General features: G+C 37.2%; 2 protein-coding genes and 1 long non-coding RNA gene across 8 annotated transcripts; all 3 read right to left on the reverse strand.

Moving 5' to 3' along the window:
* Window positions 1–8,283: 8,283 nt before the first annotated feature.
* macir (macrophage immunometabolism regulator) lies at window positions 8,284–24,821 on the reverse strand. Of its 3 annotated transcripts, XM_067433603.1 has the most exons (3): window positions 24,673–24,812; window positions 11,553–12,238; window positions 8,284–10,665 (listed from the first exon to the last, which is right to left on the reverse strand). In XM_067433603.1, exon 2 carries the CDS (start codon window positions 12,229–12,231, stop codon window positions 11,599–11,601), a length of 633 nt encoding a protein of 210 aa, XP_067289704.1. In that variant the 5' UTR covers window positions 12,232–12,238; window positions 24,673–24,812; the 3' UTR covers window positions 8,284–10,665; window positions 11,553–11,598. The 3 variants fall into 3 exon arrangements, with proteins under 3 accessions (XP_067289704.1, XP_067289705.1, XP_067289703.1); XM_067433604.1 differs by having other exon boundaries at window positions 8,284–12,238; window positions 24,694–24,821; XM_067433602.1 differs by having other exon boundaries at window positions 8,284–12,238.
* Window positions 24,822–31,999: 7,178 nt separating this feature from the next.
* On the reverse strand, window positions 32,000–105,597 carry ppip5k2 (diphosphoinositol pentakisphosphate kinase 2). Of its 4 annotated transcripts, XM_067433145.1 has the most exons (34): window positions 105,291–105,597; window positions 96,463–96,529; window positions 93,991–94,257; window positions 90,379–90,574; window positions 87,582–87,672; window positions 86,575–86,660; window positions 85,659–85,813; window positions 82,691–82,792; window positions 81,124–81,285; window positions 80,424–80,545; window positions 80,093–80,194; window positions 79,131–79,217; window positions 75,913–75,988; window positions 75,683–75,792; window positions 75,100–75,185; window positions 74,883–75,008; window positions 74,687–74,808; window positions 71,461–71,643; window positions 70,801–70,942; window positions 61,992–62,215; window positions 61,754–61,881; window positions 60,644–60,758; window positions 60,395–60,502; window positions 58,823–58,939; window positions 58,413–58,583; window positions 54,680–54,721; window positions 54,374–54,547; window positions 47,947–48,019; window positions 45,714–45,833; window positions 39,431–39,493; window positions 38,724–38,744; window positions 37,035–37,178; window positions 36,832–36,945; window positions 32,000–32,944 (listed from the first exon to the last, which is right to left on the reverse strand). In XM_067433145.1, the coding sequence occupies exons 3-34, from the start codon at window positions 94,153–94,155 to the stop codon at window positions 32,670–32,672; spliced, it is 4,002 nt and encodes a 1,333-aa protein (XP_067289246.1). In that variant the 5' UTR covers window positions 94,156–94,257; window positions 96,463–96,529; window positions 105,291–105,597; the 3' UTR covers window positions 32,000–32,669. The 4 variants fall into 4 exon arrangements, with proteins under 4 accessions (XP_067289246.1, XP_067289247.1, XP_067289248.1 ...); XM_067433146.1 differs by lacking the exon at window positions 54,680–54,721 and having other exon boundaries at window positions 105,291–105,596; XM_067433147.1 differs by lacking the exons at window positions 38,724–38,744; window positions 54,680–54,721 and having other exon boundaries at window positions 105,291–105,596.
* On the reverse strand, window positions 40,704–42,811 carry LOC137062293 (uncharacterized). The gene is made up of 2 exons (XR_010901220.1): window positions 41,520–42,811; window positions 40,704–41,486 (listed from the first exon to the last, which is right to left on the reverse strand). It is a non-coding gene; the product is annotated as an uncharacterized lncRNA (long non-coding RNA).
* Window positions 105,598–113,090: the final 7,493 nt, after the last annotated feature.

The following is a 113,090-nucleotide window of genomic DNA, read 5'->3' on the forward strand; positions in this document are numbered from 1 at the left end:
CGGCTCGTTGACCTGTCGGATGCACCTTGGCTCCTCCATCCCTCGGCTTCACCTTGCAATCTCGTTATTGCGGCTTCACTTCGGTATTCTGATCCATTGGTGTCTCATCTGCTCTTCACTTCCGCCTAGGTCTCTACCTCCAACAGCTCTCCGTCTGTCGTTCCCGCTAGTTAAACCAGCCAAGTTTACCAGCCAAGTTTACACCATGGCTCCTCCCTCCTCAGACTCCATTGTGGCTCTTCATACTGGCTGTGGTCTGGGAGCCCCGCCTCCGCTGTTTCCCTTCAGTTCTTTGGTTCCTCCTCTGACTCCGCTCAGACGTCGCTCTTGTTGCACCATGGACTTCCAGTCCTTCAGCTGCACTTTGTCCCTCCACTCCTTCAGCTCCATTGGGGTCCACCTTCCCTCTGGCTCAGCCTTGGTCTCACTGGCTCCACCTCAGACGCTCATTGCTGCAGCTCCTCCTTGGTACCCTGATCCATCTGTGTCACCTGGCTCCATTGGCTCTTCAGCTCCACCTGGGTCTCCACCTCTATCGTCTTTGTCTGTCGTACACCTGGTTAAACCTGCCAAGTCTCCGCCATGGCTCCTCACTCCTTCGACTCTGCCATTGGCCTTCGTCCTGGCTGTGATCTGGGGCACTGATAGGCTCCACCTGCTCCTGGCACCTCCCTGGCTCCTCCTATTATCTCCCTTCCTGGTTTCTCTTCCCGACATTTAATGTTCCCTGTCCTTCACCAATCCCTCGTCTTTTTTCATCCCCACCCACCCTCAGTTGGACCCTCTCAAAACGTGTCTACACCAGGCACGAGCAGTGCAACGTGACAAAAGACAGTAGACTCCATTATAATCAGTGATGTTGTCTACACTGGATGCGGCGCCACACAACAAATCCTCGACAGTAAATAGATGCCTCGTTCTATTTATGACGTACTCCAAGCACTTGCGATAGTTCTCACAGAGAGGACAAATTGATCTGCACCACGTCAACGGTTGTGTTTGGTGTTAATACTGTGTTAATTTACTTAAGTTGCTAGGACGCACCTTCCGGGAGGGGAGAGGGGGCTTAGGGCATAAAATGATCGCGTTCCAGAACACCGCATTGCTTTGAATGTTTGGTAAGAATGTACATCATATAAGCCGACCAATCAGGTTGTGACTGTCTCCCTATGCCTTTGGTTCGGTAACTTTAGGTTCACTGTTAAAAATGCCAATGACTATATGTTTTGTTTTTGTTTTTTGGTCCGGACCAAACGAACCGAACTACAGGTGTGAACGCACCCTTAATGTCAGATGAATGTTTAGTTCTGTTTAGATTCTTTGTGCTTTGGTTGTTTTTTCACTGTACCTGTTTGCCTGAGTTGTCTGTCATTATCGGTTTCCTTTGTTGTCAATTAGTCCTACACTTGCTCTGTTTTCTGTTGATTCCTCCCATGTATTTAAAGGTCCATTGAAGTGCATTGAAACTTGTAGCGTTATTCAATGTGTTGACATAATTTCCACTGAAACAGGAAGACAGGATAGGACAATTTAAACAGCTCCAATAGCGTTGTGTTTATCACAGCTTAGCCAGAGACGTTGAGCTTGGCAAAGTCACATTTGACAGCCACAGTCTGATAGATTCCCCTTTAAGATTTAATATGAAACTAGCTGGTAATAAAGCAAAACTGTGACCATAATCATGTTGAGGATGTAGTTTGAAAAGTGTGTAATTAATGTTGGTGCATGCATCGGGGTTATCTCTTCTACTCATCAGTGCCGTTTCTAACACAGAGACTTGTCTGACCTTTTCTCCTCCTATCTGCATTATGGTAATTCTGTGCTAAATTCAAATGGGTCAGAATCTGATATATGTTGTGTCTGGTCTGTGCTCTATGATCTATGCTATCTTGTTTTTGGACCGGAGCAGACTGTGTACGTGAAATTTGCCCCAATGTAAGCATATTTACACTGTCTGAATCGTTCCCTATCCCCATGCAGTGCACTTGTAATGTGTAATTGACCATGTAGAAAATAGTAATAGTCAAGTCACCTTTATTTATTTATTGCTTTTTACAATACAGATTGTTTCAAAGCAGCTTTACAGTGGTAACAGGAAAATAATGCAACAAAATTTGATTCGGCTGCACAGCCGCTCTGGAGAAAACAGTGATGTCATTGTCCAGCTCAGTTTAATTCTCATGTGATGTCATTTGTTTTTCTATTATGGTTTATCAGCACATTTGAAAGTACTATGAATTTGGCAGTTCAAGTAGATTGTTAATATTTTTTCACTTGATAAAATATTGATTTATACATTGTAAAATATATAGGCAGTGTCTGATAAGCCATCCTGTAATACCTAAAACCACACATTTATTTTTTTATTTTTTTGCTTTGGATAAAAGCATTCTGCCAAATGCTTAAATGTAAATGTAAATAATGGATGGATACACTTTTTTGGAAGATCCAGGACATAATATAGTATTTGTCTGAAAGAAAAATGGCACACTGTAAAAAACATGTGTTGGTTTTTGTTGGTTTGACTTAAAAAAGTAAGTAACCTGGTTGCCTTAAAATTTTGAGTTTATTGAATTTTTTTTTTGAGTTGATACAATGATGGAAATTTGTTTAATAAATAGAAACTCAAAATATTATTGTATCTGAACCATATAAAAAAATTGATAAATATTTGGCATGTTTCACTGTTTCATCTCATCAGAAATAAAACACACACAATAACCCAATATGCTTACAAAATCTTTTAATAATATTTTAATAAAGGTTGTCGAATCTCAAAAAATGTTCATTGTATTAACTCAACATTTTAACTTTAATGAACTCAAAATTTTAAGGTAACCAGGTAACTTTTTTTCTAAATATTTTTTATACGTTATTGGATAATTTTCATTTTTGGGTGAACTATCACTTTAAATGCTCAGTCCAAATTTCGGAGTGTCTGAATTGGGACACAGCCTGAGTATGCTACTATGAATTCGGACATACTTTTGTTACATATAGCCTACTCTTTTTTTCACCTAGAAGGCTATGCGATTTCGGATGCAGTCTTTGTTTTCATATGGCTCAGTCAATGGGAAAGCAGATTGCTGTTGTTTCTTTGAGGAAGCTCCTTTATACTGCAACTACTCCAGCAGGTAATTTGAAAATGTGAATGAACTTTATTTCTCATATTCTGCAATTGACTAATTAAAAAAAAAGTTAGAATGAACTAGAAAAGACACTAATTTATCCATGGTTCCCCTTGTTTTCCTCAAAGATTCCATTCGTTTCTCAAATATTAGTTATTAGTATCAATGCGATGCCATCGACATAGCTTTTGAAAGATGGCAGTAAAGCATAGTGTAAACAACTCACGTGAGGAATAACAACGCCAGAAATGAATTCGGAATCGCATACTGGCATAGACTGCCGGTCAAAGTTAGTAGTATAGTAGTCTACAGGTCCAGTTGGGTTTCTTTCCTCAGAAGAATAGCGACATCCAGCGGATGTGTTCATTTTCGAGTAAGTGTTTTATTGTATTTAAATTAGTCAACATGTTTTTTTTTTGTGTTTTTTTTATTTTTTATAAAAGCATGTAGGCCTACATAATTTACCCGTTGGGGTACTTTAGACCTGCTGTCAGACTGAAATCTGAGTATATTCTGCTGTATAATAGCTATTATAGAATTTATGCTATAGGCCTATGATGTTTTACATGCTTAGAATATATGTCACTGGCTTAGTTTTGGCTAACACATGACCAGTTATACTGCCTCATTGTCACTCGTACTACCACCATGTATTTTTTATATTTTGATTATATTGTGCACTGTTTATTGTCGCTCCCTAAAATATGTCCATTCTAACACAAAAAGTCTGACACAAAAGTTAAATTAACATGTGCATTAATGCATGCACAGGATAAAAAAACAAAAAACAAAATAAACACACAAAAAAAGTGTGGATATACAGTATGTTGCTCACTTTACTACATAGGACTGAATAGAGTAATGAGCAGCACACAGCACTGAGATCTAGCAGGACCAGCACTGATATTTTGCCTGTATTTGTATTTAAGTAAATATAATGTATTATCTGTGATGTAGTATGGAAAGCCGTTAAATCCATTTAATCCATAAAATGTAGGCCTACTAGCCAGAATCTATTTTTATACTTCTACTTATTTTTTTAGATAACGATTCCATTAACTAGTACTTGTTCATTAGCTAGTGCTTATTCTTTAGATACTATACCTTTTTAAAAAGATATTAGTCCTTTTTTTAGATACTGTCTGGTACTCATCCATTATTAGTACCTATTACTTATTCATTAGCTACTAGTGCCTATACTAGTACTTATTCCAAGGGTTGGGCAACTATGTAATTTTTTCATGTCAATATTATGGATTATCAATATATATTTGTGATCCCCCCCCCCCCCCATGACCATATCCCAAACATCAAAATATGCCAATCCCATACCTAAAAAACCCCCAACATATTTACATATACTGTAATGCAAACTGAAAACCACTTTAATGTATTTATCATTAATAGGCTAGTTTATTTAGCCTATAGCATATTTTAGCTTATTTAAGCTACAGCTCTCTATCAGTGAACCTCCTCGCAAAATGTAACATATGACACTGTTTTATCATTAGAATATAAGCATTTCAGTCAAATATAATTTATGCAATATGTCAAACCTTTAATCCACAGCAACAGTTTAAAAGTAGTCCAACAGGAAACTGCAGACTTGCTGAAACCACGAATCCTGACCCTAAAAAATTAAACTTTGACAAAGAAGTAGTCTATATGACAAAGAATAATGTCCTATATATCACAAATTTGTTCAAAGAATTTGAACAAATTTGTTTCAAAGAATTTGTTTCTTTGAAACAAATGTTCACCCTAGAGAATACACAGCCCTCTCTATATATTTATATATTGTCAGAAGAATAATGCAATGAATTTCACTAACATTGATCAATTTCTTAATTTTTCACTACTGCTTATGTTATGAGGCCTTTCAAATAGCCACAGGAGGTCACGCCAGTGTACCTTTTGTGCCGGTCCCAAGCCCAGATAAATAGAGAGGGTTGTGTCAGGAAGGGCATCTGATGTAAATCTTTTGCCAAATTCATTATGCGAATCACGAATATGACTTCCATACCGGATTGGTTGGGTCCCGGGTTAACAACAACCGCCATCAGTGCCATTGACCTACAGGGCACTGGTGGAAATTGGGCTACTGTTAGTCAAAGAACGAGAGGAAGAAAGTGTGTTAGAGGGAGAAGGCGTGTCCGTAGGCAGAGAGAAAAGAGGACAGGCAGGAGTTTAGGACTGAAAGTAGGGACTTTGAATGTAAGCACAATAACAGGTAAAGGCGGAGAACTGGTAGATATGATACAGAGGAGGAAAGTTGACATTCTGTGTGTCCAGGAGACCAGGTGGAAAGAGAAGCATTGGAGCAACTTACTTTAAACAGTTGTATAATGGTGTAGACAGGAAGAAAAATGGAGTTGGAGTGATCCTGAAGGAGGAGTTTTTGAAGAATGTTCTGGAGGTAAAGAGAGTGTCAGATAGGTTGATGAGTCTGAAGCTGGATATTGAAGGTGTGATGTTGAATGCTGTTAGTGCCTATGCTCCACAAGTAGGTTGTAAGCAAGATAAGAAAGACAGATTCTGGAGGAATCTTGGAGGAAGGGATGCAGAGTGTTCCCAGAGGTGAGAGAGTAGTGATAGGGGCAGATTTGAATGGACATGTTGGGAAAGGGAATAGTGGGGACGAGGAAGTGTTGGGCAGGTTTGGTCTTCAGGAAAGGAACCCAGAAGGACAGAGGTTGGTAGACTTTGCTTAAAGTATGGAGATGACTGTGGTGAACACGTACTTTCAGAAGAGGCAGGAACACAGGGTGACATGGTGACAGGAGCACTCAAGTGGACTATATCTTATGTAGACGCTGTAATCTAATGCGATTGTAAAGTAGTGGTAGGTGAGACTGTAGTTCGACAGCATAGGATGGTGGTGTGTAAGATGACTCTGGTGGTGAGGAAGATGAAGAGAGTAAAGGCAGAGCAGAAGACAAAGTGGTGGAAGTTGGAAAAGGAAGAGTGCTGTGTGGTTTTCAGGGAGGAGCTGAGATAAGCTTTAGGTGGTCAAGAAGGGCTTCCAGATGAATGGACTACTACAGCCAAAGTGATCAGTGAGACAGGTAGAAAGGTGCTAGGTGTGTCATCTGGAAGGAAGAAGGAAGATAAGGAGACTTGGTGGTGGAATGAGGAAGTCCAGGAGAGTATCCAGAGGAAGAGGTTAGCTAGAAAGAAGTGGGACAGTGAGAAGACAGAGGAAAGTAGACAGGAATATAGGGTGATGCAGTGTGAGGTTAAGATAGAGGTGGCAAAGGCCAAACAAAAAGGATATGAGGACATGTACGCAAGGTTAGATAGTAAGGAAGGTGAGAGGGATGTGTATTGGTTGGCGAGGCAGAGGGATAGAGTTGGAAAGGATGTGCAGCAGGTTAGAGTGATTAAAGTTTGTTTTGACAGGGGACAGGAGGGTTAGGGAAAGATGGAAGGAGTACTTTGAGGAACTGATGAATGAGGAAAATGACAGGGAGAGAAGAGTTGTAGACGCAAATATTTTTGACCAGGAAGTAGAAAGTATTAGCAGGGGTGAAGTTAGGAGAGCTTTGAAGAGGATGAAGAGAGGAAAGGCAGTTAGTCCTCATGAAATACCAATGGAGGTATGGAAGTGTCTAGCAGAAATGGCAGTAGAGTTTTTAACTAGGTTGTTCAACGAGGTTTTAGAGAGTGAGAGGATGCCTGAGGATTGGAGGAGAAGTGTTTTGGTGACGATTTTTAAGAATAAGGGAGATGTGCAGAGATGAGGAAACTACAGATGTATTAAGCTGATGAGCCATACAATGAAGTTGTGGGAAAGAGTAGAGGAAGCAAGGCTAAGGGGAGAAGTGGACATTTGTGAGCAGCAGTATGGTTTCATGCCAAGAAAGAGCACTACAGATGCATTATTTGCTTTGAGAATGTTAATGGAGAAGTACAGAGAAGGTCAGAAAGAGCTGCATTGTGTCTTTGTAGATCTAGAGAAAGCATATGACAGAGTGCCAAGAGAGGAGCTGTGGTATTGTATGAGAAGGTCTGGAGTGGCAGAGAAGTATGTTAGAGTGGTCCAGGATATGTATGAGAGCAGGTGAGACAGAGGACTTCACGGTGAAGGTGGGACTCCATCAAGGATCGGCTCTGAGCCCCTTCTTGTTTGCGGTGGTGATGAACAGACTGACAGATGAGGTCAGACAGGAATCTCCATGGACTATGATGTTTGTGGATGACATTGTGATCTGTAGTGAGCAGGTGGAGGAAAGTCTAGAGGTGGAGGTTTGCTCTGGAGAGAAGAGGAATGAAGGTTAGACACAGCAAGACAGAATACATGTGTGTGAATGAGAGAACCAAGTGGAACAGTGAGGTTACAGGGAGAAGAGGTAAAGAAGCTGAAGGATTTTAAGTACTTAGGGTCAACAGTCCAGAGCAATGGGGAGTATGGAAAAGAGGTGAAAAAGTGTGTGCAGGCAGGTTGGAATGGGTGGAGAAAAGTGTCAGGTCTGTTGTGCGATAAGAGTACCAGCAATAATGAAAGGAAAGGTGTACGGCAATGTTGTATGGTTTGGAAACTGAGGAAAAGACAGGAGGAAGAGCTAGAGGTAGCAGAGCTGAAGATTATGTTCCCTCAATGGCAAGGGTGTGAGGCATGGGCATCGGCCAAACAAGTGTCCATGTTAATACCCTTTCTTTATAATAAAGCTTTCACTGATCGCTGCAATATAGTTCAGATCTATTTCTTGACCCTCCAGCTGAGGATAATAAAATCTTTTTTTTTCTCGTAATCTTTTTTTACATTAGCCTAAATACAAACTCACATTTAGTTTTTCTCCTGCAGACATAGGCTACCCTAACCAAACCCACTTGAATCAGCCTTCCAAATGTTCAATAAAAACAATAAAAGATTTTTACATTTATCATTTTGTCATCTTGTTTGTTGTTTTACATTAAGTTTGAGGTTGTTTATTTATGATTAATTGTTTATTTTAAATACATTTCTGTCATCCCTTCAGACTCCTGCAAAGTTAGCTGAGGGCCCAATCTCAAGGTTCTGAACCGACCGCTGGCATAAATAAAGCACTTTTTTTTATTATTTGAGTCTGTCTTAAAGGGCATTTACTGGTCTTATGACCGATAATAAGTTTACAAGTTTCATACTTTCCCTGAAAACACAATGTAAAATACACAATGCAAAGAAAACAGTGTTTTATTTATATCAAACAAAACTCAAACTTTGACAAAAACAAAAGATAAACGTTGACAAAAACATTGCAGAGGGTAAAAGAACATTTTAAGCATTGAACATGTTCAGAATAGAAGTTAACATAACAATATTACATGTGCATTCAAGTATTCTAAGACAAACTAAGTCATGCCTTCTGGATAAATGATGGATTTCTTACTGAAGGCACTGCAGCCAGTAGTGGTTTCTAACACATTTTTATTCATCAAGAGGTTAAAATCTACAAGTGCTGAAATCAATTACGTTGTATCCCTCTAGGCAGAAGTATTTCTTTAAATAATTATTATTACTACATTTTTGACAAAAAGAGAATACAACAGTTTGACATTTTCAGTGCATGACAGGTTTTCAAGCTTAAGATTTTATCCTTGTTGGCTCTGAAATATCACAGAGGGCGTTTGAACATATTTCTTGCTGAGCATTTCCACAAGAAAAAAAAAATTCCTAAAAACGAATTGCCAGCTCTTTCAAATGCTTTTCGTTTGTCAATCTTCATGATGAAAGGCCGCAGCAGGACAGCCAATCATGAGCCTGTCTGCAGGAAAACAAACCGCTCACTTTTTGGTACTTTGGACACGACGGTCAGGCAGAAATGACTTCCGATGGAATGATTGACAGCTGGCTGATTGCTGCCCAAAAGAAATATAAATACAAAACTGGAAAACAGAAGTAATGGTGTTTTCAAAAGCTGTTTCCTTGAAAGCTCACCTATGCCTGTTATTTTTTAAATAGTGTAAATAGACTGAAATAGGCTTGATCTTTTTCACTTTATGTTAAGCATTGTATGCATTGCAGAGTATATAAATAATAAATTACACTGTTCCAATAGTGTAATGTCACTAATTCAATTTTTAACAGTAGTCCAAAGAATTCATAGCACATTAACATGAAAACTATACAACAAAACTATTAATTAGGCAATTAAAACCAATATGTAAATAAAATAAATTGGAAATACTGTAATAAAATATCACCAACACATCACAATTAATAAATATATAATGAAGGAATCTAAGGTGCTTTTTAGAGCATATTCCACCGACGGTTAGCTGAATGTAACGGTAAAACAATAGGATAGTTCAACTATATTAGATAGATGTCAGACAACCTAGAGACAAAGCAAAAATATAGAGTCTGTAATGTTTAGGGTGAAATCAAGCAATTCAGTCCAATGCATTAAAGATATAGAATAACATGAAGGAGGGTTAGAAAAGGGGGCTTCTGAAAAGTATTAAACAACTAGCAAATATCCTAAAGAAACATGATCCCGACAGAAGTATTCAGATGTCTGTAACACATATCAAGATAAAGATATAAAAAAAATGAACTCAAAAAAGCTAATGGATACACATTAAACATTGCTGTCAAAATGGAGAAATGAGATCCCATAAATCGTTACCAGTGCTTATTGGGTGAAATGGTGAAAGATTGTCTGTTGTTCAAAAATTATTAATCAAGTTCCCCCTGGACTTTGGTTTTATAGCAATGTTATCTACTATAAATGACTATAAAGGGTACAAGCAACTACAAAAAAGAAAGGAAAAAAGGGGGGGAGGGGTGTGAAGACTTTCATTAACAGATATTTCTTCTAGACAATAAGATAGTATTCAGTGTAAGATGATCCAGTGAGTCTCCTGTAAAATACTGAATAAAGAAATGAAAAGGCCATTAATGGTTTCTATATGCTAATGCTAGCCTGGCTTCTTAAAAGACAATCCTCTCCTGCACAAAGCCTATCAGAGTGTGTTTTAAAGAACATCCGGATTGTGTAACAGTCAAGATCCTCACCTGACACCAGTTACTAATGTTAGCAGAATAACACGCATGTGACTGGAGGTTGAGGGGGAACATAGGACTAAATGCATTTCTGCAGTACAGCCATTTTCACACTTAATTTCAAAGGTATAATCTTTCACACAAGCGTGCGCACACACACACACACACACACACACACACACACACACACACACACACGCATACACGCACACACTCTTGTACATCTATCTTTGTGAGTGCTAACCAACCCTTAACCTAATAATGACCTTATCCCTAAAACCAAGATTTGATTCTCAAACAGGCCTTTGACTCTTTCTTTCTTTCTCTCTCTCTCTCTCTCTCTCTCTCTCTCTCTCTCTCTCTCTCTCTCTCTCTCACACACACACACATGATGAATTAAGCAATTAAGACGCACCATTTATTGCTAATCTTAAAAAACCTCACTATGACAATGAATGTATGCCCTGTAACACACATTTTTACAATGATTTGTTGTGGGGTTAAAGGATTCATTCTGTTGTCATTATTTACTCACCCTCATGTCTTTCCAAACTGAAAAAGGAGAAAAAAACGTTAATGCAGTTTTCCTTCATACAAAGTCACCGAGTTCCATAAAAGCACATATAATAGTACAATTTCATGAAAAATGTGATTTATAAAAACATATCCAGGTTTGCTGTACTTGTTTGTAGAGCTGCACATTTTAGCCATAAATAACAATACTAATATTTATGGCGGTCTTAATTCCTTTTTGGCAGAAAACTCCAGGGAGTCATCTAAATTTCTCTTTTGTTGACAATAAATTCTCATTACAAGTTTTTGAGATGGTTTGCTCCCAAACGCATGTTAAAGCGATTCAAACTCATGATATTGAGCTGCTCGCGTGTAAAGGAACACAGTGCTGCGCTTTACACTGAAACGCACATATTTATTTATTTTAAACTGCAGCCTTTGCCATTTGACAATCGCACTAAGCCATATTTTTAAGCCGCAATTTTGGTTTTCAATTAGTCAAGCAGCCCTACCATACAAGAAGTCTACACTATGACTCTATATTACACATCTATACTATAACTTCACTATTTTCCAAACTCATCTAAAGTCTTGTGTGACAGACTGACAGGACACAGATGAAATTTCAGAGCTTCAGTATCAATTTCAACTTTTGTTCTGTTCCCCACACAAAGCTATGATATGGCTTTAGCACACTTTGAAAGTTGCACACGATCCATATGGATGTTGGCATCCAAAATTAGCTAACAGTGTGGAAGAGGGTGAGTACATAATGACAGAATTAGTCTTTTTTGTAAGAACTACTCCTTTAAAGTTTCCCCTAACTGGGCTTCAAGGTTTTTAATCACATCTCTGCTTAACATCATAGAAAATTAGTGGTCTATGGATGCTGTAGTGGGGAAGAGTGGTAAAAATCGAGGCCCTACATTGCAGCCGGGAGGGCGAGCGTCGAAGTGCTGGGCAACTGAGGACTCATGTCTTGTTGCGAGTGAACACACGCTCGCCCCGCAAATTCAGATGCTGCAGCTGGTACTGCAGCACTTCAGTGTCCGCCGGCTCCCTGAGACTCATCTTGTCCAGGTTGAGGTAGTCCAGGGACTTGGAGTGCACCCGTTTTCCCTTCAACAGGCACATGGGAAGCGGGCCATGTAAAGCCTTGCCGGGCTCACTGCTCATTAGAGATTTCAAGCAGCCGTCGCCTGAGCTGGGCATGCGCCGCCTCCTACGTCCGTTGATGGCTGGGATGTCATATGGTTGGTAGTAACGGCTTTTGGCTTTGCAAATGCGCGAGGCTCGGTGCAGGCTTACATCCACAGGTTTTTTGATGGGGCTGGGCAAGGCCTCTGTGTTGCTGCTGTCAGGACTAGACCACTTCTGGGCTAATTTAAGAAGCTCCTCACCAGTGGTGAAGCCCACTAGATAGTTGGAGTTCATGTGAAGAATCTGGTATCCTGAGACAGTACTTTTAATGGGGGAGCAGGGAGTACTGGAGCATCGGGGTTTGTCTGGTTCTGGCTTCAGGGTGCTTTTGACTTCAGCAGCAGAAAGAACAGATATGGGTGCCCTGGATGCTCCACTGGCATCCATTTCCATCTTTAGTGACATGACCTGGCTGAAACAGAGATAATACATATAATAAATACATAAAATGATACATAATAATACAGATAAAACAAGTACTTTTAGTACTTTTCACAATACACATTGTTTCAAAGCAGCTTTACAGAAAGTTGTTCTCTTTTGTACATAAAGCAAGTTTCAGGGCTGGACAGATTCAGATTGTTTTATTTAATGCCATGTCAGCATCTAAGGCTATTTTCATGGGGGAAAATTAAATGACAAAAATACAAATATCATATAAATACAATTAAACCAAGCATACAATCACAACAAGTCATATTACATATTTTTTTTAATATGATTTAAAAAAATCCTCAGGCATTATCGTACTATAAGTCCTTAAGTGAAATAACTTCCTAAAAGAACTTTTCTATTGTCAGGGCTAGACAACATGACGATTTATAACATTGTAAAATGATACAAGACTAGTGATCCTTTGTATTTAGATCTACCTATATTGTATTTGTAATGTTGTCTAGCATACATATGCGTGCAGCAGTGACTTAGACACATGAGCATTCAAAGGCAATTAAGATATTTAAATGTTTGTCGGTTTTGTTCAAAATGAGAGTATGCCATTTTATAAAAGTATTAATGTCATTCTAAAACCAGAGTAAACATAATCCTAGGTTACCTTGCTTCACGTTTCACACCGCTCATAATTTACCAGGGGTTAACAATTAATCCTTGGTATTCATAAACAGATGTTTCACATTGTACATTTTTAAACCCACATTCCTAAACATTGGGTTAATGTTCTTGTTTCTATATTTGTGGTGTTAGTGTTATTACGCAGAACATAAAATATCTAGCATTGCGCATCCCCGTATTGCAGACTTTACTATCGGTTTTAAACTGACTGGACATTTCGGACTAAAGATAAGAAAGAAGTCTCTTCTTCATTCAAATTGTTATGTTTTCTGTCAGAATTTGACATTTTTCCTCTCAAACGCTGAATTTACTCTTTATACAATGTGCAGTGTTTTAGTGAATGTCCAAAGTACACAAATATGGATATTGGTTTGGTTGTTGTTTGCCAAGCGTCCAGCAGTAACACTCAAACACCGCTCCGTTTCACACTGTACAATGTTGGCAGCGCAATGTGAGGTTAACACTGCAAAAGCGGTGCTAACCCTGCTCTATAAGTGTGAAATATTCCTTTACCCAGGGTTAAAACTGTCTTTAGACTGACGATAACCTAGGGTTAAGCGCAGTGTGGTTTGCTTAGATTTAAGCGAGTAAACAGTTTTCACACATTTTCTACATTTCCTGTTTTCTACACATCTCAGTTCTTCAACAACAGCCAGTGGCGTAACTTTGTTTAAAAAAAATGGGTGGGACAGTCTCACAAAAATAAGTATAAATAGTACAAGTGTGCAATCTCGTGAAATGTATACGTCAAAATGAGCTTTGGCCTGCATAATACACAATATTTTCACGTGCCTATGATACACACTTTATGGCGTATCATAAGGGGGGTAGCATTGCTAATACAATGTTATATTAGATGTAAAATATGCACTACAACAATTGCAGAAAAAGTGGTATATTAAGATGTCCAAAAATCAATTAAATAGTTAATTTATTGATATAGATCTTGTTTAATTATTGCATATAAACACAATATAGCATTAGTGTATAAAGCAAACTCGTATTTTTCTTCTCATCAAAACCGAATATCATCAGTGGTTGTACATCAAGAGCAGGGACAGTTTTTGTGCAGTTTGTTTCGTGATTTCACCGGAACAAATAGAAAGTCTCTGCAACAGCGTTAAGCGTTAGATTAAAGCGCTCGTCTGTGTGAAGACTGCATGCACAAGCCACAAGAGAAATCTGCACCACTGATTACAACGGCAACGAGCGCCAGATCGCCTCTTATTTAACAAACAAACGGAATGATGTTCTTCTAGTTAACAAGAAATTATGTTTGTATTAGTTAGGTTCATCCCTGCAGCAAGATGTTTCAAAAAGTGGTGGGGACATGTCCCACCTGCAAATTACGCCTATGGCAACAGACATCATTGTTGTAAACTAATTCAACCCAAGCGCTCTTTGATGACGTGGCTGATTACGTTTCTGGTGATAATCTGTCAACCATAGTCCTGACATTGTGATTGGTCCGAACAGTTTCTGTTCGGGCATAATAACTCCTCTACGGATCGAGTCCAGACCAAGCGGCAACCTCCCGCGATCTCTCTCGAAGCCAATACGGAAGTAATGTAAACTGCAATTCCTCAACTGGCCACTAGAAACAGGCTCCAGAAGGGAGCAGAATCTTATAGAGTGCCGAAGTTCTGACGTCACTTTGTAGGCCAAAACGTGGAAGTGAGTTAGCATTTTAGCACTTCCGGTTCCCTCGCTCAAAAGTCTATGGGTTTTTTGAATGGGTTTTTGCTAAATCGCCTGAAATAAGGTCTGTGGTTAACAAAGCCTCTAAATATTTTCACGTTTTGTTCTATGACATAAAACACACTAGTTCTAACCTGCTTGGGATTTTTTTAAACTTTATTGTGTCTTAAAATCGGCGGTTGCTAACAAGTTGCTAAAAGGGACTACATCCTTTGGCCGGGACTTTAGACGTCATCGTAACAAACAGGAAATCTCACCAGCCCGTGTTTCATTCACTTTTGAATTCTGTAAATAAATGTTTAAATGGGGGGTGAAATGCTGTTTCATGCATACTGAGCTTTTTACACTGTTAAAGACTTGGATTCCCATCCTAAACATAGACAAAGTTTCAAAAACTAATGTTGGACGTTTGATGGAGTATTTCTGTGTTAAAAATACAGTTTCTCACAAGTTTCGGCGAGTTTTTTTCGAGTATGGGTCTACTTGACGTTAATAAGAGCGGAAGGTCCTTGTATGGGCTGTACGGGCTCTTCTCCCGGTAGGGTGCGCGCGCGCGTGACTAGCGCGAGAGAGAGGAAATGCACGCTGTAAACAGTCTCTCAGGTGCAGATCCAGTCGTCCGTGAACACTTATGTGGCGCCGCGCTTCTCTTTATTCCTATGGGTGACGTCGAGCGACTTCAACGCTTCAGCACAGCATTCCGGGAAGGCAGCGCTGCATTTGAACCGATTTGAACGCAGAAATGACGGGAAGCTTCACAACATTGTTTCAGTTGCATCTCAAAATGGATTTACACGCCACTGCTGTCAGGACTTTACTAAATCATACCAAAGAAGTGTGTTTTTGACGGAGCATTCCCAGCGATAAAGGTTCGGTCCTGCTTTGGAAGCAGCCGGTGAGTTAACTTAAACTGCTTCAAATGTCTCTGCTATTGGCTACGCATGAGTAAACATCAGTAAACGACACGATCGTGTGCCTCGTCATTCAAATGCGCTAACGGTTACTCCATTGTTGTTCTCTGTATAACGTTACAGTATTCTGACGTGCAAAACCGTTTTGCTTGCTACTTCTAAGGTCTAGTCGCATACAATAGTCCATAAACCGAATCATGTCCTCATACACTGCGAGTAAACACACAGAAATGTGGAGAGGCCATTAAATACAGTAACTTAAATACCACAGAGACGGACGTCCTGATGTTGCCGTTTCTCCTGTTCAATTTATTTCAGCCTCAGATTTGATTCTGGATCATTATCTGTATTAGCTGAGATAGCCATGGGTTTTTCCACGCTTGAGGACGTCACCGCTTTGCGCGCTTGTCATTCTTTAGCTCCGCCCACACGATACGCCTCCAGGCGCTCGTTTTTTTCCGGAAAGACTCGGTACAGCCTATATTTCTTTTATAAATATGATAAAACTAAAGACTTTTCGGAGATATGAAGGATGCAATACTACTCTATAGGTACTCAAGATTGACATGAGATTGACTGAAACTGAGTGTTTCACCCCCCCTTTAATAAAAATACAAAACTAGCCCGCGTTTCAGCCTCATGTTCTTAGAAGTTTACTTTTCAGTTAAAGGGGTACTTCAGCGCTGGGAAGATGAATCTGTATTTAAACTGGGTCATCAATGTAGTAGAAATGTGAAATTATTTTTGAATTTGGTGCTTTCTAGACTGAGAAAAGACAGAAAATGTATTTTTGTCTCATGGGGATGAAAGACTACAATTCCCAGAATGCTTCGCTGCCCTGTGAGGCCATTCCCAAAGCCACCTAAGTTACTGGATTACTGTGACTGAGTTGGAGAAGACACTACAATTAAAAACTGAACGTGTCTGTTAAATATAATGAATGAGTCACCGCGCGAGTATCACAGCACTGATCACTAACTGAAGGAGTGAGAGAAATGAGCTCGTGATGAGAGCTGAGGTAATCGCGACTACACTCGCGGCATACATTCACAACGCGAGTTCAGTCTGGCGCTTTTCAGTTCATGCCTTTGCAAGCTTAACTTTAATAGAAATTAATTTGAGAAGTCAAAACACTTACATTGCTCACCATAGCTCCGTTTAAATGAGTGCCTGCAGCTGCCTGCTGAGCTCTCCCTGCAAGCTGAGTGTAACCCATGAGTGTAACCCATCCCCCATGCGCGAGTTCAAAACATGCGGAAATGGCTCCCTCTGTTGGCTGTAGTCTTTAGCCTTATTCCAAACATTCCTCCTATGATGCAAATATCGTCAATTTGCATCATAGGAGGAATTTTTCCAGAAACAAAATGCATAAATCTCTTGTCTCAGGGGGATATAAGGGGGGAAAGCACAATCATTTGATTATACTTCAGGGTTTCTACTGATACAAAGCCATATGCTAATCGCTGAAGTAACCCTTTAATATACATAGTTTTATATATATATAGTCCTTTCAAATAGTGGTGTTTCCAAATATTGTTATACACAGAAATCTGTGATATTAAGGTAACCGATTACCAGTTCTTCATTTCTGTGGAGAGACCGTAGTGTTTTGTTTTGTCCTGAGATGGAACCACAAGTCGTCGATATGAAAGCTGCACTGTTCTACATGTCCAGATTTATAGTGGTTCTCTCCTCAATATATGATCAATCGTCTAAGAAATGACATACGATTGTAAATGGATACGGCTATAGCTTACGTCGTGAGTGCTTCTGAGGTGGTAAAAGCTATTTTTTTTCTGCCGGATTAGCAAATGGTATGCAAACATACAATCAAACATAATACAGTGAAAGATTCTTCAAAAGATTCTTTAAAGTCTATTTGGGGCACGATGATCAGGCATAATAGCCTAATCTTAATCACAAAGACAATAATATTAAGCTTTATATAAACTAACAAAATAATAAAAGAATAAATAAAACATTAGCAAACGAGAAAACAAATCTCAGAGAGGCAAAAAACGAAAATGGGCAATATTTCTCATGAAAAAGTGGATAAGTGTTCATACACAGCGCAGATCATAATGAGCGAACGTGTTTTTAAATAAAGTTTGAGGAAGCTTGATGATGACGTAGATCCGCGACTGTGTGCTGTAGTCCGTTTATAGCCTACCGTCTGCATTTTATATCTGACGGCTTTATTTAGGCTTCAAACGGTATGCATGTTGGATTCACTTGTAAAGATTATCTTGATAGACAAAACGTGTAAGGGTCATACTCATAACTCTTTGTTGAACACAGATCTTATTTTTTGCGATTGTCCAAAAGTCTACGGGGAAAATGCATAGGCTTTTGATCGAGGGAACCCATGCGCCGCTAACTTCCGGGTTGGCCTACAAAGTGACGTCATGACTTCGGCACTCTATTGAGCCCCATGTTAAACTGCCCAACTTTACAGCAGAAAAAAACATGTTTACAACCTGGTACAAATTGTGGTTTTTGCCTATACGGCTAATTTTGACCTTCGTGACAACTGTGAGGGGGGTGAATTTTTTTCTAACTCATTCGTTTACGTTATATAAAGCCTTAAAGTTCTGCATAATTAAGGGCATGGTTACAGGTGGATAGCCATTTATCTGCCGCATCCTGCCCAATGTCGTGATACAAGAAATGTCAATGTTCATGGTGGTTGAGAAGAGCTTAGAGCAGTCAGCTCAACATCATAGAGACTGGATTATAACTCTTTCCTTGCCAGCGTTTTTTAAAAAAGTTGCCAGTCACCGCCTGCCTAATTTTCACAACATTTTCATTGCCCCCAGAATATTTTTTTGAATAAATATCTGAACATGATATATTAAAATGAGCAGGGCCTCTGCTTCTAAACAAACAAAAATAAATGTTTTATTCTAGTTTCACGCATTCCTTTCTATCAACACTTGAATGTGGGTAAGTTTCATAAAAAAAGCATAATTTTGAACAACATTTCTACTGAGAAAATTTCTACTGAGAAAGCATTTCTACTGAGAAAATCACTTTTTTGTCAAAGACTACGTTTGGATCGGATTCATAATGATAATCAAAACATAGATGGAGTAGATCGAGTCCATCAAAGCTTTACAGTCCTATTCCTCGTCCTGGGTCGACGTTTCATTCAGTAACATTAGACACTGGTTTCGATTTATATACTGTTTAATGATTGCATTATTTTACATTTATTTGCATCTGCTTACATATGCTATCATTTATCTCTGCTTCTTTTTCCGCTGTTTTGATCCAGAGATCCAGTACTCTTTCACAAAATGTGTAACAGTGTAAAACATGGAAAGCCTGAAATTTCCATCAATGGTGGGGAAAGAGTTAAGATTAAAACATTGTAGGATAATTTCTGAATGTTGAATATCATTTTGACAGAAAGAAAACATATAGAAGGAGTGAAATAAAACTTGAATCTAGCACTTGGATTTCATTCAGATGTGAAATAATGCTTCCAAAACCTGTAAAAGGAAGGTTTTAGGCCTCCGCTTCTGGTTTGACATGATGCAGCATTTCTACTGGCGATGATGATATTTAACAAGATTTTGGCAAGCATAAAGATTGAACAAACTTGAAGGGGACTTTGCATTTCTACAGACTTTGACGCAGGACTGATGCTGCATGGGATCAGGTACAGGAACACAGAGCCCACTTTGGCTCTCTTGAGGTAACTCTGGCAGTCCTGCAGCGGACAAAGCTCTAAGGTCTGCCAGAACATGCATATTAATGTGGCACATGTTTTACACCGGATACATTTTATTCTGAACTATACTCTTAAAAAATACAGACTCAAAGTGTGATGTTTTTTGTTTGTTTGTATATCACAGTGTTTGAATCTTTGGCTAGCGGAAAGCGGTTCCTTGTTTCTTCCAGTTTTTCCCCCATATCTATCACAGGTGGAGTTTAAATTCTTGTCACAGTCACCTCTGGCTAGCTTAGTTGGGGAAAATTAAAGGGGTACTTCAGCGCTGGAAAGATGAATCTGTATTTAAACTGGGTCATCAATGTAGTAGAAATTACTAGTTATTTGTAAATAAGTAGTTATTTTTGAATTTGATGCCTTCTAGACTGAGAAAAGACAGAAAATGTATTTTTGTCTCATGGGGATGAAAGACTACAATTTCCAGAATGCTTCGCTGCCCTGTGAGGCCATTCCCAAAGCCACCTACTTGATTACTGTGACTGAGTTGGAGAAGACACTACAATTAAAAACTGAACGTGTCTGTTCAATATAACGTTTGAGTCACCGCGCGAGTATCACAGCACTGAGCACTAACTGCAGGAGTCAGATAAATGAGCTGAATGAGATCTCATGATGAGAGCTGAGGTAATAGTGACTACCCTCGCGGCATACATTCACAACGCGAGTTCAGTCTGGCGCGTTTCAGTTCATGACTTTGCAAGCTTAACTTTCATAGAAATTCATTTGAAAAAGACTTACATTGCTCACCATAGCTCTGTTTAAATGAGTGCCTGTAGCTGTGAGCTGAGCTCTGAGTGTGATCTCCCATACCCCATGCGTGGGTTCAAAACATGCGGAAATGGCTCCCTCTGCTGGCTGTAGTCTTTAGCCTTGGGCCAAACATTGCTCCTATGATGCAAATATTGTCAATTTGCGTCATAGGAGGAATTTTTCCAGAAATAAAATGCATAAATCTCTTGTCTCAGGGGGATATGAGGGGGGAAAGCTCAATCATTTGAATATACTCCAGGGTTTCTACTGATACAAAGCCATAAGCTAATCGCTGAAGTAACCCTTTATTATTCAGAAATACTAGGCTACATACAAGACTTAGCGCTAAATTCCGATGTATTGCTCCAATCTGCTTGTGCTGAATACCTTTTCACTAGGGGTGTGCACGAATATTCGAATAGTCGAATATTCGATCTGTAATTAACATTCGAAAACTAAAAATACTATTCGAATTTTATTTTGTTAATTGGCTGGCAGTAAATGCAGTTGTAGCAGATATCAAGTGGTAGCCTCAGGACAGAAGGACAGCCAAACATGGATGAGATGAAGGACGTGCATTTATTTACTTTAAAGAAAAACTAGGTTGGAGCAAAATTAGAAAACACACACACACTGGAAGGCCTACTGTTTCACTCCGCACTTCCCCCGCTGCATTCAGTCAGACTGAGCGCGAACGCTTAAAGGGGAAGCGGATAACGCATCCTAAGGTGCGCCACTAATTAAGGCCCCACCTACAACAATTGGTAGGAACTCCCGACTGGAACCATTGAAAATTAAACATAAATAACAATGAAAGGGTAACATTAAGTTGTGATGAAGTTAAAACATTTACAAAAATATTTATTTCAACACAAATAAGTTAAGGTAAAATAAAATAATAAAAGTAGGATGACATAAAATAAAAAGTCACAAGCAACTGGCTACACAGTGCATCCATGAGAAATCCCTCTAAATATCGCAGTTATATCTCAATCCACTGGGTGGCGTTGTGGAGCAGGTTAATAATTTAAGTGCATTTGATCACAATGTCGTCGTCTGCCTCGCAATGTTTGGAATTAACGTTACTTCGATGAAAATTGAAAATGCTGTTTGCACTATGATGAAAATGCACAAAATGGAGTTACTTTTGATGAAATCAATTACTGAAACTGAGTTATAATGATATCACCACCACAAACGAGAATCACATGAAATCCAAACACCAGTGGAATGAGCGATCACTGCTCAGGAGTGCAGGTAAGCTCATCTGTAGCTAAGTTACCCCGAGTGCGAGTGAGAACTTATGATAGCAAAATGATCTCGAGACAAATGCTTCCTTTAAAGTTCTTTGAGGGTTTATGAACAGAAAATACAAAGTTCTTCACTCAGACTTCACTTAACCGATATCTTTGTCTCCGCAACGCCTGTCAGTGGCGCATTTTCTCACCCGAGAATAATATCATAATCCAATAATATTATAGTTTATCCCTACATGAAAATGTGAAACAATACAAAGTAAACACATCAGCCATATCAAACACACGCACACACAGGTCGGTAGGCTATAGCCAATTGACGTTTGTGTGTGTGTGTGTGTGTGTGTGTGTGTATACGTCACGCTAACTGACGCGCTCTGCGCTCGTGCTCCTTGAGCTTATAATGCTTTTGTTCTTTAGGCATTTTTTTACACACTGTTTAATGTTTTAAAAACCTTAAGATATAACGTAAGCGTGTTGTGTACATTGCCTAATCATAAGCTTGTTCAGAAATGGTGACGACATGTTTAGAGAAAAAAAGAAAGAAACATCTCTCATTTTCTCAAAATACCTAATTTAAATAAACGAATATTCGAATATTCGATTTTTATGAGCCCAAATATTCGAATACAATATTTTGGGAAAATGCCCATCCCTACTTTTCACATTGATGTTTTATATCAGTGTGAACAGATCATGGTCCTGAATTGACCCGTATGCAAAAAAGACCTATAAAAAGACGTCATACAGCAGATTGTCATACTGAAGTAAACACAGAGGACATTAAAGTAAGTGATTACATGTTTATTTAAAGTGTGAATAGATCAAATTTACGTGTTTGCAAACAAAGATGAGAATGCGGCTTCTTAAAAATGTATATACACTTCTACGGTTCTGCAGCAATCTGTAATATAAATCTGTTTATTTATTTAAGTTTTTTATTTTTCAAATTATTTTACAATAATTTGTTCTAGTAAATATTATGCAAATTGAACAGAAATTTAATTGTGGCAACTGGTTATGTGTGTGTTCTTGATGGAAGAACAATGGTACATTTTTATGAGCAAATATAATAGAATCAAAGGCTGTCGAGTCTCAATAAAATCACAGTCCCTGCGTCCCAATTCGCATACTATCCATCCTAAATAGTATTCGAAAATAGAATTAGTATGTCCCAAATCGTAGTATGTTGAAAAGAGTATTCCAAAGATTCCCGGATGGTTTACTATTTCCGGTCCGAATTCGCAGTATGGATCGATGGGCACTCTAACGGCTGATATTGCCCACAACCCATTGCGAGTTGGACGAGGATTCGATTAGAACTACAAACGCGGATAAAAAGCGTTAAAAAACTACAAACATGGCGGATGTGCGAGTTCGACGGTTAAGTAGAGAAGTTTAGATAAAGGGGTTTGAGTGACCGACTATCAATATTTAACCTGACAAAAATATATTTATTCAGTGTTGTCACATTATATTTCACCCGCAGCAGCATTGAGAACTTTTGAAATGACACGTTTGGCCATTAACTTTTAAATGCATCATTATATTTAAACTGTAAATACATGAAGAGAGTCTCTGCATTAAAGACCCACAAATGGCAGATCAACGAGCGTCTTCATTTCTCTCCGATACGGTAGGAGATTAAACTGAATGTGGAGGATTTGAACTGTGATGAATCTGACGATGATTGACAGGGCAGATAAACGGTGACGGGATGCACGTAACTAAGCGACAGAGTCCGTTAAAGATGGCGAAGTAGTATGTCCCGAAGCTTGCATACTTTTCTGCTACACACTCAAAAGTATATACTTTTTCTTCACAAAAAGAGTACATACTTTTAGGACGTAGTATAAGTAGGCGAATTGGGACGCAGCAAGTGTCAGAGTATTTACATTTTCCCCTATACAAATTTAATAATTTGACATTTGTGTTAATATATTGAAATTATATTGCAAGTAAATTAACATCTGCATCCCAATTCAAACTTAATGATTTAAAAAATGCATTTTTATGACAAAATATGTAATATTAGCAACTGCACTTATTTATGAAATACTGTATAGTAATTTGAGCTGGTAGCATACTTAATAGGTAAAACTTAACTTAATAGTAAATAGTGTAATATCCTATTTTCATTTGATATAAATACGAAAAAATAATAATAATTTTAAAAATCTGGATCACTTTAGAATAGGTATAAATATTCACTATTAACTAGTTAAGCATGCATATAGGCTGTTTATTAGGCTAGTACTAATAAAGCACATTAATGCTTTATTCTGCATGACCAATCTATTCAATCTATTCTAGATTCCTTATATAAAATTACCTTAGTATTAATAAACAGTAATTATGAGCTTGATGGAAAACTCCTTGTTGTTATTAGTGAATATTTGTACCCTAATCTAAAGTGTGACCAAAAAGGTATTAAAAAAAAAAGTGAACAAATTGAAGATCATATTTGCACACTTACTAATCATGAATATGGTAGGCTAATTAATAATTTGCTATAAAATGATTATGCCATCAGCCCCTCACTAAATAGTAGTTAGTGCTAAAATTTCATTCTTATTGTAGAGACCAGTTCATAGTAAGAATAAAATTAAGGACAGAAGGTCCTTTTAAAATCTTCCTCTGCAGGAGAGCAAAATAAATACGCAAATATTCTGTGTGTGTGACATATTTTAGCATAACGTTATATGTAAAATATCAGTAAGTAACTACTAGCCTGTAGTCCACCACGCTGGGTTTAGTTTATTCACCGTGACATTCCCAAATATTAAGTCAAAATGAAAAAGAGAGGAGTAACATAATACATCCAATACTCATTAAACAAAAGACCCAGCTTCTACTTAGCTCAAAAAGAACAGTGGTGGTTTGTACAGTACAGAAATGGAAATGTGTTTTAATAACAGACAGAATAAACCCCGGGAAACCAGGCCAACGCATTACACTAAAAAATTAATCAAATAACAACGTAACATAAAAATCATGCGCGAAATTGAACACATTGTAGATTGTGTTTGATGTAAAAGAAAGAATAATGATGATATAAGGGATAATTCTGAGGGTTTAGTAAGAGGAATCAGCCAGTTTCATCCTGTTTCTCCTCCTGATGATGATAATGATGATGATGCTCGACATCTATATGGGAGTCAAATACTGCGCCGAGTACAATAAAACACGTTCATATGTAGCATAAAAACGTGTTCATCGACGAAAATCAAGTAATGGCAATATAAACCAAAGCAGACACCCGTCCTCCACACACTATCTTTATTCTGGGCTGTGTCACTGCCACCATTTCGCGATTTACAACAGCAACACGGGGATTTAGCATTACAACCGCAGCGCGCGGCTAACATACAACGCTCTAGTCATAGATGTGGAGAAATGTAATGAAGGAAACGGTGTAAAATCAAACCTGTTCAGAAAGACTGCACACCTGCGCTTGAGTGAACCATAGACGAGATGCCTGTCAGAGGAGTGGAGCGGCTCCAGCGTCTGCTGTCGACACCAGTCACGTGACGCGAGCACTGATGCTCAAGGATCCAGTCACGTGATGTGCTGAGGGTCGGATCGGAGGCTCTTATGTAAAACCATGGTTCTCAAATAAGGGGCCGGTGTTGCGAGATTTTTGGTTTCTGAGATTTTCGGTTTCAGTGGGCGGAGCTGACATGAATATTCATGAGTTTCCCGCACATGCGCGTGAAACTGAGAATTTTAGCTTGCTCCTCCTTGTCTCTCAGCAGATATAATCTATTGTTTCAAAAAAGGTAAATCGTTTCAATGTCGCGCGAATTTATGCCTAAACTTCAATTGTTTATTGTGTTTACGAAATATTTATTAGTTAGCAAGTTTTGTGCAGTGGTAGTAGCTATACCTGAATGAAAGATTGCAGGCTTTAAGCAAACTTCAACTAGTCGTAGCCTACTGATTTCATTTCGTTGTGATTTTCCTTTCTTTGTACCATGATGCTTTAAAACGGTATTTTAATAATTTTCATATTTTTTCATAAACCTGTATTTGTTTATGTGGACTAAAAAGTTAATCTATCCTGGTGTGATTTGTTCTTAAATTCTTGTTCATTTTTATTTATCAAATAACTTAAAACCACACACAAGCATGAATGTGTTGCTTTAATATGTCTACAGAAGTACAATTTGAATTAAAAGTGTCATGAGAAAAGTCTGCCTGTTTTTCTTTAGGCTAATAATACTGTTCAAAGGTCTTTCTTTTTTATGTTCACCAAGACGGCATTTATCTGATTAATAAAATTAAAAAATATTTTTACCAAATGTATTCTTTATATTTATTTTATTTTTTTATCTTGTGATGGCAGAGCTCCAGTCTTCAGTGTCACATGAGTCCTGACCCTTCAGAAATCATTCTAATATAGGGATTTTCTGCTCCAGAAACATGTATCACAGTTGAAAATGGTTGTGCTGCTTTTGCTGCTGTTTTCCGGATTCTTTATGAATAGGTAGTTTATTTGAAATATAAATTATTTGTAACATTTTGTCTTTACTGTCTTTTTGTTGTTGTTTGTTTACCAATAGAATCCATTCTTGCTGAACAAAAGTTAACATTTAAATCATAGTGATTCCAAACTTTTGCCTTGCAAATCTTAAGAGTGATTAAAAAAGTCAAGATGACAGAATGTCATAAATGTTTTAACATAGATTCAATAGTTTAAAGATGTTTAATTTTTCAAGATTTAAAGTCAAAAGTGTTTCTATGAAGCCCAATTAAGAACCTACATGTTTATGACACACCTCCGGTTTTACAGAAAAGTCTAGCTGTTTTAACTCAAGATGCACCCATTAATGTTTTTTTTTCTAAGGCATGTTTAATGTTAAAGCCAAATGTCCTCCTAATTTTACTAGGCCTAATTCTAGTTAATCTAAACCCTGTCTGTGAAACCAGGCCTTTATGACTTTATGACTGATAAATTAGTGTTTGTTGTGCATCAAAACAGATCAGATATAAATGATCATCAATGTGTATCATCCAGGCAGTGCAACTGAAAGAGATTTAATGAAATGGTCAAAGAAAGAGCAGAGAGTAATATCAGTATAGGTTGCAAAATGTTTATTAGGCCACTGACATGGTTGTGGGTGTTATTTCAATCATTTGCAAAGGGATAACAGTTTTAAAACTAACAGAAGTGTATAACAATAAATAAAATGATAATCTGTTCATAAGCTTATTATTTATCTGTTCTTCTATTGGAAATTGGATGTGTGTTCTGGAACATTTGGTTTCACAGTGTAAGTGGAACCTTACACAGTGTCATAATTTTCATTTGTAAATTTATATTTGTTTGTAAAACAATTAATTTCAAACTTTAAAATTATTTTATTCATACATTTATTAATTGGAAACATGAAAAAACAAAAACAAATCAGCAACATTTTTCAGGACTGTGACTAACCACACAGCAGACAGTTCACAATCAGAGAACATGAAGAATGTTCAATTGTTATGCTCATGAAAAGGGAAAGGTAACACATCATCAGTAGGCTATATGTTGCAAAAAAATATAATGTCCACAGATACAATATAACAGGTTTATTTCAGTTGTTACAGGCAGTTCATAATCTGATAAAAGACACCAGAGCACAAAGGAAAATAACAACGAAATTAAATTGCTAAATGTATTCGACTAGGCTGCTTGAAGTTTGCTTCTCCTAACATTACACGTGAACGACTGCATTCATCAGGGACAATTGTAGCATAGGACAAATGCACAAAACGTGCAAATAATAATAATGAACTGTTCTGAAACGATAAATAGTTTAGCCATAATCTCGCGCCGAAATTATTTACCTTTTTGAGATAGTCCATTAAACATGCTGAGTAACAAATGTGCGTGAACTAAAATTCTCAGTTTCACGTCCGGGAAACTCATGAATATTCATGTTAGCCCCGCCCACTGAAACCGAAAAGCTCAGAAACCGAAAATCTCGTAACACCGGGGCCCAGTCGACTTTACAAACTACCTATAAGGAATCTTCAAATGATTCAAAATAAGATAAAACAAGCTTTAAAATGAACTAAACAGCAAAAATAAATTGTGTTTTCTTTGAAGAATCAGGAACACCAGAAAACCTAAAATAAGATAACTGTCTAGTGTTATTTAAGTTATATTTAAAAGGCATTTAATTATAAGTATTTATAATGTAGGCCTATGTATAATTACTGGAATTATTCAAACAGTTATAATTTATATATAATTTATAAAAGACAGATATGCTGTACCAAGTCTTTCCGAATACCGAGCGTCTGGAGGTGTAATCTATCATGTGGGTGGAGCTAAAGGGTCATGTTCATGTTGTTTATTTGATGTGCACTTACGCGCCGATAGCCAACAGCACACAGACATTTGAAGCTGTTTTAATCACTGCCTGCGGTTCCAAAGCATTACCGTGAACCTTTATTGTTGGGACCGCTCCATCTTTCAGCATTAGATGATCTGTAAATCCGGAGTAGAACTGGGCCTTGATTATAAAACAATTATCGCCGAAATGCTGGAAACAAACAAAAACAATTAACAACTCAATGCTGCTCCAGAAAACAAACTCCATCCACCGTCCCCTTAACACCGGGTTCTTTGGGAAGCTGGTTGTCTTGCCCTGACAACCAAAAACAGACTACTTTGGTGACATTGTTGATTTAAAGCCATGTGACCTGTGCAGCGCAGCCAATGACTTCCCTAAAGCGTGCTTTTGCTCGCTCGCTCTGGTTGACGTGCTTCCAGGAGAAGTGCCCGTTCAAAAAAATTCCGCTCTTGTTCACATCACATAAGCCCATACTTTGAGATTTGTGTGATGCACATCCAGGGCACGAAGCTCCAGTTCCACCACATCTCAAAGATGCGCTATTGGGTTAAGATCTGGTGACTGTGGGGGCCATCTTAGTATAGTGAACTCATTGTCATGTACAAGAAACCTATTTGAAATGATTCAAGCTTTGTGACATGGTGCATTATCCTGCTGGAAGTAGCCATCAGAGGATGGGTACATGGTGGTCATAAAGGGATGGACATGGTCAAAAACGATGCTCAGGTGGGCCGTGGCATTTAAACGATGCCCAATTGGCACTAAAAGGCCAAAAGTGTGCCAAGAAAACATTCCCCACACCATTACACCACCAGCCTGCACAGTGGTAACAAGGCACGATGGATCCATGCTCTCATTCTGTTTACGCCAAATTGTAGCCTCTTTTTCCTTTTTGTAGTCGAGATGAGTGACCCGGTGGGGTCTTCTGCTGTTGTAGCCCATCCGCCTCAAGGTTGTGTATGTTGTGGCTTCACAAATGCTTCATGGTTATTTCAGTCAAAGTTGCTCTTCTATCAGCTTGAATCTGTCGGCCCATTCTCCTCTGACCTCTAGCATCAACAAGGCATTTTCGCCCACAGGACTGCCGCATACTGGATGTTTTTCCCTTTTCACACCATTCTTTGTAAACCCTAGAAATGGTTGTGCGTGAAAATCCCAGTAACTGAGCAAATCGTGAAATACTCAGACTGGCCTGTCTGGCACCAACAACCATGCCACGCTCAAAATTGCTTCAATCAGTGTTCTTTCCCATTCTGACATTCAGTTTGGAGTTCAGAAGATTGTCTTGACCAGGACCACACCCCTAAATGCACTGAAGCAAATGCCATGTGATTGGTTGATTTGATAATTGCATTAATGAGAAATTGAACAGGTGTTCCTGATAATCCTTTATGTGAGTGCATGTGTGTATGTATGTATATATATATATATATATATATATATATATATATATATATATATATATATATATATACAGTCTTGTTCAAAATAATAGCAGTACAATGTGACTAACCAGAATAATCAAGGTTTTTAGTATATTTTTTATTGCTACGTGGCAAACAAGTTACCTCCTTAAGTTAAGTTACCTTGCTCTCCATTTTAAGGCATTGGAGATCATTTTAGCTGAACAGCCTACCATTTTTTGCACCTCTTTATAGGTTTTCCCCTCTCTAATCAACTTTTTAATCAAAGTACGCTGTTCTTCTGAACAATGTCTTAAACGACCCATTTTCCTCAGCTTTCAAATGCATGTTCAACAAGTGTTGGCTTCATCCTTAAATAGGGGCCACCTGATTCACACCTGTTTCTTCACAAAATTGATGACCTCAGTGATTGAATGCCACACTGCTATTTTTTTGAACACACCCCTTTCAACTAATTCAACTAATTGCCCAATTGCACAGCCTTAAGAGCGTGCATATCATGAATGCTGGGTCTCATTTGTTTTCTGAGAATCTACTGAACCTACTGGTAACTTGTTTGCCACATATATATATATATATATATATAGAGCATATGCACATGAAAGTGGGACATAGTGAACAGCCAATCATATCCCTTTTAACAGAGAGAAGGTGATTCACTTCTCATGAGAGAGCCAACTTGATTCAATACTCTGAAAGTGTTGAAATACGTTTATATAGTTGATTTTCATATTTTATAAATACTGAATGTTCGAGTCTCCAGCCTATATATATATCAAAACTTGCAGAGAAAGATGATAATCAGCATCATGGTACCAACAAAAAAGGATTGGATTGGTTTGCTCAACTAATCCTTTGTAAATGGATTGCATTTATATAGCGCTTTTAACAGACCCTATGGCCATCCAAAGCGCTTTACATCTTGCCTCACATTCACCATTCACACACCGACGGCGATGTCATCCATGTAAGGCGCCATCCAGCTCGTCGGGAGCAACTGGGGTTAGGTGTCTTGCTCAAGGACACCTCGACACTTGGTCAGGTGGAACCGGGGATCGAACCACCAACCTTTCAGTTTGTAGACAACCTACATGAACCACTGAGCCACTGCCGCCCTTGTTCAGCTACCATCACGGTGCAAGCCCCAGATCACTTCACATCTTCAAAATTGCCAGTTAGAGGCAAAGTAGGTCCTATCTCACCTTATGACGCCACACAAGACAACTGAAACAGCTTCACTGTTTTGTCTAACATCACAATCCCTCTTACAACCATCCTTCAACTGACATAACCCAATCAATTACAGAATACCCTTTTTGGTGTTGAAAATTGATTTATTTCGGTGGTTCAAACCTGTTCCTGGAGCCCACTAACACTGCACATCTTGAATGTATTTGACAGACCCATTTCAGGCCTTGGAGTAATATTGAGTTGATGATCGAATTAAATGAGTTCTATTAGGGAGACTTACAAAAGGACAGATTTACTAACAGCTTCTGCCAGTGCAAACCCTCTTTAGGCATTTAAAAACGACTGCCATGATTACTAAAGACAGGCAGTGAACAAATAGCGGAAAAAAGTTAATTTTTTCTGCTGACCTTATTGCATATACATTTTTAGGAGTTTCTCTTTCATGGGAGGAGAGTATTTAAATAAATCATGCAACTTGGTTTACTAAGGTTTATGGTAGTCAATGTAGTGGCATTTGCACCAGTATTTACTATCCAAAAAAGCATAACGCATTTAGAGCTAGGAGGAGGAAGAACAGAAAGCGCGTGATAAAAGGGAAAGAAGATGGAAGGGGAAGAAGTTCCTTCACTCATGTTCATGTTCACTCCCATCTGCACTTTTTTTGCGACTGTGGTCTCACGCTAATTTTTTTAGTAAACCTGGCCCAAAATGTGCAGTGTTGGAGGGGGGGTCGGGCTCTCCAGAAACAGGTTTCAGAACTGCAAATTAACCAATTCACTCTAAAATGCCATTTTCACAAGTAAAAATAAGTTGTATATTTTTTTAATTTAAAAAAATCACTTGAGTATTGTAGTACACTTTTTGATCTGTTAAACTTATTATTTTAACTTCACTACATTTGGAAGACAAATATTGTACTTTTCACCCCACTACTTTTCTACCAAGGTCCTCAAAGTCGAAAGTCTTTTCTAGCAGCTCTAAAAGTCAGGGGATGGTTTTTTCCCTTCTTTTAAAAGGTTTTTGTTGTTTTTTGCAGACATCCTATCAGTAATCACTCTTGTAGGATCATGTAATGTTTCCCAACATCTTTTAAACACTGATCAGTTGATAGCAAAATGGAAGAAGGGTTTTCCTCGGCACAGTGTGTTCACCCATGGCCATACTTAGTAAGTATGTTTCAGTTTTCTCAAAAAGATTAAAGATAAGTTTAGTTGGCATGCACTTGATGCATGTCTCATAAAATGTTCAAATGCAAATGTCAAAAAGAGTTGGGAGAATATCGGATGTGTATCAGAGTATAGGGCTGTGCATTTGGCCTAAGTGACAGCAGCTTTGTAGAGAGCTTTGTAACTTTTATACAAGTATTGATATTAATTTAAGGTAGTCGTATGCTAGCATGTCGGATGGAACATTACTGACTGGCTTAAACCACCATGATGGCAGAAAATGATGGCAGAAACAACAGGGCAAAAAATTATAAAATAATGCATTGACATAAAAGGAAATGTACTTTTGATACTAAAGTACTTAAAAAAAATACTTCTTTACTTTTACTTAAGTAAAAATCTGTTTTTAGAACTTTCACTTGTAATGGAGTAATATTTGACCAGTAGTACTTTAACTTAAGTAATAGAGTTGTGTACTATGTCCACCTCTGTATATGGCTCCAACTTAAATCAACTAATCTTCAGGGTCACTAGAAAAGTACAGTGTTAGACAATCTTGGTGCTAAAATCTGCAGAAAAGTTTTTCCACAATTTTAGTGGGGCCAGAGAATTACAATAGGAATTAAATGTACAATTTTGTTTTGATTTTAATGCTGAACTTAAAAATACCATCAGCCAAGTTTATTGCCGATATACACAACATTCAGTTTAATTTCAATTTGATGGAAAAGTAATTGTTAACATAAGGCAGCTTTCTGTTACAGTGGAGGGAAAGAAGTGCACATTCTGATTGTAATGAAATATATGCATTAAAAATATTTCTAAACATCAAATATCGCTTAGGGCCTTGTTTGGTGAGGTCCCAGAATGTGCTGTACTTATTATATATTCCAAAAGAATTAAAACCAGCTGCAGTAACGTCATACTATGACAAGTAAATTCTATGCAAGCTTTTACATTTCAACATTCAAATATACAAGATAAATGTAACATTCTTCTGAACCATTCAAGGTGAATGGAAGAGCTAAATAAGCCTACGATATGATTGTAATTACAACGTGATATCTTTTGGTGTACTGTTTTGGTAACAAACATTCAGTAAGATGTTCCTTTAAATACAAATAAAGATACTGCTAATTATGACATATTATTGTCACTAAACGTCAGACCTGTAACATGCTCTAAGAATTCACTGGGTCCATGGCATGTGGTCATCTGCCTTAGTTGTGCCCTGGATTGAGGTGTTTTGTGATTTTAGTTCAATTATACACTTCCCAGGTGGTGGCTTGCAGATTGATGTCATGTGTAAAAGCCTGGCATGGTTTTTGTAGCACTCTTATTCTTTAGAGCAGGGACTTCATGTGCTGGTGTCCCACTGGATGAGACACTGGATAGTTGTTGGGTTTTAATAGAAGAATCATGAGATTCGGGTGGCAGAGAGATGGTGATGTTTGGAGCAGGGTTGGGCTGCTTGGTCTCTGAGCTTAGGTGTGAGGTTTTGCCGCAACTTGCACCATGCGCCGGAATATCTGCTGAAAATGCTCTGGGTTTTCTAGCTGGAAAGCCATCCTGATCTGAAGGGAAAAAATATATACAGAGGTAAAAAACAGACGAAAAGGGGCACACTGGATTGTGGCAGTGTTTTTAGAAGGTTTTTCCCAGGTTTTAGGATTTCCCACACATTTTGAACATTGAATTTGATGGCTTCACCATGAACTTTCTATTTGTTTAAAGGCCAATTCACACTGCACAGACAAACGCGTGTTGTTGGGTCGTGGAATGTCTGAGCAGTAGGGGTGTAACAGTACACATAACTGTACCAATGTAACCCCTTCTGTTCAGACCGGGACTCGAACCCGGGTCCGCCGGCATGAGAGTTGGACGCTCTAACATAGAGGCTAAAGGCTGCAACCTCTAGCATCAGTCGCTAGAGCGTCTCTTGAGGTCAGAGAAGTGAGGTTTACTCGCACAGCAACTACTACTAGCTGGCCTTCATTACACCAAACCGTTTCGGTACAGGACTTCCAGTACGCTGCATGTACTGAACGGTACAGAACACAATCTTTAACAGTATGCTTGTTTTACGCATGGAACATACTTAAATCCCAGTTCCTACACGAACATATTAAAGGGTTAGTTCACCCAAAATTTTTAATTCTGTCATTAATTACTCACCCTTATGTTGTTCGACACCCGGAAGACCTCCGTTCAACTTCGGAACACAAATTAAGATATTTTTGTTGAAATGTGATGGCTCAGAAAGGCCTACATTGGCCGCATTGACATTTCCTCTCCATTTTAACCCATAAAAGACACTAAAGACGTTGTTACAAAGTCCATCTCACTACAGTGGCTCTACAATAATTTTATGAACCGACGAGAATATTTTTTGTGCGCAAAAAAACGAAATAATGACTTATATAGTGATGGGCCGATTTCAAAACACAGCTTCCTGAAGCTTCGGAGCGTTATGAATCAGCGTATCGATTCAGGATTTGGATCGTGTGTCAAACCGACAAATTGCTGAAATCACGTGACTTTGGCGATCTGAACTGCTGATTCGCTACACTGATTTATAAAGCTCCAAAGCTTCAGGAAGCTGTGTTTTGAAATCATCCATCACTATATAAGTCGTTATTTAGGTTTTTTTTTTGGCAGGTTTCAGGACAAATCAGAAGACAATTCTAGAGAAAGAGCAAGGAGATCATCCTGAGCGAGAGCAAAGCCATTTTTGAAAGCATGCATCAAGTTGTGCTAGAGAGCGAAAGAAATCCGCCCACAAGCGGAAAAATATATGTTAAATAGATGCACTCTCATGTTACAATAATGCGCTCTCGACATTTAATGCCATAAAAACGGCTTCAAATGAACTATAAAACGAGAAGAAAGTCCTGTCTGCAAGCTGCAATCTTTTATTTCTACTGGTCAAAATGAATGGAGAATACCTGGCTTGTGTTTTTCCGTGGGTGCTCGAGTTTGTTGGTGTCTGTTGGGGTGTCAGTGTGAACATGATATTTAAGTTTAATAAAATTCTAAATCCAACGGCCAACTTGTTTGTTGGTATTTGTGCAGTGTGAATTGGCTTTAAGAGGGCTCGCAAAATCGCCTGCCCGACGTCCCGGGGCTAATGTGATTTCCAGTCGGGCTACCAAAATGTATCACCACCCTGCCTGACGGGCTATCTTAAATTGTGAAATAATTCCTTTTTTGATGTGTGTTTGATACACTTGACTCGTTATTTTAAGGAAAAATATGATCGCAGAAGTTTTGATCCTGCTGATTTGACCGCAGAAAAGTTTTGCTGATTGGTTCCACACCGTACGTGCAGAAGCTGTGTGTATGGAGATCAGGAGCAGCTGAACTGTGGCTCGTATTGTAAATACAGACGAATATCGTCCATTCTGTCACTTTTCTAGCGTTCTCCTTCAACCCCTGTCTGTCTCTTGCTTTGATTTATGATGGGCAGATTATATATATCTGCTGCAAATACGACTGTGTTCTCCTCACATGCATAATGCATATGACATGCTGTGTAAAGGTAGTTTACATGATAAAAGTAACCTTTAAGTTAAGATATGCCTCTAGTTGTAATCATTTAAACACCTTTGTGTGCAAAGTAAATGCTCTAATCTGTTAACATGGCCGCCGGAAAAAATAAACGCTGCTTATGCCCTACTAATGTGTGTGTGTGTTAGTTAACCGTGATGTGCATTCTATATCCACCGGTTGCATAGGCCAAATACCAACAAAAATAAATAACTTAGAAATCATTAGTGTGTTTGTTTAATTAATACACAACTCTAATTTCATGGCAAAATTCAACGAACGTGCATTACTTTTTTACTTTTATTTCAACTCTTCAGGGAAAACCAATCAAAGAAAGCATATGCCTAGAACACCTCCTAGTGGTCATTATAAAAAACACACAAAGGAACCTACACAAAATATTGTTTAAAGGGGTGGTTGGATGAGAATTAACTTTTTTAACTTTAGTTAGTGTGTAATGTTGCTGCTTGAGCATAAACAGTATCTGCAAAGTTACAATGCTGAAAGTTCAATGTAAACAGAGATATTGTCTTGTAAAGTTATGGCAGTTTATTGCCTACAAAAACGGCCGGTTTGGACTACAACAGGCTTCTTCCCGGGTTGGTGACATCATAAACCCTTGCTAGTCACCACAGATGTGACTTCTGCCCGTAATGGTAAGGGGCGGGGCATTTCCAGACAACCTGTGTTTGGCTCTTCAGCCAATAAAAAAATACATAAAACTACATTTGGCCATCTAACCAATCTAAGACCTATGCATTTTATGGAGGGATGGGCTTCATAGAAGCAGGAGGCAAACGAGCCGTTCAAAGGAAAGAGAAGACAGCGGTGTGGAATAAAGGTCAAATATAAGAAAAATACAGAGTTAAATTTTTTTTTTTTTTTTAAAGTTTTAGGACGTTATACTGCGCCTCATAAACACAACCAAGCCTAGAAAAAAACATGGAATAGCTTTAATAGCTTTGGCAACTCTGTGAAAAACAGTGTATATGAAAGTAAGCTAATAAAGCATATCCAGTCTCAGCTTGGGATGAACATATTTAGTGTCGTGTGTTTGTATGCTTGGGAAGCTGCCGTGATGGAAACAGTGACCATTCAAGATGGTGTTTATTAAGGAAATGTAATTTGGCCATAAAAACGTTTGCATGTATGTAAATATAATTTATTTTATAAATAAATATTTTAAAAAAATTCATAAAAAAAATAATCAACAATTAAATAAAAATAAAAATATAAAAACAATTCTTTAATATATACATGCATGTGCGTATATTTATATATAGCCTACATAATAATTACACACGGTACACACACATATTATGTAAACACAAACTATTAATTTGGATGCATTTAATCACAATAATTTTTTTTCCAGCACTAATATATATATACTATATATATAGTATATTAAGTAAGTTTATATTTTTGTTGCTGAATGAAAGAGATTGCACGCGCAGTGGGCAAAATTGTGAAAACAATGACACTTTACTGTGTGTACGTAAACTTGTTAAGAGGTGAATGGATTTACAATGGCATTTCAGTCAGGAATTCATAGAAATTTCAGATCAGTTAGAACCAAATACATGTATTTTTGTTTTTAATTGATATTTGACTCCTATCCAATTTTCTACATACATTATTTAAATTTGTATTCGAGCTGGTTAAATTATTTTCGGGCTACCAAAATATCAAGGGTGCCTGCCTGAAGGGCTACCAGGGATTTGGAAATTTTGCGAGAAGACATTTTTCTATTAGATTTATTCACTACATTTCAGATGATTTTTGTACCAATGTATCTATTTTCGAAGCACTATGCATTAAATAAATGGTATATGTAGCATTTGTAAATGCAAAGTGACGTTCGACTGGTTTTGTTGTTTGTGGTTTTATCGGTGTTACCATATTTGCAACATACCTGATGCACTCTTCTCTGGTGTGCACATCTTCTTGCCAAGAGATTGGGTGAATGGACAGGGCAAAACCTTTGCTGGAGTGTAAGTGTTCAAAGGAGCCTTCTTTGTGGGCATAGCTGAGGGTTAAAACGCATAAAAATAGGTTCAAACCAATGTACAGTAAACATGACACAGTGGCAGTCGGTGCATGCTGCTTTGACAGTACCTGGCGAGGATGCCGATATTTCCAGTACTTGATCATGGGATATGGCTATGGAGGAGAGGAAGTCATCCACTTGTTTGAGAGATAGGGAATTGTGGAGGGTCTCCAGGGGACAGATTGAAGGAACCATGGAATACAACTCAAAACCTTCAATGAAATATACAACATCAGACTCTGAAAAAACAGCTAGAAAACATCTTCAGCTAGAATAATCATATAGCATGAACTATAACTTAAGATCTTGGAGAGATGGCAGAGATGGCGTTCCATTTCCTCTGAAAATGACAAGCAACAACACCGTCAAACGTGAGTTTGAGGTGGGCAAGATGGAGGCAGATGGGTCACACAAAGAACAGCTCACAATACCTTCAATCTACCAAAAACATCACTTGGCCGAGATGGTTTTATGGAGCGGAAATGATAATCGACCTACCTTGGACAAATATTTGTATTACTCAAATGAAACTAGTGGAACAACATGATTATGATTTGATTTATTCAAGTCATGCAATTTGGCACATATAAACTTCAGGTGTCTTTTAATAAAAGCATTACGCAAAAAGAGGCCATGCATTACAGTGATTATACCACAGATAGAAGGTGTTATTAACCATGGTAAAACCACTGTAACACAAGAGTCTCTCATGGTTTATTGCTTTTATCCAAGGGCAACAACAGTTATAGAATATAAAAGACACCAATGTTCAAAAAATAACCAATTCTAAGGTCAAGTAATATAGTTCATTAGACATTCATATAGAATGTGCATTACAAGTGCATCGCAGTTTTACTGTGGCTTCAAATGGGACTGATCCCATTAGCATTTAAAAGATAGAACTGATCAAATTTAGAGTACAAGTGCTGTCCCCATTTAACACCTAGATTGATTTACTAATATTTTTTTGTTTTTGTTTTTAAACAAAAAAGTATCAATACCTATTAACAATAAAAGAGGCATCTTAAGTGAATGAGTGAAGGAGCAGTATAAAGTTTTGAAAATTAGTAGACCATGTTTAAATTATTAGGTTTGGTCATTTACCTAGAATAGGACTTAAATGAATATCTTGTGTCAATTATTAAAAAAACAAAAAAAAACAAAAAAAAACACACAGGAGCATATTCAATATGTGTTACTTTTCCTTCTGCGAATGCAATGAATAAAACAAAAACAAATATTTTTGAGAACACAAAGAAAGTAGTGCTGTCAAATTGATTAATTGCTATTAAATCGCATCCAGAATAAAAGATCATGTTTACATAATACATGTATGTGTGTGTGAACTGTGTATAATTATGATGTATATATAAATACACACATGGATGTATATATTTAAGAAAAATAAATACAATGTGCATGTATACACTTTATAAGTGTGTATTTATTTATACATAATAATTGCATACACTGTATGCAAAACACATTATTTAAACACAGACTTTTGTTTTGGATGCGATTAATCATGATTAATCAATTTGACAGCACTAAAAGAAAGATAAAAATAGAAATGAATTCTGAGTTTCATCATTATAGGACAGATACAAGTAAGTGACATTTGCTAAGGGTCAAAAACTAAGGTCTATAGCCTAGATGTAAGTACTTACTACACAAGATTGGAAACAAGAGCCAAAATAAAACAGAAAATACTAATTAGACAAAATAGAATGTGTATATTAAATATGATTAACACTTACCACTGAACATACTGGAAAACACTGACCCATTTAGAAAAGCAGATTAAAAGAAAAAAAAAAACAAACAATAAAAATGATATGCTAAAATTGGGCAAGTTTCTTAACTTCCAAAACATAATTTTGGATGTTGAGAAATTATAAAACATTCATTTACATTTTAGATACTGATTGATTTTTATTTGTATTATTTATGTGACTCTGTTAGATGATAACGTTTCATTTTTGGAATTGGAAAAAACACAGAAAACATGTAAAAGTTAGCCAAACTAAAATAAGCAGAGACATTTAAACAGGTTTAAAAAAAAGTGTTTCATTAAACAAATATTCTTCAAATAGGTCAAAGTCCAGCAAATTCTGTTCAACTGAAAACTAGTTCATTTAACCCCAAATAAACAAGTAAATAATGTAAATTTGAACCTAATTGCACTTTCGTTTAGTTGATGGAACAGAACTGACAGCGATTTTTGAAATCCATGTAATGAGATCTCCATACAGAGGAGACCAAGTTGTTGATGAAATATATACACATGATGCCTGGAGTTGAATAAGTATTTTTTAGTCCTCTAAAATGAACAGCTGTCACATTCCCTGTGCCCTATCCTGCGGTTGATGGAGGAACTCTATATCCAGAAGAACAAATCAAATAATAAATCAAAATCTGAATGTGAGGGGAAAACGTGACTAGGAATTAACAAAAGCAAACATACCATTGGTTGGGTGTCGCGCAAATGAGATAGAAAACCTTTTTACAGCAGAACCACGTGTAGCCTCTGAGAAAGAGAAAAACAGGTACCTGAAATGTATAACAGCTAACAGAAAGAGGGTTAAAGAAAGACTAAAGGAGGCAAGAGTCATGCAGGAAAGACGCAGAAGAAAAGCAGAGGAGTGCTTGTGCTTAGTGTTTGGACAGCCATAGGGTAGAGATTAAAAACCACCACAAAAACGCTCTACTTTTAGTTCCTTTCGGTTCAAGCAAACACCTCATATTAACCCTAGAATGCATAATATGGGTTAAATGGACACGATAGAACCTTAGCTTTCGATTCTCAAAGCACTGCACATTCAGATAATCAACTGTGTCAGATAAGAGAGACATTCAAAAATCTGCAATGCTGGTCGCTGTCGCCATCACTACCCCAAGCCTTTCATATGGAATTTCAAATCACTATAGAATTTTTTGGTCAGTATTACTCTTTGGTTGGATCTTCTACTAAAACACACAAACACCCAGTGGTATCAGATAAGGCTGCAACATGACAACCCCAGTACCATCTCATTGGTCCAAAGCTTATTTCTTATATGAACCACCTTCATATCACCCATCTTTACTTTCAATGTTCAGCAAGGTCCTTAACTGATCATGCAACAAATCTCCACAAACCTTCTTACACCAAAAGGCCCTATTTTAGCAATCTGAGCGCATGATCTGAAGCGCATGGCGCAGGTGCACTTATGGCATGTCCGAATCCACTTTTGGTAGTTTAACGATGGAAAAAAAATGGTCGTCACGCCAGGCATACGGTCTAAAAGGGTTGTACCTAGTTTTTTAATGAATCATGGGTGTATTTAACGCGTAGTGCAATGAACCAATCAGTGTCTCTTCTCCCATTCCCTTTAAAAGCGTTGAGCTTGCACCATGGCAGATTCACTATTTACATGGCGGATTTCGTGAGTGGAAAGACTGAACGATTCTCCAGAGAGGAATGCTTTTATTTTATTATAAGAGAAGTTATTGTTGGTCAATGGTGCAGTGGTGTTCAGTTGCCTCGAAATAGTAATGTGCCAACAATGCACCTGAACAAACCTCGTTTTCAGACCAGCACGCCCATGGGGGAAAAGATTGTCACGAGAGCATTTGCTATATAAACAACGATAGGACATGATAGGACCCTTAATAGACACAAGACTACAACATATCCCACTGCGCACTTATTCAGATTTGCAATATACCAACAGTTACACACATTTACATTTTCTTCACCTTCTTAGTTTCAGAAAAACAACAATCTATCTTTCCATAAGAAAGCGTATCGGCAAGGATCAGCAACAGAACAATGAAATCTTATTTCAATGATGTAAAATAAATACACATTTGCCACAAGTAATTATACTGACAACTAAACAACCAAACATTGCTGAAACATTTAAAATGGTGTACAATCAAATTCTTCAATGACGTAATTATACTGAGAGATAAAAACAGGACGCCTATTGAGAATGAATAATGTACATCTTTTCTTCGGGTCGTTTTGCCCCCCTTTTGGGTCATGCATTCTAGGGTTAATTCTATGATTGACGCTATACTATCTCTACAGATGCACAACAGCATTGCTGCTTCACAAACACATCTAAACGGTCTTGCTTCGCAACACAAATTAGCCATACAATCTTGAATTTCTACAAAATCGTTTGTAGGTACCAAATATCAAAACAAACCCCATAACAGGACATAAAACATATAAGAAGTTATATCGCTGAAGTCACTTGTCGCATTATAATAGATGGCCTTAAAAACAATATTAATATTCCAGCACAGACACCAACTAGGCTGGATATGTTAAAAACCATTAAGAGAAACTAGCCTCTTGATATCGACATATCCACAAAGACGACTCTCTTGTGTTTCCCCTTATTCACTGATACAGAGAAGTTAATATAAATGGAAATATATAATCATATATCATTGTATAAGAGGAATCAATAATATTACCACAATAGGTTAACTAAAAGGTATACAGGATTTATTTGTTCAATAAATCTTAACTTAACGATATTTGTACATAACCACCTTATTGCCTTTCCCCAACTCACTATGGGAAGTCTGCAGTAATTATTTTAATTTAAAGCTGTTGGGTTCAATTTGCAATTTTCTTTTCAAATTGTTTTTTGTCATGTCTGTTTACAAAGAAAAAAGGTTTGGCTAATACGGTGTAGGTGTGTGTGCAAGATAAGGGGAAATGCCAAAAACCTGGAATACCCCCTGTGTACTTTAAAGGGGTCATGATATGAGAAATCAAAAATGCCTAACATTTTTTGACATATAAGAGGTAATGGTATTTGATTTATTAGAAAGGTGAGCAACTGTTTGGATACATTAATCAATAGAAAACAAATTATTCATATAGCTCAACATATAGCTCAACAGTCTTATTGTTCAAATCTGTATACGGTTTTCATTATTTACCGCAAGTACAGTGTTTTACCATGCCTAATATCCATCTAGCTTACTGAAGTGTCTCAAAGTAGCCGCTGAGCAAACGCACAGAGTAGCATTATAACATAACTTTCAACACACTAAAAATATTGTATCTAATATAATAAAACAGCTCTGCGTTACCCCACATACGCATGACCGGAAAAAGTGGAAGGGGTCGCCTGCGGCATTTTAAAAGCTCTGGAAAACCAGGCAAAATCAAGCTACACCTTTATTTTAAATAAGTGACCTCTAGCGGAGAAAAATGACATATGGCTTTAACGGTAGATATTTGCTTACACTGGATGTGAGGGAGCCTCACGTCAAAAGCAAATAGAGGCCATTATAATTACTGACACGGTCTACACTGTACATAGTGTGCAGATGCATGCTCGGCATATTGGGTTGAATGATTATATGTTTGGTCAAGGCATTTTGTTCGTTGAGTTTGCAAAATTCTGTTAAATTAGTGCAATAGCGAGTGGGTGTTGAGACTGTTTCCTCTGCAATGATGTTAATCAATCATAACTCACTGTTCACTGACAAGCCTTAAAGGAGCCGTGCCTTAAAATCTGGTTATTTCAGACAGAGGGTCAGATTAAGGGTTGAAAATAATAATTTTCCTATATATATTTGTTTTTGTGTGTGTGTAAAACCTTATTATAAGTGAACATCAAAGAACATATTAAAATAAAATCCATGTCATGACCCCTTTAATGATTAAAAAAAGAAATGTTAATCTTAGTTTCCTCAGCAGATTTTTTTGTTTCAGCCAATTGTTTTATTTTGGAGCATCAACAGAACTGATTCTAATGAAAAAACTGCCTCATATGCACTGTTGATAAAACTCTTAATTTTACTACTTTCCATTAATTGATACTGTGGTGTGACAGGCAGCGGGGCGAGGGACCGCGAGAGCGGGCCGGTGATTAATGTTCACGAGTGCCAGCTGCGTGGCACACCGGTCTCGTCTCGCGGCCATGTGACGCGAGACGAGACCGGTTAATCACCGGCCCGCTCTCGCGGTCCCTCGCCCCGCTGCCTGTCACACCACAGATACATTATGACAAAAATATGACTGAAGGTTTACTGCACTTCAAGTGAAATCAATGTGTTTTTTTTAACAAAATATCCAAATAAAATTAATTACTAAATGTTATCAACATTTATGTTATAACTGTTTAAACTATGTCACTGATCTGCCCACATTGTCGCTATATGTTAAATTAAAATAAGCTGATAACATCACCGCTTTCTCTAGAACGACCGTACAGCCGAATCTAATTTAGTTGCAATATTTTCCTGTTTAACACAGTAAGCTGCTTTGAATTATTCGTCATTGTAAAAGCGCTATATAAATAAAGTTTACTTGACTTGTTAGTGTTTTAAAGATGAATGAATGTCTGATTCGAAATGGGATTACATGGGTGAGTAAATGGCAATTTTTTATTTTGGGGTGAAGTATAAACACCCCCCAAAAAAAGTAATCTTTCTAATTTTAATCGTTTTACTAAATTCAGTAAGAATTAAGCTATTCAGTGCATAGAACTTATAGTAAGATTAATATCAGATCTATTAAGATTAGTTTTTTGTGAATTTAACCATTGTGCATCCTTAAGTACATTTGAGTCTTTTTATAAATTTCCTGTATTCATGCCAAGTGCATATATTTTGGCAGAAGTGTGTATTTTTATTGGAATTGTAATATTTTACCCTCATTTTCATAAATCTATTTTATACTATTGTACACAAAATAGTTAGGACCTTAAGGACAAAAATGACCCCAGTGAAACTTGCGCCCAAACAAAATCTTACTGAGAGCTCATTTTTTGAAATATCAACCAAAATTTGGAATACAGATATTTTCTAGCAGTTTTTGAGTTTAACATGTTTTATAAAATATATATTTTTTAATGTTGCAGCGCTCTTGTTTGCAGTGTAAAACATGATCATTCAAGTTACCTGTAAACAAGTTACATGTACAGTGGCAAGAAAAAAATATATGTGAACCCCTAGCAGAATCTGTAAAAATGTGAATAATTTTAACAAAAGAGAGATCATACAAACATGTTATTTTTTTATTTAGTACTGTCTTGAAAAATAAAATAATATTAATTTGTTACATTTATATAGCGCTTTTCTAGGCACTCAAATGCTTTACATAGAAGGGGGACTCTCTTCAACCACCACCAATGTGCAGCATCCACCTGAATGATGCGACGGCAGCCATATTGCACCAAAACGCCCACCGCACACCAGCTGTGAATAAGATATTTAACATAAAAAAAAATGTTTGCATATAGTCCACAAGACAAAATACAAAAAAAAAAAAAAAAAAAAAAAAGCTAAATTTATTAAAATAACACCATTCAAAAGTTTCTGTACCATTGTTTCTTAATATTGTGTGTTGGATGATCCAAGGCTGTTTTTTTCTTTATTTTTTCTAAGGGTTGTTCATGAGCCCCTTTGTTTGTCCTGGGTAGTTAAACTGACCAATGTTCTTCAAAAAAATCCTCAGAGTCCTGAAAATTCTTTAGTTTTCCATCATCTTTTGTATATTTGAACTCTCTCCAGCAGTGACTGTATGATTTTGAGATCCATCTTTTCACACAAGGACAATTAAGTGACTCAAAAACAACTATTAAAAATGATTCAAACATTCACTGATTCTCTTCCGGGAAACATGTAAGTATCTTCTGTTACTTCCGAAGGGAGTACTAAATAAAGAAAACAGATATTTACACAAAATTCATCTCTTTCTAGAGCATCAGTGATTGTTTCAACCTTTTTAATAGTTGTGTTTGAGTCCCCCAATTGTCCTCTGTGTGAAAAGATAGATCACAAAATCATACAGGGTTCAAATATGCAGAAGATATTGGAAAACTGAAGGTTTTTCTGGACCTGGAGGATTTTTTCTGAATAACACCGGTCAGTTTAACTGCTTAGGACGAAGGAGGGACTCACAAACAACCATAAAATTTAAAAAAAGCCATGGATCATCCAGGAACCGGGTCATTTTAATAAATCCAGCTATTTCTTTTTGTCATGTGGACTATATGTAAGCATCTTTTATGTAAAATATCTTATTCAGGACAGTACTAAATAAAAAACATAACATGCAGTTTGTATGATATCTCTTATTTTGTAAAAAAAAATATTCACATTCTGCTATCAGAATATTCAGATTCTGCAAGGGGTTTACATACTTTAGCTACACCACAGTATTTACAGTGGCAAGAAAATGTAGGGAAAGCTACGAAAACAGGTGACCTTCTTGGTGTACATACATTAAGTCATATGGAATGAGACAGATAGTAACGGTAGCAACGAGTTAAATTAAGGTAAGGTAAATTAAATAAATAACATTATTTTGCTAACAATGCAGAGATTCTGGGGAGATTGACTCTTAGGATGAATTCAACATACAACTTGCGTTACACAGGATGAGAGACACGCTACACATAGGATTAACAAAAGAAACCGTATGTTGTTGTTTTTTGACAGGGATTATAATTAATAATCCCTTATTAATATACCACATTTTTCATGAATATACACTATGTGTAGATCATAGCATACATTTCTTGCAAAAGCATTCCTGTTGTTTTGAATCATAAATCAATCTATTGGGGCAGATGGGCATGTGAACCACAACACGGCAACAAAAGGACGACTTATTCCAATGCAACCAGTTGAGAACAACCCAAGCTCTGGTAGTTTCCCACTGAAAATACAGATCCTTAAAAGTAGGGACGGGGATTCACCATTAGAAGGTGTGTGTGCGAGTTTGCACATACCATCTAAGAAGCCAGAGGAGGTCAGCTTTTTACGGTGTGCGTGAGCGTAATCTTGTAGGTTAGGTGCACTGGAGGAGCCGCCCAGCACCATGGTGCTAAACAAGCCAGCACAATGAGACCCTGATGGGAGTTAGAGAAGATACATACAGCAATCGGGTGTTCCATGAGACACACCTCGCAATGCATGCAGCATGCATTTCTAGAAGATTCTTGCCACAGAATGAGTAGTGCAGCCTCACTGAAAGCATCCCATAATGACAGTAATGTCTTTTGTCATTGTAACAAAGTTAGGTTAACTGATCAGCAGAGGACCACACTTTTGTAAGAAAAAAAAAAACACTCTTTCGACCAATAAAACATGAGCTTTAGGGTCACATGAAGTGACATCAAGCATTTAAAGACAAAATTAAATGGGTAATACACTTTACAACTGCTGTAACTATTACAGTATTATTACCCACAGCAGACCACTATGATAATCATTAATATATTAATTCCATCACTCCAATCCAGGGGCTGCATTCACAAAAATCTTCTTAAAGAAGGTTACCAGCCATATTGGTATTCCCTATTTTAAGCTCATGTGTTCTATTGAATTAATCTGAAATTATATGATTTTACTGAGAAAACATTGCCTAAAGAGACTTGTAAATTCTTACAATGCAAACGTCATAAGCACATAATGGTTATTTCTTTTGAAAGTCTGGAATTTCCTCTTCTCATTAAAAAGTTATGTTCATATTCATTACATAGTAAACATCAGCTCGGCGGGCAGATGAGACATTTTAGCATATGTATTACAAAAGTGCACAATCTGAAATCGGAATAAGGATGTTTGCCTTGTACTGTTGTGTTTATGCATTTAGGTTGTGTTGTAGTATTGTTTTTAATCATACAGTAGGCTAACTACTAATTTTTAACAATGATCTCATTAACAGCATGCATTAATTCAACAACATATACAAAACACTTTACTCATAAGGAAACTGTAATTCTAGTAAAAATCAATTTGCGCCGTCTTTAGGAGTCTGACATAGATCAAGAAAATGATCCTGCAGTGTCCTAGAGCACACAGGGCCTGAGTTACACACTTTCAAAAATGAATTTATAATTTAAAAAAATCAAAAAGCACCTACTTTTTGGGGGGCTATTACAGCTTAGAAATCATATTCTTACATATTAATCACTTTTCTGATAGTAGGTTTCCTGTAAAATGACACAACAATTTTGAACTTAGACCACTGTATATGTGTATGGGAGGCTTTTCAATTTGAGTAGGCCAAATCCAAGTGGAAAACCCAAAAAATGGCCCTGGATTTTAAGAGGTTAAGAACTAGTCTGACCAACTAGAAATTAGATAGGGCTAATCCGTCTTACTTTTCAGACTCAAATATATAAATAGATACACTAATCTAAGTTTTTATGTAACTGACTTAAATTTTGAAGAAAAAAATTAGATGACTTTGTAAGTCCAAGCAGTTTATGCAAGAAAAGGTTCTATATAGAACCTTAAAGGGTTCTGTTAGGCACTTGTTTTAATACATTTTTCAATTTAATGACATTTTATTAATTGTAAACATTAACTGTTATTTCAATTTGTTCTGTGATGTAAACATGAAAGTACTATGTAATAATTTAAGATTTGAGAACCTTTTTTGGCATAAAGAGTTCTTTAAAATGAAGTCAAGAACCCTATAAGGTTCTATATAAGCTTTTTTTCTTAGATGTCACACCGCAGGACATCCCAAACTTCATGTCACCTACCCATCAACACACACTTACTAAAGAGGTATAATTACCTAGTAAGGCAAAAGTATATACATCCAAATAAACCATTGAGGTTTGTGTATATACAGCCTACAAACACAAAGGACATTACAAGCATATATGAGAGTCAGCACTGTATTAGTCAGCTGTGTGGCAAAAATCTTAGAACACAGTGTGTTTCAGAGTAAAGCTCACTGACAGTATTAAACATTCACTCCCAATTCAGACCCGAATTAATTGGTCGTTAAGTTTAAAGAATCAAGAGAGAGCAGCCACATCCACATCACACACAACAGAGATTAGAAATGGAACGGCAAAACATTATTCGGACATAGAAAACCAGGACGGCATGTCAGAGTTCCTCCATAACGAACATCTAACAACATTCAGGATATTATAAGATATGTCTGTTGGCTATATATCAAGATTAGGAGTGTGCTGTGAGATCCGCGAGTGCTCATCTTACCGATTCCGGTGGTGAGCTTGTGATCGGCGTGCAGTCTGCCCGGACGGCTGTGGCTGTTGTTCTCTGACAGAACCTGAAAGAGCAAAAGCAGACAACAATAACTGCTCAACAAAAAGTCTCAAAGAGGCAATTTACAGACGTTAATAAGCAGAAGGTTAAATATGTGAGTTCACAGATCTATAAAAAACAAAACCCAGCATGAAAAAAAGAGAAATGGATCATGCTTAAAGCATTGCCACACAAGACTCCATTCCATATCAGAAACAGGAAATGCAGAAGGGTATGAGGACAAAACATGGCAACAGTTTATAGAGTATAACTGACACAATTTCAAACAAATATGCATCCATGTAAAACCAAACAGAGCAGGGAACAAAACGGTCACAGCCTAGTTATTTTTCTCTGTTAAAAAATGTTCATTTCAGTTTCATGCAAAACCAAAGGAAACTTATTATGAAAAATTATGAAATTTACTTTTGGGGTAAAAGGAGGTTATCCTGTGCATAGAAAGAGGGTTATTGAACATATTGGACACTATGCCTGAACAGCCTTTACATGAGGCCTAGTTCAAGTCACAGATTCAGCCAGTCCTCAGCGAAAAGGATTTTCAATGGAGACAGTGGCCCCAAAATACACTTAAGGCACACATAAAAATCGGTGTATTTATATCATATATCAAACCAATTGACCTGAAAGATGTTGGATACAATTCCAATACAATTTATGTATAGTGCATTATAAAAGTATTTTTTAATGTAAATTTAAGTAAAGCAAGTATGCTTTGTAATGAACTTCATAATGCATTGTGTGGTATTTCATGAATAATTGCAACCACAGTTATAATACATTATAAAACATCTTTAGAACACATCTTTAGAAAGTAATGCATTAAAACACATGGCAAACAACCAATTGCATTTTATTGCACTTTGGTTACAAATATTTGTGTGAAAGATACAATGCTTTAAAATGTACACTGCTGTTCAATCAGTAAGAGTTTTTATGGTTTTAAAAGAAGTCTCTTAAGAAGTCTTCTCACCAAGGCTGCATATATTTGATTAAAAATGCACAAAAAAAAACAGAAATATTGTGAAATATTATTAAAATGTAAAATGAGTGTTTTCTATCTGAATATATTTTAAAATGTAATTTATTCCTGTGATCAAAGCTGAATTTTCAGCATCATTACTCTAGTCTTCAGTGTCACATGATCCTTCAGAAATCATTCTAATATGACGATTTGCTGCTCAAGAAATATTTCGGATTATTATCTATGTTGAAAACAGTGGTGTAAAACTTTTCTTCAGAATTCTTTGATGAATAGAACATTCAAAAGAACAATATTTATCTGAAATATAAAGCTTTTGCAACATTATACATGTCTTTACTGTCAATTTTAATCAATTTAATGCATCCTTGCTGAATAAATCCTCCCTCACGTCTCCCCCTCCCCCTCTCATTTCTGTCAATAAGGGGGAGGGGAGACGTGAGGGAGGACTTTTCAGCCCGGACTTCGAGTCGAAGTACTCTCAGAAGTGCTATTTCGCCATACATTATAGTTATCCTTTTTAATCCGCTTAGAAAAGCGCCACGTTTTATTTTATGTCATCATAATTGATCGTTCAACTATTCGTGTAACTGTATTTAAATAGGGTCGCTTCTAACTTGATCTCTGTTTGGTACCATAGTGTATCAACTGGGCTTAGAGGGCTAAGCTAAATCAGAACGTCACCATGCGTCAGAGCAATTAAGTGCACGCACTCAGATGCAAGAGGTATGTATCAACTCGTTTTAGTTAAGGGAATAACATAGTTTAATATGAAAAGCGGTGAAGTAGCCTATCCCTTAAATTTCTTACTCAAAAATGTTTTTTGACCCAAAACCTTTGAACGGTAGTACAATGTTGCAAAAGTTTAATTACTTTTAAAAATATATTCAAATTGAAAACATTACATTTTAATAATATTTCACAATATTAATGGGTTTTCTGTTGGATTTTAATTAAATAAACGCAGCCTTGGTAAGCATAAGAGACTTCCTCTAAAAACTTAAAACAATCTTACAGTTCATGAACTTTTAAACGGCAGTGTACAATATGAGTACAAGTGTTAAAATGAGTGTCAATTAGAAGGATTTTATATATCTAATAAAAACCTTGGCACCATTTCAATTGATTAAAAATTGCTTTGATTCTTTTTTTTCTCATCTAACATGACATCTTTACGTGTGACTTAAGTGCCCAAATCCTTTTTTAGGGTCACTGTATTCAGTTGAAGACTTGCATTAATCTGCGCCACTATCTTCAAAACATTTTACTGTGTGTTAAGAACTTGACCGAGGTTCCCACTTTGTTATAATGTTTGGTAAAAATGACAGGAAAACTGACGTAACAAAGCAATAATATATTTAAAACAAAGGCACAAGCATAATTATAACACATGGGTTATAATTATTATAGTAGAACATAAAAAATGTGATGGTTAACCACCATAAACAAATAGCATTGATTATGCTGATACTCTTGATAAGAGCTTCCTACTGAACTGTAAGAACAAGAAATGTCAATCTGGATGAGAACAGAGATCGATGAATATTAAAAGGTGCCAAAGCAGAGGCGAATTCTGTCCTGGAAGAGGTGAGTGACAGGCAAAATCCACCCTATGCACGTAAAACATCAGTAACACATATCCTGTAGCAGCCCAGAGGTCAACTTTTATTGGACACTGAAATGGAGCATGATGCAAAGGACAGCTAATAGCACAGCAGATGAATGAAAAGAGCTGAGATTCGCTAGGCTAAACATGGATAAAAAGAGTAGATGAAGAGAGCAAACTAAAACACTGAAGGGTTGGAATGAGATTTTTAGTTTATGGTCTGAAGCAGCAGCAAAAGGCCAAAAGTATCTTTTGTCAAAGCCAAAAAAAATAACATGTTCTGCACAAATCAATGTTTTTTTCCTCTACATGGTATGACATTGATGTTTGATTCAATCAGTATCTAAGTCACACACACACACACACACAAAAAAAAAATACAATAATAGCAATAGCATACATAACTAATTGACAAATTTTGTAAAAGATAGATTTTCAAACTTTTAAAGTCAACCTGAAATGGCATTTGCAACCCATTTTACTTCCTTAAAGCTACACTGTGTGATATTTTCCCCCATCTAGCGGTGTAATGGTATATGACCATCCAGTGAATAATAGTTTCTGTTCCTCTCAATTCTAATTTCGTTTTAAATCAAATGGTGGCCGATTTAGTCCAAGATTAACATCGCAATCCCTTTTCACATTCGACCGCATTCGACACGGTGCCATCGAGTGTTAAAACGCGAAAGGCGAAGCTTGAATTTACGGGTATGTCCCTCTTTGGCTAATGTACTTTCAAGATGGAGGGGCAACATGGCGACCGGCATTCGAACCCCTCACCCGTATGTATTTTTAATGGCATATTATAAACTTACGAGAATACTTTATTACTTGAAAGAAGTAAATATACATTAATGAGCACATATATTTTTGAAAGAACTAAGTGTTTTTAGCTAAGAATAAACTAAAAAAAGTTACACAGTGCAGCTTTAAAATTATGCATTTTTGAAGATATTCAACAAGGAAAAACGTGTGGGGCAAGACTTGATTGTATACATCAGGAATTGACTGGACGTTGTAACAACCTTGATTATAAGACGACCCCCTGATTTTCAGGATGTACCTTTTGGAAAAAGGCTTTTTGATTAAAAAAAATGGTTTTATTTAAAAATTATTTTCATACTGCATATTTTTCATATTTCATTTTTTGTATTGAAAGTACAGTAAATACTGGTCAAATGTACCAATGATCACATTTAAATCATATTAAAAAAATTTGGTATACCATAAAAATAACCTGTAATAACCTGAATTACATAACAGTTAGGCTATCCTTAAGCCTTGTTTATACTTGACGCGTCCGCATGAGCGCGAGGGTGTGTGCGGCAAAAATTACGTCAACGTGAAGTGGGCGGTCGTGTGTTGGGTGCGCAAGACCCCATTTCGCCTGCCGGTGTGCAGCGCATTTTTTGTAACAGCGCGTGCGGCTTCGCATCCGAAGATGAATGAGTTCTCGACGAATCTAGTCGAGCATAACGTCTCATCACACCGGCACCCAGTTTGCACATACAAATTAGGAGCTTATATTTACAAAGCAGAAATAAGCCCTTTAAAATAAAGATCCATGTTTTATCAAATAAATAAACAAATCACGACATTAAATGTTTACTGATATTAGGAAATATTTAAGATATCGTTAATTTAGTTGCATACATATATTTTTTTCTCATGTCACAAGTAATAATATCAAGCCAAGGTTTACTGAGTTTTAAACGATTCTTTTGTGGTGTGGTTTTTGGTGAAATGTACTAAAATAAATATAATCTGTGTACATTAGCCCACTTCTTCTCGATGCTTTTTCCTGTTGGTTTCTAGAACAATTACTCAGAGTCGCCCTCTGTCATTTCAAAGAATAGCACAAGGGCGAGCGCGTCAAGTATAAACGCCTCGTCCGTTTGGGGAGGAGCACGCGCAGTCAGCAGAGGCTCGCGTTTCTGAGCCAGGCGAAAGTATAAACTAGGATTGAGGTTATCCATCTCATAAAATCCATGTAGACTACCAAAATGTCATTAACAGTAGAAGTGAAATCTTATTGTCTAATATATAGTTTTGAAATCTGGGTACCATCTTACGTTTTAAAATCGCGTACGTTGGAAATTTGGTCCCGACAGCGAGGCACACAAACAGCTCTTAGACAGTAAGCTTTTCTTTGACTGTTAGCATTTTTAAAGGAACTGTATGTAAGAAATGTATTTCAATTAATCATAAAATGGTCCTGATATGTCACTAGACATTAAGAAATCATGTTAATTTCAAATACTTATAACACTGACAACAGTAGTCCGGTTGTTGCAACAAAGTTGTTGTTGCACCCCTCAACTGATGTTGATGTTGAACATGTTGTGTTTTGGCCTAAAGCTCCACCCTCCACCTATCGACCAATCACGAAGTCAGTAGTGTTTCGGGATCCGGGTTGCCAGATCTGCTCTAGATACCACAGCTGCAGCTACAAACGTTCCTGCTGGATCCTGCAGCCTATCTGGCAACCTCGAGTCAGGGGGAGGGGGGATACACCGCTCTACAGTAATTTGAAAGTGATTGCCGTACCAGTTTCGGCCACAATCTTACATACACTTCCTTATGCATTCGCGATCTTCTAACATTACACTCTGACACACCATATCTCTTGGTACACTTGGTTTTATGCATATTTGACACCACCTATTGTTGCAGGTGTATTATTGATATGTAAAAGTCTAGACCTAGACTGGGTAAACCAAGCCCGATCTGCCGGCGATTTGATTTTGCCCTGCAGCTCAGGCTGGAAACCTGTATTCTATTCTATCCTGCTTCTGTTACAAATTTGCAGGAACCAATCACAAACAAGCTTATCCACTTGGCATGCTATTGTGGGTTTTACACAATGACGGACAGAGGTGCAATGGATCATCGGTCGAATCATTGGAATATCCAATTTCGTCATTTGAACTATGCCCGATGGTCACGCCTCTTGCAATAGAAAATACAGAGCAGACTCCCCAGACCAATGTTCAATGGTCTGATGATAACCAGACAAGTCTAGACCCTGAATATAAGACAAACCCGTTCTTTCAGATGCATTTCTAAAGAACTAAACGACAATATCAAAAAAAAGGCACTAACTGTTTGGCTGCGTGGCATGTTGGATTTTTTTTTTTAACATGCACAAATGAATCACAAATAATATGATCAGGAACATGTTAAGAAAATAAAACTTTTAGCCAATTTTGATTTCATGTTGACTTTAAACCAGTGGTCTGTCCAAAAAAACAAAAACAAAGACTGAGTAATCAGTGTTGTAACACAAATGTGTATTTTGATCTGAATCAAGAATTATAGAATTTAGTACCAATTACAGTCAATGGAGAATTATTAAACAAGTTAGTTTTCATATGTTTAGAACAAAAACATGGCTTATGTGGAATATGAAGAAAACATTCATAAAGATGCAATATTTAAAATAAAAAGACGTATAGCCGAATCAGATAATGTTGCAATAATTTCCTGTTTAACACCGTGAAGCTGCTTTGAAACAATCGTCATTGTAAAAGTGCTATATAAATAAAGTTGACTTGACTTGATGTGATACAAATTGAAAAGTTAGAAGCTGGTATTCCAGAACACAAACCACTGCATTAAAAATCACAAAAACATGACATGATGGATGAGGTAATGGTGCTCTCTTTTAATTCATCTGCTTATTAGGTGTCCTTGCTGACCACCACCAAGATCTTGAGTGTGAATGAACAGTACGTTAGTTGTTGGTGTGAAGAATGAATTAAATTGGTAAAAACCTGTTGCCATGAGCCAAAAATACTGGATGTGAAAGCCAGTGATTTGGGGGAGACTGGGGAGGAAGTTATTTGGTCCCCTGATCTGCGTCTTCGACGCCCAGTACCAACACCACAGGTGTAATGAATCCAGGTACCTATAGAGTCAGGGCTAGACACACTCAGGGGGCTCTCTTCCTGGAAGTGAAACAGGGGGCAGAAACAGCACAGTCATGCAACGTTAACAACAGTCCGGCTACGTGTCCACCAACATTCACTACAGGAAGGCCTTTAACTCAAGAGAAGACAAACAGCTATGTGTGCTCATACTTTGCCAGCAGGTGTCTTGAAAAAGTCTGTCTGCAATGGGGACTAAAAAAAAGAAAACAAATTTTCAAAATAACATACATTTGTGGGTGAGAAAAGCTTGCAATTGAAATATAAAAGCATCATGGACATGCTTTTGCTACCAAGGTATTATATACACGCTAATAAGGCAGCTAGCTGGTTTTGGTTGACTGAAAACCGAATGCTTGGAACAATATTGTGTGACATTAGTATGGCAAGATGGAATAATTTGCGTCACATTGTACAATAAATCCAACAAGCAACAGTATGAGAGCGACACGAGGGTGGGTGATCACTTTTGGATGGACTATTCCTTTTATTGAAATAATTTCCTTTTTTTGGACAAAAAAGAGAGTACATTTTCACAGAAAAAATTGTAATTCAAAAGTGCTTTTCTAAAATTATCAATGTGACAATGTGAAGTAGATAACTTCTGTATTTAACACTTTATGTTTTAACAAATAACATTACTTTTCCCTTTTTAGGATGCATCAATATGTCCTTTATATCTCGATTCATAAGGGATCATTTATGGCTAGGGGGGCATTAAATGATTTTTTTTTTTTTTAAACACCTGACAAAACGGAGTAAATTGAATTCCCCATCAGGAAAAAAGCTTATAAATCATACAGAATACGTTTTTTTTGAAAATGTACAAATGCAGAACGTTTTCTGTGACGAGTTGGTTTAGGGGGAGGGTTAGTGTAGGGGGACAGAATATACAGTTTGTACAGTATAAAAAACATTATGTCTAAGGAGATTTCCCTCAAAGATAGTGAACTATAAGTGTATGTGTGTATGCTTCAATAAAAGCAGTGCCTTTATAGAACGGTGATTAAACGTACTGGAACGGTGATGGACTAGCTGTGCATTAAACAGTTTGAACACATTCCAGCCTATCAGAATAATTTATTCAGATAGACCATAAATGATAGCTATCAATATTTTTTTCTTTATAGAAGAAAATTATTTTGTTATTTAGTTTATTAATGTGGTAAGAGATGAACATTAGAAGAACATTTTTTGTTTCAAAAACAGGTTTCATTTGGGCTAAAATAATGAACCTAAAAAAGAAAAAGAAAACCAACATTCTTTTGAAATACATAGTGCAGGCCGCTGACTAATTTAGTGATATAACAAAAGAAATATCATGAAATATAGAGTTTGGCTGAGTTTCACGAATAATTCATCCACTTGTCCCATAATGCAATACTTTAAAAGGTACACCATGTAACTTTTGGCCCACTAGTGGTTAAAAAAAAACGTAATGCATTTTGCGGAAGAACATTGCACTGGTTGTGCTTTAGCTCTGCATGACTGTGTGGATGAATATGGTTCCTCCTGCTCATAAAACATTCATTACTAGGCTTAAAAAATTTAACAAGTTTAGATCTCAAAAGGATCTTAAAAGGATCTCAAGCTGACTAGCTGAAGACATTACTGTAGCATTACCCATTAATAGACATGGTACTTCCTTAAAAATAAATAACAGCATAAAGCTACAACAACCATAAGGAAATTAGCTTTTATACTAGATAAAGCTATATAATGAATTCTGTTAGAGAGCTTCATATAGCAGTTTATCTGTTCAAATAAAACACCCTACTCACCAGTTGAATAATAAAGAGGTATTTCTGCGTCGCTTTTAAAATGTTGGTTCTTGTTTTATTACTAGCTCTTTCACATTTTTTTTTTTTACCCGCAGAGTTTCCTCTGTTCAGCGTTTATTTAAAATGGGTGATTACCCAGAGGTTGGAGATTCAGCTTCTCCATGTCGACCTTTCTCGCTTATTGTGACAACTAACCTCTTCACTCCCACACCATACACATGTCAAAGCAGCCAGAGTAACTTTTCTCCATTTACAGATATACCGAGACATATCTGTATTTTGAACAAAAAAAGTTACATAGTGTACCTTGAAGCTGTACAGCATTCCTAGAACAAAAGTATTTCACTCCCATTTTGAGCCTGCTTATTGAAATAAACTTAATAAAACAAAATACAAAAACATCAACCTGTTTCCTAAAAAACTAAATGCAATGGAAAGAAAAATGAAAATGAAAAGAAGGTTTTGGCACAGTCATTAAAAATTAAGGACACATAAAGGTATATTGACATGAACAGAGATGCAGTTGAAAATGATGAAAAATCACACACTTTTTGCACACTGACGCATGATGTAAATGTCACAGCAATGAATTTTAGAGATAGATATAAGATTCAATATGCACAGTAAATACACTACCAGACAAGTTTGGAAACACTGAATTTGTTTCTTGCCTAAAAGTTTATGCAGTAAAATATTTGAATCTGTATACAAATGCAAATTGTGCCATCATATGAATTTCTGCTTATAATAAAGGTCTCGTTTGTTAACAAAAGTTAACAAAACTAGTGTACATGAACTAACATTTAGCACTGTACTTCTGCATACTTTAATTAAACAGAATGTAATTAATATGAATTTCAATCAATCACTAATATATAATCAAATGTTAGTTAATGCACTATGAACACCTGTATTGTTTAATTAACATTAACTAAGATATTTTGTATACTGCTGTAAAAAAATGCTCATTGTTAGTTGATGGTGATGCTAATGCATTAAGTAATGTTAAGAAATTAAACATTATTGTAAAGTGTTAACAAATTTAAAAGAAATATTTTAATTAGTATTTTAATTTAAAGTGTCCCTATTATGCTTTTTCAAATATTATCTGCCATATAGTGTATTTATAGCCATTTGTGAATGTAGAAGATGTGTAAAATATCAAGATTAAAGTGCAGGACAATTAAAGTTATTGTCTGCTAAAAGAAAGAAGCAATTCTGAACTGAACCTTGAACGCATGTAAACCTATTGTAGGAGACACCAAAACAAAATTAGGAACCTTTAAATATACTGTATTTTAGGGACACCTAAAGTCCAGCCACTGTGAATCTGCTTTGAGACGATCTGCTTTATAAAAAGTGCTATATAAAAATAAAGGTGACTTGACTTGGTAATTGAGTCTGTTCAGCATCTTACTAGTGAAGCCATGAGTTTAATTCCAAAACAGCATCACCACCTAGTTGCTGAGAAATATGATGTAGCTTTTCTGTCGCAAAGTTATTTTATTGATAAAAGTTGCAGGGAAGTGTTAACACTGTCTGTGCTCCTGAATTTTTCCGGGTTGTTGAGTGACTTTGTGTGTGTGTATGGCCATTTTTTTGTGTCATATGAGGACATGTGTATAATGACATGGGTATTACAAAAAGAGGGTGAAATATGAGGACATTGGCCATGTCCCCACTTTTTTAGAAAGTAAAAAAGCTGAATATTTCCTGTGAGGGGTAGGTTTAGGGGTAGGGGCAGTGTAATGGGATAGAAAACACGGTTTGTACGGTATAAAAACCATTTCGCCTATGGAATGTCCCCATATGTCACAAAAACAAACGTGTGTGTGTGTGCACGCGTTTGCTGTAATGAAGGCATTTTCTAAAGTGTTACCAGAGATTTTTTTGTAACGTGCTTATATATAAACTGTAAAGGTTTGAGTTCTGTGTAGATAAGCCTTAATTCCTGAACTAATGATTGTCTGTCAAAGCTAAGCTTCTATAGATGCACAATAAATGTATGTATGGAAGAATAGTAATACATTGGAAATTACTTGATTTGATTACTTGAAGAAACGTTTTGAGAGAACCTTTTTAAATGACAACATATGATAACTTACTTCCACAGAGCCAATCTTTTTGGAGCGGGGAAGAGGGGACTTCCGGTGGATGTAAATGGGATCTGACACCATGGGGCGGAACATCATAAGGGCCCGATCCGGCTCGTCCCGTTTGGCACCACTGGCCTCCTCATCACTGTCATTATGGGATTTCTTCTTGGAGCCCTCATTCTAAAGAGATATTCAATATTTAAGTGCGTTTGAGATTGAAGAGCAAAGCGTGAAAAACACTGCAAATGAAAACAATTAAAAGTGAATCAATAGCAACTCTGAAATTAGATGGAATGTTATTTTATCACCAAGTGTCCCCTTACCTCAACAAGAAGAAATAAGCAGAACAAAACAAAAAGATTTCTAACATTGAATCTAGATTTCTAATTTCAAGACAATAGTCATCAGTCACTGCTAACCTCTCTGGATGCTGGTCTATATCCAAATCCAGATGGCAGGTTTTTATCTTCTTCACAGCCTTTAGCTCCTGGACTGAAATGAAGTTCCACATGGAAACGGTCCTCTGACGAAGGATCCTACAAATCCAAACCCCTCATTAACAGGATATTAACAGGCTCACATGTCTGTCCTCATACATCACACACGTCTAAATACCCTATATTCTTAGATATAAGACAAGGTTTGTGTCCTTAAAATAGGCTGGAAAATGGGGGGGTCGTCTTATATTCACGATATAGACAAAATTATAGAGGAAAGGGAGAAAGCAGGGGGAAACAGTAGAGGGCGCCAACACGATAGGCTATGTAATTAGTGATAGTGTTATGAATTAAAGCTACACTGTGTAACTTTTTCTTTAGTTTATTCTTAGCTAAAAACACTTATTTCTTTCAAAAATGTGTGCTCATTAATGCATATTTACTTATTTTAAGTAATAAAGTATTCTCGTAAGTTTATAATATGTTATTGAAAATACATACGGGTGAGGGGTTTGAATGCCGTTCGCCATGTTGCCCCTCCATCTTGAAAGTACATTAGCCAAAGAGGGACATACCCGTAAATTCAAGCTTCGCTTTTCGCGTTTTAACACTCGATGGCACCGAGTCGAATGTAAAGAGGGGGATTGCCATGTTAATCTTGGACTAAATCGGCCACCGTAGGAGTTCAAACGAAATCAGAATTGAGAGGAACAGAAACTAATATTCAATGGATGGTCATATACCTTTTCACCGCTAGATGGGGGAAAATATCACACAGTGTCGCTTTAAATAAAAAGTAAAGTTCTGCACTGCTGTTCTTATTGCAACACCAGAGTTTGGTTTGTTTCAAGACTTTAATGTTAGATGTGTTTGATTAGAAGCAGATGGCTATTTTATATCCACATAATTATTGTATTTTTGTGAAAATCAATTTGGAATTGGTAAAATGTGCCTGGAAAAAAATATGATAAGAAAAATCAACATGCCTGAAAATTGTAAAGATGACAAACATAGATGCACAACATGTTGTGTTTCACACTGGCCCCTCAAGCAGAGCTGAAGCAACATGCGCGCCCTGTGCTTTCACACTGTAAATACATACGAGTATCCGAACGATCGGATTGGTCATCTGCATTTTCAGAATCCAACTCAGACTCGAACTGATATGGATGATACTGAAGATATTAATAACTCTTTGTAATTGCTTTGGAATTATAGTGAATGCTCGTGATTATAGTAAGAGGTGCTACATTTACGACACGCTTATGATGTTCAGCCAACCACAATGCACTAGGTCAGCTGGCCAATCAGAGCACACTACGCTTTTACGACAGTAGTTTTTCAACGCAAAAAAGGGGCTTAAGCAGGTATTAAATCTGGTAAATCAAGTCTTGCAGGCCGCAAGGATGCTCAAAATACACACACACAGAGTTATGACAAAGATCCTTCAATAAATTTCTTGGGTATCAAAACACAGAAAAACAAAAGCTGCTTATAAGTATTTTATTTATGATTTATGGTTTCTGTATTGCATGTGTGCTGACATCCTGGTACCTTGTTTGGGTCTTCATAGAGCATAATGACTATCTGTGTCATGTAGTTGAGCTCACTGACTATTTTAAGGTAATCCATGGCTCTCCTCCATTGGTCATCTTTGGCCTCCTAAAAGTAAAATGAAAAAAAATTCCTTTTAGCAGAAATACATTTTACTTGGCATAGCAAAAAAACAGCCAGAATATTAGATTGTACTTATTACATTTACGTTACATACTAATATGAAAGATTATATAAATAAAGACATACATCACAGAGGGCTCCATAACGCAAGATAGACAGAAGTGAGTGTACGTGACTCTCACTAGTGAAGTAAAGCCTTGTCCGCACATGGCGTTCTGGAGACATGACTCCCCTGGAATACCTGTGGACAGAACAATCAACTAAACCTACAATTCCGGTCCAAAATTCACCCAAAAAGTGAAAGATTAACAGTCACATATTAATACATTAAAGGGGTCATGACATACAGGTTATTTATCTCCCGGGGTCAACTTATAATGCAAGTTTTACACACCAAAAATAGAAATGTAGTATTATCTGACAATTTTGCACAATGTCCACAATGTCCATATGAATGAAATTCTTGTTTTTTGTGCCTTCTTTTTTAAAGCGGTCATCACATGAGAAATAAAATTTGCCTTGATCTTTTGACATATAAGGGCTCGTTTCCACCGAGTGGTATGGTTCAGTAAAGTGTGATTCAGAACTGTTAAACCCTGATTCAGCATGCATTCCCACTGCCAATAGTGCCCTTATGATAGGCGTGGTGTAGTTACAACTGTCAACCAATCAATGTTCAGCAGTGAGTCTAGCTCCACCCTTTAGTACCGGACTACTGTGCTAGGTACCCCAATGGAAGGGTGCCAAAAAAGGGTACGGTACGGTACGGTAGTAAGGTACCATTCTCAATTTCTTAAAATGAAAACGGCAAAAAATTGTTTATAGTACTGAACTCTTAACTTTAATCAAGCTCAAAAAATAGGTTGTATTGGGTGACCTGTGATTGTATCTGATATTGGGCTTCACACGGGCAAATACATTTCGATATGCCTGCCTCCAGGGCAAGGCATCTACAAATGATTATAAAATCACAGCATAAGTTGCCAGATATTTGCCGACACTGGATGTGATCGTCACATCAAAAAGAAGCCATTATAATCAATAACGTGGTCTAGACACTAGATGCAGTTGTGTCTTCAGTTTCATTCTTTACTTGAACAATGAATGTCATAAGATCAAGAACAATTTTATTCCTTCACATCATAACATTAGTTCTTGAACTGTATATTGGCTAGTTTTTATATTGTCTACATAAGATCTCTTTTATGAGTGTTATTTTGTCAGACTATGTCTTACACTGGGTGCAGTTTATTAACAGTGTCATCGTCTTGTGTCCTCTGTAGGTCAGAGCGGATCTTGCGGATAAGAGGTGTACAGTAACCTTTGGCTATGTCCAGTTTCTCAGGCTGAGAAATACCGTATTCCTGACAAGAGCAAACAAGGACATACAAATAAAATATATGTGCCATATAAATATACCAGCTCTCATAAATAATTTCATAGATTTTTGATTAAAAGCAAAATTACATTTTACCTGTGGGATGACAATGTCAGCCAGTGCTTTGGATAACCGGTAAATTTCCATGGTGTTGTCAAGCTTCAATGAGCTGTTGTGCTGCACATCATATTTGATGCAGTCATAGATATCGGGTATCTTGCTGATGTTGTATCTTCCATTCTTCATCTTAAAATCTTTCTCAAGTTTAGACCACCGACGCAGCATCAGCTCAAGAGTCTCACTGTGGTACAGCTGGATATCTACATTTTTTTTTTTTAAAGAAAAAAAAGGTGCCACTGAATTAAATGCCCTCAACAACACACCCTCGTTCCAAAGCCCTGTAAGCCAAAGATATGTCTGCCAATATGATGTTAGCTGTAGCAGCAATACTAAAGGGATTTGGTATTGAAAAACTAAAAAAAAAAAAAATCACTTTTAATAATCTGCATACATCTAATTCTCTCACAATAAAAATGCCCATATTAAGAGACTTTCATAGGGTCAATGACACATGAGGATGAAATGCATTTGCCATTTTTAAAAGGGGTACTTCAGCACTGGGAAGATTAATGTGTATTTAAACTGGGTCATTTATGTAGCAGAAATGAGAAGTATATTTTTTTAATTTGGTGCCTTCTAGACTGAGAAAAGACAGAAAATGTATTTTGTGGCTCATATGGATGAAAGACAATAACTTCCAGAATGCACTTGCTTCGCTGCACTACGAAGCCATTCCCAAAGCCACCACTACTGGATTACTGGATCACTTGCCCTCCATGTTGCCTCTACTGTTGTTTTAATTTTCATAGTAATAAAATAATTTAGTTCAGTTAGAGAACAGACACTATAATTCAAAACTGAATGTGTCTGTTCAATATAGTGCGAGTCGAATGAGTGTCACAGCACAAACGCAGCAGGAGTCAGATTACATTTGTTACAAGCGAAGAGCTGAGATGAGGCAAGGCAAGGCTATTTGATTTGTATAGCACATTTTATACACAATGGAAATTCAAAGTGCTTGAGAACTTTGAATTAAGATGAGCTAAGGTAAGCGCGGCCGGGGCATACATTCACAGCGCGTTTTCAGTCTGGTGCGTTTTCAGTTCATGCCTTTAGTGGCTTAACTTTCATAGGAATTCATTTGAAAAGTTGAAACACTCACTTTGCTCCATGAATGCCCGCAGCTGCCTGAGCTGAGTGCTGTGAGTTCGATCACTACTATTTACTAAAGACACGCAGTGAAAAATTAGCGCTAAAAAGGCATGGACAGGGTTATTTTTGCAGCTGACCTTAGTCCATATGCATTTGTAGGAATTTCTCTTTCAGATGCAACATTTATGGGAGGAGAGTATTTGAATGAATCATGCAAGGTGTTTGCGCCATTATGTCCAGCCCAAAAAACGTCTTAAATTAGACTAACTGGTAGATTGTGTTGGTCATTATTGAAATTATCCGGCTGCGTCTGTGTTCATTAATTTGCATGTCGTCAGTAGATCATGTGCAGAACTTTCTAGTCCCATCTGATTGCTTATGGCAATCATTGGTTGATTACTCCTGGCTGATTGATTGTGCCTGATCGATTGCTCCTGTCTGCCTGCTGCTGCTGCCTGCCTCAGCGTTTGTAGCTCTGTATAGCTGCGTTTGAATCTCTATTTGATATATTTTCTTTGTTATCTATACTGCTAAATATAACTTACTCATCACCATATAGTGTTTAATATAGCCTATCAAGTTAAATTTGACATCACTAGCTTTTAATCTAAATCACTACCACACTTTAGTTTTTCGCTAGCCTGGTAGCTTTCCATCCCGGCATCCCGGTCTCCTGTTTTCTGAGTTCTTTAGACAACTCTGGTGAGTTGGATTATTAAATAGACACCATCAAACAAATGTGGTAAGTTTTGGATTCATCAACAAATACAGTAAGCCATGTCTTCTTCTTCTGTCATTGTCACTTGCACTGCATGCTACATGTTTAGCATATCTATCTCCGTTGGCGAACAGGGCTTCACATGTGATAAATGTAAGGAATTAATCAGGCTGACGGAGAAGATTTCAGATTTAGAGACACGCATCCAGGCTTTATGTGAGAGTAGTGAGAATGTAACAGCTTTAGATACTGCTTTGGATGCGACTAGCTTCGTGAACACTCATTGTTTGGTTCCGGATGAGCCCTTGCTGCAGGGCTGGGTAACTGTGAGATGGCATAGTCGCGAATCAAAAAAACACTCTTCCGTTCTGATTAGAACATCAAACAGGTTCTCCCCACTCAGTGACGCACCCACTGAGGATCCTGTTGAAAGTGCCCTAGTTATTGGCGATTCTATTACACGGAACGTGAAAATAGAGACACCAGCCACCATAGTCACATGTTTACCGGGAGCCAGAGCGCCTGACATCAAAGCAAATTTAAAAGTGCTGGCTAAAGCTAATCGTAAATTCTCTAAGATTATTATTCACATCGACACTAATGATGTTCGACTTCACCAGTCAGAGATCACCAAAATTAACATTAAAGAGGTGTGTAAACTCGCAAAAACGATGTCAAAGGCAGTATTTTTCTCTGGTCCCCTCCCTGTTAAAAGGAGTGATGAAATAGTTAGCAGATTATCATCACTCAATGGCTGGTTGTCTAAGTGGTGTCTGCAAAATAACATAGGGTTCATAGACAATCGGAAAAGTTTTTGGGGCAGACCTGACCTGTTGAAGATAGACAGCATTCATCCCTCCTGGGCTGGTGCTGCTCTTCTCTCTATAATTTGGCACATAGTCTTAGAGCTAAACCCTGACTCACTGGGGCCCAGGTCAGGAAGCAGACAAACTGGCTAAACCAACCGTCTGCTAGCTGTTTCACGTCACCAAAGTCAGCTAATTCCCAGCACATAGAGACTCTTTCACCTAGATATTATCACATAGAGACTGGGTCTGTTCCCTGAATTAGTAAATACAAAAAACCATCAAAACCATTCAACAGTAAAAAATGTATTGATGTCCAACAAATAAACAACAGATATAATACAGACGAACAATTGCTAAAGCTTGGGTTGCTGAATATTCGATCCATTTTGCCAAAAGCGCTTATTGTTAATGATATGATTATAGACCATAACCTAGATGTGCTGTGTTTGACAGAAACCTGGCTAAAACCTGACGACTACATTACTTTAAATGAGTGCACCCCCCAAGATTATTGTTATAAACACGAGCCACGTCTGAAAGGTAAAGGGGGAGGTGTTGCTGTAATTTATAATAATATCTTCTATTTTATTTAGAAGTCTAGTTTCAAATATAATTCCTTTGAAGTTTTGGTGCTTTATGTAACGTTGTGTAGTGTAAATGATAAATCCCGTTTGACATTTGGGTTGGCTACTGTATACAGGCCACCAAGCACAATACAGACTTTATCAAAGAATTTGCTGGTTTTCTATCAGAGTTAGTACTGGCTGCAGATAAAGTACTAACTGTTGGTGATTTTAATATCGATGTGGACAATGAAAAATACGCATTAGTATTGGCATTTAGAGACATTCTAAACTCTATTGGAGTTAGAAAACACGTATCAGGACCCACTCATCGCCGTAATCATACTTTAGATCTAATAATGTCACATGGAATAAATGTTGATACCGCTGAAATTCTGCAGCAGAGCGATGACATCTCAGATCATTACCTAATATCTATACTTAATTTACCTAAGGCTGCAAAGCCATCCCCTCGCTTCAAATTTGGCAGGATTATAACCGCTGAGACTAAAGATTGCTTTGTGCATAACCTTCCTCATCAGTTCCATCTCTTCAAGCATTTCAGATAGCCAAGAGGAACTTGATGTTGCAACAGAAACTATTGACTCTCTCTTTACTAGCACTTTAGACATAGTTGCTCCCCGGTGCTTAAAGAAGATTAAAGCAAATAACCCAACGCCGTGGTACAACGAGCACACACTGGCCCTTAAAACAGCAGCCAGAAAAATGGAACGCAGCTGGAAGAAAACAAAACTGGAGGTTTTTCGCAATTTGTGGAAAGAGAGTATGATTGCATACAGAAAGGCCATAAAAACTGCCAGATCTGCTTATTTCTCAACTCTTTTAGAAGAAAACAGACACAACCCTAGGTATTTATTTGATACAGTGGCTAAATTATCAAAAAATAAAGCTTCAGCTTCTAACGTTTGTAAACAGCACAGCAGTAATGACTTTATGAACTTCTTTACTAGTAAGACTGATAATATTAGGAATACAATTATAACCATGCAGCCGTCTACTCATATCACTTCAGACAGAGCATTGTAGTTTCACTGAGGAAATTACAGTCATTCACTGCTATAGGAGGAGAAGAATTGGCTAAACTTCATAGATCCATAGAGGTCATAGATCCTCTGCTTATTATTAATTCATCCTTGACATTAGGATATGTACCAAAAACTTTTAAGTTGGCTATAATTAAACCACTTATTAAAAAAAACGCAACTTGACCCTAAAGAATTAGTCAATTACAGGCCAATCTCGAATCTACCGTTTCTATCAAAAATATTAGAAAAGGCTGTGTCTTCACAATTATGTTCCTTTTTAGAAAGAAATGGTATCAGAAATAATTTGTAACTCTAATGAGAGCAGTCTCAGAACTATCATCTGATCGTGGTTGTATCTCTCTATTAGTATTACTCGATCTTAGCGCTGCATTCGATACTATCGATCACTATATTCAATTGAATAGACTCAAAAATTACGTTGGCATTAGTGGAATTGCATTGGCATGGTTTAATTCGTACTTATCTGACCGTTATCAGTTTGTAGCAATAAATGAAGAGATGTCACACCGATGACAAGTTCAGTATGGAGTACTGCAAGGCTCAGTGTTAGGACCGCTGCTCTTCACCCTGTATATGCTACCACTGGGAGATATCATTAGGAAGCATGGCGTTAGTTTTCATTGTTATGCTGACGATACTCAGCTCTATATTTCTTCACACCTGGACGAATCTTACCAACTCACAAGATTAACGGAATGCATAGCTGATATAAAAAAAATGGATGAATAGTAATTTCCTGCAACTTAATTCAGATAAAACTGAATTTTTAATTATTGGACAGAAAAGCTCCACAAGTAGTAACCTAGAATATTGTCTAACACTTGATGAATGCTCTGTCAAGCCCTCGTCGTCAGTGAGGAACCTGGGTGTCCTCTTTGATACCAATCTCTCATTTGAAAGCCACGTTTCTAGCATCTGTAAAACTGCATTCTACCATCTTAAAAATATATCTAAATTACGGCACATGCTTACAATGCAAAATGCTGAACAGTTAGTACATGCGTTCATGAGCTCAAGGCTAGATTATTGTAATGCTCTACTGGCTGGTTGCCCTGCTTGCTTAATAAACAAACTCCAACTGGTCCAAAACGCTGCAGTTTGAGTTCTTACTAGAACCAGGAAGTATGATCATATTAGTCCAGTTCTGTCAACACTGCACTGGCTCCCTATTAAACATTGCATACATTTAAAAATTTTGCTTTTTACTTACAAAGCACTAAACGGTTTAGCTCCCCAGTACTTAAGCGAGCTCTTAACACATACTCCATCACGTCTACTGCGGTCTCAAAACTCTGGCCAGTTGATAATACCTAGAATATCTAAATCAACTGCAGGCGGTCGATCCTTTTCCTACTTAGCACCTAAACTCTGGAATAGTCTTGCTAGTATTGTTCGGGAAGCAGACACACTCTGTCAGTTTAAATCTAGACTAAAAACACTTTACAATGGCATACACATAGAACATTTTTAACTTTCATTATTCAAATCAATTGACTGATTGTTAGGCTGCATTAACTAGGTCAGCCGGAACCGGGAACAATTCCAATAACACCTGATGTACTGATGTACTCGTTGCATCATAAATAGAGTGGCTTCTACGCTAATGTTAGTCTCTCTGTTTATCCCGAGGTTTATCCCGGATCCGGGCCGTGCCGGATCGGATGATGAACCTGCGTCTGGACATGACCAACGCATCTTGGAGTGTCTGCTGAGACCGTGTCAATTGGTGTCTCCTCTGAATTTGCTTCACCGGGACGTCATGCTCAAAAAGCCCGTCTCCGGCGCAATAACTCCGACCTTTTAAGTATTCATACTCTTGTGTAATCGACACACACTATCCTAAATAAACCCGTCTCTTGCGTGATACCCTGAAATTTTGAATATTCTGATCTAATATGATTTCTGACCTGTAAGGTTGCCAGAATAATAATCATACACTGTTTGATAATTGGCCAGAGGAGAACTGGCACCCGACTGAGTCTGGTTTCTCCCAAGGTTTATTTTTCTCCATCATGCCCTGATGGAGTTTTGGTTCCTTGCCACTGTCGCCTTTGGCTTGCTCAGTTGGGGACACCAAAATTATGATCCAAGTTATTCAACTAAATATACAAATAAAATTTATGAATTAGGTTTTATTTAATTCTATAAACTATAATACGGATCTGCCAACATTGTCGCTATATGATAAATTTAAATAAGCTGATAACATCACTGTTTTCTCCAGAACGACTGTACAGCCAAATCTAATTTTGTTGCAATATTGTCCTGTTTGACACTGTGAAGCTGCTGTGTTTGACACAATCGCGATTGTAAAAGCGCTATATAAATAAAGTTGATTGATCTGCGTGTTTTTTAGAATCGCACTCTCGCACTATTTTGCCATGATTAGCAAATGTGGCCCCAATTATTATAAGTTAAAAAAAAAGTTTGCAGCTTTTTTGCAATGCAGATTTTAAACATGTTAATTACATGCATAGGTATGTCTTAAATGCATTTTAATATTTTTTTTAAACAAACTTATTTAAATTAGCCCAGGTCATATAGCGCAGTTGCGCTTCGGGCATCCCGAGTTCGAGTCCCAGCTTGTGGACCTTTTTGATCCAGTTCCCCTCTCGCTCTCCAACTTCACTTTCTGCCAACTAACTGCCCTTTCATAAAGGCAAAAATCCCTAAAATAAATCTACAAAAAAACAAAAAAAATGATTTAGCCAAGTACCGCTGCAGTCATGAAAGTGTTTATATGCAAGTTGACTAATAATTTGTTTTTATGCTGACAATTAAGTAAGGAATTATCCACGGCTAGCCATGCATTAAAGGATTTTAATGCACGGCGTAGAGGCGAAGAACCGCCCGACGAACCGCCCGACGCGAAGCGGAGGCTAAAAACAAGTTAAAGCTGTAACTGATGTTTTTTAAGAGACGGGTTAAAATGACGGTTGTTTTCTTAAAGGTCCCGTTCTTCGCGATTCCATCTTTCAAACTTTAGTTAGTGTGTAATGTTTCTGTTAGAGCATAAATAATACCTGTAAAATTATAAAGCTCAAAGTTCAATACCAAGCGAGATATTTTATTTAACAGAAGTTCCCTTTCAAAGCCTACAGCGAACGGCCGGTTTCTAGCACACTGTCGCTTTAAATAAAGTAGAGCCATCGAAATGTTTTTTTATGAACAAATTATCACATTTATTTAAATTCATTGTTGAGAAAGAGAGAGAGAGAGAGAGAGAGAGAGAGAGAGAGAGAGAGAGAGAGAGAGAGAGATGCGTTCACAATCTCTTCTTTAGCCTGTGTCAGTCTGAAGATCCCCGTTGCTTAAGCATATCGAACATAACTTAATGATTATTTAATGGATTTATTCAAATTATTTATGAACGACAGGCAACACTGCAGTGACAAGGCAATCTTTGTTTGAACTAATCACCCTGTAGCCTAGTATGAAATAAACCCAGCGTCAACCACAAAGGCTACTATAAAGACACATTACCTTTAATGCATTAAATTAAATAATAATAAAAGATTAAAAAACAAAAAAACAGTTGGAAATTTCGTTTTTGGTGATTGTTTTCGTGAAATTAGACATGGAGTTATTCAGGTTTATTAGGCTTGGAGGTGAAATTATGTTTCGCTTGCTTGTTGAGGTTCTAGATCTCAGTATGTCACAATGTCAGTATGTCATAGGGCTAATGTCAGTATGTCACGCAAAAATTAAGGTTTTACAGTAACGGACGCGACTGTTGATGCCTTATTTGTAGTCGTAGTGACCCGATTTTTTTCGTGTTTTCCTAGAATGGGTGACGTATTACAAAACATTTAGTGGTATGTGCCAATCAAATACAGCCGTGACACAAGTAACATGTTTAAAAAAATATTACTGACTTTAATGCGTTTTATTGACATCTAAAATAAGACAAAATTAGGCTATTTATTTAGGATTTTGTGTCACGTCAGTATAGGTGCTCGAGTCTGTCAGTGTAGGTGTCACAACCATCATAGAATGTAAAAAACGCACGACACACGGCGACATCTTCCGCAACTCGGTGTCATGTCAGTGTGTGTTGAGATAATGTCAGTGACATGACAATGAAGACCGCATGTGCCACGGATGTGCCAATACGCCCATAGTCATAGATATGTATACGTATACATATCTGCGCATAGTGACATATGTGCCATTGGCTTCTGTGTGTCACGTCATGTCTCATGTAACTTAATGTTGCCAAACTTACCATAGATATGTAACGTTATACGTATACATATCTATGATGCCACTGTCACTCTGTTTGCAAGCGTAACTGTGTTACTATGGTTACCAGTGTTTATAGTGGCGGATTAATTTCGAACTGTAATCAAACTGACTGGAACTACCTGTGCATTAAACGGTTTTACTGCACACTTTCCAGCCAATCAGAATCGAGTATTTAAACAGACCATGGTATAATAATTAATAATGCACTTGCACAATCCTTAACATCATGTCTACACAATATGCACCACTTAATATTTGTAAGTGTCCATCAGCACCATTTTAAACTTGTACCTGCTGATTTGGGGTCTTCCATCCTCTGGCGGATCTGCAGCGTTAGGCTCTGAATGAGGGAGTACACCTTATCACATGTCTTCACAGGGTTTTTAATCATCTGCATGGACTTCACAAGAGATGTGCTAGAGGTGGGCGCCAACTGGGCCAAAAATAAAACACACCATCACTTACAGTAACAGAAAAAAATGTACACTAGGTGTAAATAGTATCTTAGATAGTGGTAGATACTATTTGCACCTTTGTGTATTGTAGTATATTATAAAACAGTATGCAATAATAACAGTGTATTAAGTGTAATGTGTATATGATTATATATGTATTTAAATTGTAAATAGATGCTGCCTTACTGGGACATTATTTGTCTCTGTCCCTAAAGCCCTCCTTCCCTAACCCTACCTGATAAACACTTTATTCCCATTGTTAAATACCTAATATTGTTAAATATTAGGCACTTTATTTCCACTTATTTCAAACTCAAACACTCAAACAAGCGTTTCTTTTCTAATTTTGTCTGTCTGAACCAGATATTCGAGGGTGGAGTTACTGTAATTGGCCTTTGCCCAAATCCAGAATAAATGGGTGGGGAGGCACTTTGTAACATATTTCAGCGGCAAATTACCTTAAATAAGCCAAAAAAAACTTAAGATTGTCCCTAACCTTCTCAAAGTCTTCTGCAGTGAAGTCTCTGTCCTTCTGTAGAATCTCATGAAGTCGTGCTTTGACTTTCTGCTGGCAGCTGCTCAAGGAGTCACTGTCACTGTCCAGCAGGCCGTTCATATTGGCACTTTTTACCATCTGAACCAGGATGGGCGTCAGCTCTCCCTCTAATGCCAGCAAGCCCTGAGGACACCAGACACGCTCTTACTGCACTCATATGTCCAGTTGTTTATATAATAAAAAGTAAAAAGTATATTACAAATATGTTTTAATTGTAGATGCCAAAATAAACATTAAACATCAAAATAAAAATTAACGTTCACCCAAAAATGAAAAATCTGTCAATAATGACTTACCCTATTGTCGTCTGACACCCCTAAGACCTCCGTTCATCTTCAGAACACAGTTTAAGATATTTTATATGTAGTCCATCGAAAACACATTTTGGTCCATAAATAACTACGACTTTATTCAGCATTGTCTTCTCTTCAGTGTTTGTTTTCAATCTGCAAACAAATATTCGAACAGTTATGAATCAGCGTATTGATTCATGATTTGGATCACGTCACAAACTGTCACACTGCTGAAATCATGTGACATTGGCGATCCAAATTCTGAATCAATACGCTGATTCACAACCGTTGGATTCTTTGTTTGCGGATTGAAAACAAACCCGGAAGAGAACACAATGCTGAATAAAGTCGTTGTTTTTGTTATTTTTGGACCAAAATGTATTTTCGATGCTTCAAGAGATTTTAACTAACCAACTGATGTCACATATGGACTACTTTTAAGTACTTTTTTTTTGATAAGTTGCTAGGCAACGTGGGGGAGAGGACGCTGGCGTCGTCTGTTCGCCGCTTCTCCACCCACAAATGATCATGTTAATGTACTATTAGATTTAGATTTTATTTTATTTCCTTATGTTTGTGACTAGTCTAACAGTCAGAGCTACAATTGGGGCTGTTGCTGATTGCTGGCAGCCACTGAGAGGACGTTGTTCCTCGTTTCGCCGTTTTCCACCGCTTCTAATGTTTACGTTTGAATTGCTGCGGTTGGTTGGTTCTGGTTTGGTGGACATTTGATGTTTCTCGTCACGACTGCTCAATGGTGGTCTCCCTTGGGCTTAAGCTGCATGGTGGCTGAAGTTTGCACCGGGCTAGCGTCATCTGGGCCATCGTAATCGGCGTCCGGCATGATGTTGGGATGTTCCGCTTCTCGGCTGCGCCGCTGTTCCGTCCTGCATTGCGGCCGTGGAGCGGCTTGGACTTCTGCGCCGACCCCGGTGTGTCCACAGAAGTGCCCGAAAAAATGTTCTGCCTCCTGCATGGTGCTGCGGCGATCCCCATCGTTTGAATCGTCATGAAGACCCATCATCTGGTCTTCAGCTGTCCTGCCTCGGCGATGTCATCGGGACACTGCCGCTGGGAGAAATCTGAAACATGGAGTGGACCACAGTGTGCTGCGGAGCTAACAGAGACTTCCACCATCAGCTGTTTTCTGTTCACCATCAGCTCTGTTTCTGTTCACCATCAGCTCTGTTTTCTGTTCTGTTTTCTGTGTTGGTTGATTGTTTGTAGTATTCTATATTTTTACTTGTTATTCATTTTTTGTTGTTATCCCCCTTTGTTGCACTTTGAGATTCTTCGGAATGAAAAGTGCATTATAAATAAAATCTATTATTATTACTTTTACTTAAAGTACTATTACTTGTTTATAAATCACTCATTGACCTAGGACATCAATACATTACAGATATGCTGATTAAATAGAAACCCAACAGATCATCAGGATCAAGTCAGTTAGAAATACCAAGAGTTCACTCAAAGCAAGGAGTCTGCTTTTAGCTAATTTGCCAGCCGCAGCTGGAACCGGCTTCCTGAACAGATCAGATGTGCTCCAACAGTAGCCACATTCAAATCCAGACTCAAAACACATGTGTTCAGCTGTGCATTTACTGAATGAGCACTGAGCCACTGTACGTCCAACTGATTGCACCTTATCATTTTATTCTTTTTATAACCGTTTTAGTTTACCTTTGTTCTTATCTTTGGTTATCATCATTTTATTATTTTTAATTCTCTTTACAACTGTATATTTATATTTCTTATACATCTTTTGGTTAGGGCTGTCTGACTGGAAGAGATTGGAAAAGGAGAGCAGTGTACTTCGCTTCTTTCTGCTTGTGGTAGCATAGAGTGCAAAGAAGCGGACTCAAGAAAGGGGAGGCTCTGCGGGGCAAAGGTAATGTCCCCTACAGGAGGCTGTCTTGGACTGACTTGTAAGGTCCAGGAGACATTGCAAACCTGCTCCATCTTTTCTATCTCAGATAGGAACACACGAATTTAGAATTAGGCAGATAGGAATCTATCTGGAATCAGTTTTTTTTATTTTATTCTCTTTACAACTGTTTCTATTTTTATTTTTATACATTGTATTCTTTATCTTATGCATTTGTTATCCCTATTTACATTTACGCATTTGGCAGACGCCTTTATACAAAGCGACTTAAATTGCATTTTAAGGTACACATTTTTTTGTCAATTCTTGCTTTCCCTGGGAATCGAACCCATGACCTTGGCGTTGCTAGCGCCACACTTTACTGGTCGAGCTACAGGAAAGTATTTTAATTCCTTTCTATGTAAAGCACTTTGAATTGCCATTGTGTATGAAATGTGCTATATAAATAAACTTGCCTTGCCTTGCCTTGCCTACTTTGATGATGTTTTTATTACCTTGCTTGAAAGGGACAGTATACCATACATACATTAAATGGACGAACAGAAAGCTCTCGGACTACATATAAAATATCTTAAACTGTGTCCTGAAGATGAACGGAGGTCTTACGGGTGTTGAACGACATTAGGGTAAGTAATTATTGACAGAATTTTCATTTTTGGGTGAACTTACTCTTTAAAGCATACGATATTTAAAACTTTGTATGCTTTTAACAACAATTTGTTATTTACCCCCAGTTTCACAGACAAGGTTCAAGCCTAGTCCTAGACTAAAACGCATGTTTGAGCTGTTTTAACTGAAAACAACTTGCACTGATGTTTTTTAAAATATGTCAGTGTTATTGTTTTGTCTCAAGAAGTTATTTTCTAAAGCATATTTATAAAAGCTACTTAGATATCCTGATTAAACTAAGGTCTAATTCGGTCTTAATTTAAGCCCTGTCTGTGAAACCAGGCCTATAAGTTTAATTCTGAAGAGTTTATGCTACTTTTGCAAATGCGGCAGCAGTCATCTGAACGCGTCCCTCATCAGAGGCGTATATCTTCAGGTCATGCCTATATGTGCTGTGCAGACGGAGAAGGCCACAGCCGGGAAAGCCAGCATAGTCACCTGAGAAGACAGAGAAGTAAAACTCAAAGGGGCAGACAAAATAGAGACAGTATTGAGCAGTGGGTGTAAAGTACCTTGTCCTCCAGGGTACATACACCTAAAGGCCCGGCCAAGCTCTTCAGCCTGCACCCTGCCTGCTGGAGTCAACTCGCCACCCCACTTCAAAACCAGCAACAGTGACGGGTCATCCCTCCGCACATCTCAACAAAAACACACACACACACACAGCCTAAGAAACAGCATACAAATTAATCAAAATCAGCCAAAAGATACATGCAAGACCATCATTACCTTCCTCTTCACTGGACGTTTTAGGGCAACCATGTGGCAGATATGTTAACTGAACCTTGCGATTAATGCCAGAGAAATGACCATACCTGAACAAACAAAATGAGATATTAGAAACAACACTGAAATATAGCTGTATATTTAAATATAATGGGGCCAAGCATGACAAAGTAAAAAAGAAAATTAGCTGGATAAAGCATTCCCAGGATTAAAATACCACAAAAGCTAATGGCGTCTTCAGATTGATGGTCTGAAGATGATCTAAAGGTGATAAAACATTTGGTGAAAACTGTAGAAGGGGATAGATAAAAATTAAAAATGGCAATATTTCTGTCTTTAAACGTTTCAGTAACCCCAGCGGATGTTGACCTGGCATTTGATGAGAAGATTCACCCCTAAATAAAAAAATCCCATCTTCATTTACTCACCCTCATGCCTTTCAAACCATTATGCATTTCATTCTTGTGTGGAATAGACTCAAAGCCAGAAGAAACGGCAGAAGAGTAGTAGTAAACTACCAGACACAATATGTGGCTCGACACCGGTGTTGCTTGGCCCCTAATAATAAACTTACCAGACCACTTACATTTCAAGGACTGTTTTCAGCTGTTCAAGCTTTGCTTTACTCTCCTCAATTTCTGAATCGTTATTTTGGCCGAGTTCTACCAAGAGCTGCCTGGCAATGTCCAACACTTCCTGTTCAATTCAATCAAATATAACAAACATTTGTGCAAATGAGCTCATTTTGAAAGGACAGCTTTGTGTGGTTAATACTATTTATTATTAATTTCTAAAAATAAATAAAAAATTATTTACTTGGAGTTGCTTTGGCTTTTTCAATTTCAGTTTCCCACTTTTGTAACCTTCACATTTTTCAAAGAGGTCAAAAAATCTAAAAGACACAGCATGAGAAATTAACACAGGATAGACTTTAGCTGAGCATACAGTCACCTTGAAATTCTAAGGCTCTAAGATTTCCATGCTGGAATCGCAGAATCAAGTCATAATAAATATGCAATTTAATGTATAATGCAGAATTTTAAAAGACTATTTCAGGGATGGAATTTAGCACCCGCCACCAGCCAAATGCAGGTGATTTTGAGTTGTGAAAGGGTTAACTCACTTCAACTACCGTTTCACCTATTTGTAAACTTTGTTCAATGCATGCAATGCTGCCGTATGTTTGAATATGACCAGTCGTATTCGCCGTCATCACCCGGGTGTAGAGCCAGAAGACGCGAGTGAGAACCAGACTGTAAAAAAATTGTGTGAACTCGTGAAAATATTGAGTTCTCTTTTAAGTCTTGTGCTTGAATGGAGAAACTCACACAAGAAGTATCCAAGCAGACACAGTGTGTATATGCCTTAAGAGAACTTTATACAGTCAAACTTATACAGTTTGAAACAATCGTGATTGTAAAAGCGCTATATAAATAAATTTGATTGATATCCCTGCATTAGGTCTTAAAGGGGCAGTAGCCTTTACTGCTGTCTGTTTAATGTCAAACAAAAGATAAGGACATCACTCAATGCTCTTGATTGAATAGCTTTTGTAAGTTTAATTTAAGGATTCATCTTTCATTTTAACAGTTAATTATGCAGTTATTTTACATTTGATTACTTTATTCAATTTCTGTACCTTTCTGCAGACCAGTAGGCCTGTGCATTATTATTTAATGTACACATGAGTGAGGTCGAGTTAAACATTTTAGTTTGAATTTTATTTTATACTGTGCATTGTTTCAATGTGCTAAATAAATATTTGCATAATTTGTAATTGATTTATTATTTGGAACTTTAATATTAATTTCTGCAATTGCAATGATTTTTAGTAAAGCTAGTTCGGCCTTGGTTTCCTCTTATTCAGTTTTCAGTTTCGGACAAGAATTTTAATTTCTGTGCATCCCTACTGACAATGTTCTGCTCGGTATGTCGTCAACACACCTCAGAAGATGCCAAAACTTATAGTTTCATTGCTGGGACTAAAAACCTAAAACTGGTCGGCATAAAAGACCACGAATCATCCAAATGTCACATCCAGGTAAAAAAAAAAAAAAAAAGTGCACAGATCCCTAATAATTTAATGAAATGTATATCAGTTCATGGTTTGTGTGTGTATAAGAGAGAAAGAGAAAATGTCTGTATTTTATTGAGACTTGAGATTAAATAAACTGCATAAGTATTGTAGAACTTGTAGTATTAATTTTCACATGCAGTTACACATTGTCGGTTAAAAACAAGAAAGTGGTTGGTAAAACATTGAGTGGCTGGTAGATTTTGAAATCCACCAGCCACAGTGGCCGGTAAACAAAAAAGTTAATTTCCATCCCTGGACTATTTAAATATGAATTCTGCATGTGCTGTGTGTGTCTTTGTCTGTATGAATGGTATCATTTCCCACACACACACACTGAACCACGCGTTGCGCTTGCGGTGTTCACGCTAGCATCTGCCGCCTCACTATATAAGGACATGAATGCACGAACTTCATCTCCAGAGATGCTCACTTCATCAGCTTTTCACCATCTCATTTGAGAAAAACTAACGTCACATCTAGGGGTGTCCCCGACTAAGGATTTACACGTTCGAATCAGAATTTTCTAATCTCTCTATGGTCGACCGATAGTCGAATCATCTGTGTGTGTGTAAACCATATAGACTGCAAAAAATAAATGGTATAAACGGGTTGGGAAAGGCAGGACACTAGTCAGCAGGAGGCTAAGACAATTTTTATTTTACTTTACACACGGGCACGGCGCACAGCCACCACTTTTAATAAAGTGATCAAAACTATACACTACACATTCGTAAAAGAACCGTTCTCTCATAACATGTTAAAGCTGTGATCGAAACACAGAACATCACACAAATATATAAAAGAACATTTTGATAAATAAACCTAAAACAATACCTGCCTAGAGAGGAAAAGAACACTTTGAGTGCGTTTATATGCACGTTCTTAAGCCGATTGTCTCTAAAGGGGGTCGCACACCGGACTGAAGCTCAGCGCCGTGTCTCAGGTATCTCACACCAGGCAGACGTGAACATTATATACGCGCAAGCTCAATTTTGAATCGACTTCTGACAGAAGAGCTGCACGATGAGTGTATCTTGGAGCACAGGGTGAAATCAGTACATTCACGATTTGAGGGAAATATACATTTAATCGCCGCGGACAGGCGTCGAATGCCGCCGTCGGTGTATATGTGTTCGACATTTAAAGGCATGGCGCGTCCGGTGCGAAGCTCAGTGCTCTTAAAGGGGCGATCGCTCAGCGCCGCGACACGTCTTTATAACACTAATATTGAGCACCCCCATATTGCCAAAATAGTATGATTCTCTTTTCATAACACCTGCGAAGATTCGACCATGAGATCAGTGGTCGAATCCGGTCCTGCATATCGATGCATCGAATCTTCGACTGTTAGGGGTCACCCCTAGTCACATCATAAACACACAGAAACTAAAAGGTCAAAGGTTTGATGGCAGCCTGTCAAAAAAAGTTTGGTTTAACCTGAAATTGTGACTATTTTACAGTTAAATTTAGCTGTGTTATTACATGTCTCAATGTAATAATTATACTAACACTAATAATAACAAAAATAATAAATTATTATTAAAACTTTATTTTTTGTGCAGCACTTTGCTTTACAAAAAAGTTTGTTTAATTTCATATGATCAAAAGATAAATTAATTAATGTTTTATGCCTTTTTTTCCAGAAAAAACACTGAAATAAAAAATTATTAGAAATGACATGACGTTTTTTGTTTTTAATTCAATAATTAGACATGCTTTTTGATTATTAACATTTAATGAAACCATTCAAATGGAAACACAGAATTTGGTAAAAAATAAAAAGTCGAGGGAAAAAAAAGCGCATTTTGTGTTTTAATAAACTGCTAAATTGTATAAGTTTCATGATTTCAATTCATTCGATTTCAATTAATTTAACCATCAAAAAAATCCAAAACAGTTAAAACGGAAACTATTCTTTTATAGAGTTAGTGACAGTTTATGATGAAGATGTTGGTACCTTTGATGTCGAACTTCCATTTTCATCTTCTGTTTGGGAGTTCTGTCACCATGTCGAATCACAGCAATCACACACCTCAACTCCATCCTGAAAGTCACACAGCAGCACTTGAAAGGATATTTGTTTTAAGCGTATGCAGAAATAAAAATATATAAATCAATACATCAGTACTAGTACAGTATATGTGTTAAAGGAACAATTCACCCAAAAATGTAATAATTTTCTCACTGTTATTCCAAATCCATTTCACTGGCTTTCTTGGGCTCAGTACAAAAATCAATAATTTAATGTATTCCCTCATATCGTTCCAAACATAGAATTAAACTTGTTCATCTTTAGAAATCTGAGAGATATCTGTCCCTCCATTGAAAGTCCATATTACCAAAAATGTTGATTCAAATGTAATGATTTAAAATTCATAAAACATTATAAATAAATCCATATAAATTGACACAATTTTCACAAATAAACATTGATCGATGAACATAAGCACATGAAATTAGTTAGACAGAGGCTTTAGAAGACCTGGTTTAAACTACTTAATCCATATGAATGACTTTAGAAATGTCTATGAACATTTTTTGAAATGTCAAAGCTCTGGTTAAAGGACTTAGTCAATGAAGATAAAGAAATTTCTCAGATGACATTAGAAGAAATATCTTAATTTGTGCTTCAAAGATGAACAAATGTCTTATGGTTTGGACCGACACAAGAGTGAGTAAATGTGAGTGAATTCACAATTTTTTCAACAAAGCGCCTGTTAACTAACTGCTTGAGCTGGTTTTGGAAAAAAACAAAGAGAAGTCATACGAGTTTGAAACCAAGTTAATGACAATTTCAGACAATTCCCTAAATAACATCAAAGTAAAAGATGACACTAGGTGAGATACTGATAGCTTTGTGCACGTAATTATCACTTGAAGTTCGAAAGATTGTGTTTGTATTTGCTTGTAAGGACATACATCGTTCCAGAGGTTGTGGGAACTATGGGAATGTCCTCCGCTTCTAAAGGTATAGACCACGGAATCTGAAACTGTGGAGCCAATTCTCTCATGATGATGTTCCTGTTGTGCAAAATGAAAATAATCATTTAACTTAAATGAGTTTAAACAAATACACTAATATAAATACATTACATGTTTGATAATTCAGAAATAGCATATAAAAGCATTGATTACCATAAGTTACCATAGTGTTACTATTTCTGTTTCAAAAAATAGTTTCACTTTTTTTGCATCAGACAAAGAAAATAAAAGATTGTTTCTTTGTATCTAATCTACTTCTTCTTCTTACCCTAGGATTTTTGCACAGTCATCGTAATACTTCATGGAGTTCTTGACAAAACTGAAGCCATTGACGTCACAGACGTAAGACTGGCCATTGGCACGGAGCAGGTCGAAGCCACACACTGTTTGCTATGAATGAGAAATTGCTTCAGTTTACAGTGGCATATAAAAACGATTCATTCGTTAGCATTTACATATCCTGTGTAAATGCAGATTCGCAATTTTGTGGCACATTCAATGGAAGATTGGTTATGTGAAAATTTGTTATGTATGTGTATAAGACACATTTCACAAAGCTCTTTGGAACATGATTAATCAACTTTCTGATCCAAGTTTTTCATTTTGACAGCTAAACGCTATAACTGATCGTCCCATCAGCTGTGGGCTAATGCACATAATGTCCAGTACAGCAAAATACCCCCCCCCCCCCCGAATGATACAATACCAAGCACTTTGCCACTGCACATTATCTCTTACATATTATTTATCATATAAAAATACGACTTTTAGCCTTTTTGTCCCTTTTAGTAATAATAATATTATATAGAGGACAGAAAATGACAAGAAACTAATTTCCTGATGATGCACATGAGGAGCTGTATTTCGTTAATTTAGTCAGTCAGGACCAACTTTCAGATATTAGGCTCTAATGATTAAAATGAGTGTCATCATGACTCAATTACGCATTTTGGAAGACCTTAATTTACCTTGAAAGCCAAACAGACTTTCCATGCGATGAGTTTCTCTCTGGCATTGAGAATGACTGGATAACGGACCTCTTTCCCCTCGCTGTCTCGTTCCACCTTCCCATCCAGAGCAGGAGACTTCCGGGCCTCTGCATGGGCGTAGTCAGGACCTACAGTATACACCTGATGCCAACAAACACAAACAAAGCAGATGAAATAGTGCCATTTCATTCATCAATGAATCAGTGAGACTAGATTAATAAAAGTCTTGTCAAAAGTCAGTCAAAAGTTTAGAACAACACTCTTAAATGTGTTCAACATTGAAAATAATCAGAACTGCTTCTTGAGCATCAAATCATCATATTGGATTGATATTGTAAAGATAATATGACATTAAAGACTTTTATAATGATGCTTCCATCTGCTGAAAAGCTTTATGGAGATGAAGATTTGGTTTTTCAGCACGACCTGGCACCTGCTCACAGTGCCAAAACCACTGGTAAATGGTTTACTGACCATGGTATTACTGTGCTCAATTGGCCTGCCAACTCTCCTGAACTGAACCCCATAGAGAATCTGTGGGATATTGTGAAGAGAAAGTGGAGAGACGCAAGACCCAACACTCTGGATGAGCATAAGGCCGCTATCGAAGCATCCTGGGCCTCCATAACACCTCAGCAGTGCCACAGGCTCATCGCCTCCATGCCACGCCGCATTGAAGCAGTCATTTCTGCTAAAGGATTCCCGACCGAGTGCATAACTGAACATAATTATTTGAAGGTTGACTTTTTTTTTTTGTATTAAAAACACTTCTTCTATTGGTCGGATGAAATATGCTAATTTTTTTGAGACAGGAATTTTGGGTTTTCATGAGCTGTATGCCAAAATCATCAGTATTAAAACAATAAAAGAACTGAAATATTTCAGTTGGTGTGCAATGAATCTAAAATATATGAAAGTTTAATTTTTATCATTACATTATGGAAAATAATGAACTTTTATCACATATGCTAATTTTTTTAGAAGGACCTGTATATTCACATAGAAAAAAAGGTATTTTAAGTTGAAATAATATTTCACAATATTACTGATAATCACAATCAAATAAAATGCAGCCTTGGGGAGCAAAAGAGACTTCTTTCAAAAACAGAAAATAAAAAAGTATTCAGTACTTTTGACTGATATTGTATGCTCCAGGCAAACACAACTCAAGAGTTTACACGTATACCTCACATTTAATGTTTTTTGAAGAAAGAAAGAAAAACACACAAAAATCAAACCATTTTACTTACTTTGATGAATCAAAATTACCACCGCCAATATTAAAATACATGAGAAGCATGTATTTGTAAAATAAAAAATAAAAAGATTTTTAAGTACAATCAACTTGGATTGTTTAGGTAATTTCAACTTAAATTACATTAAACTTACTGAAAAAAAAGGTTTAATCTTGTGTAAATTATAACAAAAGTTTGAACATATTTTGAACATATTTTGATGAGTTAAAGCAATGTAAAAACATGTCGTCATAACTTGTTGATCATATATTTTTTGAGATTCTTATTGAAGATAAGACAGACTGAGATACCTTCACATCAGTTCCATCTGTAGGCATGAACTCCTCATAGATGTATGATCCAGTCTTTCTGACATTACTCTCAGGAGAATAGACGCTACTTCTGCTGCCAATCTGAAATAGTTGTACAGTGATCAGAAATGTGTTAAAAGTACACCACAAATCATGTACATGGTAGTTAAGAGAAGGAGTTTGGAAGAGAGCCCAAAAGGGTTGAGTTTTATTTAGTTTTTATTATTTATGATACATGTAAACACAACAAAAGTGTTTTAGAAATAAAAGGATTTATATATTACCAAAAATATTTTTACAGTGCAATTATACAGTTACTGTAATATATTGCAGTCTCTGGGACAACAAATCCTGAAGTATTATTATAATATTCTAATTCTTGTATTCCTAAAAAACAGCCGTATGAATGTACAGTGGATAGAAAAGAAGCCTTTTGAAGCCCCCTTCAAAATGATCACATTTTGTTGCTTTGCAGCCTGAAATGAAGACAGACACAGTCTTTGTTTTATTCAGCAGTATTTATTCAGTGCAACATATAACATCCAAATGAAAGATATAACACCAAGGTGTCAGAATTTTTTTTATTTTTTTAAAATAAAAAAACAGAATCACAGAGTTGGAAAAAGGATCACCCCCTTTTTTCAGCATTTTGTTGAACCACCTTTTGCTTTAAATTACAGCCTTTAGTCTGTTGGGATATGTCTTGACTTAATTTGCACATTTAGACATTGCAATATTTGACCACTTTTTTTGCAGAACTGCTCAAGTTCAGTTAACCGTTTGTGGACTGCTGTCTGCAAGTCATTCCACAGATTTTCAATGGGGTTTAATGCAGTGTTCCAGCGTTCCCGTAACCCGTGTTTCTCCAACCTTCTACCCGTGAAAATGCACTGAAATGGCCGTTAAACCAGTGACTTCCCACCCGTGAACTCGTTCTAGATTGATGTACTCCCAGTTTCGAGTTCTGACGTCACATAGCCCGCGAAACAACGTGTTTATGGAAGTCATACATTAAAAACCAAATCGTTAATTGAAATACGGTAATCAGAAAATGTTCTGCATTATCAGCAGCTTTCTAATGTTTGCTTGTTCTCAGTCCATCGAGCGCAAGAATAAATTAATACTAAATACATTAATTCCAAATATGCCTTATGCACCTTTTTTTTCTCTCCTCCGTTTCACTCAGATAAACAAGGACTAAGCACCTTTGGCGATAGAAATTATTGTAAATGAGAATAAGCACTGTACAGTCCGGCATGCTTTGTTTACATCTAGCTACCGCAAATCCTTGTGCTCAGGCAGTTTGGTGTGACTTTGCCTGGAACGCTACAAAGTCGTGAGTCGTGGTTTGAAGTCGTAACTTGCGGGCTCAAAAACCTGCCTGGAACGCATCATAACTCGGGGTTCTGTCTGAGCTATGCAAACACATTCACTTTTTTCTCCTTCAACCACTGTGTGGTCAGTTTTGCTGTGTGCTTTAGGTCATTGTCATGTTGGAAAGTAAATCTTCTTCCCATTGACAACTTTCTGGCAGAGGGCAGAAGATTTTACTCAATCAGTATTTTGCCCCATTTATTTTTCATTCCATCCTGACAAGTGCTCCAGTCCGTGCTGTAGAGAAACAACCCCATAACCTGATATTACCGCCTCCATGCTTTACTGTAGGAATGGTGTTATTTGGATGGTGAGCTGTATTGGATTTTTGCCACACATATCGCTTGCCGTTGAGGATAAATAATTCAATTCTATTCTCATTTGACCATAACACCCTTTTCCAGGTGGCCTCAGAATCTTCAAGGTGTGTTTTGGCTCAGTCATGACTACATGTGGCCTTTCTTGAGGAGTGGCTTTTTTCTTGCAACCCTCCCATACAAGCAACATTTGTGGAGAATTTGTGATATTGTTGTCATATGTACACAATGACCACTCTTTGTCATGAATTCCTGCAACTGCTTCAGAGTTGCTGTAGGCCTCTTGGTAGCCTCTCTGACCAGTTCCGGGTTGTGGCTTTGTGTGCTATTGAAAAGGTGATTAATGACACCTGATAGGGTTTACAAGTCATTTTTGGAGGGGGTGTGAATATTTTTCCAACTCAGTGATTCTGCTTTTAATTTGTAATTGTTTTTTTTCTGACAAGTTGGTATTATATCTTTCACTTGGATGTTTTAAGTTGGATAAAACTATTTCAGGCTACAAAGCAACAAAAACGTGATTATTTTAAAGGGGTGTGATTCTTTTCTATACCCACTGTAGACTGAAGCTGTGTTAACACTTTTAGTTCAGTTCTCTTGGTTCTTTTGGTCCGGTCCAAAAAGAAAATAATACATTTAGTCCTGGTTTACTTAGCATATAGGGTTAGTAAAGGGAACCATAAAGGGTTAGTTCACCCAAAAATGAAAATTCTCTCATTAATTAGTTAAATGTCTTTCAACACCGCCGTTCATCTTCGGAAAACAAATGAAGATATTTTTGTAGAAATTCGATGGCTCAGAAAGGCCTCCATTGACACCAATGTCATTTTCTCTCTCAAGACCCATAAAAGGCACTAAAGAGGTTCTTACAAAGCTCATCTCACTACAGTGATTCTACAATAATTTTGTGAAGCGACAAGACTAGTTTTTGTGTGCAAAAAAACGAAATAACGACTTGTATAGTGATTGGCCCGAAATCAAAACAAAGTTTAGAACGGTTATGGATCAGTATATTGATTCATGATTCGGATCGCGTGTCAAACTGCTGAAATAACGTGACATTGGCAATCCGTAAAAAAAAATATCCAGAAAAAAATGTATATTGGGGGGGACCCCTAGTTCAGCCCCCCATAGTCTCACAAGATCCTGGGGTAAATACTGTATATTCATACAACACATTAAGTATATAGTTTTCTTTAGCTGATTTAAAAATACTTTTGCAAATAATCAAATGTTGTAATGTGGTGGTATGCATTTGGGTGTTTAGGGTCACACACCTTGCGGAAGAGCCGCTGACTGCCCCCTCCTGCAGATGTGGGGTAGTAGATGTAGACATTGTGGTCCTCAGCGCTAACTGGCTTCTCCACAAAAGGCTTCTGGAAAATCTCCCCATTCACCTCCACATGGTCCTCTCCCTCCACCAGATTACATTCTATAGAAACATCACACAGCATATCTTATAAAAGAACTGGTGAAATGGTTTAATAAATTCAACTTTCTGTTCTGTATTGAAGCAGTCCAAATGCACATGATCCTGATTTCAGAGTCAGACTGCCAGACTGAAAGGGCGATCAGCCAATGGCAGCACTACTTCCTTATGTCATGACTTTTCCACAAAAAAAATCCTCTCAACTAATCCTCCACCGTGAATAAATTGCCATCCGAATGCACAAGTTGTTTTAACACCGAGGTGCCATGCAAGTAAATTTTTACGCATATCCACGTGAGAAACGATTACCGTCCGAATAGGGCTTATGTTCACCAGCAGTTTTTAATAATGTTTTGAAGTTTTTTTTAAACAGTTTTTTAACCTAATTCCAGATGTTGCAACATTTCCTTCAATAAAGCATGTAACTTTTCATTTTTTTTAAAAACAAAAATGTATGATTTTACTCTAAATAAATCTGGAAAAAAAGTATTGGGAAATTATTTTCCCCCACAGTATTTTAATATTACTATAAATATTGTAGGCTGCTGTTGTTGGTTTTTTTTTGGTAACAATCAGCTAAATAAATAAAGAGACATGAAAATGCACTGGATAAGAGGAATGACACTTACACATTACAAACTCCTAGCGGAGGACACACCACTGTGATGTAGCTTATCTGAACACATTATCTGTTCGCTGGTGCCACAGGCTTATTTTATGTAGTCCAAACTAGGTCAGTGTGAGATTTGAGGGAGCTAACAAACCTTCTGGTCTGGCAGGATCTCTGTTCAGAACCGCAAAGCGAGGCAGTTGTATTCCCTCGGCCTTCAGGATCCGATACACCTCTCTCCTAAAAATGAACACAAAAGATAATCATTTTTATTTTGTGAGGGAAAAACATTATTTGAAAAACAAATCACCTGTTTAGTACAGCCCTAATGCACAAATATCATTATAATTCTTTAAACATGCTTAAAGAAACATAGTGTTCAAAGAGTTTAAAATGTGGTTTCGGCTACATGTGTGATAGCAACACTGCTCTCCACACGGCTCCGATGGGGTTATAAAGGCCTTCCAAAGTGAATTAACAGGTTTGTGTAAGAATACTATCCATATTTAAAACTTTATAAAGTAAAATATCTAGCTTCCGGCAGACCGCCTTCTGTATTCAACTTAGGCAGAAAGTCTCTTGCAGTTCAAAATACATACGCTACATCCAACACGAGGCTGCAGTGATCTTGTGTTTTAAACAAATTAATTAAACAAATAAAAATTAAAAGAGGCCCTTTAACATGGAGATAGCCAAGGAGATGCAATGCATTCATTACGGTCATTACTGTGCAATACTGTCCTCTTTGTGGGTGAATGCTGGCATGCATGCTGTAGGTTGCCATGCTGATCCAGTTAAAAGGCTAATATTCAAGAAGTTAATAACATTAGCTAGCTGATGAAAGAGTCAACACAAGACTAAACAGTGTCACCGCAAGACTTGTGTCATTAAAAATACCTCTCTCACTATCCATCTACCCATCTATCATACAGAGAAAGTTTTAAAACAATGAAGGCTGGCTGAAATTTTTTTTTTTTTTACTGGAGCACACGTGCTCAAACAATAAACATAATTTAAAATCCATTCCCCTGATATCATTTCAGTCAGTGGAATTGTCCATATTCATATCAGGAATAATAACAACTGCATGATGTTTTCCCCTGAGCACGGTTCACTATACATCACCATCACAGATGTTCTGATGGCAGTCATGAAGCACACCTGTCCTGAATAAAGTACTGAAGATCCAGATCATTGATGACAAATGGATTCCTCAGCTTCTCATAAGCCACGGCCTTATCCAGAGGGAATCCTTTCAAAGCAGACAATAAACAAAAATATGGGGTCACTCTTATGATAAGTAAAGGGATCATACCAGGAGGAATTAACATATTTCCACATTTTCTTGCTCTCAATACAGTTCCAGACTGGAGCTACCTGTGCATTCAATGGTTTTAACATACACCGTCCAGCCAATCAGAATAGTGTTCAGACTGACCATGATATAAATGAGCATAATTAACATTCTACATAAACTTAATTTATTCTATTTAGCAAATATATGCACACCTTAAAGTCAGTAACTCTAAGCTGATAAAAAGAATTTAAAATGTAATTCATTACACATGTTGTACTTAAAGTAATTAGATACTGTATTTTCCAGAATATGAATTGTTTTTTTTATCATCTGAAATGTGCTGAGACATAACATTATGACCGGTGAAGTGAATAACACTGATTATCTTTTTATCACGGCACCTGTTAGTGGGTGGTAGTTATATTAGGCAGCAAGTGAACATTTAGTGTATGTTATGTCTGATCGCTGTATATTCCAATGTGACTTATATAAAGCCAATTTCCACCAAGCACACAAAACACGTTTGGATTTGTCAAATCCAAGGTTTATTTGTAAAGGATATTTTTCACACTCTGGTACTTTCAGTTTTGCTTTAAATTTGTTTAGGCTTGAGGTTTATAATACATGTTGTTCATAATAAATGGCACTATAATAAATGTTTGTTTCATACTTTATACCGTTTAATACTTAAAATTTGCATTCATGTTCTATTCTGAATACTGTTAAATATAAAGGGTTTGTTGTAGAGTGTGGGGGGGAAAAAAAATTATAGTGTTTATAATGTTTGTGAACCTTTCGTTTTATTAACCAGTAATTTACATAATTTCTGAAACAGAAAAATAAAATGTGACTGATAAACCGATGTCAAGTCAAGTCACTTTTATTTATAGAGCACTTTTAACAATACAGATTATTTAATCAGCTTTACAGAATAACAGGAAACTAATGCAACAAAGATTGCTTTGGCTGTACAGTAGGTCTAGAAGAAATTCATTGTTCAGTATAAGTTTAGCATCGATTAATTTTCATTGTAAAAATCATCAGTTATTAATCTTAAGAGCCATTTACACAATACCGTTTTCAAATGAAAACTTTTAATGAGTTATAGCTGTTCATTTACACGACAACAGCATTTTGGTGGCCTGAGAACTATGTGCAAGTATTTGATAACAATACCATCTTTTGACTGTAAATGTCAAAAACATGAAACGGTGTGAAAACGGTGACATAATGCACATGTGTATTACACACTCAAGTCTATAGGCATGCACGTTTGAATGTGCAGGCACGCAGTCTTTCTTTACAAACTGACACTGCCAATTACTTATCTGGCATGCATAATTCAGCATTTTAAGTCTTTTCGCAGATCCATGTGAAGAGGGATCATTTTGATAACGTTGTTAGCTGTGCAGAGGGAAAAAACTTTCTGTTTTTAGTACATCGTTGTGGTGTAAATAAAACCTTAATTTATTTATTTATACAGCAGCTCTGGAGAAAATAGTGGCGTCATTGTCCAGCTCAGTTCAGCTCTCATAAAATGTTGTCAAAGCAGACAAGAACAATAATATTAAAGGTCCCATGGCATGACATTTTAAGGTCTTTAACATTAATATGAGTTCCCCTAATCTGAATATTGCCCCCAAGTGGCTAGAAATTTTGATCGGTGTAAACAGAGTTCTGGCTGTCTTTCTCTGCCTTTGGGAAAATGAGATCCCAGATGAGCTGATCTTGAATTCTCCTGTTATGACTTCATACCAGGAAAGGTTTCTTCTCCTTCCTCTGCTTTGCCCGCCCAGAGAATTAGTAGAGAAAGGGTTCCGTTTATCAGTCGCGATGTCAGCAGCACAGGCTTTACCATATGGATTCAACAGCAACGCCACAAACAGTGAATAACAGTGTTCATTAATGCCTGATCTGGGATCAGGGATTTCTGATGTGTAGCTTATCATTCAAGTTCACAAGTCAGTCCTGCTGCTGGCCGTCTTGATTTATCAGGGAATCAAGCCAGTGACTAAAATGATCAACTTCACGTCGTTTCTGTTAGTAGCATGAAACAAATCTGTTATTTAAATGATTAAACTACAGAGAGCGATCAAAGAACACTCTTTATAATGTTCGGGTCGGTCAATGACACGTATATCTGCAGTGCACACTTTTCCAAACTGCCGTTACAACAGAAGCTCTTACTGTATTCATGTCGATGTCGTGTTTGTTGGTAGTTGTGGTGAAAGCATTTTGTGAGAGAAAAATAACGTTGCAATGTTCACTCGTGTTTATTCAGAGCTCTCAGATACAAACAAAGTAAATGTCAGCCAATCACAACAGTGGGTGTTTTCACTGAAGACTCACAGCAAGACACTCCCCTCGAAAAAGAGCATTCATGCCAGAGGCCTAATATCAGTATAGAAAAAATGTCTTTTATTTCTAATTATGACATTTTTTGATGTAAAAAAACATACTAACAGTACAAGTACTACACCTCAGGAAACATTATAAAATAATTTTAAAAAAAGTCATGCCATGGGACCTTTAAGAATAATAAGTGTCCCGATGTGACTTAACCTTTTTACCTTTTTTTTCATAGACAGGTGTGAATTATTTCAAGGAAAATACAGTGTTTTTTGAATCAGTTACACCAAAAGGTGACATAATGCCACAAACCTTTGGAATGGAAAGAGATGAGACAATCACAGAGTGGCCATTTTTCCACCGGCTCATTCAGAATGACTTCCTCTTCAAACGTAACCACAGTGATGTATTTGAACAGACACAGTCTCTCCAGGATCTCCTTCATAGGCTTGGACTTTGACTTCTTAGACATGGCACAGATTCCCACCACAATCTGTCTCTCTGGGGGCTGCAGATAAGAACACATGCATCTCAAATTATGCTTAAAGTAGAAGGTCTATTTTAACATACCTACCTACTAAAACTTATGCTTGAAACATTAAAGGGACCTTATTCTAGAAAATGTTGCTCTTTACACTTTTGAAATTAAACTGTTCAATACAAATACTGTATCAGCCACTTCATAAAAATTAATCAAATCAAAATTCATTCAACCACAGATATGACCAAAAACAATATTAATAGCTGAATATTACAGCTTCATGAAACATAACTAATTACATTATTTTAAATCAATGACAGTGTTTTTCAGATCAAATAGAGTAGAAAAAAATTCACTTGTCGTTGAGGGAAAAAAAATTACACAATCATCAACAATACAACAAAAAATTAGTACTTTAGTTAAGATCCTCAATATGAAAACCAGAATTCTTTGTGGCATGGATTTCCTAAAAACAGCAGATCAGCTTCGTAAAATTGTATCATTGTGTTTGTGTTACAAATATTATCACGGAAAAACTGGGATAAAAGTTTGGATGTAAACACTGATGAGTATGTGATCAAAATAGGTCAAATCCCCTTTTGAAAGTAACATGATGCTTCAAATAAAGATTGGCGACAAGAGACTGTAAAAAATGTGTCATTGAATCATTCATTCAAGAGATTCTTTCATAAATGGTTATTCATCCAGTTATGAAACAAGTAAAGTATTTATGAGTGAGTTATTGAATCATTCCTTAAAGACTTTTTAAAGTTAATTAGATATTTTATAAATAGACTGCAGCAATCAACATTTTGTTATAATCTATAGTAAATTATGTTTTGTTTTTTAGTTGTCTATTCCGCATCGTGATGTCGATTTTAAACACAAAAAACATGATCTCAATTTATCCAGAATCGTGAAGCTCTACTAAGGCCTATCTGGTGCACAGGAATCATTAATATGATGATTGAGCACTGCTGGGACAATCCAGGCACAGGATGGTCACTTGAACCTCTAACACATCTTTACCATTTTTACAGGACAGATGTGCTTCCCTAATTTTATTGATCTACTTGTGTGTTCTAACATGTAACTAATGTTTAATCTCATCTAACATTCTATAAACTCAAAAGAATTGTGATAAGCTTAAAGGGTTAGTTCACCCAATAATGAAATTGATCTCATTAATGACTCACCCTAATGTCGTTCCACACCCGTAAGACCTCCGTTTATCATCAGAACACAGTTAGTTAGATATTTTAGATTTTAGTTCCAGAGCATAATGTAGTCTATGCCCACTTTACTGTCCATGTCCAGAAAGCTAATAAAAACATAATCAAAGTAGTCCATTTGTGACATCAGTTGGTTGATTAGTCTCTTGAAGCATCGAAATGCATTTTGGTCCCAAAAAAAACAAAAAACTACGACTTTATTCAGCATTGTCTTCTCTTCTGTGTTTCTCAAATAAAGATTAAAACATAGAGAAGATTCTCAAATAGAGAATCAGTGAATCGATCAATGATTCGGCTCGCCAATGTCACGTGATTTCAGCAGTTTGGATCACATGTCAAACTGCCAAACTGCTGAAATCACGTAACATTGGCGAGCCGATTCATGGTCGTTTAAATGTGAGGAACACGAAGAGAAGACAATGCTAGGAACTATTGCTTAAATGCTTCCCACTCTAGATCACCACCTATTTGCCTTCAGGTTTACGGTCTTTGGTTTCCTGTCAGTTGGCCTTTACTACTGATAATGTTGAAAGCAACAGTGACTATAACATTTGTTATCTAAATGCTCGGATTAGGTTTTCCTATCAGTTCTAAGAAAGACTTTTACATTTAAAGAATAAAAAGTTAAAAAATAACAACAACTTTAAAAGGAGTCAGATTAATTATACTAGAGTTAGAAAAATTGACCACGTCATCCTTCATCTCCTTTTTGTTGGTTTGAAATAGCAGTGTAAGCTTCAAGCCTTACAGTACTATTGCTCCCAAAAAAACAAACGTAATGATTAGTAAAACACTGGAACCTTTTGTACATTGCGTATGGCCAAATCTCTTTTGCATTTATGCAAAATACTGGAGTCAAACCAGAGAAGGAGAAGAACCCACAGTATTCATGTACAAGAAATTCAAGTATGTGTGGGGATAATCTAATGTGACAGAGCAAACACGCTCTATTGACGAATAATTGGAATTAATTACCACACACATTTAACCATCAAATCTGAAGTGTCAATCCGGAGGATTTTTCGGGTAGATCTACTTTATGTGCAAGTCACTCATATACATATTGACTGGTTTACACAGTGTTTTTTTTTTTTTTTTTTTACTAAACTAGGCTTTGAGTTTTCTATCCGGATGCTTTGACGTCTTCCTAGGTCTACACATATGATTCCCTTTTGTGTACTTGCTCCAAAGTTTATACACAGCAGATTGGGAAGAACTAACAACTTTTGCCACACTATAGCTGTGTCCCAATTCAGAGTCTGCAGCCTTTAAAAGGTGGCGAAGGTCGAACCAAGCATTGTTAAATGGGACAATATAACCTAAAGAGGACTGGTCTTGTCACCTGTGACAGCTGCTGTTGATGAGTGGCGGTAACGTTTGTGCTGGACTTTTTTTAGAAAGTTATATTCTACTGTGAAAACAAAACAGGGTTCAGCCTGTAAGCGAGGAACTTTGTTTACAAGCAGAGGAAGGGAAGACGCGCCGTATCTAAGCTGTTGAATTCTATACTGATCGTGCTTTAGAAAAAAGACAAAAAAGAAAAACAACCTTTAACCAAAGTTCCTCGCTTCTGGGTCATGTGTCCGAATGGCGGATCTGCGTCATATTCTCACACATGCGTCGTGGTACTTTGTGAGTTCACGTCCGAGGCATTCGCGGAAGACAATAACTTGGTGGATAAAGTCGTTATTTAGATTTTTTTTGCGCACAAAAACTATTCTTGTCGCTTCATAAAATTACTGTAGAGCCACTGCAGTGAGATGGACTTTGTAACAACGTTTTTAGTACCTTTTTATGGGTCTTGTGAGTGGCAATGTACTGAATGTCAATGGAGGCCTTTCTGAAGCCTTTCTCAGCCATCAGCTTTCAACAAAAATATCTTCATTTGTGTTCTGAAGATGAACGAAGTTCTTACAGGTGTCAGACGACATGAGGGTGAGTAATTAATGATATATTTTTCATTTTTGAGTGAACTAACCCTTTAAGGCCTGTAAGCATTCTCCTTTAACTGCACACTTACTAATCAGCATTTTGTAGAATATGCCAGTATTGGTCTAAGAAATGCAGATTACAAGGTGATCCAACATTCTTTTTCTTTACTTGACAATACTTTACATTAATCATCCAGTGGGCCATGATCTGAAGACACAATAGGCATCATTTAGGGCCCTTAGGGCAAGGCAAGGCAAAAGGCTTTAGGATCTCACATACCGAATCATAGTCTGCATCATCATCTTGTTCTTCGTCCTCTTCTTCCACGTTTTCGTACAGGCAATCATAGCCGAGCACTCTGCCTGGATCGAGCAGTTCATCTCCTTCTCCGTCATCAGCTCCCACAAAGAAGCGAGGGTGATCTAAGTCCTCGTGCACAGACATGTTCACTAAAGACAGCTGTCAGTCGCTCACAGAGGGTTAAATGAAGGTCCAGCCTCACAGCCCTCGTCCTGCTTCTCACAGCCACTCATCTTCACCGTCTCGCTTTAACAGAGCACAAAAAAAGCATTTTCATGGTCAGTTTTTAAATGTTTCCCAAAGGCCAAGTTTTTCGGGACTTAATTTGGTTGTCCCTTCCGTAAATTACTGAACTGTGTGTACAGAAAAATATCAAAAATACATTTAATTTAAAATATAATAATTAATTAATGATTAATTATTATTATTATTTATTAATTAATAAATATTAAGTGCCCCTATTATTCTAGTTCAAAGCCTGATTTTGTATTGGAGGTCTCATTTGGAGGTTTCATTTTCTCATAATATACATTGCACATCACCACAGAGTTCAATGATTCTCAAACGACTCGATGGATGAATCAGTCTCTCTCGATCCCTCCTTTCCGCGAGTCTACTTTGCTCTGATTGGCCAGACCGTCCAGTCTGTTGCGATTGGTCTACCATGTACAGCGAGGAAGCTTAACGGCCATTATTATAACTATACGATTGTAGACAGTAAGACAGTAACAATGATGCAAATCCTGTGTTGAGATTTGAGAAGCAATCATCAGTAAAATCCCGCATTGAAGGGCGGGAACAACTTGATAATCTACAACATAGGCAGGTATTATGCAAATGTATTTTCTAGTGACATAGAACCGCCACGGCGTGAGATTCGAATTACAAACGACTCATTTAGGTAATTCTCTTGGCAGACAGAAACTAATAATTGTGCACTTAAGGCTTTACAACTTTGCGTTTACATTCACAAACTGCTACAGTACACACCGCATGAAAGGGAATATTCGTAAAACCATATTTTTTAAAATAACTGATTTCTGTTAGCCTGGATGCCAGCCGAACTAAGCCCCGCCAACAATTTTTTTAGGTCGGGCAGTTCGGTCTGGCCTCGCTCCATAGAGGAGTAATTATCTCCGAACAGAAACTGTTCAGACCAATGAAATCATCACGGCAGGCTTTAGACGATGATGGACAGATGATAAACAGTAATGTAATCATGCACGTCATCAAAGGGGCTTGGATTATATTTGTTCAAATCTTAAGCGGAGAGCTTGTTTGTATATGCATTCACCTTCACAATTTCTCTCAGAAATGATGATCATGTTGGGTAAGTACTCTGTGCATCATTAAATTATTTTATTTTTTTACAACACCGGCAAAGATCGTGTATTCCAGCCTGATTCCAGCGCACGTGCAGACAGGGTTGCCAAGTTTTTACAACAAAACCCACCAACTACTAGCCCTAAACAATATCTTCTCGGGGGGTTCTCCGGGGGAAAAATGGCGTTTGGGGGGTAAAATGTGTGTTATTTTGGTAAGATTGCCTGCTAAAATTCGCACTCATGGGTCTATATATCACATAATAGTCGATTCAACCCGCGGACATAGAAAACAACCCGTGGGGAAAAACGCGGACTTGGCAACACAGTGCAGTTGAACTATGTTGATATTTGACAATGCCTCGCTTCATTGCTCTGATTGGTTGTTGGTCTATCCAATTGATGTCTTTCCTGGTTCGGTTGAAACACGCCCCATAATCACAGCCCAATGGAGCGGTTTCAGACTCATATTCTGACTAGAATTGAGTATGACCACGTCAGGCTAGATTTCTGTATGAATATTTCTTGCTTGAAATGTATGCTTGGGACGGAAAAGTTTAATTAATCACATTACTCACTTACTTTTGGCTACGTACTATATTTAGTTATTAAAATATATGACAATGACAAATTTAGTGTCCACTATGGATTTTTTTTTTTTGCTTGTTCAAACTTGTTTAAACAAAAATCTAATTTATATTATAGGAATGGTTTCAAATGAATGACTCCCAAAACATCATGTGATGTAACCATAACATAAAAAAGAAATATGTGAGTCTACACAACTTATTAATTTCCAAAAAAGCTTGATTTTCAATATATATTTTTCAAGATAAAAAGCATTTTTACAAATATCAATAAAATGCAAAAATTTTACTACATGTTTAAGGAGTCAGACCATGTGACATTTTACAACCTAAACTACCCTTGCCTTGTCATAAAAGTCAAATTATCTGATAAGTTTTCTGCTTTCTACAAAAAAACGACCATTAAAGCCATGTGTTTATGACAGAAACATTATATTCAAGTTAACTGCACTTTCAAAGTATTGTAAATATTATTATTCAGCTCAAGTCATAACTTGGAGCTGAACACGCTAAAAACAGTGGAGTTACAGCCCAGCACTCACCATCATGAATAGCACTGTGGCAGTATTGGAGTCATTCAGGTTCCTGGGCACCACCATCTTTCAGGACCTGAAGTGAGACAATGACATTGTGAAAAAGGCTCAGCAGAGGTTGTACTTCCTTCACTAGCTGAGGAAGTTCAACCTGCCACAGAAGCTGCTCACACAGTTCTACTCCGCTGTCATTGAGTCTGTTATATGTTTATCTATAACTGTCGGGTTTGGTTCAGCCGTCAAATCAGACATCAGGAGACTACAACAGACAATCCGGACTGCAGAGAGGGTTATTAGAGTCCTCCAGGACCTGTACTCTTCCAGATTGAGCAAGAGAGCTGGAAGAATCATCACAGACTTCCTTTACCCCTGCCACTAACGATATGAATGTTTACCGTCCGGACGGTGATTCACTAGGCACTAGAACATCTAGGCATAAGAACAGTTTCTTCCCACAGGATATTTCCCTCTTGAACAGATAAATTCCTTGCAAGAGCAATACGCCACTTCTTTTGTGCAATATCCTTGTAAATCCATTTAGTCCTATTTTTATTCATATTATATTATTCACAATTCTCTAAATACATTCATATCTGTAAATGTTGTTGTTATACTTTTTATATTTTTATTCTTAAATGTTAATATATGTCTTATATTTATATGTGCGGATGGTAATACTTTATTTAAGGGATCAACTAGTTGCTTATTAGCATATTACTGGGATATTATTGTCTGTTTATTAGTATTTATAAAGCACATATTTATGCTTTATTCTGCATGACCTTATTTTACATCCCTTAATACCTAAACTTAAGGTGCACTATGCAACTTTCCGTCCACTAGAGGGCGCCTATTTAAAACAAAGGCGTAGTTTGATGACGCAAAGTTTGAGCGCAGCATCTTGGGACATGTGGTCTTCACCTCACAGCCGGTGGAAAATAGGACTCGGGCAGAAATCACGTTCATGCATGCGGTTATTAACGTTACTGTAGTGTGAAGCAGAGCAGGGCCGAGTGTTGTGGAGCTGAGAATGGTCACTGGAGCGATTGTTATACAAACACACGGCTCACGAACACCAGGACTTTTATTATGACGGGACGGGACACAGTCACCAGGCGCCTGCACTGATCCACTCTTCCGGTTATGATTATGAGGTAATGCAGCACTGTTTATTATATTAGATTAAGTGTGTTGAAAATGATGTTAAGATGTTACTCCATGCGTTCACTTGTTCACATTCCTAAGAGTAAAGCGATACTAGCAAATAACCCCGAAACCAAGGGTAGCGCAGATATGACGCAATTGACTTCCTCAGACGCTATGCTGACACGTCCCGGTCCTTAGTTAAAATAGCAATATTCTCACAATTTACAAATAATTGGAAACATTTGAGATATTGTAGGTACTCAACTGAACAAAATATATAACACCGGCCTATTGGTTTTTAGATATTTTACTGCGAAAATACTACATAGTGCACCTTTAAATGCTACAAAAACAACCTTACTTACTATTAATAATAATAAGCAGTAAATTAAGAGTTTATTGAGGCAAATTCATAGTTAATAGTGAATATGTTCCCTATACTAAAGTGTTACAGTGTGGACTGGAAGCTTCAATACAAAGGTAACTTCTTGTGCAATTAAGCTCTTTCCATTTATGGGCCCTATTATGCACTGCACAATGCGATACTAATGTTTTTTGCTAGTTCCAGCCCGATGCAGTTATCATTTTCACATCCTCACCATGTTGTTTAAATAGTAAATGGACTAGCACCCATCTGTTCGCCCATGGGCTGAAATGAGGTGTGTTCAGGTGCATTGTTGTCGCAGTGCACAACGCATGTACACGCTGCTTATTACACACACAGGGACACGCAGCAGCACACAAACAAGCCAAATATTACAAATATAAGGATTACATGCCTACATGTCATAATGGAGTCACCTCTATTATCAGAATGACCTATTTGCAGTAATGACGAATGAAATTGGCAACTTATTTAAAGGAACTTTATGTAAGAAATGTATTTCAATTAATCATAAAATGGCCCTGAAATGTCACTAGACATTAAGAAATCATGTTCATTTCAAATACTTATAACACTGACAACAGTAGTGCGGTTGTTGCAACAAAGTTGTTGTTGCAGCCTTCAACTGATGTTGATGTTGAACATGTTGTGTTTTGGCCTAAAGCTCCACCCTCCACCTATCGACCAATCACGAAGTCAGTAGTGTTTCAGCATCCGGGTTGCCAGATCTGCTCTAGTTACCACAGCTGCAGCAACAAACGTTCCTGCTGGATCCTGCAGCCTATCTGGCAACCTCGAGTCAGGGGGGAGGGGAGAAGGGATACACCGCTCTACAGTAATTTGAAAGTGATTGCAGTACCAGTTTTGGCCACAATCTTGCATACACTTCCTTTAAACCAGGGGTCTCAAACTCAAATTACCCGGGGGCCACTGGAAGTAGACTCGTGGTCAGGCTGGGCCGCATCAGCACACTGTGTGTGTGAAGAGTGCGCAAGCGAGCATGTGCGCGGACCAAAAGAGAATGTATATCCCGCCTACTTTGATTTGATTGGCCATTTGAGCGCCGTTAAACCACATTCATTTCTACTGTCTGATTAGCCTCTGTTCATGTCAATCACGAGGTGTCAACCAATTATACTGCACGAGAGAGGGCTGAGCTAACTCTCTCATATACACACACACGAAGTGAGGCATAAAGCACGGCACAGGCACACGCAACAACTCTGCCAAAAATGGTTTTCAGAGCAACGAGCGGGCCACACTAACACTAAACTTTGATGTCAAGTAGGGGGCCACAAAATATCATCCTGCGGGCCGCAAGTGGCCCGCGGGCCGGGAGTTTGAGACCTCTGCTTTAAACAATCGTGGCAATGCACACGTATTTAAACGGACTCTTCCAGGTTGAGCGTATCCATATTCCGCCATGTAAATCAAGTGCAACTGGCTTTTAAAGGGAATGGGAGATGAGACTCTGATTGGTTTCTAGCACCTTACTCCCAAACAGTGGTGGAATGTAACAAAGTACAAATACTTTGTTACTTTACTTAAGTACATTTTTCACATATCTGTAGTTTACTTAAGTAGAATCAATAGTGCATACTTTTTACTTTTACTTCGTTACATTTTGCAGCAAATATTTTACTTTCTACTCCACTACATTTCTACAACGTTTTGTTACATTTTCGTTACATTTTCTGATGAGTTTCAGGGCTCGAGATTAAGGTTTGTTCGGATAATTAATGGATAATAATAGGCTAATATATGAACTGACGGTTGCGCTGTTGACAATCGCGCAGCCTCTCGAGGAGAAATGGAAACAAACCAACACCGCTCACACAGAGAAACTCAGTAACATACTGCAGTAAATATTCAAAACGTGAAGGTTTTTATATTTTATAACGTATAATACAGTTAAAAAACATCACTGAAAATGTCATCATGCTGTTTTCCTGAATACCACCACGACTGAAAATGTGACAGTGATTTCATTGACAGTTCCATAACAATTAATTAAAATTAGTCACTTACATTTTAGATGCAATATAAACTGCTTTTGTTCTATTACAGCAGCGAAAATATTTCCAATATCAGATCATATTTCCACATCAGAACCACAACGCATCTCACAGCAATAGTGTGTTAATGAATGATTCAGCGTTTGAATGAATCGGTTGAATCAAAGATTCAATGACCTGTTCGTAAACGACTGCCGAATCAGCCGTTTGAACGAACCGACTCAATGACTCACTCATTAATACCTGCCGCCACCTACTGGTAGTATATCCTATATTTAAGATTAATCCTCATAAATATGACGATTTAAATACATCAAAGCTGATGAAAATGTTACTTCTGAATATCGATATTAAACTCTGCAGATCACCCTGATATTGTGAGTCAGAATGTAATCTGGGCAACAGATGATACGCATAATTATCCTACATTAACCCAAAACTAACTTAATTAAAATGCCACAGCCCATACTGTTTTCTTCTTTTTAATTATTAGAATATAGACATTAAGAGAATAAATTGTTATACAAGTACTTTTACTTTTTACTAAAAGTACATTTAAAATCAAGTACTTTTTTACTTTTACTTAAGTAGGATTGTCGTTGTAGTACTTCTACTTTTACTTAAGTAAATATGGCTCTGGTTATTTGTACTTTTACTTAACTACTGAGATTCAGTACTTCCTCCACCACTGCTCCCAAAACACACCCATGGCTCATTAAGAGACAAAGACAACCATTTCCTCCGTCGTTAAACAAGTAAAAGTGAATTCGGACATGCCCTAAGTGCACCTGTGCCATGCGCTTCAGAGCACGCACCCTCAGATCGTTAAAATAGGGCCCCAAGATTCTGAACATGATCGACCCATAAAACATTGTGTGTTCTGTTCAATGGACTCACCTCTCAGAGGTGTCAAATTAATCCCCAGATGACCACAGCTTCAGAGTTAGTATCTATAACCCTGCACAAAATAATACATAAAAAATTTAATTTAAGTTATTGGTTTCTCAAATAAATAAAAGTAAATGGAAAATTCTCTCTTTATTCACTCGTCCCCTTTTGTGTATTGTTTTTATTTTTTGTACAGAATACAAACAAAGATTTTATGAAAAGTATTTCAGTAAGTGAAGAAGGACTAAAACATTGATGCTTAAAAGAAATATGATTTACTTTTACACTGCCTATGTTATTTTTTCACAAGAAAGAAAATCATACACAACCGGGATGGCATGAGGATGAGTAAAACATTTGCCCACTTTCAAAGCATACACAGTACACTACACACAGTTCGGCATACACAAAAATCTACACTTACGCTATAATGCATAAAAACAAAATATGCTTCTGGTTTTAGAGATTTTTGGGGCTTTTTTAAAATTAAACCAGATAAAACAGGTGCGTAAATGCTGCAGGGTAGACTTTCTCAATAACAGAACTTTGCTCATATTTTCAAAAGTGGTGACACTTATCTAAAGAAACACACTGATGATTATAAACAGAATGTTTTATGCTAAAGCATATCATGCACTCAACAAGATAAGCAAATATTTGACCTTCTTCAATGCACCCAAACAAAATTTCAGAATCAAGGTGAATTCAGTTAAGGATCTCTCACGCCAAATGAAAAAGCAAACCGAGAAGCAGATGAATGGTCCTTACACACACCAAATGCAAATAATCATCAGGCTGACCTTGTTTGAAAAATGTTAGCAGCCATTGCTATTTTATAAAGAAAATTTAACACAAAGAAAATAAATGAGAGAAAATAAAACTGATTACGGTACATGTAAATATAAACGGATAAGAAACAAACAGAAAGCAGTATTGAAGAGGATAAATAGTATGGGGAAAAGAGACAATGTTTTAAAACATATTTTAAAGAATATTTATCTCACTGATAGTCAGGTTATACCAGTTTTTCAAGGTACATGTACATGTATAAATATATATACTGTAAATACATATGTGTACATATAACATTGCACTTTCTTGTTCCTTACACTTTGAGTTAGACCAAGGTCTTTCAAAGTTCAACTTTTAGAATCATAAATTATAATGGGATGGGGTTGAATCTTAGTCCTGAATTTTTTTAAGGCGGTACATATTACATAATAGTACTCATACAGTTATTTTAATGGGGGCAAGAAAGTGCCATTTATTTTTTATAATTTCCCTAACTTGCAGGTTGAATATATGTGGCGAGGGACCAGATGGAAGCTAAAATACAGATACAAGTCCTCAATGGCAACAATCTACTGTAATTCTGAGTATGCGTCGTTAGAGAGCAAGGGCTAGAATAAACCTGAAAGATTTTATGTTCGTCTCAGCATAGGAAAGTGACAGAGGGTATTTTCATCCCTTTTGAAGCTGTATTCTATGTTTTAAAATATGTTTTTTTTATGTACCAGAACAATTTCAGGAACAAGGCTCTACAAGGGTGAATGGAAGACAGGGAATGGTCCCTGCTTTTGTATTGCAAGGTCTTTGGGATCCCTAGGAAAGCCTGGGTACCTGAGCAGGAAATTACCATATTTAGACTTGTTTTTCTATATCTCTCTCTCTCTCATTGGTTAACAATACTCCACCCCTCGTACTCTTTCTATATAATCTCTTCTCCTCTTAATAAAGATGAGACTTTTACTCTTCCTTCAGCACTGAGTACTTGTTCATTCAATTGAACAAGTACTCAGAGGACTGAGATGAGGCGCGCCTCAGGGGCAATAATCTAACAAAACCCTAAGTATGACACAGAAATAAGATAATACAATGAAAAATAATGCAATCAATATAATATGCATGTGCATATTAACAGAAAAGAAAACCATATGTCTTATTTACCTAATAGCTAAAACATAATGCAAGAAGGAGCATTGGTAACAAGTCTCCACTATCTTTCCTGCTCTTAAAAGGACAGTTCATTGAGTGTGCCCTGGCTCCCAACCCATCTTCTGATCTTACCCTTTTTTTTGTATTTTTCTACACATGTTCAATTGTACAACTGTGGTCTGGAATATTCTGTAATATGTGGAGAAACCTATAAATAAAGTGAAAAAAAAAAAAAAAAAAAAAAAAGGACAGTTCACCCAAAAATGAAAATTACCCCATGATTTACTCACCCTCAAGCTATCCTAGGTGTATGACTTTCTTTTTCAGGCTAATACAATCAGAGCTATGTTAAAAAATGTCCTGGCTCTTCCTAGCTTTTATAAATGGCAGTTTTATGGTAGCAATTTATGGTAGCAATTTTTCAAAATCAGGACTGCCATTCATTACCATTATAAAGCATGGAAAAGCAATGGTATTTTTTATATAACTCCGATTTGATCATTCATTTTTGGGTGAACTATCCCTTTAAAGTCCCTGCAAATCGGAAGTTGTAACCAACTATACCTCAGTGTTAAGATGTATTTCCGAGTGAAACAAAATATTGAATAGAGGATGGGGTTTTACTAGTGTACCTCATCTCCATCCATCGCTCATAGCAGACTGACAGTTGCAAACGCGTCGCTCTCGCCTACTCTGAGCTCAATTGCTATGTCTGAGGTAAACCCCGCCCTCCTCATTAACCTATGCACGAATAAATGTAGGAAGAAATAAAAGCATAAATAAATAAATATATAAATAATTAAATGTATAAATAAATAAACAAAAAAGTGTTAAAAATAAAAATAGAAATTAATAAATGTAGAAATAAATAAAATAATAAATAAATATATATGAAATAAATAAATAAATACTTAAATATGGAAATAAACATATAAATAATTATTCATTTTGTTTTTCTATGTATATTTATTTATTTATTTTTGCTTTTTTACATTTCTTTGTATATTTATTTATGTATTTTTTTTAAAAATATTGGCAGCTTTGACATTCCATACGTAAACAGTCTAGAAAGGCAACATGTGTACAGCATCAGTATCACAGGATCTGTGCATCATGTCTTAAAGTGACAGCAGCCTAATATACCTGCTCTCTGCTAAAGATATGTAATTTTTTGACGCTTAGCTTGACCTTTTGCGGAGCTTCTATTGTGGTGCAGGCAATTGCTTCTGTTTTTTCTGGTCATGTGTATGTGGGGTAACGCAGAGCTGTTTTATGATATGTGACCATAAACCACAAAACCAGTCATAAGTCACACAGGTATTGTGGCAAAAATCATTAGGATATTAAGTAAAGATCATGTTCCATGAAGATATTTTGTAAATTTAATAAATAATAATAATAATAAAACATATTAATATTATTAGTAGTAATATTTGTTGCTTACTTAATTTGAACAACTTTAAAGGTGATTTTCTCAATATTTTGATTTTTTTGGCACCTTCAGATTCCAGATTTTCAAACAGTTGTATCTACAAATATTTTCCTATCCTAACACACCATACATCAATGGAACACATGTCAACAAAATATTGCATTGTTCTAGTTGTTTTTGGATATTTTAATCCCCCCAAAAAATCACATGTTGTGCCTAATCAAATAACAAGTGACTCTTGATTGAATAGCATTCGTAACTAGGAATCATCTTTAATTTATAATGTCAAAATATGCAATGTATTTTTAACATTAGATTACCCTATGACAGTTGTCCTTTTTCCCCTGAACATAGCTCCGAACCGTACCGAAACCGTGAGTAATTTGAACCGTGAAATTAATAGCCATAACGGAACCTATAGCCTAATAGCCATGTTGTTGAATGAATAAAAATAGAAATAAAAATAATATTTCTTGCTGTCTATATTATTTGTCAACTATCTAAAACACATGTTAAAAACCATGCCAGTGATCTGAGACATAAACAGAGACCTTCCATAATCCTGGGACATCTGTCACTTACAATACACAACATACGTTAACGTTACACGACACCACAACTGAACAGCACAGTTTTTAGCAGATCAGGTGTTCCCGGCTGATACCTTCACAAAGAAGGGCAAATTCAATTCACCACAAAAAAAATTACGTTAACGTTCACATAATCCATTCAAGTGTTAAACAACAGCGCTAAAGTCAGATAAGAGAATAGAATATATTAAACTTTGTTAAATTGTTAGATCAGAGTCAAAATCAACACAATATTTTAAAAGCCAGTGTCATGTGACTGACAGCATGTATCTATTACAAGACGTGCAGTATGATTTCGGTTCAAATGCATTAGTATGGCAGCAAAAGTCATGACAGGAGGTCAGTCATGTGCAGTTTGATGTCTCACTTCCTGCAGAAATGTTCTGTCAGGCAGGACACATGCATGATGCTAAATGTGATGAACAGCAAGGAATTTACATTCTTACCTGCTCTAAAAGAGATCGAAGTGAAATCGAAGGCTGTGAGCTGATATGTTAGCTATTCACACACAGAGAAACACTGAATGAGGAGAGCTAACATTAGCATATATGCTAAAAGCACCAGCAGCAAATATCATCATCCTTCAGCTAACGCCTAACGGGCACACAAAATGATCTCATTCCGGTATTTTGCAGGCCCTTACGATTCTCCAGCAAATATGTATTACAATCATCTGTGTAAATGTTGTCTGAATTTACTCCAGCTTAAGCTTTAAAAGTAAAAAAAACAAAACCACACAGTCGAAGAGGGGAGGCGTCAGACACGACGTCACGGTGAAGGGGGAGCTTCGATGACGCTTCCCAATCAACGGCCGCTTTTAAAGTGTTTTAACCTTTTAACCGCTTAACCTGAATAATTTTGCCTCAATGCCTGCCCAAATTTACAGTTTCCAAGGCCAAAACACATATGAGTTAACTTATGATAACCAAAAAGATAACTTTAATGGTTTGGAGTAGGACTAGCGAATGCAGCCTTTAAGGACATTCAGACTGTGTCTGTATTCTTGTGTAGCCTATATTGCATCCGAACCGATCCGAACACTTCTTACTGTTGTCACATTTAAAAAAAAAAAAAAATTTGAGGTGATCATAAAATATAGACGGTTTCATCGAACGCACGCGCGTTGCTACGGTTACGCGCCTGGCCCGAAGTTAACTTCCGGTCTGAGTCTGTTTATCGGTCTGGTTAGTGGATAGAGTATGGCGCACTACTCAGTAGAAATACATTTTGACGTACTATTCTTGGTTAACATGATATAAATATTAAAAATCAAGCAGAGAGCACATGACACAAGTTTCCCAACATTAATCTTATATTATGAAACAAAGAAACATGTTATGCCGACGCATCGCATAATTGAAAGGCGAGTGCGCACGCATTTATATAGGCTACTATGAACCCACCGGTAAAATGATGTTCGTTCAAATCCAGCTCAGACATGACATAAATCTGTAGCTTACTATACTTGTTGTAGCCATTAAACAATGTTTTTTTTTCTTCATATTTATGTTTAAATATTATAATATTATTTTTAGATTTCATCTGATTATGATAGGCTATAAGTGCAAAGATGCAAGTGGGTCAGAAATGATTTTGGTGGTTATATTTAGTTATTTCGTTTTGTACAAATTGTCTCTTAATTTTAATAAAGGGTTCTTCGGTTAATTGCATGTATTTAATAAATAAGAAATAAATAAGTAGACTATAGGTCGCGGAAGCCATCGCTTTCATTGCTCATGAACTGAAGCGTGTTTCAAATAAACTGAAACTCGGCAGGCTTGCCTCACAGACATGAGGAATATGTAGTCTAATATGTGTAGAAACGAAAAGATTTAAATAAGCACATAGGCTAGTAGTGTTCAGAACTCACACGGTAAACAACCAGCTGGATACAGATGATTATACAGCGATGGGCATGAGCAGGATGTTAAAGTTTAAGGGATTTTTTTTTTTTTACCTTACTGAATATGATCGGGTGCAAGCACATTTTAAACAGGTAGCACTTATTCACACACGTAATTTTGTGAATAAGTAATTTTGTCGTTTTCTCTAATGATTTCAAAAACATCTTGTAGTGCTTACCTGCTTACAGTTATCAGTATAGGCTATACTGTTATATTCTATTATATGATTTTGTCATTTCACACGGTGGCCAATTTAAATGTTACCAACTAAATGAGACATACCGAGTTTATAATTAAATGTATTAATTGCGTTTAATTATTGCATCTAAACACAATGTTGTGCCAAGAATTTTCACGTGAATAAAGGCAAATAGATTTGCACACTTTGCTTAATCACTGCTAGTCTGTTAAACTTGTCAGAAGTTCTCGTTTCTAATATGCCCTCGTAGCCTATTTTTTCTCTCATCAAAACCGAATACCATCAGTGGTTGTAGCTACATCAAGAGCAGGATGTACAGTTTTTGTGCATTTTGTTTCGCGATCTGACCGGAACGAATAGAAAGTCTCTGCAACGGTGTAAAGCGTTAGATTAAAGCGCTCGTCTGTGTGAAGACTGCAGGAGCCGCGAGAGGAATCTGCTCCACTGATAACAGCGGCAACGAGCGCCAGATCGCCTCTTATTTAACAAACAAATGAAATGATACTCTTCTAGTTAACCAGAGATGTTTTGTTTGAATTAGTTAGGTTAATCCGTGAAGCAGGATGTTTTAAAAAAGTGGTAGGGACATGTCCCACCCGCAAATTACGCCTATGAGTTAAAAAAATTGGTTGATTGACGCCAATCGGACGTTCATGTTTTTTTCCCGTCTATTTGAAAGTTCGGCTAATAAACATGTTGCATATAAATAAAATCTATTATTATATACGGCCTGATTATGTCATTTTTTTAAAGTTAGCCTACATAAACTGCTTTCAGGAGTTTTTGACCGGCATATCATCAAAATGTCCGGAAAACGAAACCTCTGCCGGTCACTTTGACCGGCACCATTTTTTTCTAGCGAAAACTCTGGGATCAACGTGACGGTGAGTAAAGCCTCGTTCACACCGCCAGCGATTTTGTCGCTGCATGTCGCCAGCGCCAGAGATTCATGTCGCTAGTGGGCGTTCCCACTACACGGGTTGCATATAAACGTCATTAAATATATTTGTACTATAGTACCGTTTTTATTACTAGTGTTTTGCAGTACAGAGCAAGTTATTAGAATACATACACACTGTACTGTAATAGGTAGACCATATTGCATGCAGTTTAGTCAAAACTTACTTTATATCCCCACAATCCCAGACACGTTTTTCCATGCATCATTTTTTTAAATGTGTCTCTGTATGTAGGCTACACAGAGACATATTATAAAGAACAGGGGGCTTGCTAAAAGCTAATATCAACAACTCCTCCGGACACCGCAGTAGCAGCAGTAAAGCAGACGGATCACGTGCACTCCACTGACTTCACTCCTATTGGTTGTCGCTCGCGAAAATCGCTTCTCGTTTGCATAAAGTTGAAATTTCTGAACTTTTGTCGCGCGTCTCGTGTCGCTTGACACGCCCACATTCTGTCGCCAACGGTCACTGTCGCTCGTGTCGCCGGAAGTCGCCAGCGCTCCATTGAAATGAATGGGATCGTGTCGCTTTGTCGCTGCGTGTCGCTGGCGGTGTGAACGAGGCTTATGACAGGATTTTCAGTTTTGCCTACCCTTTAAGTGGGGCGTTTTCCCACTCTATATTATAAAGACATAAATGGGAGATTATTTATAATAAACATGCTGAAACAAAAAAAATCTATACATTAAGATAATGGTGCACAATCAAAATTAAAGATGCTAACGCATAAGAAAGATAACGCATCCTCTGGTGTTATTGATGTCTACCGGAAGTTAAGTTTGGGCCACAAAAGCGCGCATGCGCAGTAGCGTTTGTTTATGTTGCTGCCGTTGAAACCGTCTATAACAATATAATTTTGTAAGAACTGACGCCATATGACTGTATTGATATTTTAAGAGAAATAAATAGCACATTGACTACTTGTCAAATTATGAGACCATCTGTCATTTTAATTAATTTAATTTGGATGTCCTATGTGTCCTTTATTCATTAATTTGATGATATCTAGACTAACATTTGAGAGCAGTGGCACCATGCAGCGGAGAAAAAAATATCATAAAGTTGATTCAATCATAAAATTGTTGTTTTGATAATAAGTGCAGTTATTACTAATAGTTTGTTTATTGGAAATTGATTAACTGCATATTGAGTTGATATGCAGAAAAAAACTTTTTGTTAACAGTAATGTGCAAAAACCTAATTTTTATAAGAACAAGTTTAATAGACTCTTATTAAATGTTTTTCTATATTAACATAGGCTACTGAACTAAAATGAGAACTCTACTTGTTTTCTGTGTAAGTTGTTTTTCATGAGACTTTGTGACACCCTACTTGTTTCTATATAGTCTAATAAGTCAAGTAAGGGCTCCTATGCCACCACATACTGGTTATAGTGGTAATTTCATGTTGCTGTTTTTTTAATAAAAGTGTTTTGTTTTGTTTTGTTTTGCCATAAAGTGTCCTACACCTTTAAACTTTTACAAATCATCACACTAAAAATAATATTAAAATTTGATAATATTTAGGGCTTTGATGTTCTGGGAAAAGTGTGAAACACTTGAAAAGTCCTTGAATTGCACTCTCAAGAGGTTGTACAAACCCTGAGATGATTAAAGAAAAGAAGAAAAGAAAAAACATTTGACTATTTCTAAAGCTGTTGCCAAATTGTGATAGCAAGATAACTGGGTCAGAGCATCTCCAAAACTACAGCTCTTGTGGAGTGTTCCCGGTCTGCAGTGGTCAATATCTGTCAAGAGTGGTTCATACAGATCATTCAGATTGTGTTTTCAGAAGCTGTAAACTTGTATGTTCAAAAATTATTGCTTAGTGCAGAGCAAGGGTCAACCTCCCGCGATCTTTCTTGAAGCCAATAAGGAAGTAATGTAAACTACAATTCCTCAACTGGCCACTAGGGACAGGCTCCAGAAGGGAGCAGAATCTCATTGAGCCCCATGTTAAAACTTTACAACAGAAAAAAACTTGTTTACAGCCTGGTAAAAATTGTGTTTTTGGCCTATTAGGCTAATTTTGACCTTCATGACAACTGTGAGTGGGTAGCCTGACAAGCCAGACCCACATCAAGATGTTTGGTCTGGAAATTCACCATAGACAGGGCTCAATCCGAGGGGCGGGATAAACGGTTGTCTTTCAAACTCCCTCTGTACGCGATAGGATAGCGCTACACCAACCAAAACAACGAAGGTGAAACGGAGCTTGTTGATAGATAAAACATTCGCCGTATCCGGTCAGCAAAACTCTGAACACATCTTCCCTTTTTAAGAATGACTTCAGTGCCGTTCTTTGTTCTTTTCTCAGAGAAAAGCTTAACTCCAAGTCTTCCAGAGTCGCGATCAAAGCTGATTCGAAAGACTGCCGTTCACCAGTTTCTGTGTTTTCTAGAAGCACGCAAACTCAACTCGGCCGTCGTCATTATGGCCCCGCCCGCCGACTCTATACACGATGTGATTGGTCCGGCAAGAGTTAGGGGAATACAGCTCAGAAGGGTATTGAGAGTTGCTAGACGACACTTGCGGGCAAATTAAATTTGCTGCCGCTAGGGTGAGTCTAGATTTCTAGGCTAGTAAGTGGGGTCAATTTTTTTCATAACTCATTCGTTTACGTTATATAAAGCCTTAAAGTTCTGCATAATTAAGGGTGTGGTTACAGGTGGATAGCCATTTATCCGCCGTCTCTAGTCATTACGTCACCTCAGCTCCGCCCACATCCCGCCTTTTTGCCCATTTTCTGTTGTCCGGGAATGACACACGATGACTCGCTCGTAAGATGGCAACGCCCAGCTTGCCGCTACTTTAAGCTTCAGAACAACTTATCGGAATACTATGGGTGACGTCACGGACACTACGACCATATTTTTTTTACAGTCTATGGTGCAGAGAGAAAGCTGTTGACCCAGGATTAAGTTAACCTCTTAAATGGAAGCTGTCTACACTGTTCAGTGTATTGGACCTTAGGACTGGATATTATCAGATCCTCCTGCGTGACCAAGAAATGACAGCTTTCAGAGTTTTACTAATTCCAGTTACTGCAAAGAATTTATGGAGACAGTGGGAGGCATGAAATTGTTGGAAGTGTTGATCTACTTGGATTAACTCATTATCTTTTAAATCTATCATTTCAAAGAGTTGAAAATAAGGCTACGTCTACTCTACACTAATCCGGAAAAATTAAAAAACTGTGTTTTCTTCTAAAAACGCTCTGCGTCCACACTATCATTTTCAATCGTTTTCCAAAAAATGTTCATCTACACTGAAACGTCTGAAAACGCTTACATCCCCGTACTGCACATGAGCAAATCCAAGACACTTCGACTTGCGTCATTTCCGCTTGAAATTTTGCGCCAATGTCGAGAAAAGGCACTGAGTTTTTTAACAGTATGTACAAACTGACATTAATATTAAACAAGGCTGTCAAAACAGAAAGCATACAAAACAACTGCTGTACAATGTCGTTCACCATCTTGGCTGAATTGGTCATATGACTGCATCACATGGCTAAAAATGCGTCATCGTATTAAAAAGCCTCCGTTTTCACAGTCCACACTACGACGCGAAGACGGTGTTTTCAAATGTATCCGCTTTGTAGAGCATTTTCAAAAACGATACGTTTTCATTGATGTTAAAACACTATCTCAGTGTGGATGGAAGGCCAAAACAGAGAGAAAAATATACGTTTTCAACTGAAAACGTATTAGTGTGGACATGGCCTAAGACTTACAGGCTCATATAGTTTTTGATAACCCACAGCTCCCGTACGTCTTACATGTTGATGCCCTCTGTGAAGGGTTGGGCAGGGTGCTGTATAGATATCAGGACCAAGGACAGGGGTTGAGGCCTGTTGCTTTTGTTAGCAGAAGCTTGACGCCTTCTGATAGGAAGTTCTTGGTGTTAAAGTAGGCTGTTGTTGACAAGCTGCATGATAACCATACAAAGCAAAGTTTGAAGTCTAGAAAGACATGAAACCGCTAACTTACATTCTGACCACAGATAAATTGGATGCTGTGGGACATAGGTGTATGGTGGCCTGCTCTGCATTTGAGCTCTCTCTCAAGTCCCAGAGCTAACTGTAACTTAGCCACTCTGGATACTTCTGTGATTCCAAAACTGAGTTCTGTGAACCACTGTCACTTTCTCAGCAGGAGGATCTGTGCTGTTGAGAGATATGGAGAGCTCTAAAAGGAGGAGAGCTGTCCAAGGTGTAGCGACAATGGGAGATGGTAGTGAGTTAATAATTAACCATATGACCGCATGACCAGAGCTCAGATAATCACGTATCCTGGGATGATGTAATCACCCTACAGAGGTCCCTTGTACTGCAACTATACTACTAATTAACTGATGATGCGCCACATTATAATCCCCAAAGAAAGGATTTTGTGTGTTAAAGTCCTGGACACCTCAGGCCTTTTTGGGTTGCAGCAAACACGTCATCCAAACAACCCCCCTGCTTTCGACCTCTGACCCATACACACACACATACACAGAGAAACTGCTCTGAGAACACACAGATCAGCAATATATGAACTTTTTGATTAAATTACCTCTTCAATGTACCAAATATATGTATTGTGATGATGCAATGTTTTATATGATGTTTTGAAGTAACTTGGATGTTTACTGCATGTAAACTCAACTTCTGTAGGCTAGTAACTGTAAATTCTGTATCATGCATTCTCGAATGTCAATACGGTCGTTCATGGTATCATTGGAATCGCAGACGCCCAACGACGACGATTTCAGTGCTTAAATATGCGACAAAATCATCAATATAAAACTATACACTTTCCGGGAAAAGAAATAAAGATGGCTTCTTAATAAATCACCCATCTTTGTTTGAGTCACAAGGAAGTGGGGGCTTTCAATGGGAACAGTCTTGTGACCACTCATCTCCTGATTGAATTATCTCGGCCTATCTCATCTATACAAATCTACACCCAAAATGACTCTTTGCGAGCACCTTCCGCCAAAGCGCTTCCAACTTGAGAGATGGGATGAAGAGATGAACGATTGAGCACTCGAGCTGCAAGGAGAGATGGGCAAACCTGCCCGAGAGACACGTCCAGCAATCACGCCCGGAAAACTCCCCCAAGAACGCGATCCAAGCTTCATTGCCTTGAGGAGAACCTTAAGAAAATGCAACAGACTTACACACCTAAAACGTAAA

This window comes from Pseudorasbora parva, chromosome 23 (assembly GCF_024679245.1).
Source record: "Pseudorasbora parva isolate DD20220531a chromosome 23, ASM2467924v1, whole genome shotgun sequence".
Taxonomy (NCBI): Eukaryota; Metazoa; Chordata; class Actinopteri; order Cypriniformes; family Gobionidae; genus Pseudorasbora; species Pseudorasbora parva.

Coding starts and splice junctions, on each gene's coding strand:
- macir (XM_067433604.1), bottom strand. CDS start 12,231: ATGTCACTAAAGATGGAAATGGATGCCAGTGGAGCATCCAGGGCACCC.
- ppip5k2 (XM_067433145.1), bottom strand. CDS start 94,155: ATGTCTGTGCACGAGGACTTAGATCACCCTCGCTTCTTTGTGGGAGCT. Junction 87,673..90,378: donor CATCTCTTTCCATTCCAAAG/GTTTGTGGCATT, acceptor CTGCTTTGAAAG/GATTCCCTCTGGATAAGGCC. Junction 80,195..80,423: donor GACTGTGCAAAAATCCTAGG/GTAAGAAGAAGA, acceptor TTTGCACAACAG/GAACATCATCATGAGAGAAT.